General features: G+C 38.2%; 3 protein-coding genes across 6 annotated transcripts in view; 1 reads left to right on the top strand and 2 right to left on the bottom strand.

Moving 5' to 3' along the window:
* Positions 1-12,763: 12,763 nt before the first annotated feature.
* Positions 12,764-97,954, bottom strand: LOC134213370 (protein timeless). Of its 4 annotated transcripts, XM_062692380.1 has the most exons (17): positions 97,102-97,953; positions 54,878-55,597; positions 40,312-41,461; positions 39,990-40,255; positions 39,523-39,932; positions 39,309-39,450; positions 38,995-39,213; positions 27,930-27,998; positions 27,610-27,830; positions 27,281-27,479; positions 26,792-27,217; positions 26,552-26,732; positions 26,290-26,490; positions 26,080-26,224; positions 25,769-25,831; positions 14,346-14,573; positions 12,764-13,178 (listed from the first exon to the last, which is right to left on the bottom strand). In XM_062692380.1, the coding sequence occupies exons 3-17, from the start codon at positions 41,180-41,182 to the stop codon at positions 13,085-13,087; spliced, it is 3,735 nt and encodes a 1,244-aa protein (XP_062548364.1). In that variant the 5' UTR covers positions 41,183-41,461; positions 54,878-55,597; positions 97,102-97,953; the 3' UTR covers positions 12,764-13,084. The 4 variants fall into 4 exon arrangements, with proteins under 4 accessions (XP_062548364.1, XP_062548363.1, XP_062548361.1 ...); XM_062692379.1 differs by having other exon boundaries at positions 12,764-13,127; positions 39,523-40,255; positions 97,102-97,954; XM_062692377.1 differs by having other exon boundaries at positions 39,523-40,255.
* Positions 97,955-125,692: 27,738 nt separating this feature from the next.
* Positions 125,693-128,370, bottom strand: LOC134217631 (programmed cell death protein 10). Its single transcript, XM_062696433.1, has 5 exons — positions 127,883-128,370; positions 127,041-127,218; positions 126,584-126,716; positions 126,342-126,506; positions 125,693-126,127 (listed from the first exon to the last, which is right to left on the bottom strand). Exons 1-5 carry the CDS (start codon positions 127,955-127,957, stop codon positions 126,043-126,045), a joined length of 636 nt encoding a protein of 211 aa, XP_062552417.1. The 5' UTR covers positions 127,958-128,370; the 3' UTR covers positions 125,693-126,042.
* A 13,009-nt stretch (positions 128,371-141,379) lies between these two features.
* The window catches only part of LOC134213371 (WD repeat-containing protein 55 homolog), a 2,803-nt gene continuing 3 nt past the window's right edge, over positions 141,380-144,179 (top strand). The window contains exons 1-4 of the mRNA XM_062692382.1: positions 141,380-141,564; positions 141,676-142,584; positions 143,414-143,565; positions 143,629-144,179. The exon at positions 143,629-144,179 is cut by the window's right edge and continues 3 nt beyond it. Coding sequence (XP_062548366.1) covers positions 141,563-141,564; positions 141,676-142,584; positions 143,414-143,565; positions 143,629-143,996 — 1,431 coding nt within the window. The 5' untranslated portion in view covers positions 141,380-141,562 and the 3' untranslated portion in view covers positions 143,997-144,179. The remainder of the gene's footprint in view (positions 141,565-141,675; positions 142,585-143,413; positions 143,566-143,628) is intronic.

The following is a 144,179-nucleotide window of genomic DNA, read 5'->3' on the forward strand; positions in this document are numbered from 1 at the left end:
AGATATTTCAGAGGACTTTCTGGAGTACTTTCCGTAAAAATTCTTGGAGAATGTTTTGGAAGAATTCACGGAGGAATTTGTAGAAGAATCTTTTGAAAATACCTAGAAGAGTTCCTCCAGATATTCCTAGAAGAATTTCCCCGGTAAGTTTTCTGGGATTACTGAAGGAAGATCTTAGAGAAATTTTTTAAGGAATTGCTGGAGGAGTTTTTGGAGGAATTCCAGGATTATTTAGGTGAAAAATTCCATGAGGTATTGGTGCCCTCCTTAGCCGTGCGGTTAGACGCGCAGCTACAAAGCAAGGCCATGCTGAGGGTGGCTGGGTTCGATTCCCGGTGCCGGTCTAGACAATTTTCGGATTGGAAATTGTCTCGACTTTCCTGGGCATAAAAGTATCATCGTGTTAGCCTCATGATATACGAATGCATAAATGGTAACCTGGCTTAGAAACCTCGCAGTTAATAACTGTGGAAGTGCTTAATGAACACTAAGCTACGAGGCGGCTCTGTCCCAGTGTGGGGATGTAATTCCAATAAGTAGAAGAAGAAGAAGATTCATGGAGGATTTTTTTAAGATTTAAGTCGTCTTTCGGGAATTTCACAACAAAAGTTCCTGAAGAAATTGTCTGAGGAATTGCTGAAGGAATTTTTGGAGGAACTCCTGGAGTAATTTGTAGACGAAATCCTGGAGCTATTCTTGGAAGAAATTCCAAAAGACATTCTGGAGAATCAGCCTATTTGCTCGCAACAAATTGCATTCGACAAAGAATCCTGTCTTTTGTTTCATATTTTCAGGCAGATCGGGCGATGGGCTCAAAAATTTTTGCCCAAAATTTACATAATGCACGAGAAAAGGTCTATTACCACTAGTATGGATTGATAAGATTGATTTTTGCTAGTCTTTTGTGAAAATCCGATTCCAATACAATTCAAATCCACTTCCAATCCAACCAAATTCTATTCCAACTCTAAACAAATGCCAATCGCATCCCGATCCATCATCACTACAATTCCAATAACATTTCATTTAAATTCCAATAAAATTCAAGTCAATCCACACCCAGTCTAATTCCAATCCCATTCCAATCCAATTGCACTCCAATTCATTTCAATTCAATTCCAACTAAATTCCATTGAAATTCAATTCCAATCCGATTCTAATACAATCCAAATCTATTTTCAATTCAACTCTACAACATTTCCTATTCAACTTCATTTAAATTTTATCCAAACGGGATCCAATTCTCCTGAAATCCAGTTCAAATCTGATTCCTATCTAGTTCCAATCTTACTGCAATCTTATCCCAATCCAATAACGATTAAAATCCGATTTCAATTCATTCGCAATTTCAATCCAATCCCATTCAAATTAAATTCTAATAAAATTCCAATCCCATTTACCCAATTCAATATTCGTGGAGAAGCAACACAACATCAGCATATTCACAACGAAAATGATGAAAAATTACGTTTGTTGGGTTTTTGGTTGTACCTCTAACATATAAGGATTAATCCCAAATCAACATCTGTGGTAACGGATGAAAGTGCCGCTACTTCTCATGCAATAGTGTAGGCCTGTACCACCTACGAATTTGTGCTCATGCTAACGTGTAAAATATAAATCTTGAACAAAGAGCCATTCAATGGAAATTCGAATAAGAACACAACAAACATTTAAAACTCCATAATATTGAAACATTAAAAAATTCTACTATGGCTTGTATAACGAGCTTCAAAATCCCATAATGATGCATCAAACTTCATTTGAAACTTACCACAATGCATTATCAATCCTAATGCATCTCAGATACATCATGTCAAGTCAATTATAATCTTAACTTCTCTGAACTCAATCACTCACCGGAAACTGGAAACCAACGAAGAACCGCATTCAATCATTGCAAATGAATAATTTACTTATCGAGAGTAGAGCTTTCAATCAAGACAAAGTAATGCGTTGCATATCTCCTCATGGATTTCAATAGCAAATACAAGATGATATCTCGTTGGTAGAATGCAAATACATTTGCCCTCTGGTATGATTTAATAAGCTTCAATCCATCAATACTTACCGTAGGCTGTGATATACACCTTGGCACAATGAAGTGGTATGACACAGGAGGATTGTTGGCCACATATCTACATAAATACATTTATTTGAAAATATGTTCATCTTGTTATGCTATAATATGAATAGAAGATTCTGTGTAAAGCTTTCTCTTACGTTCTCTGAAAACATACTTTAGTCTGCACAGCTCATAGTTATGCCACATAACACAGCATTTTTGTTCCATTTGATTTTGAATTCCAACATCCCTACTCTCTACCAAGTTAGTCTTACTTATGGTAACCTTCTAATGCTGCTCAGGTGTGAGACCAAAATTTGTACCATTAGTCAACTCTTCAAAGCACTTCTGTTCCGCGACAAGCTCTTGTTTCCTGTTGCAATTTCCTGTTCGGTACGTATCGTATAACTTTGTCGTATATAGTGTTACTCTTTGGATTTCTATTGCCTTCCAAACATTTCAAGCCACACAAATTTAACGCCATATGTTGCATGCTCTCGGTTGCGATTTTGATCAAACTTTTGGAGAGATGAGCAAACAACAAACGTAGAAATTATTCTATAGCTATATGTCACTAAACGGTACTTAGTTCTGTTGAAATCTTTGGAAAAATCCTTTATTAAATTCACGCAACGGTTATCTTTTTTCCTACATTTTGAAAGAAATATAACTAAGTAGATCTTATTCAGTACGTCAATCATCTATTTCAGTGGAATTTCGGTTATTATAATTGTTCTTATTCGTGTGAGTTTGACGTTCAAAACAATGTTATATTTTGCACCCGATAGCAATATTTATCAAATTAATTCGAAATGCTACATCAACATAGTAATATGGTAGACTTATTATTTCACAAATTGATTACATTAAAATCCTTTTGATAGAGTTAACAATATCGTAGACACACTTTATAACTACGCGATGTAAAAGTATTGTCAATATACCGGTGATCTAATCTACTTATAATGTAATTATCCAAGGCTTTCAGCGGCTCTTGTTACAAAAAAAAGTCCATTATAGGGTAAGTTTAATAATTATATTATAATCAGTTGTTGTTCTTCAAACAAAAACTATTTAGGAACACCCTTAAGTTGTCAGCATGTTTTATAATTCACAGGAATAGAGTAAAAATGTAGCGTATCTACTCCTTTTCTCAACAAGTATGCTATTTGCGTAACATGTTAATAAAACGCTAATATTTCAGGTTAATTCGTATTAATAAGTCCATACTGGTCAAAAAACATCATTAGAGCTGCCATGAACTGTTTTAAATTGAAAGAAAACAAGCTTTCAGCAAAATCTTTCCAAAGACTGATAAAATATAATTGTTTAAAACAAACTATATCTTTTGCTGAATTTTGAAGATATACCAATCACTTATGACTAATTAGGTAATGAAATAACTAAAATGCACATTTAGGTATTAAAACACACAAAAATTGACTATAGTCAATATATAGTCCTATAGGAGCAAGGCAAAACATATTTAAAGACTAGTTGTCCTGCATAGTAGGCGAGAACGCGGAAAATTCCACACCAATCTTACTTTTAGTTTTTCACTATTTATTCAATTTAACTCGTAATTTTTGCCTGCGGAAATATCATATAAACCCGTCGAAAAATAAAACGAACAAATTTGCTGAACAAATGAAGAAAATTCATCTAGCCGTTTTCAAGTTACACACACTTTTTAGGGCGATGTCTCCGGTTGTTGTCACTTGACAGATACAGCAAATCTGAGTAAGGTCAAGCCCATTGGCGTAACTAATGAAAAATTCTAGGGGGGGCTAATTTTTGACGTAGGATTACGTCTTTTGCGAAGATAGGGAGGTAATTCTGCATAATCAAATTTGAGACCTTCACGAAAAATAACGATTTTTGAGATTTTGGTATCAATCGATCGACGAACTCTTTAAGATTTTCCCCAACTATTAAAAACAATGGATTAGAATTTAGTTTAGTTTAGTTTCACTATTATCAGTGATTAGAAAAGCGCTTTGTGGAAAGAAAATCTGTTCTTCTTAGGCGTCGATTGCGGTCTCGGGATATCAGTGGCGGTACTGAACTTTTATTTTTAGCGTCTTAGCGGAAAATCATCGAGCGGCCGTCAGTATCAGAATCACAAACGCTCGTCGGAGAGCAACGCTGCAGAAACGTCCGTCCGTAGCAGTCAAGTGATATTTTTTCAAAATTCAGATTTTATTTCTGTTTGTAATTGGAAAGGAAAATCATTGTAAACAAATCGATTTTTCTCAGATACATTAGTAGAGGTTGAGCCGAGACGAACATACTTCAAAGAGCAAATCATGATCGCTTGGCGACGCTGCAGAAGTTTTTTCTCCGTGGATGGCAAATCATCTGACGTTGATGACGTTTATGCTGTGTCAATATTAAGACCATACAGACAGTTCAGTATGCCACTAGAACTTTCTTTATCCAACCAAATTTTAGAAATTGTATTTGTTTTCTTAGTCTGTTGCTTCCATTTTTTATTCAATCAGCATTGCATCAGCATGGAACCACTGTTCTTACTCCAATTTTTTAAAATAATGAAACATAGCGCTGTAGAATCAAGGGAGCGTACTATTTTTCGTGTTTAACATTCCTATCATAATATACGATACAACAATTGTTCGAAGTTCGAAAATGTGTTAAAATAGATTCAATGTTTCGTAGAGAGAGAGATGTGAATTAAGAGAACTCATTCCTGGCAGTTACGCCTATATATGATCAGAGAGCTAGATTAGTACAATATTCATGCAAAGTGGCAAAAATTCTAGGGGGGGCTAATTTAGTTCTAGGTGGGGCTATAGCCCCCCCTAGCCCCCCTGTAGTTACGCCAATGAGTCAAGCCAATACCGAAGCTTGATTCTTGCAAAGAGCAAACAAACAAAAAATCTTGAAAGTTTGTTTGTGTTTGAAAATGCGATAAATCGAAGCAAGGAAAGAGGAAAGAGGTGGAAAGAGGTGAGTGTTATAATTTATCATTCAGTGTATTACTTAAGTGTACTTAGTAATGTGATATCAAATTCCAATGAAATGCTTGTGTCGTGTAAATCTAGGCCCGCTACAAACTCCTTTCATTACAATGGTCGTGATCGTCCTGTGCATTTAAAAATTTGCTATTTCACAAGCAAGATTTATTTTTTCCATTTTGCAATAGGAAGCCATTATTTTTGGATTTTGTGTCACTGTAGGCTTCTTAAACAAATAAACGTACTTTTTCATTGATTTAAGGGCATTTTTCTTCTTATTTTTCCATATCTAACGGCTTTGAAAGATGGTCCACCACCTGTTTTTGGTTAGGCAAAAAACCAACACTTCATACAAATAGCTCAATTTTTTTGTACGTTTTGGTGAAACAATATAGTTACTTCGGAGAAAAGTTGGCAAAGGTCTCTAGCTTAGCTTTTCATTTTTGTTCATATCACTACAAAATATTGATATGAAAAAAAAAAATATGAGCGAAAAACAAAATTAGGCCCGGAGACGAGGGCTACGAAATGACGAGTTGACATCCGGGAAGGAGCGCCTAACATAGCTCTGGTCCTCACAAGTTCCAATACTCACGCTTCCACGGGTCTTCCGATGACAATTGACAGCCAGCTAAGAGTTGCGTTCTTAGTTGCGCTGGTAGTGTAGCCTGGGCACTGTTGTCCTTCTGACATCAGCTAGAATGGGAGGGTGCGTCCTGTGGGGTCTGCCCAGGATGTGGTGGTGTTCGACAGTGGGCTCTGTTGAACTTCTATAAAAAGCTGCAAGTGTCCACAAGCATGCCCTATCAAAGCGACAGCGTCTGTTCTGGCATCCAGCTGCTGAGTATGAAATGCTATTCCCCGAAAGCTATACCTAAGATGGCAGCCCCATCCCGGTGGATAGGGAATCTTGGGCCAACAACATACTGTTCCCGAAACATCAATTTGTTCGAAAATCCGATAATGAAAGAATGCGGAATGATTGGGATCCTGGGACTGAGTGAAGTCCGTTGGCCAAACTTGGGAGAACACAGAACGCCGTCGGGACAAGTACTATACTCTGGTTTACGAGATGAACACGCTCCCGGCATAGCGGAGTTGGCTTCCTACTAAGCGCCCAGGCACAATGTGAGCTTATAGAGTGGGAACCTATAAGTGAATAAATAATCTTTGCCAGATTCCCTAGTAACACAATTCCAACCGATATCGTTGCAGTTACTTAGTTTAGTCATACGTAAGTCAAAGAGACTCGTCTATGGCATATGTGTGTTACTCGGGTTTAGAACACGGGTCCGAAACCTTACTATAATACAATGTTATGCGCCCCATCCGATGCTGCCGACAAAGACAACTTCTAAAGCCAACTCAATGCCGTCGTAGATAGAGTTCTGAAGGGTGAAATCAAGATCTATATGGGCAACTTCAATGCGGAGATAGGATCCGACACCTCGAACCATGAGCGCATTATGGGACGCCATGGTCTCGGAGAAATGAGCGAAAACGGAGAATTCTGTGGCAATAATGACATGATGATCGAGGGATCGCTCTTCCCTCATCGACCGGTTCACAAGGTCATGTAAGACCCCGTGACGGCTTTACAGAAAATCAAATCGACCACATCTGCATCAGCTAAAAATGGAAACGGAGTCTTCTTGATGTACGGAATAAACGTAGTGCCGATATCGCGTATCATCACCTCCTCATCGGCGAAATACGCCTGCGCATTGCGCGGATTCATTGGCAGGAAGAAAGAGTTGGACGACGGTTCAACACACGCCAACTGGAAGATGCCACGGTGAACGGTCCTTCGTTGAAGAACTGGAGACACGTGCTGCTGATATTCCGGAAGGTGGTAGCGTGGAAGACCAATGGACCGCCATCAATAACGCCTTCATCGCTACCAGTGAAGAGAAGCCAAAGCCGCGAGAGAGCGAATAAAAACCAGAGGAGCCAAAGTCTTAGCCCATTAACGAGAAAAAAATAAAACGCTCATGTCGACGGGACAAGCGAGCGTGGGCGGACTCTCTGGCCGACGAAGTAGAAAGAGAGCCGCAGCAACCAGGGACATTCGTCTCTTCTACGATATCTCACGACGCTTAAGTGGGGCGAAGATGAATGCAACGATGCCTGTGAAAGATGCGAATTATCAGATATTGACCGACCAAACTGACCAGCTGAAACACTGGTTCGGGCACTCCGAACAACTTTTTCAAGTGCCAGCCAGGTCACCACCACCTCGACATGGTCTGCCTAGGATCCGACGTATAACACGCGTCAATACCGAAGCTCCATCACCGCTAGAGATTCAAACAGCCATCCAAAGCATGAAATCGAATAAAGCACCAGGGGTCGATCGCATGACATCCGCTGAACTACTGCATCGTTTATTTCGTCATATCTGGGACACCACAACTTTCCCGGTCGACTGGATGCAAGGTCTCTTAGTGAAGGTACCCAAAAAGGGGGAACTAACTGTAAGCGATAACTGGCGAGACATTCTGTTGCTGTGTATCGTTCTCAAAGTTATCCTAGCCCGGATTCAGGAGAAGATCGATGCGACTCCTCGGTGGCAGCAGGCCGGATTCCGTGTCGGAAGATCCTGTGTGGACCATATTGTCACGCTCCGTATCATTCTGGAGCAAGTCAACGAATTCCAAGAGTCCCTTTACTTGGTTTACATTGACTACAAAAAAACTTTCGACCGTCTCATTCACTAGAATATGTGGGACGCTTTGAGACGCAAGGGGGTTCCTGGGAAAATTTTCGGCCTCATCGAGGCACAGTACGAGGCTTTCTCGTGTAGAGTGCTGCACAACGGGGGGATGTATTTTATCACCGTTACTGTTACTCATCGTAATCGACGAAATTCGAATTCGTCCGAGAACCAAAACGTGGGCTGCTATGACATCCTATAACCATAGAGCACCTAAACAACTTCGAATTGGCTGATGACGTTGCACTCCTCGCTCAACGGCGCTCTGATATGCAGAGTAAGCTCAACGACCTTGCCGAGCGCTCCCTTTTCATCGACGTCAACAAAAACGTTGAATGTAAACACGGTGACCCTTCTAGTTTCACTGTAGCCAGGCAATCAGTGGAGAATGTTGAAAGCTTCTAATATCTTGGCACGGATCAAGAAAGCAAGGGCTGCCTTTACGAGTTTAACACACTCTACGCAGGGGCGGAAATGAAATCTGTAAACAAGCATTAGACTGGAACCCAGCGGGACATCACAGTAGAGGCACACCCAGAGCCTCATGACGGCGAAGCCTAAATAAAGACGTAAGAGAAGTCGACCGAAATCGAACTTGGCAACAGGATAAAGCGATAGCTGGACATTGCTCAGGATGGAGATCTTTCAAGTCGGGCCTTTGCACCACCGGAAGTGTACAGGACCCATACGCAAGTAAGTAACGAGTCAGCCAAGGGCTGAAAGTCTCCTTAATAAAGACACTAAACAAATTAGGCTCCCAACCGAAGACACTCCCGCGCGTACTAAAAAAAATAGTTTTGAAAATATTAGTTAGAGCAACAACCAACATTTAAAACAAATAAAGCTTTCAATGATCAATTAAACTTTTTAGAAGCCTAGACCAATAAGACTTATAACTAAATCAAAGCTTCCACCAAATTCAATTACAGTTTTTACAACATCAAATGTTTTTATTTGACAGAAAAACAAATGATTTATATGCTGATGATCTTATTGAAGTCGTTGTGCCTTGAAAGAAAAAAGAACTACTCGTCATTTAAATAACTTCATAAGCTCGTTTAGTATATACCCACTTAACAAACCCATTTCAGACACAGAATTATTTTCACAATTCGTTACATACAATAAACTTGAAAAATGAAATTGCTCATTTCACATAATTCATATTAAACATGAAAATAATCACAAAAACTCTTCCAGGATGCTTATACATCACGATCATATAGTAGATATATCAATGCAAAAGTTAAAATTATTTCAAGCATTATCAGCTAATCTCGAATAATATAATGTATATACTTGATAATCAAAACAAATTATATTAAACTAATGTGATTACAGTTTTGCAACAGACAATATCCATGAAATATAGATATCTAACCGGGTGTCAAAATTTCCCAAAATTCTGTATTCGAACCAACCCAAATGAAGACTACAAGCTAGCAGTTTATAAAATCAATGTAAGATTCAAACATGATAGTTTTTTATGCAAGTTTTGTATAAAATTTCAACAATCAATATCTAGCAATGTTGTATTTGCCAAAATGAATGCTGAATTCAATTGAACCGTAAGACAATCTGATATATGTTATCATATTTAATAATATGACAACTTTCAACTTTCATAAACATGGTTTGAATATTCTAATATAATTTTGTTGATTTATACACATACGTATTATATCGAATGCAACAAACACTTAATCTTCGCTGAAATGTTTTTATTCAGTCTTTACTTTTATTTATCCTGAAATTTGCAATCAGCCTATTATTATCCAAAATCTGATGTGATTACTGTTTTCTCAATTCAAACTGTATTGATTGAAAATAAAAAATATTTAACTTTTCATAAAACCAAGATTAAAAAATGCACACAAAAACTGTCCCAATATGTTTAAATGTGCCTAAATTTTGCAAATTTAAAGTCATATACAAGGCTTATACACACAAGAAAAGGTTCCTACCATGACCATTTGCTTTAAGGATATAGCTTTATTTTATCTTTAAGAAATACCGTAAAATTGACATTCAAAAATATATCAACAATTCTCAAATATTATTTATTGATTTTTTTTTTTGTATAATTTCGTGATGACAATAAACTTGAAACACAAAACTGATCATTATTCAAATTCTAAATCACAACTTTCAAATTCTAAAAACAACTTTCCCGGTCGACTGGATGCAAGGTCTCTTAGTGAAGGTACCCAAAAAGGGGGAACTAACTGTAAGCGATAACTGGCGAGACATTCTGTTGCTGTGTATCGTTCTCAAAGTTATCCTAGCCCGGATTCAGGAGAAGATCGATGCGACTCCTCGGTGGCAGCAGGCCGGATTCCGTGTCGGAAGATCCTGTGTGGACCATATTGTCACGCTCCGTATCATTCTGGAGCAAGTCAACGAATTCAAGAGTCCCTTTACTTGGTTTACATTGACTACAAAAAAGCTTTCGACTGTCTCATTCACTAGAATATGTGGTACGCTTTGAGACGCAAGGGGGTTCCTGGGAAAATCCTCGGCCTCATCGAGGCACAGTACGAGGCTTTCTCGTGTAGAGTGCTGCACAACGGGGGGATGTATTTTATCACCGTTACTGTTACTCATCGTAATCGACGAAATTCGAATTCGTCCGAGAACCAAAACGTGGGCTGCTATGACATCCTATAACCATAGAGCACCTAAACAACTTCGAATTGGCTGATGACGTTGCACTCCTCGCTCAACGGCGCTCTGATATGCAGAGTAAGCTCAACGACCTTGCCGAGCGCTCCCTTTTCATCGACGTCAACAAAAAACGTTGAATGTAAACACGGTGACCCCTTCCAGTTTCACTGTAGCCAGGCAATCAGTGGAGAGTGTTGAAAGCTTCCAATATCTTGACACGGATCAAGAAAGCAAGGGCTGCCTTTACGAGTTTAACACACTCTACGCAGGGGCGGAAATGAAATCTGTAAACAAGCATTAGACTGGAACCCAGCGGGACATCACAGTAGAGGCACACCCAGAGCCTCATGACGGCGAAGCCTAAATAAAGACGTAAGAGAAGTCGACCGAAATCGAACTTGGCAACAGGATAAAGCGATAGCTGGACATTGCTCAGGATGGAGATCTTTCAAGTCGGGCCTTTGCACCACCGGAGGTGTACAGGACCCATACGCAAGTAAGTAACGAGTCAGCCAAGGGCTGAAAGTCTCCTTAATAAAGACACTAAACAAATTAGGCTCCCAACCGAAGACACTCCCGCGCGTACTAAAAAAATAGTTTTGAAAATATTAGTTAGAGCAACAACCAACATTTAAAACAAATAAAGCTTTTAATGATCAATTAAACTTTTTGGGAGCCTAGACATAAAAGACTTATAATTAAATCAAAGCTTCCACCAAATTCAATTACAGTTTTTACAACATCAAATGTTTTTATTTGACAGCAAAACAAATGATTTATATGCTGATGGTCTTATTGAAGTCGTTGTGCCTTGAAAGAAAAAAGAACTACTCGTCATTTAAATAACTTCATAAGCTCGTTTAGTATATACCCACTTAACAAACCCATTTCAGACACAGAATTATTTTCACAATTCGTTACATACAATAAACTTGAAAAATGAAATTGCTCATTTCACATAATTCATATTAAACATTTTATCCATGAAAATAATCACAAAAACTCTTCCAGGATGCTTATATATCACGATCATATAGTAGATATATCAATGCAAAAAGTTAAAATTATTTCAAGCATGAGAATTATCAGCTAATTTCGAATAATCTAATGTATATTCTTGATCATCAAAACAAATTACATTAAACTAATGTGATTACAGTTGTTGCAACAGACAATACACTTAAAATATGAACACCCAACCGGGTGTCAAAATTTCCCAAAATTCTGTATTCGAACCAACCCAAATGAAGACTACAAGCTAGCAGTTTATAAAATCAATGTAAGATTCAAACATGATAGTTTTTTATGCAAGTTTTGTATAAAATTTCAACAATCAATATCTAGCAATGTTGTATTTGCCAAAATGAATGCTGAATTCAATTGAACCGTAAGACAATCTGATATATGTTATAATATTTAATAATATGACAACTTTCAACTTTCATAAACATGGTTTGAATATTCTAATATAATTTTGTTGATTTATACACATACGTATTATATCGAATGCAACAAACACTTAATCTTCGCTGAAATGTTTTTATTCAGTCTTTACTTTTATTTATCCTGAAATTTGCAATCAGCCTATTATTATCCAAAATCTGATGTGATTACTGTTTTCTCAATTCAAACTGTATTGATTGAAAATAAAAAATATTTAACTTTTCATAAAACCAAGATTAAAAAATGCACACAAAAACTGTCCCAATATGTTTAAATGTGCCTAAATTTTGCAAATTTAAAGTCATATACAAGGCTTATACACACAAGAAAAGGTTCCTACCATGACCATTTGCTTTCAGGATATAGCTTTATTTTATCTTTAAGAAATACCGTAAAATTGACATTTAAAAATAACAATTCTCAAATATTATTTATTGATTTTTTTGTATAATTTCGTGATGACAATAAACTTGAAACACAAAACTGATCATTATTCATATTCCAAATCCAGGTTTGAACAAAAATCACTAAAAAAACTTTTTTAGTATGTTGGCATACACATTTAGAATAGTGCAAACACAAACTTTTTTTGCTGTATATTTGATAACCGTGATATTGAAAAATGAACAACACTTCGGAAAATTATTTCATTAGGTATATATAGCATTTACAATTTGATGCAGACAATAAACATCACATTTTGCATGACCCAAATCAAGCTTAGACAATATTGAACTGATTTAATAAGTTTCCATTTCACAAACCGTAGTTATGTATACGCCGAAAAAACATACAAAATATTACAAACAAACACATTTTTTTTGTTCTAAAATCTTGAACCTAATCTCCACTCATGATAACCGTTAAACACACATTAAATTGATGATCAACACTTCTGAATAATTGTTTTTTTTTCTTTTTGGGACTTGCAATTATTCTTTTTATTCTATTTTACTAACAGATGAACATTTTATCCTACTCTAAATATCATATACGTACATATTTAATCACATAAAGTAACTTTCATTATGAAGAATTTTTTCATTGTTAATGATTCTCCTGCACGGTTAGTCTGCATTTTACTCTCTCTCTATCTCTGCCTCGGTGAATAATGATATGCTGGATTGACTTGTTGAGCTTCGATATGGTCAAATTTCAATTATGCGTGATGATTACGTACGATGCGATGATGTTTGCTGGGGGCTGAACTGCATACGATGGGTCTTACAGGAGCGTCGATACGGTGTCGTGCTTTTCGTCCTCATCACTAACATACATTCGAGTTAAATCAGAAGCCACCGACGCGGTCTCGCATGGACTGTGCAATAGTCAACGAGTTAGCAAATTTGAAAACTACTAATGTGGTGAATGCTAATGAAATATGAATATTGGAACGTTCTGTTATGGTTTAATTATTTGAACAAAGCGCGAATATAAATAAGAGTGCTTGATATATTTAGTACAGCTTGGTAGCGGATATTTCTGTGGTGAATATAATAACTATTTATATCGAATGGTGGATTTATCAATAACTCAGACAATCAAGGATCTTGAAACTGTCATCTATATTATCATTGTCAATATTTCAAGAACGGTTTACTCATTTGGTACACAAACAAATTAAACTCATGTTGATGATCAATTTTTGTACTGTATACAAGCAAACATGCAAATAAAGGCTGTACCATTTAAAATCCGCACATACTCTAATGGCTCTAACTTTTGATGAAATTTAGCATAAACATAGTTTAATGTGTATTGTTATACACTGTTAACTATTTCTTCAGTTTCGCAAAAGTTTTCAAAATGGAAACAATGAACAATGCGTGCGCGAAGAAGTTTTGCACGAGTACTTTGAGAATAAGGATCAGTCGCATCGTGCCATAAAAAAATGGGAATCGTGAATTCTACGTTGTCTGGTATTTTAAAACGGTTCGAAGAACGCGGAAAAAACCGCCAGGTCAACGAGAACGACCACAAACACGCGGTTGGGGCCTCTAAACGGAAACTAAACGCCTCAGTTTTAGATGTGGCTAAAAAGTTGCATGTGAGCAAGACTTTCGTGCAGAATACCGAAACTCGAGCTGGACTACGTCTTCAAGGGTCAAAAGTCCCCAAACCATGACTTCTGCGTCTCATGTTTTACTATTCATTATTTTTTCTGTGTACCTTCTATTATTATTACTCTCCCTATTAGTGGAAAACATACACCACTATGCAAAATTTGAATTATTGATAAAAATGGCATTGCTATAGTCCTAATTGCTTCTGCCAGATTTCATTTTTGACATTCAATTTTCAACAGTCGTTAAATTTCGGTGACTCTATTGATGATGAACTCCTAAGTGGTTCAAAATCAATTTCAACACCCAACAACGAAAGCCATCAGCGAAATGCACTCGGTTTAAATATCCCGTTTCCCGTCGTGATAGCAGGAGTGCACGTGCACTCAAGCCCACACGAAAGCTTTTTCCTCCCGACTCACCTGACAATGTCGTGTTCCTCCTCTGGCCGTGCTTCCTCGATGTGATCCAATGTTGCATCGTTGTTAACGGTGTCGGTGGTGCTTACTTCGTCGTCGTTCGAAGCTTCCACAATTACCGACAAATCGAGGGTCAACTTGCTGGTTTGGCTGGGTTTTTGTATGGTAGTCGGCTTAGCGCTCACAGAATTCATTGCTTTTGATGGACCCGGCATATCCATCAGACGTTTGCTGTTGCGTGGTGGAAAAAAACGATGATGATAGTAGAAAAGTATAAGTGCAGGCTTTCTAAAGTTCCATTTTTATCGTTTTATACGTGCAACATAAACGCGAACTCTCTACATATCTTTTAAGGATGTGTGATGCGTGTATGCTGTTATGAGTAGGTACAATGGAAATTCGCAGTGAAAAATAAAAGTTTCGCTATCGATCATTTCGAATCCTTAAATAAATTTTGGTGATGGTGCAAATACATCAAATTTTTCGTAATAACATAATAAAACAACATAAATGGGTACGAATGATTTATTCTTATGATTTGATTGTGGGTTGTCATCAAATTTCCAATACTTTTATCTGTGTAGGAGTTTAAATAGATATCAAAATGACTGTAATAAAAGGATGATGCTTTGGAAAAGTTTCATTTCCTTACTAAAACTAGTTCAACAATGGCAAATACTACTCAAAAATGCTTCGAATCGACTCATTTTTGTTAAAAATACGACAAGACATCCCAAATAATAAGTAAATAATACTACTTTACGATATTTTACGATTTAATGGAAATTAAGAATAATTTTCCAACAAAATTTGATCAGACGTGGAGTAAACTAACCTACCTACTCGACGAGGCTTTGTTTCAAGTTATTGAAAAAATAACAATTGCTCAATTTTTTAGTTTGTCATATTCTCTTAACAATAGTGTTTACATGGACAAAACAGCATGCCATGTCTATAATCTATCTTGCTCTTTCTTTTGCACGAGCAGTAGGCTAGAATTTCAAACTAAACGAGCCGAATTTGACGCAATTCTGAATAGGTGCTGCTTAGAATGTAGCGATACTCTTCATATATGACTTTAGACATGTAGTTTCGTATTTGCTGCTTTGAATACAAAGACATCAACACAGTTGGAAGCCAAGCTTTGGATAAATTTCAGACCACTAGCTAAAACATTTTCAGTCATTTTAGCACAAGGGAATTAAGCCATACAATGCGAGTGTTCATGTTACTCCAAAGCAGTAGTATTTCTTTAATTTTAATAAACTTCGAGCTTCATGTCTCTCATAAAAATATTGAGAAATTTTTAGACATTTTTAATTTCCAGACGATGTTTCGAATTGCAAGTCAAAAACCGAAATGCGAATCGAAAAACTGCGAGCTTTATTGGAAAATTCAATTACATTTATTATTCTTGTTGTTATACGTATAATTCACAGCTTTATCGTAGATGAACCGTATTTGTTGATCGTTAACGAAATTTGTTTCTCAAGCTCAGTTTCTCAAGTACATGTCCAGAATCAATAGAACTATAGAACTATAGAATGAATAGAACTAAATTTAGTTAATTGACATTAAATTTGGACCAGGTGTAGAAGAATATAATTTTTGTTACTAAATACGCTAAAATATAAATTATTAGTGAATATTTCAAAGCCTTTAACCATTCCTTTGAAATATTGAGCTTGACTCACATTAGAACATTAAATTTCGCGGTATTCAGTGCAATCGCAAATTTCCATTATTCCTAATTATCAGATTTTCTCACATACAATTTCAAAAGAACCGAAGTAAAATTATTTGGGCAATTTTTCGATTGTCACTGCATTGCATCGATGCATGAATCATGACATGAACTAAGAGCGTGCCCTGGTGTTTCTATTTTCGATCTTTGAAGACATTTTAATGTGCCTAGTGACATGTGCTCAGAATATAAACTTGAAAATGCGTTACATGCTGGTATCTTCAAATTGAAGCAATATTTCCCAGAAGAATCTAAGATGAATCAGCCTAGGCTTCAATAATAAAAAAAATGTTTGAAAGACAATTATTGCTTAAATTTGGGTACTTTACGAAGTGCACTATTGCGAAAATGAATTGAAAGCTCTTGAAGGGAATTATTATACGGTTACTTCGGTCCTTTTGGAAAGAATTTTTTAAAATTTAGACAGTCATTATTGATAGCATGAGCTTTTGCTCGATTGATCTTCCATGGTTACAACTCCGGTAATGGCAGCTCAGCAGTAATTGCACAGGGTACCAGCAGCAGATGAATGTTTGTGATTTGGTTTCCATCTTCAATGTGCAAATTCTGGTGATTAGGAGTGCAACAACGGTGGCTGCCCGCGATGTCCGTTTCTAGTTCTATCGATTGCTAAAGAGCTTCTCGATATAGAGGGTGAGAGAAAAATAACACATACATAGATTAGATGCAAAGTAATGAAAGGATTGGACCCACAACCTCCTTCATTATGGTCACAGAGCCCATCAAATGAGCAGGTATCTAATCACGTCTGTTTCGGTTTCATCGCACATGGGTTTATTAATAAGTTGAATCTACGGTTATTAGCTGATTATTTTGATTTAACAAATATTCATACATTCTAAGTGAGTTTAACTTTTAAAACTCAATTTGATTTGTTCTTTTGAAATAACTAAGTTAAGGCAATGATTTCCATTTCTGCTGTATTGAGTTCGGTTTGTTTAAATAGGTAATGATATTTTTTTCTTCGACCACCTCCAACGACTGCCAACAAAACCGATGGTTTACCGTTACAACTGATAGGCCGTTGTTGCATTCAATTTTCTGCAGCCCTAAATCTGAATTGAAACTGAGCGTCCGCGCCCGAAGTACTGCCTCTTTGATAAATGTTGCAAATGGTTGCAAATGATTCGATTATAGTAGTACGTAGTCAATATATATATTTATGATTTAAGATTTTCTTTGCGAATAAGCAATGTATCTCTCCGCCAACCAACGATATAAGCGTGTGAACAATAAACTTTTCAAATCGTTCCAACGAAAAATCCAGCAAAAAATTCGACGCAACCCAAAAGGATTTTTGAACTACCGTGGACCCCCGATAATTTGAACGGTACCTCATTCAAATTAACGGGGTTCATTTTTAATTTGAACTTCTGGTTACTCTATTTGCATCATAAAAACTGGTTTCTGGCCGCTCTCTTTGCTGGTTTGTTTTGATTCTGCGTTCCGTTTCACGATGTTTAATTTTTCTTCTCTCGATTCCACGTGCTAAATGACGTTTGAACCATTTTTAATTTGAACGATGTTCAAACCAACGGGGTTCAAATTAAAAAGTGTTCAGATTAAAAGCGGTCATATTACCGGGGGTCCACGGTATATGAACAAACAGCGAAAAGAATCTGGTCTCCCAACAGTCACGACGAATAGGCTCATAGAACAAACATAAAGGGAACGTATTTTCCTTTTTACGCAATTAGGTAGACGACTTGAATTTACTCAACATTCCTCTAACCTGCTATGGACTTTTTTCAACAAAAAACAACTGCGCTATTTCAACTTTCATTTCTCATGAAGTGCAATTTGGTTATTTTTTCCTCGCAAGCCGACAGATGATTCATTATAATTTTTGTATAAGAATGAGACAAAAAAAACTGCATTTTTTAGAGTTGGACAAATTAGGCACTTAGGTGGTCGAGTTGGACAAATTAGGCACTAAGGTGGCTAAAACCGGTACACTTCGTCTAATGTGAAATGGTTGAACGAACGTCAGAAACCAATTCCAAAGCGAATGCAATTTTTAGCTTTCAATAAACATAGGGGAACTGTTCCGTTTTCCATCTCACTGAACATATATTCATCTTGTCGCAAAACAAAGAAATACAGCACCAATCTCGTCGCTTTTTTTTGCTAACACGCGTGCTCACTGCTGAAAAAATTACAAAAATAAGAAACAAACCAAATTCCTTTTCATTGCTTTATTTTGATGGGATGGAAATAGGAGCTATGGGATTAAGTGCCGAACTGTTCCCCTATCTGTTATTTTCCCATCGCATTGATAGTTGAAAATATTTTTGTTTTCCATTTAAACTGTATCAGATATATGAAAAATGTTGTTTGAATATTATTTAATTAAGAAACTTTCTCACAGATAAACAATGATATGCATTGTGTTTCAAATTTTTTTTTTATGTAAACTGATGACTGTGTATCAACTGTTTGAAATAATTAAAGACTGTGGATTGATACACAATCTTTGATTATTTCAAACGTTTGATACACAGTTGATTAACTGTGATCGAAAGAATAATTAGTTTAGAATTTCATAGAATCTATTCTGGTTGAACAAGATTTTCATCTTATTAGTATCTTAGTCGCGTCCCTAATGGGTTCACTAGGATTGATAGAATCGTAGATATTGCTTGTTATTCCAACGTATCTGCTTCTAATCCAAAATATAGGCTAACAAATTGCATGTCATCTAAATCTAATAAGTTCTTTAAGGACATAGTTGGAAGAGTACCACGATGGCAGTCAATATGGCACCGGACCTTCCACGGGTCAACCCCACACCCGCACCCACACTCCCGCACTCCTCTCCCATCAATATTCGAATGTATCGGACAGCATCGAACAAAAGTTTAATATTCAAATTACTAACCTGTTCACAGGATATTTATTTACTTCCCGTGATAATGAACATGTTTCTCCAAAGAGTTATATCATAAATTAGCATAAGAAAATTATTTTGAGCTTTTTAGTGGAATGTTTTCACCTGTCATAAGACGAGTTTATACAATCCCATTGAATTCCACCACTTAATTGTATCTTGACAGATACGTATTTCGACCTCAAAAGTAAGGCCGTCTTCAGTGTCTCGTACTTGACTCGACTTTCGTAAGTCGAGTCAAGTACGAGACACTGAAGACGGCCTTACTTTTGAGGTCGAAATACGTATCTGTCAAGATACAATTAAGTGGTGGAATTCAATGGGATTGTATAAACTCGTCTTATGACAGGTGATAAATTAGCAGTTTCGTGCAAATTTAATAGTCGTTCGCGATATGGTGGGTTTAACACTGCACTTCACTGTTTCTTAAAGGGCATTGAAAAAATCAAGTTTTCATACACTTCTACACACATGAACATCCCGAACTGTTAATCGAATGTAAATTAAACTTCACTTTTCGTTATCAGTCACTTATTTGAAGCGAAAACCTAATAAAAACTGCTATTTTTGCCCAAAAAAACTATTGAAAACTGCTCGCGGAGCGAATGTAAACACCGGCACCGATAGCAGCAAACTAATAATTAGGGTGGTTCAAAAATTATTTTGCTCCGTCAAGCTCAGTCGATTATGTTTCATATTTTGGGTGTCGTTCGATGGTTTAAGTCGGTTTGAATAGGGACTTAGCGTGCACAGGTCGTTTCAGGTTTGTATGACAGTTGATATGGAGATATGGCACTCCGTCATAGGGCGCTGGAGAGGGGGGGACCACATGACTGGATGAAATATTCAAGAGCTTTAACTCCATAGACCATGCATATTGAATGGTCGTTCCAATAGTTGGGAGTCGATTTTAATCGAGGTTGCGAATCTTTAGCATTATAATTAGGGTTCTCAGAAGGCATCAGTGAAACGTGTAATTCAACCAAATAGCCAGAATTTTGTCTGTGATATCTATCGCACCAGGGGCAGATACTTCATACAAAAAGTGTAACATGGGGGTGAGCGGGGTATAAAATGCTATTTTTTGCGTTACGTAATCAATGGATCTTTCCTGCGATGCGGGTTTTGTTCAGTGAATTCTGGAATGTTGCTTTCAGCTATGTGGGTTCTCTTTTCGCCAGCGTTTGGAGGGGTAATGCGAAATGTTTAGATTCCCATACTATTTGTGTGGTTCAAAAAACGACCCACGACGCTACAAACTTGAACCGGCTTGTGCTCAACCAGTTTATGTTCAAATCGGTTTTTTGAGGACACTCGGAGCATGGGACGGAATCGTGGGTCGTTTTTTGAACCACACAAATAATATTCTTTGTTTTTTTATAAATACGACACCAATACTACTACAGTATAAGACAGTTTTTATTGTATCAATCCTTTCAAAGCTTTGTTTTGGTACTCAACCCACCTTCATGTTAAGAATGTTTAGTAAATGACGGCTTTTTTCTGTAGGTATTTCGAGAGACATTATTTTGAAATAAGTGAAATGCGGGACGTTTCGCGGGACACTTTTCAGCGCGGGACAAATACTGAAAATGCACGTCTGGTCACTTTAGGTATAAGTGACCTTTTCCGAAAGCAATTCTCCGGTATATTTTCTAATTAGTCAGTTACTGAACAACTAGTACAGCAAGCTGCTGCCAGCGTACCCCTCCGTCCTTTAGTCGGTCAACATACTTTAGTCACAGCAGAATACGTTGATTAATGCTGCTCGTCGCTAAAATTATCTACCAGTTCGGGCCTGGATGATTTTTCAGGAGTTCCTCAAAGCAGCCATCTTGGTCCATTAATTTTTATAGTTGACTTGAACTACATTAACTTGCTACTCAATCAAGTGCTTTAAAATATCATTAACCGACGACTTCAAATTATGTTGGATCGTAAACCGTGTACCAAATACACTATTTTTGTAATCGCATTTGGATCTCTTCACTGACTGGTGCCAGCTGAATTGTATGGTTCTCAATCCAGATAAATGCTCTTTCATTTCGATTTCTCGTTAACATTCAGCAATCGCCTTTGACTATACGTGCAGTACAAAAAAGTCTTCTCCATTCAGCTCGGTCCATGACTGCACGTCGCGACCACGCAGTCTGCGGAGGATCTGCAAATCGTCCTCCACCTGATCGATCCACCATGCCCGCTGTGCACCACGCCTTCTTGTTCCCGTCGGATCGTTTTCGATAACATTTTCACCGGATTACTGTCCGACATTCTGGCTACGTACCCGGCCCACCGCAGTCGTCCGATTTTTGCGGTGTGAACGATGGATGGTGCTCCCAACAGCTGATGCAACTCGTGGTTCATTCACCTCCTCCACGTACCGTCCGCCATCTGCACCCCACCATAGATGGTACGTAGCACTTTCCTTTCAAAAATTCTCAGTGCGCGTTGGTTCTCTACGGTCTAATCGGTCTAATGAGCGTCTTGTAGATAGTCAGTGTGGTACGGCGCGAACTCTATTCAATCGGAGCGTTTTGCGGAGTCCAAAGTACGTACGATTTCCTGATAAGATGTATCTCCGAATTTCTCTGCTGGTATCGTTATCGGAGGTCACCAGTGAGCCCAAGTACACGAATTCTTCATCCACCTCGATTTCATCACTACCAATAGAAACTCGTGGTGCGTGGCTTAAGTTGTCCTCTGTTGAGCCTCTTCCTATCATGTACTTTGTCTTCGACGGGTTGATGACTAGTCCAATCCGTTTAGCTTCGCTTTTAAGCCTGATGTAGGCTTCCTCCATCTTCTCAAAGTTACGTGCCATAATATCTATGTCGTCGGCGAAACTAAATAATTGGACGGACTTCGTGAAAATCGTACCACTCGTGTCAATCCCTCCCTTTCTTATTACTACCTCCAAAGCGATGTTGAATAGCAGACACGAAAGACCATCACAATCATCTTGCGTTTCGAAGGGACTCCAGAATGCCTCTGAAACTCAAACTACGCACATCGCGTATCGTATCAGTTTATCCGGAAATCCGTTTTCGTCCATTAGCTGCCATAGCTGATCCCGATCGATTGTATCATATGCGGCTTTGAAGTCGATAAATAGACTATGTGTGGGCACGTTGAATTCGCGGCATTTCTGCAATACCTGACGTACGGCGAATACCTGATCTGTGGTAGACCGTTCACCCACGCCTGCCCCACGAACTCTATTGCAATTGGTGGTAATTACCCAGTGCAGCGCTCTAGCCAGTACCTCATAACTGTGTTTAAACAGCTCTCCTGGTAGTTGTTTAACTCCAGGGACTTTGTTGTTTTCAGCCGGCCGATCTCCTCCTGGATTTTCTGGAGATTCAGAGCCTAGGTGCTCCTAGGATGCAACTAACTGCTCACATTCGCCCTCATACCAGTCGTTTCTATGATCCTGGGGCACCGTGCCTAGTGCAGCCGTTGCGGTGCTTCCAATGGCGGATCGAATACCTCTCCAGCCATCTTCAAGAGGCGCTGCGCCTAGCTGCTCTTCCGTTGGGAGTGCCACTTCCAGCTGCTGCGCGTAGTATTGGGCTAGTTTACCGTCTTGTGGCCGTCCAATGTTTAGCCGCGGCAGACGACTCCGTCGCGTGTTGTACACCGTCGAGAGTTTTGAACGCACACATACTGTAACGAGGTAGTGGTCTGATTCAATAGTCGGAGAAGGATTTACCGTCGATTAGAGCTTGGTCGATATGGTTTTCTGTTTTTTTAAACGGTCGGTAGTAAATAAGAGTGCGTGATTGAACGTGTTTTGTATAGGGCGAAATCCATTTCTTTTTTCTTTTTTGTGCGGTCGGTTAGCAAATTGTTAGGACGGTTCGTATGTGATTTAAAAATATATTTTAATAACTTCTTACCATTTTTTGACAAACGCGCGATGTTGTAAAATAGAGCCTCTTATTATTAAGCCAGCCAGTGGCGTAGCCAGAAAATTGGTCTGGGGGGGGGGGGTTTCTGAACATTTTTTTTTCGAAAAAAAAATTTCTTCCGAAAATGTTGTCTCCTGGGGGGGGTTTTGTACCCAAAACCACCCCCGTGGCTACGCCACTGAACCCAGCTAACTAACACAAATTTTCCTTCCCGACACATCGATGAAGGTTCAATCAAAGGTAATTGCCTATTTCCGGGGATTAAACCACCCGACTTGGACGTTAATTTACAATGTTATGAAAACTCATATGTGAATATGTACGTTATGTGGAAGATATTGATTTGGAAAATGTATTGGAGGTAACCACTTTCCCTTCGATGGGACTCGAACCCATGACCCTACAGTACGCTAGACTGGTGCTTTAACTAACTAAGCTACGAAGGACCTCCGTCGGCCTTCGCAAGCTAGCAGCTACACACGTGCACGTTTTCGGTTTCTGTTTTCGATTTAAAAGTTAGAGGCTTAAAAAAACCCATATTTTCTTTGGGAAAGTTGACCTTAAATAAGTCAAAGAATCGACTGAAACAATGAAACGAACTACAATTTTTGACGGGAAAGGTCAACTGAATTTTTATCTATATGAAGAATCATATTATTCAAAACAATAATTTCAGGTGGATTCTAGCTTCAAAACGGAAAGCACTCGAAAGTTAGATAACTGGAAACATTTCTCGCGTAACTTTTCAAAAGGACCTAAGTAACAGTTTTTTCATGAATTAATTTGAATAGCGCAATCAACAGAACAACATGAAAGCTTTTGATTGCAGTACTTAAATTCTATATTCATGAAAAAAATGTTACTTAGGTCCTTTTGAAAAGTTTAGCGAGTACAACAAGTACAACTAAGTTGTACCGAAAGGCTATCATTTCACTCCGAAAACGAACTTTTTATAGAAGCCTCTGAGACCCATAGTATTATATACCAATCGACTCAGCTCGACGAGCTGAGCACATGTCTGTCTGTCCGTGTGTATGTATGTGTGTATGTGTGTGTGTAATGGTGTGCACAAAAGCTATAAAAAACATTAGACAACTTTTCGTATAGTAATCCTTAACCTATTTTCTCGCAACAAGTTTCATTCGACTGGGGACAAAGCCTTGTTGATCACTATTGAATTTTATAACGATCGGTCATTGCGTTTAAAAGTTATGAAGAAAATGGTACATCGGACCATATAAACCCCATATAAGGTTGGTGTCCTAACTAAATGCGAGAAAGGCACCACCAACGCTAGGTGGATTATCCTGGTTTTTTTTTGTTTTCTCGTATTCAAAGCAAACGATACGAACTATCAGAAGAAGTGTGTGTATGTGCATGTGTGTGCGTGTGTGCAAAAAAATCTAACTCATATTTCGAAATCTTATCCTGAACCGATTATTTAAACGGGGAATCCTGTCCCATTGTTTCACATAAAAAATCAGGCCGAACTATGGGCTCAAAAGTTATGGCCAAAATACAATTTTTTATACTATGTCTGAAACTCAATTTGTGCAATTGCACAACCTCACCACATTTTCCGGGCACTTAACCTCATCCGATTTGCTTACAACAAATTGCATCCGGCAGCAATTATAACAATGTGTATAAACAAATGTGAATTTCCAATTCAATCTATCTTTATTTGCAAGATTTTCGACCCTAGGCCGGTTCATCTGGTATAAACAAATGTGAAAAATAAGTTTTATACACCAATTGTTATTTTAGACTTTTCATATATGTTTATCAACCATTTTGAACGAGCGAGAAAGGCATCATCACCGCTAGGTGGATTAATCAGGGTTTTTTTTTAAGTATTCCCATTAACATTATTGATTGAATCCTGAGTGGAATTTCTGGAGGATACCCGGGGCAATTTCTGACATCGTGGAATTTCTTGAGGAATTCTCGGCAGAACCCCTATGAATTTCTCGGAGAATCACGCAAAAAATAAATAACTACTTTCAGTTTGATTTTTGAAGTAAGTTCTGCTATACTAATCCTGAGGAGTTTTTGTCCGAATAACTGTAATATCTGGGTTAAATTCCAAAGAAATTCTTTGGGGAATTTGGAGGAATTTTCTGGGGTTCTTCCTGAGAAATTCATGAAATAGGAATTTCCGAGGAATTTCCAAAAAAAAGTCGTGCAGAATTCCCGAAGAAACTCCTGGGGTAATTTCCGGATAAATTCTTGGGAAACTCAGGGGGAATTTCCAGAGGATTTCTAAGGGGAATTTAAAAAAAATCAAGAGGAATATTGGAGGAATTTCTAGAGGATTTTTTGAGGAATTTCTGGGGGCCGTTTGGCCAAAAGTCATTTGACCGAAAGCCATTTGGCTGAGAGTTATTTGGCCGAATAATATTTTATTTGGACGATATAGTCAGTAGATCGAAACCCATCCTGGTAGAACAAAACCATTCTCATTTAGGTTTTTATTAATTTGTGTATGTATGTATATTGAATCATAGAACTAGATAAATATATCAAAACTAAATTTAGGGTTCAATAAATTCTTATCCAGATGTTCTTCTATACTTCGTCTATACTTGAACATATATGGTAAAATGACGATAGAACTCATAATCTGAAAAATTCAGAAAGTAGCCACTTTCTACACAGTTTTTAGTAGCTAAAATAATACCTTTTACTGTATTTATTTACAAGAAGCAACAGTACCAATTTTTACAAAAAAAAAGGTTTTTTTTAAATTGCTGTTATATTTAAAGCTCAAATATCAATTCTTTCCATATCTACTATATACAAGAAACATTACACTACGTGTCTTCACAAAACTGATAAACATTAACATAGTTGAATAGATACTTACGAAGCAACATGTTTATTCCTCATTACAACATGTAACCAGCCAGTGTTAGTGTCCGAAGCAAAACTACGAGGGAAAAATGGTTGGATTAGCAGATCAAGTATCATTCAAGAATGCTCGTTGTTCTTTTTGCTATACATGCATTGAGCTATAACTAATATTGAATACATTTTTTAACGTAACAAATAATCTAAAAAATAAAAATATAAATTGACCAATTTTAAAGAAACTAAATACAAGAAAAAACAATTGATTTGAAAAACCTATCAATACACTATAAAATTAAATAATAAATAAATTAAAATATAATTAACCTGTCGACAGGAATTTTCTTGTTTGACCTTGCAAGAACAGTGAAGCTTTCTACACTGTTATCCGACATTGGACCGGGTTCAACTTTCATTTGTTTCTCCATTGATAACACTTTCTGAAGACAATTCAGATCGAAGTTGGCGATAGCTATTAGAGTGCGAAAAATAGATAAATAGACCATTTCAAAGGTTATGCATGTGGTGCAAGCTTACATTGTTCAACCGGTCCGAGTTTGAGAGCAATACTGTACAAAATATCAGCTGTCCAGAACTCGGGAATTCGCACAAACAACTTCTTCGCGTCGGCTGGCAAATGAAAGCCAAGTTTGTGAAGCAGCAACACAAACGGTTGGTAGGATAAGATTGAGAACTGTTCCTGATTCCAAGGGACGACTGGTATAGACTGCTTTTTCGCTGAAAAAGTACAAGATTTGATATCGAAGAAAATTTTCCCTACATCCGATAAATAACTTACTTATGCAATTATAAGAAACAGATTCCATAACTACAACGTTATTGGGATCGTCCAAATTTTTCGAAATATATAAATTTCTACTCAAGACATTCATTTTTACAAAACAACAATTAAGCAAACTCTTCTGCAGCCATACAATCATGTTGCTCTTGTTTTCTTTCAATAATCGGTCACGTAAAACCTGAAAGAATGCAAAAAAAAGTTTGCTGAATACAACAAAAAATGATTCGCATATCATACCTGTATGTCATCGAGTGCTGTAGGAGGATTCTTGTTTTCATCATCTCGTTTTCCGGAATTGCAGGACGCCACAGAGAGGGCCGGTGTCTGCACGTTTCGTTCATATCCTGGGTTCTCCACCTTCATCAAATCGTCATACTGTGTCAGGGAAATAATATCCTGCTCCCAGAGCTGCTCAATAATGGAAACACGTGTCTTCTGCTGGTTTCCATTCTCCTGGAACAGATTCAAAATATCCGCTACCAGACAGGAGCTTTGCTTGCACTGGACGTAGTACCATTGGAGAGAATCTTTTTCTTCCTGTGTCCATGGGTTGATGCCAGATAAGAGTTGAGTGCTGATTTCAGGTAAAGTGCTTGCTAGTGGGCTCGGTTGTGGAGTGTTGATGAACTTATGTATTACATACTCGATGAGATCAGACCAATCCTTAAACGTGATAAAATCTGTGTTAACGTTTGCTGAATTTTAATTGTGTGATTCTTAACTAACATCGCATATTTCATACTCTGTTTCCCAAATCTGAGAGTACGTCTTCAAAATATTCGGTTGGAATAACACATTAATCTGCCCCAAATCTCCACCTACGTGATGCATCATAGTAAATATGCAATCATTGACAAATGCTCCATTATCACGGAAATCCTCCAGCAATAACCCGTACTGATGCATGATTTCAACAGTCGCAAATCTAAAAGCAAATAAAACTGCTCTCTAGTGTTCAATCTCCACAAAGACAGTCAACACCTCACATCTCGATACTCTCAAAAGATATCCGCAAATTCGAGATGCACTGGAATGACTGTGAATTTTTTACGTACTGTTTGATATGAACCAACATGTGTTCATTGCTGGGTGCCGCAATTCCATGCACTCCATCTAGCAGCAGAAGCAAAATGTGATTGGTTACAATCAAATCCTGCAAGTACTGCCGGCTCTGCACAGCCGGATTATAACATCGCAGCAGAAGCACGAATAGACACCGCAAGTCCTCCGTAGCACATATCTGCAGCTGCAGCAGCTGAAGCTTCTCCTTATCCTCCTATGTCAGTCACGGGCAGATTAGAAAAACGGAAACGACACGAGCAAATTGGAGTTCATTAAATCTAACCTTGAATGGTATATGCCAGATTGAGCCTACCTTGGTCAAGTGGGAACTTTTCTTGTAAGTGTCAAGGGCGTGCAGAAACTCTCGGATGGCTGTGACGACCTACGCACGATGCGGTGAATGAAAGAAAAAAAAATGTAGTTATTTTATTAATCAGTTTTCATTATGTACTTATTACAAGAAATTGGCAATTTTGAATGTTATGAAGATTATAGTTTGTAAATTTCAAAGTTAAAGTGTACATTAGAATAGTAGATTAGAGGCAAACATAGATTTGGAATGATAGTTTCGAAAACATACGCGGCAGCATTTTATACATATGTAGATTTTCAAAGTGAACAAAGGACTATTTATGAGAACTATATAAGGCCGATACAAATATTAAATTTATTTTTTTGTCAACCAACCCCCCACCCCCCCCCCCCCTTCAGTTTTCCTAAAATATTAAGGAGGGAAAAAATTTTTTTCCTTACAGATTCCGTCTAAGCTTCCTTGCATCCATTTCCATCCACGTTTTCGACCATCTATTGTTATTGGCATTTGATGACTTTTATGACTTTTTTGTTTATGTTTATTTTGGATAATTTTTATGTGTATCGAGTAAGGTAAACGAAAATCTGCAACCAGACGCCTGAGAAGACATCTCAGATCGTGTGGGGGTCAGTAAGTGCAAAGGCAGCAATCGCCGTTCAAGAGCCGAAATAATCTCCTTACGACTATACAGAAACCCCCGCAGCTCATCCGCACATGTTTCTTGTGTAGGTGAGTTTAACGTCCATCGCATCCTCTCTGCGGGTTTGTCCGAGGTCGTATCCATGCCGCTTACAAGTAGCATGGCATTCCAATAACTTCAGGATCGTGGGCATGCTGATATGGCGTGCTTCACCGATAATACTTCAGACGTCACCTAAGTATTCCGTATAGTCCGGGAAGTCTGCATTTCTGAGCCGATGCAAGAACGTCATGAAACAGCCATGTTCAAACAACACATCTGTGATTTCAGAAGTACATCTGACCATTGCCCCTATTGATTCAACCAGTTTAAGTTTCATACTTGACCTAAACAAAAGCTTATAATTCTAACAGTACTTTGGCGTTATGGATTATGGAAAATGTTTGTGTTATGGATTTAACAGTTTACTTAGAGTTCATCAGCAAAACCAGCCCTTTTCGAAAAAAACAAAAACAGACATTTCTACAAAAATAAGTTCCAGTATTTTTTTAATTATATAAAGTTTGTTTTAAATTCACTTTTGGATAAATATGTTACAAATATTCATATTATTTGCTTTTTCTAAACATTCTTTGCTATCATTTTGCATCAAAATTTTAAAATTTTCCATGGAATAATTGCATTTTGGACTTTTTTTTCGTTTCCTTGCTATTTTTTTAAATCCCCCCCCCCCTCGTACATTCCAAGAGCTGTTGGACATAAAATAAATTTAATATTTGTATCGGCCTTATTTCGTTTGAGTTTCATACTTGGGGGCAGTACACAAGCACTTATGGGGGGAGAGGGGTCTGTCATTATCTTACGCACCATATAAATAAAAATTTGTTTGTATGAAAAAAAACTTACATGGGGAAGAGGGGGTTGAAAAACCCAGAAAAATTGCTTACGTAATAAGTGTACGACCCCTTGACTTAAACAAAAGCTTATAACTGTAGCAGTACTTTGGTGTTATGAATTGTGGAACATTTTGGTGTTACGGGTTCAATAGTTTACTTAGAGTTCAGCAAAACCAGCCCTTTTCCAAAAAGAAAAACAGAACTTTCCACAAAATAAGTTCCAGTAGATTTTTGATTATTCAAAGTTTGTGCTTAATTCACTACTGGATAAATATGTTACAAATATTCATATTCTTTGCTTTTTCCAAACATTCCTTGCTATTATTTTTCATTAAAATTTAAAATTTTCCAAGAAAAATTACATTTTGAATTTTTTTCATTTCCTTGTTATTTTTTTATTCCTCCTCTCGTACATTCCAAGAACTGTCGGACATAAAATAAATTTAATATTTGTATCGGCCTAAATGAGAACTATATAAATGCTAAGAAGTGAGCCAGCCTAGGGCTTAAAACCTCTCAAATAAAAACAAAAAAAAAACTATATAAAAAAGGACGACCATTTTTGTTATTAATGCTTCATGAAGCGGAAGACTAATAGCGCGAGGAATATCCCGTCTTCGATAATAAAAAGAATTTTAGCAACAATTTACTACAATTACAATTTGCGTAAAGTAGGTAAACCTGTTCGCTAGTCTTGTTTGTGTTCTTATCCCTCAAACATACCTATTTGTTTTTGAATATTTAGCATTTCTTGTGATGGCATCAACAAAAATTATATTTGGTTTTATACGGATCTCCAGAGCATCTCGGTTCAAATTTTCGTGCTCAGTTCGGTAAGCATCAAACTGGTATTAGGTACTCAGCCAATTTTCACTCTGGAATGTGGCGAAATATTATGAATTTTTTTATTAAACAACGGTAGCTTTTATATGTCTTGATTAATATGCATATAATGCAACTAGGTGCTGCTTGAGGCATCGCGTTAATTGTCCTTTATTTTAAATTCTACAAGTATCCTACATATATTTCAAAAAAATCTTCAAAACTTCAAATAAAAATCTTCCGGAAATTCTGAAGAACTCTCTCGGAAATCACGATAAATTCTTCCGAAAATTTAGAGGCATTTTTTCGGAAATCCAGGGTAACTTCTACGAGCATTATATCTCTAGAAATACTGCAGGCATTTCTATAAGCTGCTGAAGAAATTCCATAAAATTTCTTCAAGAGAAATTTTCTAGAGTCCTTGATAGATCAGAATATTCAGGTGAGCGGGAGCAATCCCCCATGATCGTTGGAGAAGACATTCTTCAATAATCCCAATGGAGGAATCTTCAATAATCCCAATGGAGGAAACTTCTGGAGAAGAACATCTTGAAAGAGTAATTTTTTATAATGCCTGCAAACGGACTTTTTAAAACTAAATTTCACAGTAGTTTCTGAAGGAGAAATCTCTTGAAGCAGTAATAATCCATAATTCTTGGAAAATTATTTTTCTTCGAAATAAGAAACATAGAAATTTCATTTGTATAAATGTAGTGTGGGTAACATGAACACTGTTGGTAAAATGGACATCGCTTTTAATCTTTACTGGACAGACCTTTTTTTCCTTAGATGTACTCTCTCTAACTTGGGCAAATATCCGTAATATGGTTCCGGAGATATTCCGGATTCCGTTGGGGTAATAGATGTTTTTTGCATGGAAAAAATCCTTTCCTCAGCAATTTAATGATTGTAAAATATAAAATCAACTGATGTTATGATACGTAATGCAGAATGACTTCATAGATTCCCTGTGATTGTTAGGCCACGTTGGAAGTATCTGGTGCCTGCTGCCCTTGTGGAAGTGGCCACTTACCAATCCAATCGAAACAAGGTCTTGTGACGTTTCAAACTTCACGATTTTGCAATGGCAGTACATTCTTGGTAATTTCAGGCACTGCATTTCTGGCCATCTGGCCATGCTCTGAAGGATGTGGCCACTTATCGATCCGAAACAATCAACGTCATGCAACGTATCAAACTTCATGATTTTACAATACCCATTCATTGCTGGCAGTTTCTTGTATTTTCTGTCTGTGTCCATCTAGCCATATCCCGGATCAGGTGACCTGGGAAATGTGGCCACTTATGGATCGGAATCAAACAATTGCATGCGACTCATCAAACTTCATAATTGTAGAATTGTTGCTGGCAATTTAGTATATCTCCAATCTGTGTGCACCTGGTTGTGACCTGGACTAGTTGCCCTGAGGAAAGTGATCACTATTTATTTATTTATCATCAGACTAAGGCCGGAGTGGCCTGTGCTGCACATAAAGACTTCTCCATTCAGCTCGGTTCATGGCTGCACTTCGCCAACCACGCAGTCTGCGGAGGGTCCGCAAGTCGTCCTCCACCTGATCGATCCACCTTGCCCGCTGTGCACCTCGCCTTCTTGCTCCCGTCGGATCGTTGTCGAGAACCATTTTCACCGGACTACTGTCCGACATTCTGGCTACGTGCCCGGCCCACCGCAGTCTTCCGATTTTCGCGGTGTGAACGATGGATGGTTCTCCCAACAGCTGATGCAACTCGTGGTTCATTCGCCTCCTCCACGTACCGTCCGCCATCTGCAACCCACCATAGATGGTAAGCAACACTTTCCTTTCAAAAACTCCCAGTGCGCGTTGGTCCTCCACGAGCATCGTCCAGGTCTCGTGTCCGTGGAGAACTACCGGTCTTATAAGTGTTTTGTAGATAGTCAGTTTGGTACGTCGGCGAACTCTATTCGATCGAAGCGTCTTGCGGAGTCCAAAGTACGTACGATTTCCAGCCACTATGCGTCTCCGAATTTCTCTGCTGGTATCGTTATCGGCGGTCACCAGTGAGCCCAAGTACACGAATTCTTCAACCACCTCGATTTCGTCATCACCGATAAAAACTCGTGGTGGGTGGCTCACATTGACCTCTCTTGAGCCTCTTCCTATCATGTACTTCGTCTTTGACGTGTTGATGACTAGTCCAATCCGTTTAGCTTCGCTTTTCAGTCTGATGTAGGCTTCCTCCATCCTCTCAAAGTTACGTGCCATGATATCAATGTCGTCGGCGAAACCAAATAACTGGACGGACTTCGTGAAAATCGTACCACTCGTGTCAATCCCTGCCCTTCGTATTACTCCCTCCAAAGCGATGTTGAATAGCAGACACGAAAGACCATCACCTTGCCGTAACCCTCTACGGGTTTCTCGAGAATGCCCTGAAACTCGAACTACGCACATCACCCGATCCATCGTCGCCTTGATCAACCGTATCAGTTTATCCGGAAATCCGTTTTCGTGCATTAGCTGCCATAGCTGGTCCCGATCCATTGTATCATATGCGGCTTTGAAGTCGATAAATAGATGATGTGTGGACACGTTGTATTCGCGGCATTTCTGCAATACCTGACGTATAGCGAACACCTGGTCTGTGGTAGAGCGTTCAACCATAAATCCCGCCTGGTACTGCCCCACAAACTTTCTTGCAATTGGTGATAGTCGACGGCATAAAATTTGGGAGAGTACCTTGTAGGCGGCGTTCAGCAATGTGATTGCGCGGTAGTTGCTACAATCCAGCTTATCGCCCTTTTTGTAGATGGGACACACGACACCTTCCATCCACTCCTGCGGCAGAACCTCATCCTCCCAAACCTTGGTAATCACCCAATGCTGCGCCCTAGCCAGTGCTTCACCACCGTGTTTAAACAGCTCTCCTGATAGTTGGTCAACTCCAGGGGCTTTGTTGTTTTTCAGCCGGCCGATCTCCTCCTGGATTTCCTGGAGATTCGGAGCCGGAAGTTGCATGTCCTGCGCGCGTGCTCCTAGGTTCATTACCATACCGCCACCGTTGTCTGCCATATCGCCATTCAGGTGCTCTTCGTAGTGCTGCCGCCACCTTTGGATCACCTCACGCTCGTTCGTAAGAAGGTTCCCGTTTATGTCCTTAAACATATCGGGCTGTGGCACGTGGCCCTTACGTGAACGGTTCAACTTCTCATAGAACTTCCGTGCGTTATTAGCGCGGTACAGTTCCTCCGTCTCTTCACGGTCTCGATCTTCCTGCTGGCGCTTTTTCCTCCGGAAAATCGAGTTTTGTTTGTTCCGTGCCCGTTTGTATCGTGCCTTGTTCGCCCTCGTGCGGTGTTGCAGCAATCTCGCCCATGCTGCATTCTTCTCCTCAACTAACTGCTCACATTCGCCGTCATACCAGTCGTTTCTCTGATCCGGAGCCACCGTGCCTAGTGCAGCGGTTGCGGTGCTTCCAATGGCGGATCGAATATCTCTCCAGCCATCTTCAAGAGATGCTGCGCCTAGCTGCTCTTCCGTTGGGAGTGCCACTTCCAGCTGCTGCGCGTAGTCTTGGGCTAGTCTACCGTCTTGTAGCCGCCCAATGTTAAGCCGCGGCGGACGACTCCGACGCGTGTTGATCACCGTCGAGAGTTTTGAGCGCAGACATACTGCGACGAGGTAGTGGTCGGATTCAATATTCGCACTCGGTAAATGCGTACGTTCGTGATGTCGGAGAAGAATTTAGCGTCGATTAGAACGTGGTCGATTTGGTTTTCCGTTGCTTGATTAGGTGATTTCCATGTGGCCTTGTGGATATTCTTACGGGGGAAGAAAGTGCTTCGGACTACCATTCCGCGGGAGGCTGCAAAGTTTATGCATCGTTGGCCGTTGTCGTTCGATACGGTATGCAGACTATCCGGTCCGATGACCGGTCTATACATTTCCTCCCTTCCTACCTGAGCGTTCATGTCACCGATGACGATTTTGACGTCCCGCAGTGGGCATCCATCGTATGTCTGCTCCAGCTGCGCATAGAACGCTTCTTTCTCGTCGTCGGATCTCCCTTCGTGTGGGCAGGGCACGTTGATGATGCTATAGTTGAAGAAACGGCCTTTTATCCTCAGCTTGCACATCCTTGCGTTGATTGGCTGCCACCCAATCACGCGTTGGCGCATCTTTCCCAGCACTATGAAGCCGGTTCCCAGCTCGTTGGTGGTGCCACAGCTTTGGTAGAAGGTAGCCGCTCGATGCCCGCTTTTCCACACTTTCTGTCCTGTCCAGCAGATTTCCTGCAGCGCTACGACATCGAAGTTGCGGGGATGTAATTCATCGTAGATTATCCTGTCGCAACATGCGAAGCCTAGCGACTTGCAGCTCCATGTTCCAAGCTTCCAATCGTGATCCTTTATTCGTCGCCTATGTCGTTGCCGATTGTATCGAGTCGTATTATCTTCTATGTCGTTCGTAATAGTTGTTTTTAAAGGCGGCTTATTGGGCCTGCGCAAACCTCCTGTCTCGTCGGAGGGCCGTCGTGTCAGGGCTGTTTAGCGTCCCACCTAACACCAGGACTTGGGCTCGTGCGCTTTGAGAAAATGTTCGATAATCCCAGGTCTCATATCTGTATTAGCATCTTTTTGACATTCAGTAGTAAATGGTAAATAGAGCCCTGGCAAAAATTCAAGGAATTCGAAGCGGTAAATGCGAGGCGCAAAACAATTTATCATTATATGAGAATAAATAATATAAAAAAAAATTTGTTCAAGCCATCGTGCAATTTTCAATTCAAGACTACGTTTTTCGAATGCACAATCCCAATTTAAATCACGGAAATAAAGAAATAAAAAAAATCCCAATTTCAATTTCTAGTACCTGTATAAAATGAAACAGGTCCCAACGCATCATCTGTATATCGATTTCAAGGTGGAATACGACAGTATAGACCGCGTAGAGCTATGTAAAATTATGAACGACGTTTTTGGATTTTTCACAATCTCAAAGTGTACCCCAAAAAAAACACTCCCGCCGTAGTCCCACGTCAAAAAGGTGAAATACATGCTTAAGTGAGTCATTTTTCAAACAACTTAAGCCTTCCCAGTTCAACTTCTGGCACTTACTACAAAAGTAATCGAAAAAGTTTTACATTGTTATTAGTGAGTATATAATGAGTTTCCCCACTTGGCTGAACCGCTTCGTCTTCTTCTTCTACTTCTTCCATGGACCTTTTCAAACTGGAACTTCGCCTGCTATTCTATTAACATTTCCTCAGTAATTAATTTAAAACTTTTATATGCCCGCCATTACATGTGTGGCAAGTACAGTGGGTACATTATACCCAGGGAGTCGAGAATTTTCCCACCCGAAAACATTCTAGATCGAAACGAGAATCGTACTCGTCATCTCCGGATTTGCAACCCTACGCCTTTGCTCGCAAGGCTAACTGGAGACCCGCTTCGTATAGAATTTCATATATTCCAAATGAAACATGCTCTAGATACTGCTTGTTATATACATGCATAATCTTTTTATACAAGCATGTAACTTATCCAAAATTCAAAGGAATTACAGAAAAATCTATAGCAATTAATTGTGCAAGTTGCAGAAAACAAGAATGAAGAAAGAAAGCAACATCTGATGGAATTTATTTAAGACTAGCTGACCCGTCGAACTTAGTCTCGCATAAAATTTATTGGTTAGCACATTCACATTGTATTGACAAATTAAGTTTTAACTTTTATTCTGCGATTCGATTTCATTTGGCAAAGAAAACGTCAAATCTTCTTGTCAAATTTGGTTCCATTTGCTTGAATAGCCATCTTAAGAAGCTTCCTGGCTCCAAAAACTCCTGTATACAAATTTTCACGCAAATCGCTTCAGTAGTTTTCGAGTCTGTAAACGTTCACGCAGACAGAAATTCATTTTTACGTTTATAGACTCATTGAAATAATGTTTGAGGATTCTTTCAGAATTGTTCAAGAAATTCCTCCAGGATGATATTTCAAGTGATTTTTTTTAATATCAAAATGATTTTTGCTGCGTATTTTTGAAGAATCCTGTCCTATTTCAGAGAAAAAATATTAAAAGTGCAGAAAATCTTGTGGAGGGTAGATATATTCGTATGGCGTATCTTATCCTCATATTGTACCTACACAATGACATAAATCTGAAATTTTTTGATACATAACTTGATAGCCCAAATAGGAAATGAAATGGTTGGAGTTGATTGAACTAATCAAAATCTGTTAATTCCATGCGTCTACGGTCAAATTTGAAATCCCAGTTTGCATTTTTCCGTCGTTGCAATCGGACGATGATGTATCTTTGTTACTCGAGTATTCAGTCCGCGAAAAATTCCCAGTGGATTTGGGCCTGGATCACTTGTACACGGGTGTAAGAGAGTAGTTATCGATGTGAAACATGAAATATCGCCGTCGCTGGCAATTGCGAATCACAGAGGAAGGATCTTCTACGAGCACCTAAGGAATAAATGTTTTGAGTGCCGACAGGAAGGGCATCGCAAAGATGCATGTCCTCTGCGAAGTCCAAGGAGTCGTTGATAACCTATGCCGAAGTAGTGAGCGGAACCCAGGAAAATGAAGAAAGTGCCGAAGAGGAAGTTATCGAAGAAGAGACAATCGAAGTCCTGGACGAGGAGATGCAGCAATCTACGGAAACAGAAGAAGAACAGGATCCAATGAAAATCGTATTCAAAAATAAAACTGACCAATTGTGGTATGAACGCAAGGGTATTCTGAATTATACAGAGAAAAAAGAAAAAATGTTACGAGACTATGCTGAGGAGTAACGGAAGAAGAAGGAAGAGGATCTGCGAGGCTCGCAAAAAAGCGCGAAAAAATGCTATTTAGTTAGGATAACTTTGTTATTCAATCAGCCTATCGGCTCCGTAGAGTTTTGTATAAAACAAATGAGCCTCAAATAAATTGATTTGAAAAATAATTTAAATCGTTGAACAGGTAAATTAATATTAGGGAAGCTCTACTGTATAATGGGTATTCAGAACAACATAGGGAGAAAACTTCTCCATAACATGTAAAAAGGTCGGCTATCTCAGTCTTGAAAACCATTTAGCGGTTAACCTTATACTAATCCCGAAGATTCAACTATTGAATGTAGACTTTTTCAAAGGAAAAATTGGTCAATCGTTTTCGTCCTAATTGACCATATTTTCCCTTGAAAAGGGTACACATCTAATTGCCGAAATGTCAATACCTTCTCCATAATAGCATCCCAAAAGGATCCTCGCTGGAAAAATATCGGAAAAAAATCTATTAGGCAGCACCCAGAGTTTTTTTTATAGAATTTTTCTTCTTCTTCTTCTTCATTAGCATTACATCACCCATTGGGACATTGCCGCCTCGCAGCTTAGTGTTCATTAAGCATTCCACAGCTATTAACTGCGAGGTTTCTAAGTTACCATTTCTGCATTCGTATATCATGAGGCTAACACGGTGATACTTTTATGCCCAGGGAAGTCGAGACAATTTCCAATCCGAAAATTGTCTAGACCGGCAGCGGGAATTGAACCCAGTCACGCTCAACATGGTCTTGCCTTGTAGCCGCGCATCTTACTGCACGGCCAAGGAGGAGAGAATTTTTCATTGAATCTAAAAAAATATATAAATATCAACAGGAATAAAACCTTTGACTTCATAATTCCTTTGAAGAATTTGTAATACTCTGAGAAACTGTGAAGAACTGATTGCAGTAAAATTTCTGATCAAATTCATGATGACTATTTCTTTGCAGGTTTTAAATTTAAAAAAATCTTACTGGTTATTGATCAACTGTGCGTTTTAATTACATTGAACGGCTCCCCAGTCTTATAATTTCACAATGAGTTTATTATTTACCCGACGTTTCGAAACGGGAATTGTGTCTTTTCCTAGGGGAATTTTTTTCTGTTGTTTGCCGTACGTCGCAAACATACGACATAGAAATATTAAAAGACATGTCGGGTAAATCACAAACTCGTTATGAAATTATAAAACTGAGAAGCCGTTAAATAAATAAAAAAATAAAATCTTATTACTCTGGAATAACTGCTGAATTGACTAAGAAAATACTAGCAGTCGTTAGTGTTCTAACTTTCATTCATTCAAGTTTATAAGCGTTCCCTACATCATTTTTTGTCTGTTCAAATAAAACAATATAATATAATCAAATATGCAGTTGAAATACAGAAATTCTTAGTCTCGACGGAAGCCAAATTGAATTGTTGAATTGAGTAATTCCTTCGAATAACGAATATACTTCAGATATCTTTATGAATGAAAGCCAAATTATGCAGTAGTCATTCTTCCATGCTAGCTTCCAGGTGTTTGAAATAGAAACGTTTTCAAATAGAATTTGAATGTTCAACGAAAATACCTAAGGGGTACCACAAGCAATGCCAAAGCCTTAAGGAGTAACTGTCTACAAAAAGGTTGAGAACCGCTGGTAATCAGGATCGAGATGAAGGAAGTTAGAGATAAAAGCCGATGAAAGTTGTATTCGAAGAAATGCAACTGGATCTGCCTAAAATCCATTCGGCTTCCTTTCTCACTTTCTCTATGTTACTAAGTGATTTCTGGATGATTTAGGATAAGAAAAGTGGATAGAAGACTAAGTAAATCTCATCTTTAGCCAACATTCACTAATTTTTTACTGCAATTATCAATCAATAAATTGGACATAAATGCTGAAAATAAAAAGTAACAACTACTCACCAAATGAATTCGTCTCAAACAGGGCATCAGATCGGTGTGTGGCTCGCGGCTGTACTGCTCCAGCTGTTCACACAGCATCACTCCTTCGTAGACCAGATAGCTGATGATGTCAAACGAAAGCACGAAGTTGATGTGCTCCATGTCCAACTCGAGCTGAGACGCGAACTTCAGGAAATAGGTCACCAACCAGAAGAAATGCGACGTATCGATATGTACCTGCTACTTACGCGTGAAAATATATGTTGGAAATTTAATGAACCAATGATGTTATTCGATCAAGATTCGTATGCCTATCAAAGATCCCCTTAACTCACCAAATCGGACATCAGTTGTGCATGAAGCTCTTGCACGAGAAATCCGTACCCTTTGAGCAAAAAGTCCACTGTAAATTCTTTCAGGATGTGAGAGATGTCATCATCACTTGGAGCATGATGCATCAATCCTTTCATGTTGATACTATCAGAGGGTTATATGTAAATGGTTCAACACATCTTCTAAACACACAAGATTTTTGATAATATTACGTACATGTTGCTCTTGCTGCGCTTGACCAACTTTTTCCGACGTAGTTCTTTTTTCTCATGGGGTGTAGTTGGATTTCGCGACTTGTTGGCTGCATTAAATCTCTGCTTTTGATTGGGGGGTGGCTTTTGATGCACGGGTTTCTGATTAGGACCATCATCCTCATTACTGGAGGTTGAAATGGATTCCTTCTCCGCCTGCGTTCCATATCCACAATCGGACGTTTCAGACTGCGATACTTTGCCTTGGTCCTTTTGGGATTGGACTTTTGAATCAGTTTTGGGAGAATTGGTGACAGAGAGTGGACTGGATGATTTAGTATCAGAAGGAAAAGCAGATTTTTTGGTTGCCTCTGAAAATGAAACCTCCTCGCTTTTGGAAACGGGACTAGCTGGTGCGGATTGGTTCTTTTTCGCCTGTATCTGCAAAAATGATGGCGGAGTATGCATTTCATCGGATGAATTAGAACTTACGGATAATTGTTTGACTTCTTTGGGCACGGTAACCAACTTGGCCGAAGACGGAGGCTTTTCGCTTTGTGATACAACTGGTTTGATTGATAGTGGGTGTTTCACAAAGCAGCCAACTCCCTCGATGACTTTAATCGATTGGAGATACATTTGGTGTGATTTGATCATTTTGGTCATGACAATCTGTGAAGGGTATTCAGCACCTTTCCTGTGGATTTGGTCTGCTTCTTCTGGGGCCTTGTTAGTCGACGATGACATTTTGCCGCTACCTATAAAAGTATTCTTTTCAAAGTCACCGTAGAAAATTTAAACTACTAAAAGTTACCATTGTCCGAAGAATCTGAAGTTGGATCGGAAGTAAGCATGGGACTGGAATCTCCACTGCATTGCTGTGGTGGAGATGTGTTACTCTCATTATCTTCAGAGCTTTCCGACAAGGTTGATTCAAACCAAAGATTTAATAATTTCTGCAGGGTGTTAATGTGCTGATCTTTATACATCAACGCCACCAGCTGCGCCATTGTAACAGCCCAATAAGCTCGCTGTGGACACGACATAAGATGAATGAGCAGCTTATCGATACTTTGCGTGAATAAGTTCCATATTATTTGGTTTTGGAATGATGTGTTGTGACTGGGAATTAGGTGTGAATGCGAACCATGTCCACCAGCTGGATTTCCAACGGGAATGTGCAGAATATTTCGCAACAAAAGTAAACAGTTGTTAATGCTATCGCAGTGATCAATTGACAGCTTTGTATCATTTTCCAAAGTTGTCTTTATATGATCGATCACGGCTTTTGTAGTTTTCCATTCTACGAAGGCTTCTTTACTAGTGATCAATAGTTTGTTCAACTCGAATATTGTATGACAGCCTATTTCCGATTTGGAGAAGACTTCAACCGGGAGCAAGCATTCTATTGGAACCGTTAGATTCACCAGCAACCGAATCGTTGTATCGATAATGTCCGGGTCTTTGGCGTTGACCAACAGCGGGAGAATGTCGTTTTTCACATTCTGACCAAAACCAATCGCTCGACGAAATGTTCTGAGCGATGCATCTTCAAGTGCAAGCTTACAGATGATTTCTTCAAGCGTCCTCAACGCATCGTCGTTTACAATATAGACGTCATCCACGAACGACCCGAGCGAGCCAAAAAAGCTGTTAATTTGTGGATTTGCAAGCAGCCATTCCATTATTCCTAGTTTTCTTTGTCCCGTGAATGCCACCAATTTACACGCTTACTGTTTGCGATGTGGTCAACGATCTCAAAAAATACTGCGAGAAACTCCAAAGGTGCTCAAACGAAAAAACGAACTGTGAGGAAGGGTTCCGTCTAAACGGATGTCAACATATTTGGACGCATGTTACTTACTGATGATACCACTGGGAAATTCAATAACCACAAACTGTGTTGGTCTCCTTGGTGAGTCACGGTATCGGTGCGTGCAAAGGAATCCATCCAAGTGTTTGACCTGGGAAACATGAGAATTAAACGGGAAACATTTGGAATTAGGACAACGTTTCCGAAATTATACTAAAACGGAATAGGACAAGCTAAAATGCGGTTTTTATTTTTGGTGTGACATTGCTGAACTTTCGATCTGCTCACACAAAACCCGACTTAATCCACCTACAGTGAACGCAACCCTTCTTACACTTTTAAATGGTTGTGTGTGCCCAGTGCATATTACAATTTCTATGCATATGACCTTCAATTGAATGTAAAATAACTGATATTATCATGCTTTTAACGATTTCAAAATAAAAAAAGGGATATTTCTGGAAATTTAACAATTTTTAAAAAATACAAAAAGACTGCAGATTTGATTTGCCGCCTTAAATGGCAATATTACAGCTTCTGTTTAAGCCCAAAAGAGTTCAAATCGGGTCATAGACGGCTGAGATATTGGTGTGACAATTTTTCATTAGTAGTCTGAAAATATGTCTCATATTCGTATTTCACAGATATCTCTGAAACCGAATTTCCGATTGCAGAAAAAAATTAATGAGTCCAATGACAAAAACATAGCTTTCGTTTAAAGATAAAATCGCACAAATCGGTCCAAGGACGACTGAGATCTTGATGGGACATATTTTACCAATGTGTGAAGTTGATACGTCTAATGCTTTATGTTCGTATTCCAGAGATATCTCCGGAACCCAATGTCTAATTGCAAAAACAAAATACAATGGGTTCAATAGCAAAGTCATAGCTTTCGTTTAAAGATAAAATCATGCAAATTGGTTTACAGACGGCTGAGATATTCATGTGACATTATTTTGTTAGTTTTCTGAAAATGCACTTCATGTTCGTATTTCTCACATATCTCTGGAACCAAATGTCCGATTGCAAATTGAAATTGAACTCGTACAATGACAAAGTCATAGCTTTCGTTTAGTGTTAAAATCGAGCAAATCGGTCCACGGACGGCTGAGATCTTGATGTGAGCAACGCACACACATACGCACACACGCACACACACACACACACATACATACATGTGCTCAGTTCGTCGAGCTGAGTTGATTGGTATATACGACTTGGGTCTCCGAGCCTCGGATAAAAGTCGGTTTTCAAGCGATCTTTATACCCTTCTTAGGGTGTAAGAAGGGTAAAAGGGATATTTCTGGAAATTTAACATTTTTTAAAAAATACAAAAAGACTGCAGATTTGATTTGCCGCCTTAAATGGCAATATTACAGCTTCTGTTTAAGCTCAAAAGAGTTCAAATCGGGTCATAGACGGCTGAGATATTGGTGTGACAATTCTTCATTAGTAGTCTGAAAATATGTCTCATATTCGTATTTCACAGATATCTCTGAAACCGAATTTCCGATTGCAGAAAAAAATTAATGGGTCCAATGACATGAAAATAGCTTTCGTTTAAAGATAAAATCGCACAAATCGGTCCAAGGACGACTAAGATCTTGATGGGACATATTTTACCAATGTGTGAAGTTGATACGTCTAATGCTTTATGTTCGTATTTCAGAGATATCTCCGGAACCCAATGTCTAATTGCAAAAACAAAATACAATGGGTTCAATGGCAAAGTCATAGCTTTTGTTTAAAGATAAAATCATGCAAATTGGTTTACAGACGGCTGAGATATTCATGTGACATTATTATGTTGATAAGAAAATTATTTTGAGCTTTTTAGTGGAATGTTTTCACCTGTCATAAGACGAGTTTAAACAATCCCATTGAATTCCACCACTTAATTGTATCTTGACAGATACGTATTTCGACCTCAACAGTAAGGCCGTCTTCAGTGCCTCGTACTAAGTCGAGTCAAGTACGAGGCACTGAAGACGGCCTTACTGTTGAGGTCGAAATACGTATCTGTCAAGATACAATTATGGTGGAATTCAATGGGATTGTTTAAACTCGTCTTATGACAGGTGATTATTATGTTAGTTTTCTGAAAATGCACTTCATGTTCGTATTTCTCACATATCTCTGGAACCAAATGTCCGATTGCAAAAAAAAATTGAACTCGTACAATGACAAAGTCATAGCTTTCGTTTAGTGTTAAAATCGTGCAAATCGGTCCACGGACGGCTGAGATCTTGATGTGAGATTTTTGTAACGCACACACATACGCACACACGCACACACGCACACACACACACACACACATACATACATGTGCTCAGTTCGTCGAGCTGAGTTGATTGGTATATACGACTTGGGTCTCCGAGCCTCGGATAAAAAGTCGGTTTTTCAAGCGATCTTTATACCCTTCTTAGGGTGTAAGAAGGGTAAAAAGGGATATTTCTGGAAATTTAACATTTTTTAAAAAATACAAAAAGACTGCAGATTTGATTTGCCGCCTTAAATGGCAATATTACAGCTTCTGTTTAAGCTTAAAAGAGTTCAAATCGGGTCATAGACGGCTGAGATATTGGTGTGACAATTCTTCATTAGTAGTCTGAAAATATGTCTCATATTCGTATTTCACAGATATCTCTGAAACCGAATTTCCGATTGCAGAAAAAAATTAATGGGTCCAATGACATGAAAATAGCTTTCGTTTAAAGATAAAATCGCACAAATCGGTCCAAGGACGACTGAGATCTTGATGGGACATATTTTACCAATGTGTGAAGTTGATACGTCTAATGCTTTATGTTCGTATTTCAGAGATATCTCCGGAACCCAATGTCTAATTGCAAAAACAAAATACAATGGGTTCAATGGCAAAGTCATAGCTTTTGTTTAAAGATAAAATCATGCAAATTGGTTTACAGACGGCTGAGATATTCATGTGACATTATTATATTGATAAGAAAATTATTTTGAGCTTTTTAGGGTCTGTCTCAATTGGATAATTAAACTGAAATTAAACTTAAAAGTGACATTTCAATAATTATCAAATAACCCTGCTCGCAGAGCAAAATTACTTTTGACAGATATCGAATCATTTTCCATCGATGTCCTGTTGGAATTGCTGGGTAGCACCAGCCATTCTTATAACGGGGTGATTTCCTAATTTTCGAACTGTCACTTTTAAGTTTAATTCTCCAAATGAGACAGACCCTTAGTGGAATGTTTTCACCTGTCATAAGACGAGTTTATACAATCCCATTGAATTCCACCACTTAATTGTATCTTGACAGATACGTATTTCGACCTCAACAGTAAGGCCGTCTTCAGTGCCTCGTACTAAGTCGAGTCAAGTACGAGGCACTGAAGACGGCCTTACTGTTGAGGTCGAAATACGTATCTGTCAAGATACAATTAAGTGGTGGAATTCAATGGGATTGTTTAAACTCGTCTTGTGACAGGTGATTATTATGTTAGTTTTCTGAAAATGCACTTCATGTTCGTATTTCTCACATATCTCTGGAACTAAATGTCCGATTGCAAAAAAAAATTGAACTCGTACAATGACAAAGTCATAGCTTTCGTTTAGTGTTAAAATCGTGCAAATCGGTCCACGGACGGCTGAGATCTTGATGTGAGATTTTTGTAACGCACACACATACGCACACACACACACACACACACACACACACACACACACACACACACACACACACACACACACACACACACACACACACACACACACACACACACACACACACACACACACACACACACACACACACACACACACACACACACACACATACATACATGTGCTCAGTTCGTCGAGCTGAGTTGATTGGTATATACGACTTGGGTCTCCGAGCCTCGGATAAAAAGTCGGTTTTTCAAGCGATCTTTATACCCTTCTTAGGGTGTAAGAAGGGTAAAAAGGGATATTTCTGGAAATTGGCCAATTTTTAAAAAATACAAAAAGACTGCAGATTTGATTTGCCGCCTTAAATGGCAATATTACAGCTTCTGTTTAAGCTCAAAAGAGCTCAAATCGGGTCATATTTTGATTTGCCGCCTTAAATTGCAATATTACAGCTTCTGTTTAAGCCCAAAAGAGTTCAAATCGGGTCATAGACGGCTGAGATATTGGTGTGCCAATTCTTCATTAGTAGTCTGAAAATATGTCTCATATTCGTATTTCACAGATATCTCTGAAACCGAATTTCCGATTGCAGAAAAAAATTTATGAGTCCAATGACAAAAACATAGCTTTCGTTTAAAGATAAAATCGCACAAATCGGTCCAAGGACGACTGAGATCTTGATGGGACATATTTTACCAATGTGTGAAGTTGATACGTCTAATGCTTTATGTTCGTATTTCAGAGATATCTCCGGAACCCAATGTCTAATTGCAAAAACAAAATACAATGGGTTCAATGGCAAAGTCATAGCTTTTGTTTAAAGATAAAATCATGCAAATTGGTTTACAGACGGCTGAGATATTCATGTGACATTATTATGTTAGTTTTCTGAAAATGCACTTCATGTTCGTATTTCTCACATATCTCTGGAACTAAATGTCCGATTGCAAAAAAAATTGAACTCGTACAATGACAAAGTCATAGCTTTCGTTTAGTGTTAAAATCGTGCAAATCGGTCCAAGGACGGCTGAGATCTTGATGTGAGATTTTTGTAACGCACACACATACGCACACACGCACACACGCACACACACACACACATACATACATGTGCTCAGTTCGTCGAGCTGAGTTGATTGGTATATACGGCTTGGGTCTCCGAGTCTCGGATAAAAAGTCGGTTTTTCAAGCGATCTTTATACCCTTCTTAGGATGTAAGAAGGGTAAAAAGGGATATTTCTGGAAATTTAACAATTTTTAAAAAAATACAAAAAGACTGCAGATTTGATTTGCCGCCTTAAATGGCAATATTACAGCTTCTGTTTAAGCCCAAAAGAGTTCAAATCGGGTCATAGACGGCTGAGATATTGGTGTGACAATTTTTCATTAGTAGTCTGAAAATATGTCTCATATTCGTATTTCACAGATATCTCTGAAACCGAATTTCCGATTGCAGAAAAAAATTAATGAGTCCAATGACAAAAACATAGCTTTCGTTTAAAGATAAAATCGCACAAATCGGTCCAAGGACGATATTTTACCAATGTGTGAAGTTGATACGTCTAATGCTTTATGTTCGTATTCCAGAGATATCTCCGGAACCCAATGTCTAATTGCAAAAACAAAATACAATGGGTTCAATAGCAAAGTCATAGCTTTCGTTTAAAGATAAAATCATGCAAATTGGTTTACAGACGGCTGAGATATTCATGTGACATTATTTTGTTAGTTTTCTGAAAATGCACTTCATGTTCGTATTTCTCACATATCTCTGGAACCAAATGTCCGATTGCAAAAAAAATTGAACTCGTACAATGACAAAGTCATAGCTTTCGTTTAGTGTTAAAATCGTGCAAATCGGTCCACGGACGGCTGAGATCTTGATGTGAGATTTTTGTAACGCACACACATACGCACACACGCACACACACACACACACACATACATACATGTGCTCAGTTCGTCGAGCTGAGTTGATTGGTATATACGACTTGGGTCTCCGAGCCTCGGATAAAAAGTCGGTTTTTCAAGCGATCTTTATACCCTTCTTAGGGTGTAAGAAGGGTAAAAAGGGATATTTCTGGAAATTTAACATTTTTTAAAAAATACAAAAAGACTGCAGATTTGATTTGCCGCCTTAAATGGCAATATTACAGCTTCTGTTTAAGCTCAAAAGAGTTCAAATCGGGTCATAGACGGCTGAGATATTGGTGTGACAATTCTTCATTAGTAGTCTGAAAATATGTCTCATATTCGTATTTCACAGATATCTCTGAAACCGAATTTCCGATTGCAGAAAAAAATTAATGGGTCCAATGACATGAAAATAGCTTTCGTTTAAAGATAAAATCGCACAAATCGGTCCAAGGACGACTAAGATCTTGATGGGACATATTTTACCAATGTGTGAAGTTGATACGTCTAATGCTTTATGTTCGTATTTCAGAGATATCTCCGGAACCCAATGTCTAATTGCAAAAACAAAATACAATGGGTTCAATGGCAAAGTCATAGCTTTTGTTTAAAGATAAAATCATGCAAATTGGTTTACAGACGGCTGAGATATTCATGTGACATTATTATGTTGATAAGAAAATTATTTTGAGCTTTTTAGTGGAATGTTTTCACCTGTCATAAGACGAGTTTAAACAATCCCATTGAATTCCACCACTTAATTGTATCTTGACAGATACGTATTTCGACCTCAACAGTAAGGCCGTCTTCAGTGCCTCGTACTAAGTCGAGTCAAGTACGAGGCACTGAAGACGGCCTTACTGTTGAGGTCGAAATACGTATCTGTCAAGATACAATTAAGTGGTGGAATTCAATGGGATTGTTTAAACTCGTCTTATGACAGGTGATTATTATGTTAGTTTTCTGAAAATGCACTTCATGTTCGTATTTCTCACATATCTCTGGAACTAAATGTCCGATTGCAAAAAAAAATTGAACTCGTACAATGACAAAGTCATAGCTTTCGTTTAGTGTTAAAATCGTGCAAATCGGTCCACGGACGGCTGAGATCTTGATGTGAGATTTTTGTAACGCACACACATACGCACACACGCACACACACACACACACACACACACACACACACACACACACACACACACACACACACACACACACACACACACACACACACACACACACACACACACACACACACACACACACACACACATACATACATGTGCTCAGTTCGTCGAGCTGAGTTGATTGGTATATACGACTTGGGTCTCCGAGCCTCGGATAAAAAGTCGGTTTTTCAAGCGATCTTTATACCCTTCTTAGGGTGTAAGAAGGGTAAAAAGGGATATTTCTGGAAATTGGCCAATTTTTAAAAAATACAAAAAGACTGCAGATTTGATTTGCCGCCTTAAATGGCAATATTACAGCTTCTGTTTAAGCTCAAAAGAGCTCAAATCGGGTCATATTTTGATTTGCCGCCTTAAATGGCAATATTACAGCTTCTGTTTAAGCCCAAAAGAGTTCAAATCGGGTCATAGACGGCTGAGATATTGGTGTGACAATTCTTCATTAGTAGTCTGAAAATATGTCTCATATTCGTATTTCACAGATATCTCTGAAACCGAATTTCCGATTGCAGAAAAAAATTTATGAGTCCAATGACAAAAACATAGCTTTCGTTTAAAGATAAAATCGCACAAATCGGTCCAAGGACGACTGAGATCTTGATGGGACATATTTTACCAATGTGTGAAGTTGATACGTCTAATGCTTTATGTTCGTATTTCAGAGATATCTCCGGAACCCAATGTCTAATTGCAAAACAAAATACAATGGGTTCAATGGCAAAGTCATAGCTTTTGTTTAAAGATAAAATCATGCAAATTGGTTTACAGACGGCTGAGATATTCATGTGACATTATTATGTTAGTTTTCTGAAAATGCACTTCATGTTCGTATTTCTCACATATCTCTGGAACTAAATGTCCGATTGCAAAAAAAATTGAACTCGTACAATGACAAAGTCATAGCTTTCGTTTAGTGTTAAAATCGTGCAAATCGGTCCAAGGACGGCTGAGATCTTGATGTGAGATTTTTGTAACGCACACACATACGCACACACGCACACACGCACACACACACACACACATACATACATGTGCTCAGTTCGTCGAGCTGAGTTGATTGGTATATACGGCTTGGGTCTCCGAGTCTCGGATAAAAAGTCGGTTTTTCAAGCGATCTTTATACCCTTCTTAGGATGTAAGAAGGGTAAAAAGGGATATTTCTGGAAATTTAACAATTTTTAAAAAATACAAAAGGACTGCAGATTTGATTTGCCGCCTTAAATGGCAATATTACAGCTTCTGTTTAAGCCCAAAAGAGTTCAAATCGGGTCATAGACGGCTGAGATATTGGTGTGACAATTCTTCATTAGTAGTCTGAAAATATGTCTCATATTCGTATTTCACAGATATCTCTGAAACCGAATTTCCGATTGCAGAAAAAATTTATGAGTCCAATGACAAAAACATAGCTTTCGTTTAAAGATAAAATCGCACAAATCGGTCCAAGGACGACTGAGATCTTGATGGGACATATTTTACCAATGTGTGAAGTTGATACGTCTAATGCTTTATGTTCGTATTTCAGAGATATCTCGGAACCCAATGTCTAATTGCAAAAACAAAATACAATGGGTTCAATAGCAAAGTCATAGCTTTCGTTTAAAAGATAAAATCATGCAAATTGGTTTACAGACGGCTGAGATATTCATGTGACATTATTTTGTTAGTTTTCTGAAAATGCACTTCATGTTCGTATTTCTCACATATCTCTGGAACCAAATGTCCGATTGCAAAAAATTGAACTTGTACAATGACAAAGTCATAGCTTTCGTTTAGTGTTAAAATCGTGCAAATCGGTCCAAGGACGGCTGAGATCTTGATGTGAGATTTTTGTAACGCACACACATACGCACACACGCACACACGCACACACACACACACATACATACATGTGCTCAGTTCGTCGAGCTGAGTTGATTGGTATATACGGCTTGGGTCTCCGAGTCTCGGATAAAAAGTCGGTTTTTCAAGCGATCTTTATACCCTTCTTAGGATGTAAGAAGGGTAAAACATAAAACTAATTTTTATAAAAATCTGATAATGACAACTCTGCCGAGAAATGGGGCTACTGCTCCTAGACTTCATCTCATAGCTGCTATGTTCATCCAACAAAGCAATTGAAAGGCATTTAAACTGTTTCGTATTTTTGTGTTATTTGATAACGTTGATTAGTTGGGTAGAGAGAAAAGGTGTGCAGATTCGATGGATACGGGAATTGACTGATATCCCATCGTTATCAGCTGCTTAATGAACAACTTCTCGCAAGGGCAGCTATTGTATAATTGGTAATACGTCCGTGTACTTATTGGAAAAGTGTGGGTTCAAGTCCCACCACACGTGCTAGTATGCATATATGTTGTGTTTCTTGACATTTCGATGCTAAATATGGTAGCGAGTAGTAATCTGAATAAGGATGTTATCGATCATTTAGTAATCTGCGTTTTATCATTTAGTAGTTTATCAGAACTTCTAGTGCGAAGGTTTTTCCTCAACTCTGTCTAACAGTTCGTTCTTTGAATTTCACTTTTAACGGAGCTTTAGCGCTAGTAGCAGTACCTTATACTAAATGATTGAAATTTTGCTATCATTTAGCATGAGTTAATGCAACTGACGCCTTAACTCCGTTAATAGTGGAATTCAAACATCAACCTGTTTGGCAGAGTTGTAGAAAAACCTTCGCACTAGAAGTTCACCATAAAATGCATTTTAAAATGTGGCCTTTGGAATGATTTATTGACAAACTACTAAATGATCGAACGCAGATTACTAAATGATCGGAAATAAGTTCGAACAAACCAACATCAACATCTCACCAGCGCCGTAGCGTGGGGTTGTCCGGGTTGGCTCCCGCCAAGGGCCCGCCATTTGACATTAGTATATGGTTTGTCATGATTTTCAACTCAAAACAAACAAACTAAAACAAACGAAAAACCTCTGCTTTCGGTACACAGCGTGAGCGAGCTGCATAGGCGTTCTAGGACCACGCGTGTGCTGAATTGTTAATACAATTATTTGTTTACAGTGTTTACACAAATAGGTTGTAGCTGGTTCGGTACAGTTTTAAATGATATTTTTGTCTAATTCTATATATTTCTTCGGCATTTGAATAATTCCTAATTTGAGTTCAGTGCGTGATTTCTCTTGTTTCGGACTGCAGAACGATGACGCGATCGGCCGAAATATTTGTTCTGCATTGCGCGGCCGGTAATAAAAATCAGTTCAGTGCGTGATTTCTCTTGTTTCGGACTGCAGAACGATCGCGCGATCGGCCGAAATATTTGTTCTGCATTACGCGGCCGGTAATAAGAGTAGCTATCGAACAAGTAAGTACAGTGCGTGTTTTAGTCGTCGGGAAAGAAATGCAAAGATAACAAAAATTAACTGGTGGAATTAAATGGACAGTACTTAATTTCTTCTTAGAGAAGTATTTTGTGTTCGGTGGCTCATGCGCATGTCGCGCGCGGTCGAAAAAAGCGAGTTCTTCAATAGTTTGCTGTAGCCATCGAACAAGTGAGTACAGAGTGCTACGCTTCCGTGCGGTCGTCCAAAACGCGAATCTCCTTAGCTTTCATATGCCACCGGGCGTGCATATTTTTTAACTTTTAACTCGTATTAGTGTCATTTCCCATCCCATAGATCGCATCGCTTACCAAAGTGAATCCAGATAAATTATCCTTTGTAACTAAGACGATATCCTTTCCCAAGACAATCGTGGAGATGCAGAGGTATACTCGGTCTCTAGTAGCAACGAGAGTCGGACTAACAATTCTTCCATTCCTATATGACCGGCAGGACGTGGCCGGCGCCGTTATTGACATTAAATATTTGAGCTCCCGAAACGTGTACATTGAGAATGGGTAGCTAAACCCAAGCCCCATTCATTGTGTTCTCTGTACAATTTCGCAAGTTCAGTCAATCACAGAGTAGCAACTACGAATTGTGCGGTAATAATGCTCATGCTCATGCTCATTTGAATAATTCCTAATTTTTAATAGTAAGATGCTTCAACAATTTTACTAAATTAGTGTTCGAAAATAGTTTTTAAGAAACACTACACTTTCATTATTGTATCATTATGTGATGACCACCCTATCGAAAGCTACTGGTTGCTGGTCCAGCCAGGCCAATAGAAAGAATAAAGTTTTAGTTTATTGCTGACTGTGAACGCGCGCGTACCTCATTGTAAACTTGTATATCACACACCCGCAGAGATGCATCCTGAACAGAACATGAGCCAATAGCGAGCGTGCCTTGGTTTTTTTAGTTTTGAACTCTGAACTGAACACTGTTCAGTGTGCACTGGGTTGGTACGCAAGCAAAACGATCATAGTAACTAAGATTCCTATGATTTGGAACTATGCAAAAACATACGAGCATGCTTGATTTCTATCCGTTAGATGCCCACGTGTTCCGTTACTAGCCGAAAAATGTGTAGCATGCCGTCACTCGAATTTGTTTTCCTAGGATACAAGTTGCTAAGTTATGTCAGTGCTCTTGAACAGTGTGCAGTGTTCAGAACGTTTTGAACACGAACACGCGTTCTCATGTTCAGATGCATCTCTGCACACCCGTCTATTGTGTTTAGATATGTGTGCATGTCTGTCTGGTTGTTACGACTAATGCTAGACATAACAAATTATTGTACTCTTCATACATGTACACACTTAAAATAAATCGCCGAATTCGGTAAAATTTTACCGAAATCTCAACAGCAGAACTGTTCGGTAAATAATTTAACTGATTTTCGGTGATTTTGACAGTTGAACAATGGAAAAAATTACAAAAATTCTGTAAAATAATTACCGAACAGTTCGGCTGTTGAGATTTCGGTAAAATTTACCGAATACGGTGAAATGAGTTAAGTGTGTATCTATTAAATTAGAATATTGCATAAAATGTTTTAAAAAGATTTAGCTATTTATCGCTAGAGTTGAACCAGCCTAGGGCTGCAAGCCTCTCTATTAAAGCTATAAAAATATATAGGGGAACGGTTCGCCACTTCATCCCATAGCTCCTATTTCCATCCCATCAAAAACAAAGCAATGAAAAGGAATTAGGTTTGTTTCTTATTTTTGTGATTTTTTTCACCAGTTCATATAAATATGTTCAGTGAGATGGAAAATGGAAAAGTTCCCCTATATACTCATCGCTATCAAGCTAACACTTAAGAGCTGAGCAGAATGGATACGTTTGCGTGCGTTTTGACAGTTTTGCCATGGGGAAACTGTCAAAACGCACGCAAACGTATCCATTCTGCTCCGCTCTTTACAATAGCTATAAATTTGATAGTGTTGCCGCACTTTAGATCCATTCCCTTGCTGTAATATGGGATTCTTTCACAAAGTTTGGTTTTACACAACTTTCCGAAAAATTATTTGTAATTTTCATAAAATGGTTATTATGAAGAAAAATATCACATGTATTGTTCTCGCTTATTGCCAAGGTCATATATTAACATAACTTAAACAAATAGAGAGAAGGGGAATTTAATGAAGGGGTTCGGCGCTTCATTCCATAGCTCCTATTTCCATCCCATCAAAAACAAAGCACTGAAAAGGAATTTGGTTTGTTTCTTATTTTTTTATTTTTTTTTCACCAGTGACCAGTTTTCACGCTTGTTAACAAAAAGAAACGACGAGATTGGTGCTGTATTTCTTTATTTTGCGATGAGATGAATATATGTTCAGTGCGATGGAAAATGGAACAGTTCCCCTATTTTCTTCTCTTTCTCGTTTGAGAGAGCGAACAATGGCGCTTAAATCTAGGCTTAATAGCCAGGGCAAGTTTAATAGCTTCGCCCCATCCCAGCAAAATCAACAACGGATTGACATAAATTTATTAGCGTGGTCACTCCCAACGTATGTTCAAACTTATTATATCATTTGCTTATGATGATATTCCTAATCTACATTCCCTACCAACCATCCAACTCCTTGACATCTATGAGGGCGTCGGTGAGTCGCTGGCCTCTCGTTAAGTAGATGTCATATCATCATTTCCTTCCTTTCCCTAGTAACGGAGAAGGCGTGGCCGGCAATGGTAGCTTTCATGCTTCATCATTTTGGACCTCCAATTGGGTTGCTATTTAATCCCAAATAGTAATCCATAAGCAATTGAGGCAAGAAAGTTAAAGAATATACATGACAGCTATCAGTATGCAGTCTACGAAATACTCCGTTACAATGTAACGCAACGCAAGTGTGGATTCAAGTCCCAACGGCAACCGAATCTTATTCGCAATATCTCATAAAAACACCTTTTATATGGCAACATTAAATATCTTTTCAAAAAAAAAGAAAAACATGTGTCTTTCCTCACAAGTCATTAATCAAGAAAAAAATATTTAGATCTTTTTAGTGGTATGTCTTTACTTGTCATAAGACGAGGTAGTATGGTATGGTTAAGGACAAAAGGTCGAACGACAAAAGGTAGAAGGGACACAAGATCGAAAGACAAAAAGTCAAAAGACAAAAAGACGAAGGGGCAAAATGTGGAAAGGGCAGATGATCGAAAAGGACAGAAGGTTGAAAGGAACAAAAGGTCGAAAAGTAATTCTTACATCCTTCTCTCTTTATTCCCTCTTTATTTTTCTTCCCTCTTTATTTTTCCTCCTTCCTTCTCCTCTGTCTTATTTCATCCTCCTTCCTCCTTTTTCCTTCTTCTTTCTCCCTTACTCCTTCTGCTTTCTTTCTTCATATTTTTATCTTCTCCTTCCTTCTTTCTTTTTCGAACATAAGATATTTACAAAAAGAGGCACAGCTTGAAAAGTCTATCATTATTGTTACGATACAATTGCTATAAGCAGAGATCAACTTACCTGAAATTAAAAATCGACAGAGGAAATAAAACAGCGCAAATTTTTTATATCCAATTATTGGGCTCATGTCTTTAGTCGATTTAGGGTCCTTGAATAGCTTTTCGGATCGATCAACAAATTTGCTATCGTTCAATAGTTTTCGAAACTTTTGTAATGCATGAAATGTTTCAATCAATTTGCTTATACAGTTTTTATTCATATGTCTATATATCTATGCCAGGAACAAAATATTGATTTCAACATGGATTTCAAGCATTAGTGAATATGCTCCATGCTACTCAGAACTGTTAGACAGAGTTTTTTTCTTTGGAAAAAAATGCACTACAATGGTATAATGTAAGCATTACTTGTATATGAGTTACAATGATGCGCATTTTTCATAGTATCCAAAACGCCCTTAGAAGAACACCCTCTTTATATAGTCTGACTAGCTGACATTCATCGTTAAGAAACACATAAATTTATTTTTATGTATACATATATGGATAGCTTTGCAATTTCTGTAATGAAGCAAAATTCCATAATGTCATCCATTTTTTACAAAATTTGTTAAACGGTATCCAATCCTGTTTTCTTTTTTAAGCATTCAATAACCCCAAGTATACTAAAGACACATGCATTCGATTATTGTTCAATATTCTATATCCTGGTCCAGTTTTGAATCAGCAGCAAAACTTAATTGTGGCTACGAAACTAGCATTCGATCCTTTGGGGTCTGGTCTGCAAAAGAAAATATAATAGAAAATGTTTGTTAGAAATAAGCTTGTAAATGAATTGTTTTAAATATATAATCTATTGAAACTGCTTGATGATTTTGTTTTAAAAGATCCACATGTCAGGAAAAAAATATTGCAGAAGCTTTATAGTGACTAAATCTGGCCACATATAAGTTGTCGTAGCCCATGTGGAATTGTTAGGGTTGTTACTGACCAAACATAATAATTTTCACTGTTGATTTTATGATAAAATGATCGTCAAAAATACATCGCGGAGTTGGATATTTTATCGCTAAGCTACACTTTTACAAGTCCTGAGTTTTTCAGTTTTCCATGAAATAGTGGTCAATATTTGGTTTTGTCAAATCAATATTTCGGTTTGTTTCGTGTCTTGTAAAAAATCTTGTATCGCAGAGAATTAGTTGGATGTGCATCTGCGCTGCGGGTAAACTAATTAAATCTGAACTTGCCAAAGTTCTGTAAAAGTAATCTCCTCAACGTATTTTCGACGGACACATAATCATAAAATGAACATTGACCATGAGACCAATCATGCATTCTTGAAGTATTTGATTACGTTTGATCAGTTACAATATAGACAACTTTCGATTAATTGATTAGCATTTTAAAGTGATGCTATTCCATGCGTATATAAGCAAACAACTGTAATTTTCCAAAAAGTTTCGCTCAAAAACGGCTTGTTGGACCTTTCCAATGTTTTGACTGTATGTGTAAAAACCTTTGAATTTTCATTTAAAAAATAAAAAAGAACAGCCGTTGGGGTCCAAAAAGGTTGAAAAACATTTAGATATTTTGTTTATTTAAACATTTTAAAACTTACTATTTTCCTTGAACAACATTTTTTCTCATTCGTGCCAAAAGATTGCAAATCGTTATGAAGGTTTGAAATCATTTTTTTTAGGAAACTTCGTTTTTTTGGACCACCCTATTCTGAAAATAGCCACCGTAAGATCGATACAAAAAAATACGAGTCTTATTATTTTCGACAGAGATCTTTCATACATAGGGGAACTGTTCTGTTTTCCATCTCATTGGACATATATTCATCTCATCGCAAAACAGAGAAATACAGCACCAATCTCGTTGCTAACATACGTGCTCACTGCTGAAAAAAATCACACACTACAATTTCGTTCAAATGAAATTTTCATCTACGACCAAACGATTGTTTTGGAAAAACAACCTGTTATGGCATATGACTTTTTCAGCCAAATTACCGGTTCACGAGTTACCAAACCAGAAAAACCAGCCAAGTTAGAAAAAAATACCGTTTTGGTAAAATTTAGTCCGGCCAAGTGGCTTTTGGTCAAATGGCGCTCCGCCGAATGACTTTTGGCCAAACAATCTTTCAAAAAAGACCTAATGGAATTTCCGGTGAATGACTTATGCAACGTACACACCAGTCAAGCAGTTCGACGAACATTGACTCCACCCCCAAGAAAACGCTTCGGTTGCTGCTTTGTTGGAACGTGTGTGAAGTTGTTCGAACAACCATTTGACAGTTGGCGGCTCGGTTGGAAAAAATTAAAACGGTTTGATTTTGGTTTGAGTTGTCGGGGGTGGAGTCAAGGTTCGCCGAACATGTTTGAGTATTTGTAGTGATGTTGCACAAACCCCCATATATTTTTTTATGGTTGATGCTCAAGTTAGCGCTCCGGTCGTTCGTGTGTGATATTGTTGGTCGAATAAATTGATTGTTCGTGCCGCTGTTGGTAAAACTTGATGGATGTTGGAATAAACGAGAGGTGGAGTCAATGTTGGTCAAACTGCTTGACCGTGTGTACGTTCCATTATGGACTAAGAAGAACTTTCCGTAGAAATTCAAAAATCCTTCAAATTTTCGATACAAAAATCCAGTTGAAATGCAGTTTTCATGATATCTAAAAATTTCACGTAGAAGTTCCGATAAAAAATAGTGGAATTTCCGAAACACTCATACTGGAAATTCCGAACAAGTAAAATTCCTATAGAAATTCCGAAAAGATTCCTGTGAAACAACTGAAGGAAATTCTGAGCAATTTTCCAATGAAATCCAAATAATTTCTAGTTGAAATCTACACATTGAACAATTTTAAGCGGATACTTAATACCCGGGGAATTCTTTTTCTAGAAATTCTACAAAAAAAATCTTGTAATAATTTTAAAGAATTACTCGTGAACACTCCTTTTCCGCAGATATTTCGAGAACATGTCTGTGGAAATTCTGGAGAATATCTAAACTATTTCCCTTAGAAATTTGGAACACTTTCCCGTGGAAATTTAAAATCCCTTAGAAATACAATTTTTTTGTGTGGAGATTCTATAAAATCCGCTCTGGGAAAAAAAAAACTCAAAAGTATCTCCCGTCAAAAATTTTAAAAACTTGAAATAATTTCGTAAGGATTAGATTTTTCCGACAAAAATAAAAAAAATCTTCTGTTAATGTCTTAAAAATATTCTGATTTTTTTTATAACAAGCAAAAACAAAAAAATGGCTCGATTGTCCGAAGGGTTCGATTATCCGGAGTGAATTTTTTTTCAACACTCCGAATAATCGAGTCCGCCCTGTATACGGGATTTAGGGGATTTGGGCTAGGAAAAGGAAACTCCCCCCTTGAAAAATGCATAAGGAACCAACTCCCGTGACACGATTTCCGAACTGTAAACCAGCCTTTAGGAAGGATACTTTGAGTATTTTTTGTTATCTTCAATTGTTCAGAATAGGAAAGTTTTTGATATTGGTCAGTAATAAAATCCTTAGACCTTAATGCATGTTTAATGTAATTTTTTTCTGAAATATTATTTTTTTATTCTTTCGTGTTTTCTGTCCACGCCTCTTTGAAAAGTAAAATATTTGTTGTTCAGAATTTTTCCACAACTGACTCAATGCTAGAGCACCTCCACGGGAGTCCCCATTTGGGTCCCAATCGCTATTTCCGGGCCCTTTATAGGGACCCACTTTTACACCGGAGGTAATCTAAAGTCTAAACAGGAATGTAAAATAAGAACGCAACTCAAAATTAGTCGTGAGTTTCTAAATATAGCGCCTCATACTGGATTGTTAAATTTCAATACAGGGTTTCTATTTTGAGAAATTTTCCAGATTCTTTCGAATGTTGTTATAAAAATGTTCTCTGGGATATCCTTCAGAGAAAAAAAAATGTGGTAGGGCATTCCTGCATCTTTGTCAAGAGATTCCTGTAGGAAAACTGGTAGGAATCTCAGGAGGAATTTCTTCAACGGCAAGTATGAATCCCCGAAGGAAATTTCCAGGAGTAAGGAAATCCAGAAGATGACGAGTTCTATTCCTGTTTCGGTCAAGGATGTTTTCGAGTGGGCTCCTTGGGCGTAGTTGTCACATAAAACACATATTCATGCAATGGTGAGCACAGAAAAGCTTTCAATTAATATCAGAGGAAATGCTAATAGAATACTGAGTTGAGCAGCTAGCCAAGTTCCAGCTGGAATGTAGAGCCAAATTGAAGAAAAAGATGACTACTTTTAGCAACGCCCGGTGAGAACTCAATATGTTTAGAAAGTTGCTATACCTAAAAAAGAAACCACCCGTGGAAGATGGGGCGCTATTCTAAAATAGCACTCGGGAGGGAGCGCTTTAATAAGAATAGGGATGAGGACTCCAGTGGAGGTGCTCAGAAGGTCAGTTAAGGTACTAGAAGGTTATGGTGGTGAAAAATTCACTCTAAAACTTTTCTCTAACTTCTTACACGGAAAATAGAAATTAGGCCTCTAAATTTTGAAAACTCCACAGCTCTTGAATTTTGTCACAAGGTTTTTGACATGTCCTGTTTTGCAAGTGCGTTTGTCACATTTCCACCGAAATGATCTGGTCAGCCTAGTGATACATGTTAAAAAGGGAATAATAAATACGTGCTTCCAACTTTTTCATTATTTCCTCTACTGTTAGTTATATAAATATACCCAGTCTAAATTTTAAGAAAAATCTCTTAATTGATAGGGCACTGCTCGATTGAGAAAGCGTAGGATGACATGGGTAGAAAAGGATGGCAAGGATGTCGATTCTTAGTGATTAGAAATATTAAACAAAAATTAGCTGCACGAACTGTAAGGTTTCATAGCCAAATTACCATTTTTATATTCGAATGTCATGAGGGGGCTATCCAATTACATTGTCGACAACATTTAAAAAAGTAGCTATTCATTTTCATTTATTTAGTTAACATCTAAACAGATAACACTGAATCAACAATTTGACGCCACAATGCACGGTTCGAGGCCGCATCTCTCCATCCTCGGATACGCCCCACGCTCGCCAAGTTGTTCTGCACCTGGTCTGCCCATCTCGCTCGTTGCGCTCCACGCCGTCTCGTACCTACCGGATCGGAAGCGAACACCATCTTTGCAGGGTTGCTGTCCGGCATTATTGCAACATGTCCTGCCCATCGTACCCTTAAGCTAGCTGATGCCAAATAAAAGTTGTAGTCCCTTGTATGTACTCAGTATAAAATACATGTGACACAATTTGGATATCCTCCCTTATTCGTTTTGCCCCATATATCAAACGAGTATGTGGCTCATGGCAGTGGCAGTATAAACGGAGCATTAGAATATTTGCACAAGGTTGATTAATTTTGTCAGTTTAAATCTAGACCAATAACACTTAATCAACAATTCAACGCAACAATACTATGTTTGCGGTCACATTCCTCCAACCTAATGCACCCCACACTGCGAACTTGTTGTGCACTTTTCCCGCCAACCTAACTCGTGGGATTTTCCTGCCATCTGAACAAGGATGGCCGCTAAAAATCATCGTAAACTCTGTTATAAAGCTACAGCATTTCATTTTTTTCCACTGTCTGAAAAGTTGCCATAAAACACGTGAACGTGAAGCCACTCCATTCATTAGTAGCGTGAGCTCTCTCTGAATAATTTATTCAAAGGCAAAAATGTTTATTGTTCTACTTTTCTTTTGAAAACTAATTAAACTATCCCTTCCTGAAATAGACCAAGCCCTATAAGTGTGTGACTTTTATATTTTTACCGTTTATCTAATATTAGAATAAATACTGCGTAAAAATAGTCACTGCCAAAAGGGCATGTAGGGTGAATCTGTTTTATGGAAAGCTAATAAATGAAATATGATAATTCATTGGCAGCGCCAGACTTCTGGTAATGGTGGGGCACCAGCATTTTTTGCGTAATTGGTTACTTTAGAATTTAGCGTCAGTAGTAAGAACTATAATTGGAAGGGTTCATTAGTTAAACGATAAATTGTTTTTTAAAAAATGTCAGGCTTTTTCAGATATTACAAAATTGCAATTGCAATTGCAAATGCAATTAAATTTTATCATCTATAAATTCTTTAGTATTGTATTCAAAAAGTCCCTAGGAATTCTTTGGAATGTTTTTGCGAAATCATCTAAACCCTGGAAGTCCTGAAGATATTCAAAGAAGTATGATCATGGCTTGACTGTAATTGCGACATTTTGTTCGAATGTCCTCCAAGAAGTCCGACAGAATGTTCCCAAGAAAACTTTTCAACATTATAACACAAAATTTCAAAAAAAATTCTGCAGATTTCCGAAAGAATTTCGAACGAAATTTTCAAAAGGAATTTCCGACATTCTCAAATTTCTTCAAGAATTTATTTGGATGTTCCCCCAAGAATTCTCTCATAATTTCTTCCAAGAGTTCTTTGGTATTGCCTATGCCTCACATTTCTAAGACGGATTAGTAGCTGAAGGTCGTCGTCCATAATAATGAAATTGAATTTAATTTTACATTTAGGAATTGCAATGCTGCTGGTTTCGACAATTGAATTTGTCAAAGATTCGAGAGCATTGGAAATATCAATATCCTATGGATACCAAAAGTTGTATTAACAATGCTCTCGTATCTTCGACAAATTTAATTGTCGAAGCTAACAAATGACAAAAAGGCTAAAAAACTTGCCTACCAAACCACTCAAGAGTTGAATTTTTCCCGTCCAATATAGAATGGCTATTCCGACCATCGACGACACCCACTTTGAAGTTGGACTCGATTGATCCATCTAAGTCTCGTAATATATATCACTAAACCATCGACAGACGCGCTCTGAACTTTTTAATTTTATAATCTTCCGCGTAATGTACATTATTGATAAATTTTCTGCAATCTTTGTGAAAGTTTGGCCGTTCTGGATTTTATTTGAATCCCATACGAAGATTTAGAAATTCTCATGGGACTACAAGGTCCGTTGCATATCTCCAGGAAACCAAACAAATTATTTAAAAACGCGTAGTTCTAAAGATTTTTTTTAAGATTTGTTTTGCAATCCACGAACCCAAAAGTTCCAACAAATTCCGCATGAACTCGTGGCGGATGCAGATGTATATTCGGCTTGCCGGGGTGAGCGATTGCATCATCAGGCTGCATAACACAAAAGTTTATCGTATAACTTTTGGGGTCATATTCGGACATATGGAGCATGTTATTCACTTATTTCTATCTTCTTCTGCGCCCTGAAAGTCCGTGGTTCATTTTGTGTCTTGTTCGGTCGACCTTGTTCCGATCGAACATAAGGCTCATAGGGACCGATTTACGTTCAGATTTTTTGATACCCTGAAATGAAAATTGCCCACGTAAAAACAGGGAAACTTTTATGTGTGATTCGATGATCTAAAATGAAAAACTTATAGTCTTCATTTTTTTTGCTCGTCCTTTAAATTTTTCGGACGTATCGATATATCGGAATGTCGGTGTTTTAACGCCGATATTTCGACAATAAAAACATTGATCCGGCAGTATCGACATTTTTCCGAAAAACGCCCATTTCTAAATGAATCACAACATTGTCTTTAAACACGTACATTAAGGACTTTTTTAAGTTGATTCAAAATAATAGTGGAACACGGCGGAACAACACAACACATTGTGCATTCGGTAGCTTTAAACCGAATCTTTCAGATGGTGGCTGTTTGGCTTGCCGCCTCTTGCCGCTTTTTATGGTGTTTTGATGTGAAAATTGACTATTTTTTCTAAAGATTTCTCAATAACTTTGACAGGTTTCAAGATAGATCAAAGTAGTCTTCTAGACAAACATGTTTTTTGTCATTATGCACAACTTTCTAGAACAAACCATACTGCTAAAATCATTTTCAAAAAAGTTATGCTCAAAATATGATTTTTGGGGGTCATTCATACAAAACGTGCTCTAACTCGTTACAAAACCGTTATTCCAAAATGGTGTCTTCAGAAAAGATGTTCCAATTCACATTCTTTATAACATTGCAGAGGACAACCACTGCTTTTGTACATCTTCGTAAATTTTTTATTTCACACCGCCCTTTAAGGTGCATAGATGATTGATGTTTTCTTATCAAAAGAAAGCCCAAGTAATATCCTTCAACTCTTCTGAAGACATCATGACTCTAAACTGTAGTTTTCAGGTCGAAAACTAAAAAACGCACGATTTGGGAGCTTTTGAACCAATGTCCCAAGTAGCACCTGCAACTTTATCGTATTAGAAAAATAAAAAAAAAGTTTTATATAAATTGTAATTGAGTTTTCTCTGTAACATAGTGTTTTTGAACAGTTATACTTCGGTTCTGATTGTCTCATGTTTCATGAGTTACAATTCATGGCTGTCATATTTATAATATTTGTTTATAACCAGTTTAAAACCATAACTGAGTTTGTTACATATAAGCTCCTTGGATACTTGAATACAACATTAGAAATGACACACACAAATGGCTATCAGTAGTGTGAGCTATCAATATTTTAAAATCATCCATGATTATAAATAAAACGATTCACATTCACCTATGTTCTTGTTGGGCTTTGACTACTACTATTCCTGGGCTTGCGTTAATCCTTTGAACCTCTTCAAGCAATGTGCAAAATTTCTTGGGAACAGTCCTCCTGCGGCCAACATTGTTGTATTCATTGAAGCTGCAAAATCAATTCTTGCTATAGGTCTGCTTTTGCTATGATCAAAATATATTCGTTTCCATTGATTTATTTGACTACAATCAATATATATTGAATGATTTGCCAAAGCTAGATACAAGTCGGAATGATCGTGACTATATAAATTCTAAGTTATTGTTATTGTTTTCATTTGTAACCTTCGAAACTTATTTAAAATGCATATTTTTAATAAATCTTCATTACAACTGTTTCACAACGAACTCGTATATTTTGGCTACGGGGCATGTTGTACATGCGTTTTATATAAGAATTGAAAGAGTATATTTTAGAAATAGCGTTGTTTGACAGATGTGGATTACATCGGTGAACAAAAATAAAATAATTCTTTTATCCATTTTTAAATTGCGAGTTCTGAACATGTTAAAAATAACGTCAATTTGTACAAGTCGAATAATGATTAAATAGGTATATGCATGCAACAATCAACTTATGCAATGTGTACATCATTTTATGTCGTATGATTTTGGTTGTCTGAAAATAACAATTTACAGGGTTGATAACAGACGCAGCGATTTTCCGGTATGCTAAGTTATTCAAAAGATGGTTGTCTCATGAAAGTGATTGAATATTTCAGAACGGTTAGAAATTTTTTTTGCTGTCATAAATTCAGCAAGATCCTTCAAGTCTAATTGGGATCAACGAGCATGAAGCTTATATGGGAAGCTGACTAAATATATGAAGAGATTAACCCCACCCAGTCTTCTATCTCTACTAGTGCTGTATTCATTTTATGCCGCTCGTTAGTGTCATTCACAATATTCACATTATAACGAAGAGACCACGAATGATTTCAGGTCTAAGCCTTCAAAAATGATTGTGATTCTTTTTATATAAGTGTGGTCCACTTCAGTCTGTAGGTTTCCAGATTTAGTTGATGATTTTAAAATCTCACTCTCCTTCTAATGTTTTGACCAATCAAGTATGAAAAAAACAAATGAAATGCGGTCTTGATTCAATCGATTAATACTACAGGTTTCGTAGGGGTTTTAAAAATTATGCGAACCGATGTAATGGAAATGGCGAAGTAAAAAAAAATAGACAGATAAAATGCATGATTTTAATTTCAATTTATGCCGGTTTTTATACACTCACTACCATTTCTGGTGACTATAAATGGCGCATGAATTTTCCAGAAGTACTCCAGAAAGTTGTACCACAAATTCGGAATGGCAGCTTGATTTGCATTAAGCAGTTTGTATTATCACCTATAATTAATAAAATGATTTCGATTTTTATTATTACCTTCAACGAAAAACATGTATGGGGTTTTCGTAAATATGTATCAAATAGTAAAAGTAAATTATTCGAAAACAAAACACAACTTGACAGCTCGGTTTTTGCTAGTTGAATTGGGTGTTATAACATCGTTGTATTTTTGTTCCAAAAAGAGACCCAATATAACACGGAAGATGTTATATATTGACTCCACCTCTTGCGCTTTTTCCGTTTTATTGTAGTTGTATATAGGATATTGAAAACAGAATTATGCTCCCATAGGTAGGGTATCTGTTCCCATATTAATAACAGCCCGTATATTAATCCCAACCGTCGATAAACCAAATAAAAAAACAATTTATTTACAATTTCTCACATCGTATGTACACAATAATGGATGAAACACATTCTTGAATGTTTGGAATATTATTTAAGATTTTGTTTGAGTAATGTTTTAATTCACAAGAATCAAATTATTCAAAGATAAAATTAGAAAGCACTTTTATTTGCATTTTCCTACCTTTGAACTGATGGTTTGATGCACTGCTCGATTGCTACTACTAGCAGATTCATCTGTCTTCACGCCGTTGTTTTCCACTCAATTTCGGGCTAAAACAATTCTATCCCTTCAAAATTCACTTCACAGCACATAAAGCACATCACATTTTCACTATGAATATAATTATATTTTAAAAACCAACGCGATTTCCTATAGTTTGATATAGGTTTCTTTCGAACAACGTCTCAATTATCCTTGTCCGTATTCCAAACTGTTTACATGGCTGGCAGTATCTGCAAGGGTTGCCGACCAACATTTTTATTTAAAAAATGCTTGAATGAACTTTCACTGTGAAATTCAACTCTTATGTTTGTAAAATAAATTATATCGAAAAAATAAATTATGACAAACACAAAATTGAACTGATAAGATGGAAAACTGCAACAAAAACAACAATTTTGTAATTATATTTCAACTCAAATACAAAATATTGAAGAATTCGGCATCACTGCAATCATATCGTTACGTATACATACATGTAATAGTGTGCGTATTTTATGTTGGAAACAGTATTATTGATATAGGTACAGGCATAGGATTAACTGTTTTTGAATGTTATTGAAATAGGTGCATGGCGGTAATGATATTTTTTAGCTAAATACTTCTATAATGTGATGAAAATTTCATTTTTGAAGTTACCAAATTGTTTTCAATTAAAAATTACTTGAGCCGAGCATAATTATTCACATGTTTCTTGATTATTGGGTGAGAAATCAATGCATTTCATATGCGCATTGCCTTATTGTTATTGATATAGGAACAGATACCCTAGTACTAAATAAGTTGAGATTTCAGAGTTCTGACAAGCTGTGTTGCTTGAGGTGTGCCCGTACACCCTGGGACTCCAGTACCGGTTTTCTGGATCCCTGGCCTGGATGCACGCTCGTTCTCGGCCACTGCCGGTTTCTTTGCCTTCTTGACCGTTGGCTCACTTGTTAACTGCCAAAAGAATAAAGAAAAAGGCCCGCTGCCCCCTGCATTAGTCCCCTGTGACGTCATATATTGTCAATTTAAGCCTCACATAGCAACACTAGCATTAATTACCTTTTTCTTTTACACTCTTTTTTACGGTGTCACAGTTTTTGAGGTTCGATTTTTTCTATAACCGTTTGGTGATTTATCTATATTTGTATAAACTTTAGTTTAGTTTTAGGTTGCATGATATTTTTAACAATAGGTTTAAGAACTAACACAACATGTGTTACTAACCAATTAGTAAAAAACTAACGCTTACTGCTAGCTAATTTATAAACCCGTACTAACACTGGGTCTTTTGATCGCCTATAAAACAAAGAAACAATTACACTTATTATTTAGCACTTCCACAACAAAGACTTTACAATAACCTTCTACAAAATCTTGAATTTAACGCGCACTACTATTCACTATGAATTTTCCAGGCAAAAAAGGCTTGGTCCTATTAGGACCAGCCTTTTAAAGAATTTTTCCGATTTCCGATGGAGCCGAAGCATCAAAAATCGCTTATGAGTCAACCAACATAGCCGATTTTTGACAGCTATGCTCATGATATTGGTGCTTACCCCAATTTCGACTCGTGACTCCACCTATGAGTGAGTAACACCATCAAACTCCCGGCGAGTTATGTTACGCCTTAAGAGTGTCGTTTTCAATGCTCAAAAATGATATCCCAAGCTATGTGTATATAGTGAGTGGGGCAGAGCTCTCACACTCATCAAGCCACTGTGTGCCGACACTGTCCCATAGTCGTATTAGTGGGTGATTTTATTACAATATATAGAAGAAGAGAAGAAGATGATCAAAATTTTAAAATTCCATGCAAATTGTACGAAAAACCATTTCATCGAAAAGATTGTGTATTGATTTGAAAAGCATTCCAATTTCATCATAACATTTTTCTTGTAAAAAGAAGAAGAAAACGAATATGAATTAGCAGAAATTGGGCTGTCTATTCTTGAGTGATGCGCGGTCGTACAAATTCCAACTTTCTTTTATATAAAAAAAAGAAAAGAAGATTGTGAGATTTCCTTACAATGGTTGTATTAAAATCTTACAAAAACTGTATATGCCAAATTATTATACAGTTTCTTCAAGGTTCTTAGGTAGAACTGTATTGAAATCTGCCATCCGCTGGTTGGTGTAACTTGCTCTTCACAATTTGCCGAGAAGCTCGCGCGGTATTTATCTAACATTAATAATTATGCATCCGAAAACGATGTACGGCTGATGATATCACATTTCCTTGGTTACTTCACTACAATTACAACGTTTTATGATGTGATAAAACTTATTCCAAAGCGGAAAAGTGTAGATGAATTGGATTATATATATATTGACAGTAATTAACTTTGCTTTGGGGATAATTTCCGATTAGCCTGTAGACCATTAAGTGAATAGGAGTGGGGTGCAATATGCTCTAGCTAAGCTACGATTGTTGTGATGTCTTAGCTATAACGATTTTCTAAATACTCACGCTCCTCTAATGTGGACGTGTACAATACACATGTGGAAGTGTTGGCTTGAGAAATGGATTGCGAGTGATTTGACTATGCGTCCAATTTGGGAATCTCGAGCTCGTTCAGTAGCCGCTAGGTTGCGAAGGCCGACGGAGGTCCTTCGTAGCTTAGTTGGTTAAAGCACCAGTCTAGCGTACTGTAGGGTCATGGGTTCGAGTCCCATCGAAGGGAAAGTGATTACCTCTTATACATTTTCCAAACCAATATCTTCCACATAACGTACATATTCACATATGAGTTTTCATAACATTGTAAATTAACGTCCAAGTCGGGTGGTTTAATCCCCGGAAATAGGCAATTACCTTTGATTGAACCGATTTTCTTGTTTTTTTTTGCTTCATCCAACAGTTAAGCAAAATAACTAGCTGATGTCATTTTAAAATTGCAGGAAATCTCAAATAGGGTAAAACGTCCTATCGTTGTGGTATGCCCTAATGTTGCGGTAGTGTTAAAATAGTCCATTCTGGATATAACACCATTGAAAACAATTGTGGGTACGCTAAAATTCTTCGGATTAACAACTAGCACAGCTTTTGTTTGACAAAATTCCGTTCAAAATGATGAAAAATCAACATTTTTCGTTAAAAATTTGAATCCTTTGAGCCTATTATTGCGGTAGTGCTAAGGTCCTATTGTTGCGGTATCGCTCTCCATAAGAATTATATGCAATACCGCAACAATAGGACTGACCTTCAACAAATATCGCAACGATAGGCAACTGCGTCCTATTGTTGCGGTAGTTTGAATCTATTGTGATAAAAACAAAACAACATAAGTTTAGCACAATTGACGTAATATTTACGAAACTATAGTTAACGAGCATCCTATTCAACTACTACAATGTGGAAATCGACCAACAGGTTATTTTTGAAGAATTTTTGTAATGAATTTTGTTTTGACACGGTGCTTAACCCCTCCATAATAGGTCGTTTTACCCTATATTGATAATATTCACATTTCAAAAAAGGGGTGAAATTTGGTTGCCGGAAAATTCATGAGGCAAAACGTTTTTTTGCTGACAGCTCTCAGGGAATAATGCATCACGCATCGGCGTATCAGCATTCTTGTATGGACAATGCTTGGAGACGCGTAGTAGGGGAAGAGGCCCCAAAAAGCAAAAAGAAGATGAAGCATTACGACCGTGCAATTCGTAGTTGCTACTCCGTGATTGACTAGAACTTGCGAAATTAAACAGATATCCAAATAAATTGGGCTTAGGATTAGCTACTTCTTCTCAATGTACACGTATCGGAAACTCAAACATTTTCAGTCAATAATGGCGCCGGCCACGTCAGTCGTTGCGAAAACGTATGTATTGTGTATGTATTGCGCTTTGCTCCGGTCGAAACAAGCGCGACCTTCAATAGTTTTCAATAGCCATCGAGCAAGCGAGTGCAGTGCGTGTTTTAGTCGTTGCAAAGTAGTTAAGATATCGAATCAGTTTTCGAGAAAATACTTTAGACACGCGTTGCTTTTCCATTATCGAATCATCATGAATATGACGTCGCGTCGTTCAAAAGAAATTTCCAATATAATTCCTTCCCAACTAACATACTATTCCTTTCCAATGCACTGAAGATGCAGAGGATTCGTCGGTCTCTTGTAGCAATGAGTCGCGAACTAATTTTCCTCCCCTTATCTTAATTGACTATAAAGAAATGGTCGGCATCGTTTTTTTTTTTTTTTCAAGTTCGTTTATTTGGTAGGCTCAGGCGTGTATAACACTTTACGGAGCCATATTTCTTTGTGATATATACAATCAATGTCATTTTTTTAGTTAGTAAGAGAGGGATAGGAGCCAGCGTACTCGTGGTGACTCGAGGTTAGTTTACAATATTAAAGGATGGACGAGGCTTAGGATTCGGAATCAAGGAATTTCGGCTGCTCATCCGGGCATTTGGCGTAAGGGACGATGTGGCGTGTCGTCGTGCTCGAGGATTGGTTCTACTGGGAGCTTCTTCCGGATGGCCTGAGTAACGGAGATCTACGGAACATAGAGACAGAGACAGTACAAAAAAAAAACTTTGACGGAAGAAAAAAAAATTAGATTTTGATGTCAGAATCACAAATGAAACTATAAATGGCCTGCATATAGACCGCATCACGATCCCCCAAAACACCTCGAATTTCCCTGAAGGGTTGTTTACCTCGGGCCACTAGGGTATCCAATAGTCGCTCTCTGGAGGCGTCATTTTCCGAGCAGAACCAAACTACGTGATCGATGTCATCATAACCGGCTCCGCACCTACATAAGTTGCTATCGACAAGGTTTATTCTGTACAGATGTGCGTTTAGTGAATAGTGATTGGACATAAGTCTTGACATCACGCGAATGAAGCCTCGACTTAAGTCCTCACCTCTGAACCACGCTCGCCCAGAAACTTTTGGAACTATGGAAAATAGCCACCGTCCGAGTTCATTGTGTGTCCAATTCCTTTGCCAACTTTGAAGAGTTCTCTGACGGACTAATGGTAAAAACTCGTTACTCGAGAATTGTCTATCATAAACCTCACCTTCCTGTGCGCCCACCTTTGCCAGCGAGTCTGCCTTCTCATTGCCGTAGATTGAGCAGTGAGATGGGACCCAAACAAAGGTAATCTTGAATGATCTTTCGACCAAAACACGCATCTGCTCTCTTATGTTTGTAAGAAAGTAAGATGCGTGCTTAACAGGTTTCATCGACCGGAGTGCCTCGATAGAACTAAGACTATCCGAGAAGATGAAATAATGGTCTACGGGCTGATTGGAAATTATCCCCAAAGCGAAGTTAATTGCTGCCAGCTCAGCAACATAAACCGAACACGGTTCCTGAAGTTTTTGGAAGGTGGTTGAAGTTACATTGAAAACACCGAAGCCAGTGGATCCGTTGATGCGAGAACCATCAGTGAAATATCTGTTGTTGCAATTGACATGTCCATATTTTTCGGAAAAAAGAGGGGGAATAGATATGTGTCGAAGGTGATCTGGTATTCCTTGAATAGCATGTTTCATGGATAGATCGTATACAATTGAGGAACTGTCGTTGGTGAAGTGAACTCGAGGGGGATTATAACACAGAAGACAAAGATCTGATGATATGTAGTTGAGATAAACTCTAAGGAATCTTGAACGACAAGTTAGTTCAAGCATATTATCGAAGTTATCTAGAACAAGTGTGTTACTTGTTCCACATTTGATGAGTATTCTAAGCGAGAGCTCCCAGTAACGGTGCTTTAAAGGAGTGACTCCAGCAAGCACCTCCAGGCTCATGTTATGCGTTGAATGCATGCAGCCAAGGGCAATACGCAAACAACGATACTGAATTCGTTCCAATTTGATCAGGTGGCAATCAGCTGCTGAGAGGAAGCAGAAGGAGCCATACTCTAAAACAGAGAGAATAGTCGTTCTATAGAGTTTGATAAGGTCTTCCGAGTGAGCACCCCACCATGTTCCGGAGATAGAACGTAGAAAATTGATCCTTTTCCGGCATTTTTGTATCAAATAATCAATGTGGAGTTTCCAGGTACATTTGGAATCAAACACGACCCCAAGGTATTTAGAAGATAAAGATTGGTTGATGTCATCATTCAACAGCTTGAGTTTCAGTTGAGCAGGATACCGCTTCTTAGTAAACACAACCAACTGAGTTTTTTGCGGTGAAAACTCGATCCCTAAATGTCTGGCCCAAACAGTCAGATTATCCAGGGTACTTTGCAATGGTCCTTGCAAGACAGCTGCACATGGACCTCTTAGAGAGACCACGGCATCATCTGCAAGTTGTCTGAGCGTGCATTGTCCTTCCAAACAATTGTCAATATCTTTGACATAGAAATTATAAAGCAGGACTTAAACATGAACCTTGGGAAGGCCCATGTAACTAGTTCTGGAAGTTGTCAGAGTGCCGAGTGTGAAGTTCATTTGTTTTTCTGACAACAAATTGTACAAGAAATTATTCAAAATAACGGGTAATCCATTACTGTGCAGATTGTCTGACAGTACTTCTATGGAAACTGAATCAAAAGCGCCCTTAATGTCCAAAAATACTGAAGCCAATTGCTCCTTGTGCGCAAAGGCCAGTTGTATATCTGAAGAAAGCAACGCTAGACAATCGTTTGTTCCTTTCCCTTTTCTAAATCCAAACTGAGTATTTGAAAGCAATGTATTTTCTTCGACCCAATGGTCGACTCTTGAAAGGATCATTTTCTCCAATAATTTTCTCATGCATGATAGCATGGCAATCGGTCGGTATGAATTGTGATTAGACGCTGGGTTCCAGGCTTTTGAATCGCTATTACTTTGACCTGTCGGGATTCAGGTGGCTCAATGTGGTACTCTATTACACAGTTGTACAGGTCAAGTAATCGTCTTTGCGATATCTGGGAGGTTTTTCAGAAGATTGAATTTGATGTTATCGCATCCCGGAGCAGAGTTATTCGATGAAAGAAGAGACATAGAAAGTTCCAGCATTGTGAATGGTCCACCCAAAGAACCGGGATCAGTGACTGATTCTCGAAATAGCGGTTCTGCTGGTACGGAATCTGGGCAGACCTTTTTTGCGAAGTTGAATATCCATCGATTGGAGTATTCTTCACTCTCATTGGTGGAAATGCGGTTCCGCATGTTGCGAGCCGTTTTCCAAAGTGTTGTCATTGAGGTTTCTCGTAGTCCCTCGACAAAACGTCGCCAGTAGCTACGTTTTTTTGCCTTGAGAAGATTTTTGAGTTTTCTTTCGAGCCTCAAATACTCTTCAAAAAGCTCTGACCTTCCGTGTTTACGGAAGGCCTTGAAGGCATCAGATTTCTCGGAATACAACTTAGTACATTCATCATCCCATCCAGGAGTGGCTGGTCTTCTGATGACAGATGTACTTTGAACGCGTCGTTTCTGAGCTTCTAGTGCGCTTTTTTGAATCAACTCAGTAAGGAATCGATATTCATCCAAAGGGGGAAGAGTATCAGTTGATTCAATACCAATTTTTACCGCCGATGCAAATTTTTGCCAGTCAATGTTCTTCGTGAGATCGAAAGGAACATTAACTGGCTCAGATTGTTGATAGCCACTCTTAATTGTGGTAACTATCGGCATATGGTCACTACCATGGGGATCTTGAATTACCTTCCACGTGCAATCTAATGATAGTGGATTTGAACATAAAGACAGATCAATACGGCTTTGTTGACCATTTGGTCCTATTCGAGTTACTTCACCAGTGTTCAAAATATTCAAATTGAAATCGTCACACAAATCATAGAAGATAGGCGCTCTATAATCGTCTTATCTTTCGCCCCATCCAATACCATGTGCGTTCATATCACCCAATATCAATACTGGAGATGATAGGAGGGAGACTGCGCTCCAAAAATGTCGACGATTAATAGAGGCATTTGGAGGAATGTACACTGAAGCTATGCAAAGATCTTTATTCTTTACATTTATTTGGCAAGCGACGATCTCTAGGCCATTAACAGTCGGAAATGATATACTGGAGAAGGAGTAGCACTTTTTGATCCCCAAAAGAACGCCACCATAATGATCATCCCGATCTTGGCGAATAATATTAAAATCGTGGAAGTTGATTTCATCTTCAGAAGAAAGCCATGTTTCACAGAGTGCAAATATATCGCAATCGGAATTGCGAATCAAAAACTTGAACACGTCTAATTTATTTTTCAGTCTATGTCAGTTCCACTGCAGCACAGTGATTGTATCTTGTATGGCCGTATTATCCATCGAAAGATACAATTTCTGCAAGAAGGGGCCATGAAACAGTCAATTGCTTTAGATAACTTTCTACTGTTGGTATAAAGAGGTCAATGAGTGGCCTCAATGAATTCGGAATATTGAACAAATTCAAAAAACGGTCCACGAGGTCCTTAAAGGAGATCAATCCTCGCTTGGATGGAATATTTTTTCTGGAAGTGCGAATTGCATTTTTTCTTTCATTGATTCTCCTAACCGGATGTTTCTTGGAAACATCAGTTTTAGGCAATGGCGGGAATGTCTTGCTGCAACTAGGATCCAAAGGAGCAGTGAAGACAGATTGCTTCGGGATTTTAAATAATCCCCCATTACCTTCAGATTTTGGCAAGCTTTTATGGATGACTTTTGTTCTCTTACGGCGCGATCCCGGGGAAGACGGTTGCTTCCTCTCTTCGGGCACGTGTACCTCCGAAGAATCATCCATATCAGCTACGTCGGAGTCCAATTCATCAGTGGCAATAGAATCGTAGTAATCACTTACTCGAACGGCAGCTGAAATAGCAGCCGTGGCGGTGGTTGTGGCGGATGTGTCTTGCGACTTGACCATTTCCGCATACGACTGCTTGGAGCGCTGTACCAACGAGCGCTTCACTTTTTGGGTGCGCTTTTTGTACACCGGGCATTCTTGCAAACCATGCCACAATAAGCGCACTTTGTAGCTTGTTGTTGACAGGACTCCTCCCTATGCTTGTCAAAACATTTGCCACAACGGGGCTTGTTGTCGCAAAACTCGGCAGTGTGCCCCAACTGTTTGCAGTTGGTACAATTGAACACCCTCGGCACAAAAAGACGCACCGGAAATAACATATTTTCAATATCTACATATTTTGGGAGAATCGAACCGGCGAACGTCACCCGAAGCGAACCTGACTTAGAATACACTCTTTTACCATCTACCATGGTAGCTGAATGCAACTCCTTGCAATCCAGAATATCCACAGTAGACTCCATTGCATTCTTTAAGCGGCCTTTTCCCGCAAGTACATCCTTACAAGTCAGGCTCGCTGCGTTAATCACACCTTCGATTTCGACCTCCCGCGAGGGGACATAAACCAAATATTCAACATTGTAGGCCTTGTCTTTAGCGATTTCGTTTGCATCCTTGTATGTAGGTGCGGTTATGCGTAGTTTGTTCCGATTTACCTGATGGAAATCAGTTTTCGGAAAACGACGCGTCAAATCTCGCTTAATGCCGAGAAAATCTAGGCTTTTCACTTTCTGCCGAAAGTAAACAACCCAAGGCCCAGGAGAAGATGCATGGTAGAATCGTGTGCGACCACCATCTTTGGGAGGCCCACTGCCTTCCGCAGTCTCCGCCTCCATTATCACCTCGCAAGGTGTTGGAAGTATAGTTATTACAAGCTAAGAACTAATAACTATTAACTAATTAGAAAAAAACTAATAAAAAACTAATTCAAACTATTCTAATCAGACCCACTCTGTGGGAGAACAATACAACAATCTTTGCCACTTATCTGCGGCTGCTGCTGTAGGTAGCAGCAGTAACAATAGCCTGCTTCACTGGCGTCGCCAGAAGCAGCTACTTCCCCTCGCCGACAGTGATCGCCTTGGATCCGTAGGTAGGATACGCACCACACAATAGCACTCGCACTACCGAACACAATCCGCGATGAGACACAGCACACACGTCTGGCTCGTTCGAACTATCGGCACGGAATGGTCGGCATCGTTATTGGTCTTAAATTGAAGAAACTCCGAAGCATGGTACAGTAAGAATAGCTTTCTAGTCCCGAGAAAACTATTCAATTGGTGAGCTGTGCATTATTTGTTGTTTCTCGGCCAATCACGACTAGCAACTACGATGGGTACAGCAATCAAGCTAAGCTAAGCCGCCACGTCCTTACGGTCTTATGAAAGGACGGATTGTTAGTTCGACTCTCGTAGCCACTAGAGAACGAGTATACAACCCAGGGCCGGATTTAGCCGGAAGGGGGCCCCGGGGCCGACGGTTTGTGGGGGCCCCAAAATGTACAAAAAAGGTTGGTTTTGGTACATAGGATTTGTAGGGGCCCGGGGCCACGGAATCCCCCCCCCCCTCAAATTTGGCTCTGACACCACCGCATCTCCACGATTGTCTTGGGATATGACATTGTATTAGCTACAAAGGATAATTTATCTGGATTTATTTCGGTAAACGATACGATCTAAGGCATGGGATATAATTAGGCGTATTTCAAATCGACGTTCGAATCTTTGTTTACAAAAGCACATAAGTCGTTTTGAAAATTTTGTCTTGAAGTGATGAACTTTGTAAAACTTAAAAATCACTTTAATAAAGTCCAAAAAAAAAAGCACAAGCACAAACCCGGTTTTCGCAAATGTTCTGCGTCCTACCTGACGTCCGATCACGCCCCCCACCACACAAAGCACAATCACAAACTCGGATCCTAATATATTAATCAGTTCGATAGTTCAATTTTTAGACACTCCTGAAAGGTGATCAATAACATCGGAACAATCTGAAATTTTGGAAGGATAGAGAAATAAAGGATGGATATAAAGAGACTTGGACGAGAAAGTAGAATAATACATTATTTTAATACGAACTAGTTTAACTGAGGGATGATCTTTTTCAGGTGGAGGATCTTATTTCATATATGAAATAATCTATAGATTCATAGATTCCATAACGGAGAATTAAGGGGAAGTATAAAAATGCATTGTATATACAAATAAAAGTACAATAAAAAAGAGGTCAAAATATAAAATACAAGATAATAGTTCCAAATGCGAAATTGTTACGAAAACTTCTCAGTTTTCCAACAAGTTATGGGCAATACTTTGATATATAACTCCTGTCCTGGCGCATCGACATAGGAATTCTCAAAATCATATTCGAGTCCAAAGCCTCAGAAAAGCGAGTTAACCTGGTCAAGGCTTAGTTACCAAGTATGGTTTCGAGTTGTATTCACTTTTGTGAACAGTTTCACAGTTTTATTAACATGCAACATTTTTCCCATTTTTTCCTTTCAAAAGGTAAAAGAATCCTTTTTCCAAACAATCTATTATTAGCGAAGCTGCATGTCATTTTTGAAAATGGCATTTAAAAAAAGGATAATTATTTAGCCAGGCAAGCATATTGAATTGTGTTTCATACAACACCTCAAAGGACCACCCTGCTTGCAAATTTCTTTGCGGCTATTTTTGTTCATCACTCATTCAGGCGATAAAAATATAAAAAGTCACACACTTGTATGACTTCGGCTATTTTCGGTATACCGGATGGAAAAAAAAGTACAATAAACAATAAAAAAAAGTTAGTTGCTTTCAACTATACCCAGATCTGGCGCTGCAAGATGTGGAACTGTTCTACTTCCACGTGTTTAAAACTGAGGAAAAACTTTAATACAGTTTGCAAAAGAAATTCAGTGGATATAGAGCGATTCCAAGCAAGAGCATCAAAATTTAAGAAAATTTTTAATTCATGATTTTCTATTGAGTTGAAACTTTGCACAGTTTTTCAATTTCATCTAAATCGTCATTTTTCGATATCAAATCTTCATATTGAGTCACGACTAACTTTTCAAAAGGGTGTATGTGAAAATGGTTCAAAAATATTTAAAAAGCTGCACAGCAAAAACGGAATGTTCGATTGTTATGATTTTTTCAGCAAAGTTAGACAACTAAATGGTGATTCTTAAGAAAATGTGCACAGTAAAAAAAAAAATTTTTTGTCTTTAAAAATATCATTTTTGTCACAAAAACTCAAATATCTCAAAACCCTATCTTTTTTCGAACGTAATTTTTTTAGGGAAAACGGTCCATTATATTAGCTATCTACCATAAAAATTCGGTGATGGTAAACTAATAAACAAAAAAGTTATGACATTTCAAACATTTCACAATTTTCACATATAAAAAAAACAAAACAAAAAAAAATTTCCGTGTATTTTTTTTTTTTCAAGAATCGCAGTTTGATGCTGATTTTATTGTTAAGGGCCTTGCGTGAGTTAAACAAGTTGTTTGTATGATATTCCATATTTATGTATTCATCGATATTATGTATATTATATGTATAAATATTATTTGTATAAATAAATAAAAATGAATTAATATTATCCTAAGTATTAAATTAAATGTGGCAGTTACACAATGTTGTTATAGAAACTCTAAGAGTTTTGGGTTTGAATTTTGGTATGGGTTATGATATCATGAAAACAGTTTATTAATACTTATTTTTTATTTATTTTTATTCAAATTTTTTAAAATATCGAACACTTTTGAATTATTATCAGCACAGTTTGAGTATAGTTTTGCTTTAATTTTATTTTCCGACAATGGAATGAAACAGTGAAATTTTTGGGTTCCTTGGATCGTTTTCGCGTTATTAAATTGCTCGCTGAGCTCTGAAGCCTTTATTTCGTACTCTTCAGTAGTAGTAAAACAAAATGATAATTTGGTTAAATCTTTTTCTTTTCTACGATTTGCCCAATCAAAAAGTTCTTTCGCAGTTTTAATAGGATGCTCACGTTCTTTGGCTAAACTTGCTCTTGTGGCCTTGCGCTTTATTGTTCCTCCAATAGCATCACAAGGACCTTTGCCATGTGATGTAGCAAAAAAATGCCATTCTGCATCAATTCCGTACATTGATTTAAATTGACATAGGCTCGAAAAATTCTTACGATTTTTGTACTGCGACGCTGCTCCATCAGACATGAAATATATCTTTTTGACTTCTTTATGCTTATCAACGCGTAAAAAGTTAATCATTTTTTCAATGAACAAGTTTACGGATACTGAATCGTGTCTTAAATCTTCGGAAATTATAATAAAACTTAAGTGTTCAATTTGCGTACTTCCATTAAAATAAATAACGAATGGATGAATTGTAGCTTGTTGTACGCTCCAGTGATGGGACTGCACTTCATCTTGCAATACAAAGCTGTAATTTTCAGAAAAATCACAAATGACTAAAAATTCACCATTTTGTAATGTATTTTTCGTATTTTTCAAAAAGCTGGATTGTTCTGTTTTAATGAAATCGTGAGGGATTAAACTTTCTAATTTCAAGCAAAAATATGACACAAACTCATCTACAGGTTTTACAATAGTTTCTATGTCACACCTATCCGTGGTCACCCATTGCTCAAATGATAACTGATCAATATATTTTTTTCAAACTCAGCGAATAAAGTATTTTCCAATGATGAAGAATCTGGACAATCCGAACAAGATCGTAGATAGCAATTTGATGTTGTATTTTCACACAAAAGACTACCAGTTAACATTTTAATATCCTTTGTTAAATTGATTCTTTTCAAACTATGTAAAATAAGATTAATATTCTCATGGGTTGTGCACACACACACATTATATGTTCCTGAATTGGAAAGAAGCTTACATTGCCTTGGCCGAAGGCTTGCAAATGAGGAAAAACCTATTTTAATATTATCGTGAATTTCCTTGAAGCGTGTGTACGCTTCTTTCAAAGTCGTCATCATTAATCGTTTTTGGATTGCTTGACGCTTTCCATCTTTTTACTGATACATAATCTTTTGACCAGGCATAGCTCGACTTACTTCATCATCTTCAAAATATTGAACTACTATTTCTTTTGTCTCATCTGTTAATGCAGTACTAGACCTAGTATTTTTGGTTGAAAGACAGTTATTCTTCAATTGTTTTGCCTCTTTTACTGTATTTCTATTGGTTTTGAACTCATCAATGGCATCCTGAATAGACCACGAACTTGGCAGCATCGACAAAATCAATAATTTTCTTTCCTTGTCGTGGCTGCATTCGAGAACCTTTCCTTCATATTTATAATTACCTCATCGTAGTCTGTATTTTCCACATCATCAGGTCCTAATTTGAAGAGGTTTCTTCGTACAGCTTCGTTTATTTCACGGTATTTTTTCTCCGGGTAATAAACGTAGTCCATCTTACTCCATTTAATCGGAGTCACTTTTATCCCAGCTATGCCCTCGTTAAAGCGTTCGATGTTGACCTTTTGGATACACTCATCTTCCGATTGATTTGTTGAAACAGATTTCGCTGATGGTACGGTGGCAAGGCTCTCAGCACTTAATACTTCTGGTAATTCCTCAGTTGTTGTCGATACATCTGGCAATTCCTCAGTTGCTGTCGTTTTCGAACTTCCTGCGCTCTGCTCAACCGATGATATACAGATTGCTCTTTTGTCAACGTTTAGACGGCAGGACGTGCAAATGCGTAAATTTGTATTCAATGTGGACATTGGAGCATAACCAGTCGCTTTCAGTTTATCTATGGTGCTTTCGGTGAGATTTCGTAACTCTTTTGAACACTTTTTTCCATCAAACGGCCTACAACAGTTGAGAAAGCGGCTACTCATGTTGTTCGTAATATTTCAATAAACAAAATCACTTTTAAGTTTTTACTGACTAGTTTGGTGTCATTTGCTTGACTGAAGAAAAAATTTACTATAAGATCTTTAACAACCTTAGTAGTAGTAATTTTTGGTATGTACCATGTCATGGTATGTACCTATCATGCATTTGTTGTTGTTGAAGATACCCGTTTCCTCCGATCATAAAGTCTATTCTCTAAGAGGTATATTTTTGCAGGTAAACTATAGACGTACACGTGTATATAAATCTTTGATTTTGCAGCTTTTGTCTTAAAATAACATTTCTGATATGTTTCTATCAACGTTATTATCAACAGGTTTCAACACTATTAAAAGAATTTTCGCCAGTCACGTGCAATGAAAATTATGACACTATCAATACTTTTGATCACAACACTGGATCGTGTCTAAGTTTCTTATAGATGCTATGAATAATTAAATCAAAATATAATGAAAACAACTTGTTTAAATCACGCCCTTAACAATAAAATCTGCATCAAACTGCAATTCTCGAAATAACTTACACAGAAAAAATTTTTTTTTACTAAATGTGAAAATTGTGAAATGTTTGAAATGTCATAACTTTTTGTTTATTAGTTTACCATCACCAATTTTTATGGTAGATAGCTAATATAATGGACCGTTTTCCTAAAAAATACGTTCGAAAAAAGATAGGGTTTTGAGATATTTGAGTTTTTGTGACAAAATTATATTTTTAAAGGCAAAAAATTTTTTTTACTGTGCACATTTTCTTAAGAATCACCATTTAGTTGTCTAACTTTGCTGAAAAATCATAACAATCGAACATTCCGTTTTGCTGTGCAGCTTTTTAAATATTTTTGAACCATTTTCACATACACCCTTTTGAAAAGTTAGTCGTGACTCAATATGAAGATTTGATATCGAAAAATGACGATTTAGATGAAATTGAAAAACTGTGCAGAGTTTCAAATATTTTCGAAATGGTCGCTCAGGATCGACTGACATGCCCCCGTGGAATGCCTCTATATAGGTATATATATATATATGGTCCAGTGCTAAGATTTCTCATCTACATTGGTAGATGTCACGCGATATATACATCTAGCTCCCTCGTACTCTATTGAAAAGTATGGAAATGAAAAGAATTTTATCAAATTTCCACAGTTTTTATTGCATAAGAAATCATCAAAGTATGTATGTTAAACAAGCTGTATCTGTCCCAATTATGTTTTTATTATTAAGAAAAATATAATTATGTTTCCGACTAGTGATCGTTGTTTGTATAAATCTTGGAACTTTTTTCAAATGTTTGAAATCGATTTTGACCAATTTTTTGGAACAGAATCGTGCTCTTCATGCAAACAATTTTGATCAACAAATGTGAATAAACTGGTTGCGATATGCTGAATAAATTTCAAATTCAATAGGTATAATTTCGACTTTTTGAAAAAAATAAATTTGTAGTTAAATTTTTTTCTAAGCTTTTCATTCATTCCATTTTTTCTCATCATTTTTTTTCCATACGGGCTTTAATTTTAACTTCCTCCATTGTGTATTTATTGTAGTTGTAATTGAATTGTTTATTTATTTTAACGTAACCACTTAGTATTGTGTAGTTAATTGTAATACTGGGCAACTGGGGGTCTCTAGAAATACCTTCTGCCGTTGATATTTCACCACATGTTGACGGTTTCGTGTGATACAGGCACAACTCGAAATCAATAAATGATCAGAAAAAACGTTTCTAAAATTTTCACTAAAACAGGAACTTTAAATTTCTTGTAAATATTTTGAATTCTATGGATCTTCCTGCAGCAAAAAACTTTTAAAAAAATCTACACACTTAACTCATTTCACCGTATTCGGTAAATTTTACCGAAATCTCAACAGCAGAACTGTTCGGTAATTTATTTTACCGATTTTTTTGTAATTTTTTTCATTGTTCAACTGTCAAAATCACCGAAAATCAGTTAAATTATTTACCGAATAGTTCTGCTGTTAAGATTTCGGTAAAATTTTACCGAATTCGGCGATTTATTTTAAGTGTGTATATATTCAAAAATATATATGAATTTTCGAAAAAGTCAAATTTTAAAATTGGCGTAAGGCCGTTACAAATATTTAATTAATTTTTTGTCCTAGTGGTCTCCGAAAGGTTAAGGGGGGATAATAAAAAATAAATAATAAAATGAAAAAAATCAAAAAAATCCTCGGATTTGTTAAATAATGTTTTGAAAATCCTCAAAATTATCCGAATTTTATTTTGTTGCCCCCCTCAAAATATTATTTTTTGGCAAAAAAAAACCGAGGGGGGGAGACAAAATAGATTTTAATTATTTGTATCGGCCTAACTTTTGATATACTGTGAATTTCGACAAAGGTGTTTGTCAGGTGGAACTTCATAATACTTTACGTGCTTTTCCATCATGTGTAGTCATACTTTATAAACCGTGAAGAAAGCAACTGTTATAGAATACAATAATATGTGAATAGACTAATATTATTTAACCATTGTTTATTTATTAAGGCCCAGGAACCTATTAAGTTTTACGGGGCCGAAATCACGGATTACAATGTGTCATTTTTGTACAATTATTTCTATTCGTTATCAGAACAGTTTAGTCTTCATTTCTAGACCAATATTTGAAATGGGCGTAACAGCCAAAATTTATTCCTACTGATTCGTCCTCCACATATATAGCTATATATGTAGAAAAAGAATCAGCAGGAATTTTGGCTGTAACGCCCTTTTCAAATGTTGGTCTAGATTTATAAATAATCCTTATGGTGGATATTAAACAATAGCATTTCTCCACATTTGTAAAATCGCTGGAATCAAAGTTGTAATTATTATCCTAAAAAGATCATTGTTAATACATTTTTCACAAAGCAATTTGACTAATTGAAATAATAAACAAATTGGTAGAACTGTAGTTGAACTTGAAGTGAATGCCTTATTTTATTTCTAGTAGCGGAAGGCTAGTTCATACCAACTTCTCTTATGGAGGTCGTCGCTCCTGCTCGGGTAATTACAGTTTTCATTCGTTTAAATCATAAGGCTAACCATAGCTATATTTCATTGCTTTCTAAATCTAATTTGGTCAAAACGATTAGTTGTGTTTTGACCAACTTTTCGGCGTTAGTTGCCTGTATATTTGGCCTTTCTCAAGGGTGAACTAATTGTAAAATTGAACTTGGGCTTTAGGAGGTACATAACATTACATACATAAAACATAGTAAAATAGAACCTACGCTTAACCTACTCGTTTTCCATATAGGAGAGGCTTCTTGTAATTCTACGCTACAATTGTAACACTTAGAACATAATACGACCATAACATAATTCAAATGAAATTGTCTTACCGTTTTTAACATTTTGAACGTAGATACTTTGGAAAACATTTCCATTGCGCACGACTTGCACTGCAATAATAGACCGAACTAGACAATATAAACTTGATCGCAATTTTTACAGGATGTTGGAGATGGTCGTCTTCATGAAAGGGATGTTGAGCATGGATCTGTAGATGATTTCTCAGATATTTTGGTTGACTTTGTTTGGTGGACTGGCTGGTTGTGATCTTGGAATTTGACTGGTGTTTACCTACGTTGCGTGAATCTGTTGATGGGGTATGTGTCGTGATGATTAGGGAAGGGGGGCTACGCGGCGATGATGTAGTGGACAGCGGTAACGATGATGTGCGGATAGTGAGTGGCGATCATTGAGACAGATTGTTTTGCTTGTTTTGCTTGTTTACGATTGATGAGATATGGTGTGTCCATTGATGAGTGGTTTTTTTTTCATTGATACGTTTGAGCATTCTGGTGATGAGTGATGAAGAGTAGTTATTTTGACGGAGCTACTGGAAGATTTTTTGTTTTTGTTGCTGTGAAGAGCCATCCGTGGTGAGTTGAATGACGCGTTGGTTAAAATTTGAGGCTACGTTGATCTTCATAGACGTTGGGTGAAAATAGTGATAATTGAATAAGCGGCCGGAGGAGACAGGTTTGGCATACCATCTCGTTTTCATGGGTTGATCATTTGACCGGATAACTAGTGTGTCCAAAAAGGGTAGTTGGCCATCGTTTTCCCGTTCCACGGTAAATTGTAGGTGTGGTTTGTACTCGTTGAAGGTGTCAAATGTTGTCTGCACCTCTGATTTGGGTACAACGAGCAAAGGTCGTCTACGTACTTTTTCAAAATGGAAATTTTGAAATTCAGTTTCTTGGTAACCACTTACAATAGATCTTCCATGGATTAATCTGCAATATTGGTGATAGAGGACTACCCATTACAGTTCCAAAGGTCTGTTGGTAGAATTTATCTCTGAAGTGAAAGTAGCTATTGTTGATGCACAGTTCGACCATTTCAAGAAACAAAACCATTTTGATTGTTGTTCCTTTACTGATTACCTGCCAATGGAAAGTAATGCTGTATATGACTTACATCGAAGGATACGAGCACGTGTCTAGGTGGAAAAGTCGTCGTTGATAGGCATTCTAAATCAGTATCTCCTAAACACCCACTACACGATAGTATAGGCTTTTCTCTTTCACGTAAGTGCAATTATAAAATGTTCTATCGGGGTTAATTTTTCCATGCATTTTTTGGTGGAGGTGAGTTTTTTTCTGCACTGTTACAGAACCGACCGAGAGGAGCGTTTGATTGTTGGCGTTGGGGACGGGCTAGGTGATTTTGAATTTGGGATGCAACAATACACCTGTTACGGCCCTTCACTGCTTTGTCGGGGTTGGTTCGTACGATTGATTCTACGTCCGCTTAGTAATGTCTCCATTTCTCTTGGTAAAGGTAGCATCAGTTGCATTTAGTAGCGCTCTTTCATTCAGTGTTGTGTTAGGACGTCCTTATCGGGAAACGCTCGAGGCGAGTAGACGCTTAAACTTTTTCCTTGTAATTCGTTCAACATAAGCTCACGAAGACTCTTTGTTGTGTCATTAGAAAAACGGTTGACAGAGACAGGTTACTAATTGCTTGAATGACCGGTTGTGCGAGCATCATATTATGCTTTATCCTCTTGATTTTTGAAAAACGTTTGTTGGATTTCTATATTGAGGATTGACTTTTTAAATAGACCTATAACTTTTTCCAACTTATTAATGTAGGGGCTGGCCTCTTCCAACAACGGATATACGCACTTTAGTGTGTTGATAATGTGTGCTGGAAAAATTCTCTTCCTACGGCATGCAAGGAGGAAATCCTTTCTAGCAACCATGTTGCACAGTTTGGTGTTGTTGGAGCATAGCTTTTGAATTGTTGAGCAGTGTTATGTCCTTAGTAGCGCGTTCTTTTAATCATTTCTGGCAGCCTTCGCTTGAAGTAATTCACAATTCTCACTTAGTTAAGACCGCTGAACTTAAGTACGTTAGACATAAACACGTTAGGCATAAGTATAGACTGTTCCAGAAATTATAGGGTCATTTGGTCGAAAATGTCGTTTGGCCAAACAGGTTATTTGGCCGAAAATGTCGTTTGGCAGAAATGGTAATGTGGCAGGAATTGTCATTCGGATGATGGATTTATTTGGCCAAACAGCTTTCAGTCCTGTGGCATTCGGCCAAATAACTTTCGACCGAACATCCCTTTCTTCAACATCAACTTTCTCAACGATCTCAACGAGAAATTCTTTGGATTTAAACGGGAAAATTCATTTGAAATTCCACCGGAAATTTCCGGAATTTCCATAAAAAATCTCTAAAATTTCCACAAGAAGCTCGAAATATGCACGGATATTTTTTTCAATTTTCATCTGAAATTCTTATGAATTTTCTTTCCAGAATGTGCACTTGAATTCTCTAAAATTTCCACGGAAAATTCTTCCAAATTTTCATGGAAATTTACTCGGGATTCGGAGGAAATTATTTGAATTACAACAAGAAATTCTTAGGAATTTCCACTAAAAGCTCTTTTTTTATTTTTACGGAATGCTTTTAAGAAGTTCAAGGGAAAATTATTTAAAAAATACGAAAAAAATCTCTGTAAAATTCCATCAGTCACATCTCCATGAGTCGATATTGAAGGGACCATCGACTCATGGAAATATCGAGATGTGGAATAGAAAATCCTTTGGAAACTGTTTGAAGTTTTCCGGTTCATGGAGGTTTGACTGTAGTTGCTGCAATAATGTCATGCAGAAATCATCCTTTGCTTCTGGAGCTGCCTCTCTGGTATAGTACCAATTGTAAATTCGTAATATGCATGAACTGTCGCAAAACACACAAGACCTACTCACCGGGCATTACAAACACGAATGAGGCCGCTTATCATTCGATCCAAGTGATGCCTGCTACGATGCGCGTAGCTAAGTATCGCAATGTTTCAGGGATGCAGGAATGCTATGCATTGGTTTCGTATGTATGATAGGGTTATAAGGGACCCTCTAACACCAATGAACTGCATAGAATGTCTAATATTGACACTGTGCAACAAATGTCCAATAAAATTATTTCCAGTTTTAGACAAAAATCGATGCAATCTAAATGCAATTTAAAGACATTGTAATTCCTACATGTTTAAATTCAACCAGTGAAAAACTAACTGCCAGAGGCAATTGAGCACTGGCGCTTGAACCTAGTGCTCAGGACCCGTAGATTCCGAGAATGAAAGCAAAGCATTCCCAGATATGGAGCTACGCTCAATATGAATCCCACCCATGCTGCACCTGCTGATGGTGTTCGACGTAAATCACTCATGTTAGCGGGCCGCCGCCGACGGCAACGGATCATTTGGACAAGGGAGATGAATCAGTACGTGATCCGTTGCTTCTACGTATGCACCAGGATGAAAACGGATATGTCTGACAGACCGGCGATGCTGGAGATGTTCAATGAGGGGTTCCCTCTATTTGCACCCCAGCTTGACCAGAACAAGTTGTAAACGCGCCGAAGAGCTATTATGTCATATAATATGATGAAGTACATCCAGCGGGAAGTGCAGAGGGAACTATGAGAGGAGGAGGAGGCAAGATCGAACGACACATCGAGAAGGAGCTCTGTTGGGCTGGATGCATCAATCATAAGTAACCGTCGCGAATCGATTGCACCCGCCGCTCCAGAACCAACAGTGGAATTGCAACGACAGCAATTGAAGGACGAACTAGCTAATCATATGGGCACATCAGTTGCACAGTTCCGTGGGACAGACCCCATGTCCCGACACCGGATACCCAAGTTGCAGTACCCCTATCGGTTGACGAGTACAGTGAGCATCCTTATCCAGGATATTTTGCCACAGTACTTGGATCCTTGAAGAGCTGCAATTTATCGTGTATTCGGCTGCAGTGGCTGTTGTACGAACATTGGGAAAGCGAACGCGCCTGCAAGGTGAGAGTGATGGACGCGCACGCCCCAAAGTACAAAAACTCGCGTGGATGCGACGTCTAGAGACTCGCCTCGCCACACTGCGGTCAAAGATTGGTCGATTAACACAGTACAAGCAGGGGAATCGATCAACGAGGCAAGTCTGGAATGTTGCTGAAATTGTGAAACCCACAGAACTCCGTGATCTCACCGAGGCGAACATAACTTCCGACACCCATGTACAGCAGTTGAGTGCTCTTGCCAAATGATTGCAACGTTATGCAGAATATTCGAAGAGGAAGGAGCAAAACCGATTGTTCAACATCAACGAAAGGGAGTTCTACAATCACATCTGAAACGACAAAGTCGACTTTGGCGAAGGCCTATCGGAGATTGGAGTCACGCAGTTTTGGTGCAATCTGTGGGAGTACTCCATCATACAGCGATACGATATGGATAACAGAAGAAGAGCGATATTGAGGTGGAATTGGAGACATGGCCGCTATCAACGTGTCCGCCCAAGACATACGTGAGGCCACCCGGTATACCAGGAATTGGGCTACGCCAGGACCCGATTTTGTGCATAATTTCTGGTATAAAAAAAACTTCGTTTGTCAGATATGGCCAGTGCTATCGGCAGGTGCCTTGCTACAATAGATGGTAGTATCATCATCATCATCATCATCATCAATTTCTGGTATAAAAAAAACTCTCGGCGGTCCACGGATGGCGGAACGCTTCTACACGGTACTTGATAACCCCGGGGAGTTATCGGAATTCATCACTAGGGGTGTCTCTTATCTTCTGCCGGAGGATCGGAACACTTTGAACCCAGAAAAAGAACAGGCCATTAACGTGCCTTTCGAGTCTGTACAAAGTGCTGTCATCGGTAATAGCGAGGAGGGTGCAGAACCATTGAGACGTCAACAACCTGATGACCGAGGAACAAAAAGGTTGTTGACGTAACACACGAGGCTACAAGGATCAGGTCATCATTGATAAAGTTGTTGTTGGACAGGCCATCCACAAGCAAAGAAACCTGAGCATGGCATCACTCGTACCTCTTTAACATACTACAGGCAGTGTTGTCCTACACTCAAGGCAAAAAATTCTGCTCTTTGATTTTACTCCATCTAAACGATTTTATAGTCTCAACTAAGTAAGTTCAACTAATAGAAGGATATTTGGATTTTCTAAATGTCATGGCAAACTGTCAAAAAACTACACTTCAGAGCCACAGGAGCGCTTTGTCTAAGGGTACATTGCTCTATGTCTAATATTAACAGCGTGAAACGCTAGGAACACTCAATATACTAAATGATAATAAGTGTTATTATCATTTAGTATATAAAATGATATTAGCGTTTCCTGCGGTGCACTTCCCCTAGTTTGTATTGCAACAGAGCGCGTCTGGAATACCGCTGGAAAATGAATTGCGATTTGGAAAATCGCAAAGCGTGTCTGGAAAACCGCTGGAGAATGGATAGTGGTTTGGAAAATCACAAAGCGCGTCTGGGAGCCAGTGGAAAATGGATTGTGGTTAGGAAAATCACAAGGCGCGCCTCGAAGACCGCTGGAAAATTGGTTGTAGTTTGAAAAATCATAAATCGCGTAAAAATAACGGGTGGTCACTAAATAGCGGGAATGGAAAGAATGGCTCGGAGAGGAAACTACAAAAAAGTCCAGTTCAATCTGATATATGTTATAAGGAGAGTTCACTTTAGTTTTAAAACTTAGATTAATGAATAATAGCATATGGTCCGTGGTCTACCGTATTTTAATCTTTCTGACAGAGCTTTAAATATTCGATTATTTTTTTATGAAGCCCATCGGCCTTCTTTGTCACTTCACTTCTAAACATATTCATATTCGGCTCTGCAATTTCCGGAATGATTAGTGAGTATTTATTTGAATAGGGTTGAATGTCCAATAGTGGACCCCCTAGTAACGGAATTGTGCTCTTTCACATATTAATTCTGCTTGATATCTAATAACAAGCTCTGCATCTCCTCTATACGATCCATACATAAAACACTTAAATACACGACGTTATTCGTTGAAATTAACATTTTAAAGTCTGACTGAATTCGCTCTACAGCAGACCCCCTGGGGTCTTGCTTCCCTATTGCTTCCCTATAATCGACACTTCATTTGATTTTCATGTTTCGTTTCGGGACGTTCTTCTTCCCTATTATGGACTCCCCAAAATATTCCAATAATGGACACTCTCGTGTTTATTTTTTATAGAATATAAACAAGTCATCTAGTTTTACTTTCCATAGCATTTACAATGCATGTAATCAAATCATAGGACTGTAAGGTAGGTTCTCCCGATGGAATTTCATAGCAAAATGTTTACATTGTGCTGTAATAATACAAAAATAGCTGGAGGGTCCACTATTGGTTGGGGGTCCACTATTGGGCACTTTACCCTACCACAAATTATTAAATAATCGCAATAATAAACACATGTTTAATGATTTGAATAAATACACTCATAGATCTAATCCCGACGTTCAATTGAAGGGCATTTTTAGCCCCAAATGTCAGTATAATCAAAGCTAATTGTGTGTTTTTCGCGGACAGTTGCCATACTCAATAATAATCAGTTGAATGAATTTATGAAGAAGTAAACTGAGTTAGTCATTCTATGTTTTGAATAATCAAAACACGATTGTCAAAACTCGGAGCGAATGTGCTTCATGAAAGGGAATATTTTATGCTCTGTTTGCTGGTATCACATGACCTCGCTTCGTATCTTTGGCCTTTCAATCATCTTTGAATACAATGGAGCTCAGAAAACCGAAAAAAAAAAAAATTTCGAAACATTTTCACGCTTAAAATTTATTACCGTGTACTTTTGCCACGATCTTTATGCGCTTGAAAGAATTGTACAATGCGTGCCCCATTTCTGTTTCGATGTCATGTTGTACACAACTGAACATGTTGGAGTAAAAGTGTGTGGGCGACAATTTTCTGAATATTCTATGGATTCATTCACATAAGGTAATATGTCTCTGAAAGCATTAATGTTCTTATAGAAAAGTATTGAAGTATTGGAATTCCCGTTTTTTAGTGGCCACCCGTTAGTGAAATGGTTTGTGGTTTGAAATACCACAAGGTGCGTCTGGGAGACTGCCAAGAAAAGGTTTGACGTTCCAGAAATTCCCATGGTAAGTCTTGGAAGCATTGATTTTGGTTAAAAAAAATTTCGCTTGAAACTTATACACTGGGCAGCTTCAGTGTACATGAGACTACCAGATAAGCTAGTTCTAACGGAATCTTGGCTATATGGCAAATCTATCGAATGCTACAAAGATGTTTGGAAGGCAAAATATATTATCTTGAAGTTTATTTTGGAATTCACTGACATAGTAGCCATAGCGGATTAACCCGTTGGATCAGATATCCGGAATTCACGAAGTTAAAAAACGTTGCCTGCATTCACAAAGCTATTAGTTTGGAGTTATTGGCTAAGTTAACATAAGTTTAAAACCTGAGTATGGTATCTCATTCAAGTATGATATCTCAGTGAATTTCTAGATAAATATCATTTCCTAGGCGGTTGTTTGGACGTTCAACATCGAGGGGAAATGTTCCGATCTCCATCTCACTGTACATATAGCCATCTCATCGCTAAACAAAGAAATACGGCACCAAATTCGTCGCTTCTTTTTGTCAATATGCGTGCTCACTGCTGAAAAAAATCAAAAAAAAAAATAAACAAACCACATTCCTTACCATTGCTTTGTTTTTGATGGGATGGAAATAGGAGCTATGAGATGAAGTGGCGAACCGTTCCCCGATATGTTGAAGGTAAACTTGATGGGCTCTATTTTTTGTGGCCCGCGGACCGTGATAGAAAATATTTCATAACCGGCCCATAAGCTTATCTATGTGGTTCGAGAAGTTTTTTTATAATTTATTATAAAATACTGTAGGATATCACTGGTTTAAACAAAAAAATTCTGGTAATCGAGTCCTTTAATTTTCGTGTTCCAATAATTCCTTTTATCCGTATTTGAAACAAAAATACGTGAAAAAGCCGCCTGCTTCAAATTATACTTTCTCGCAATCGACGACAATACTGATGTTGAAAACATAGTGCAGGTAGCTGTCGTCATAAGTGGAGTTGCTGATCATCAAAAATCACAGAGGAATTGGCAGCTTTGATCCCAATCAGTGGAACGACTACCGGAAAAGACCTGAGAGGAGCTGTTAAGACCTGTAAGAAGGGGCTTGGACACTCCTCTAAATACTTAAATAAGTGACCTTGCAAATGATGGAGCCGGCACTGGCAATGGCGGGAAAGAATTGTGACACTTCTAAGAAAGGAAAAGCAATTACAGTGTTATAAATATGTTCCCGCGCATTGCAATACCACGAAAATCTATGGACAAAAACAATCAATATTCCTGAAGTACTGACACTCGTCATTAACTTTTAAATGATGTTGACGGTTGGAGACAGAATACGGAGATTTGCAGTATTATGGCGAATTTTGTTGACTAAACCGTAGGCTTGAGAGATTTCATTCTCTGCAGAACGATATTGCACTATTTTTACAAGGTAAAGAAAACCCGTTACCCGAACTGAATGATCTGAATGGGCGAATGACCTAGCTTTTTTGGTAGATATTTCCACACATCTCAATGACTTGAACATAAAGCTGTAAAACACGGATCAACACGTCGAACTTTTATTATCAAACTTTTTTTTTTATTCTTTATTTACGTGATACAAACATTAAAGCTATTGAAACGAAATTGGCACGAAACATTTTGGTACAGTATGTTGCTGAAAACCTGTACATTTCCCTCATCTTGTTGATTTTACAGAACACAGTTACGAAATATCCATTTTCTCAACACCGTTTTATGATGTGAATTAAAAAATGTATCTAAAATGTTTCAAAGGAAGATTATCGACCCCCAATTCAATGACGAGCACAAATTTATCTTTCGGAAAGAAAACATCTCTTATCTAAACATTTTTTTATAGTAAAAACAGTAAAAAACTTAGAATCCTGTTTGCGAATTTTGGTCACCGATTGCGAAAACAATATGCGTTGATTATTCGAGAGTATTTTTATTCAATTTCTTGTTTCTCATTGAATTTTCAACCAAAAACCTCTTACGTAAAAAAAATGATTTTTTAAACGCAAACCAATCATGTTTAGTTTTTCTCTGAAGATATTTTCTTGTTATTCTGGAAAAATGAGAAAAAACATTGAGTATTTTGAAAATACATAACAAAATTGACGAATATGTTTTGGCCCGCCAGCAGATGTTAATTCTAAAAATTGGCCAGTGGCTTGAAAAGGTTGGGCAGGCCTTAAACGATACATTCTATTGACTTTTATATCGTTGTTCTGCGAATGAAAACCATGATGTTAAGACAGGTTTATTTTGGAGTTCAGTCATTGTTCATCTTCGTCTCGCGGAAATATCTAAGGAAAAAAAATCATTGCGTCCTATGTAAGAGGTTTTTCATGCCTCTTTAATGAAAGAAGAATGGGAAAGTGAGATTTGAATAAGTTACCATCAGCGTGTGATTATACATCAACACCTCAGCGTGTCAATCGATGAGCAGCAAGCCATGACTCCGCCTTTTCTTGTCAGATCTCCGTGGCGTGCACACGCACCGACGGAGAGCTGCCGTCATCGCATTTCGCTCCAGCCATTTGGAGCAACACAGTAACCCTCATCGACATTGCCGTACCGATAGATCATAATGTTCAAGCAACATACTCCAACAAGGTAATAAAGTACCACGACTTGGCGGAGGGGTTGAAGCAGATGGAGGACGTGCGTATAATTCCGGTAGTCATCTCAGAACCGGAATCTTCCCGTCTTCTGAGATCCTTAAAAGAGCTGGAACTTTCTCATTACCTCCATAGCATCCAAAAAACAGTTCTTGGAACTTGCAGCATCGTTAGAAATTTCCTTAACTACTATAACTAATACATCCAGTATAAACGCTAATCATAGGATCTTAAGTCAACCGATGAATGAGATCCACAGAGCATAATCCCCTTTGGCATTCAGATTGTCTGCCGTAGGTGAAAATTACCAAATTGCTGAGGAAGTACCAAAACTCTATAATAATAATAAATTTATCATAGAAAATAATGATAATAGTGTTATTCAAACACGGAACACCTATTCTAATAGATGAATGCATGTAATAGATAATCAGCAAATAAAATTAGAAAAAAAATCATACTCGTTAACACCGGCTAAATTAATTGGGAAATCACTCGAAAGAATTGAATTCGTTCGAAAGTATCGGTAGTCTTTAAACAAGATTGTGGGTGAATATGAATGTGCTATAAACTTCCTTCATATTCTGTACGTTATTCACGTGACGCACAGAGGAGTTCTAGAAGTAATTGTATAACCTTTCGAGCTCCTTGTCATGTAACTAGTTTCAAACCATGGTTGCAATGTGACGGTAGACGGTGAACCCCAATTCACATGTCTGTTAGCATATAATCTCATATACTGTGTGAACAACGATTTCCTTAAAACCCAAAGCAAAACCTTTCAAATACAATGTTTCAGGATTCCGATTCCGCCAAATCTTATATCAAAACAATATTCCATCCATGATACATTTCTAATGTAAAAGTAGCCTTTATCGAGAATTCCCCCATGCAGTTTTCCTCCAGTCTCTGTTCGATTTGCATCGTTGCAATATTGATCCTGGCTAGCATCCGTCGGGAGCACGTGACTACGGTAAGTTGATCACCATTCACAACCCTAGGCAGAGGTAAAGTACAACTCGATGGTGGTTATGACGCATGTGATACCTGTATCGAACCTCTATCAGTCGGTCACGGTGCTATTATGATTCTGCAAATGACGTCTCCAGTGTTCGATAACGCCAAATTGTTATATTAGAGGATGTAATTAAACCCAGCTCGTGCGAAATATAGTACATATTCTAATGGTGAAAGCACCGAGAAGATTGGAGTTTGACATTTTACTGAGGTTTTTTTTTACTAAACACTTCAGTTAAATTGAAATAACTTCGCTGGATAAACTCGAACCTTCTCGCTGCTTTCAGTTTTCAGTGTCTATTGAATTTTGTATTAGCTGGGTGGGTTGCATATTTATTATAATATTCGAGTTAGATTTCAGATATTTCTTCATACATTTCTTCATAAACAACAAATGAGTTCATTCCGGGAGGCTTGTCCCTAATGCTGATTCATTAACAGCTACATCAAACAACAGAAAAGCGAAGTTTGCATCTCTAAAATCGCGGTGGTTAATTGGAAAGAGGCAAAGAATAGGGAAAATAACGCGGTGCGTGATGCCTCCACGAGTTACCTTAAGTAGATGTTATATCACGATTTGCTTTCCATTTCTATGGACGGAGAAGATGGGCCACAGTTCTTTTTCCATGATTTTCACGAATGAACTTCTGATGAGTCTGTTAATAATAATAGACCCAAGTGGCCACTCCAAAACCGTACGAAATGCTGGGAGAGAAGTTGAATAAGCTGCTGACGAGTCTATAAAAGGCGTTTGAACTCATCCTGAAAAGGCATGATCTTTTTAGCATACTGTCTTCACTTGGCATAATATGTATCTGAAAAGTTGCAACCAAGGGGTTGAAATAAATGGAATAGTACTAATTCGTCTTATGACCAGTGAATCATCTTAAAGCTATGCGATTCAATATCAACGGAGGGGAGGTGGGGGTGAAATGGACAGTGTGGGTAAAATGGACAGGGGTCCCGTTTGAGCTAAATCGTTACAAATTTGGCACTCCATCAAGTGTGCGTTATTGCTTGTTTCAAATTATAAGTGTAATATGTTTTACTACATTCGAATAATGCAAACTATTCTGTTTATTAAAAATTCAATGTAAACTATGGCTGAAATGCCATGATGATGTAATTTTTGATGTGCAGTATTTAAGCTTTTAAAACAAAAATCGGCTGAACCATTCCGCATGATCCTCGAGGATCTCAAACTTAGTCTATCCAAATATTGTGTACAGGTTGATTTGATAATTTATCTCAAAATTCGATTTTTTGAGAATTTTTTAAGAAATTGGATCATGGTGGGGTAAAACGGACACGTTCTGGTGTGAGTAATATGGACCTTATGAAGAACATTTTTTTCAACGAAATTATATTTTGAAAAGTTTGAATTGTTTACCTCCTAAAACTCCAAGCATGACAAACAGAAGAGTTTGAAATTCTAATTTTCGAGTTTTGGTCAGAGTTTGAAATTCTAATTTTCGAGTTTTGTTCAGACAAATGGCATTTTCAAATGACTTTTATTGATGTAACATTCTTTTTAAGTAAAATCATTGTAAGTTTCCAATATAATTATTCAACATTTTTATTTTCAGAGACTCATTTTAGAGATGCTTAGTCTATGCATACAATTCATCAACTAAATTCACTGTTTTAGGCTTAATTTCTTAACATGTCCGATTTAAGCACACACTATGTCCATTCCACCCGCATATTTTTAAAACGAGATTTTTTCATCCTGATTTCCATTGTCAAAAAAATCACAAAATCCGATTGTTTTCCACTAAATTGACTTCAAGCCATAGTAGTGCTTCTATTCAGGACTCACGTAAGTGGTTGAGGTCTCCAATATTACTACGTTTTCCTTGTGAAAATGACGCGATTCCTTAGCATGTCCATATTACCCTCAGTCCCCTACAGTAAGGCGCCTAAATTTTCACTGTTTTCGGCATGTCTTTTATGCATGCATGCACAATAGAGTGATTCAAATTTTTACTTTTTGGCTCCCCTATGCTTAAACGATGGCATTTGCTATTTTAATAATCGTGTTACATTTTTAGCTAATTTGGATGTAATTTGACTGAGCACAAGCAGTTTGAAGCTTATATGAAAATTACTATGAAAACTGTAACTTTTGTGGAAAACCGTTCCCCATCATTGTCCATTAAACTCTGAAAATGTATGAAAACGTTAGCAATATAGGAAATTTAACAAGGGAAAATATCGTCGTTGTTGCTAAAAGATTTGATGCAACAAAAGCAACAAAAGTTATTAGGAAAATACTGAATTGTGGGAAATTCAATTTAACATGTAAAAGAATAACATCAATATCAATAATAAGCATTTCTGTTTTCTTTATAATTTTCCTCACAAAAGTCAGATTGCTTCGCAACAACAACTGACTTTCAGCTTAGGATCTATTCTATGATTGCGATACGTTAAATGTATTAAAATAGATTCTGGGCTGCTTCACGATACGATACTTTACATAAGTGGTAATTTTCATAGTAATTTTCATATAACCTTCAAATGGCACGTGCACAATCAAATTACATCCAAATCAGCTAAAAACTTGAGAGGACTATTAAAATAGCAAAAACAATCTTTTAAGCACAGGGGAGCGAAAAAGTCAAAATTTGAATCACTCTAATGCACAATGCACATGTGCAAAAGTGTCTCGCAAAAGTGTCAACATTTTCTGTCTCAGTGTTAATTAAAGTCTGCAGTTTGTTTCTAAGCCATTTTTGTTTTGCTTAACAAAAATATCTAAATACGCAAAATAATAAAAATGGTTACACACAGTTTATGACCAGTATCATCATTTCTCAAAAAAATTGATTTTTATTTTTTCTTGTGAAAAATATGTAGCGAACACACAATAGATTATAACAATTGGATGTTTTATTTATTGTACGAATAAAAAATTAATAGAAATTGTACAGATAAACCAATCAACAGGTTCAATTCATCAGCAGCGGAGATGAATTTCCATCTATTCTGTATCCACTAATACTAAAATTGCCATATTACGATTGTTTTCTTCGCGTCAACAATGGTATCGCCCTTGTTATGTTGAATATTTATAATGTTTGTTGAATTAATGAATCTCCAAGAGTGTACTAACCTGCAAGCTCAAAATTGGTTGTCAGCCAAAGATTTTCCAATCAGTGGTTATTTTCTACTAGTTGGTTCCAATTTGTTTCTTCAAATGCGCATAAGTACGCCGGCACGGCTAATCTCGTAAACTGTTGCACCCGTTCAAGTTCAGTCCATAACTATTTGTGACGCTTTCCGATGAATGAATACAATCAATACCAGGTATTATCTGCAGGCTCCCACGTTGGCATAAGCTCTGCCGCAGTCGTATTGTACAAGCCGAAAAACGTGACCTACACCGCACTCGTTAGCTATACACTACTCTCACGAATTCACCTGCTAAGTACCATGTGAGTGACTACTCTTACTGCGTGTAGTATGCAGTTACGTACAATCAACCCAGCTTAAACATCACACATTTGCGCATTTAATAAATATAGTTTTTCAAACATACGTTAGCTAATAACATTATTCACATTTACATCTGTGCAGTACACTACAGCTTCACGATAAATTCGAATGTATGTGCACTAATTCAATCACTTATTTCACTAGCATCTAAGACATATTTTGGAATTCCCGCAACTACGCACTGATCCGTTCGAATTAACAGGACTAACACTAATTAAATGGGTTCTCCGTTGACACTTTATTTACCCCACAAGTCTTTTGTGGATAAAACTACACTGACTGTCCAGAGTGCTAAGGATATAGACAAACCACCAACATCGAAGCAATGCTGCCTTGAAACACCGAAACACTTCCGCTAACGTTCACAGCCAACCGTAGAATGACGAACGGGAGCAGCAGCGAAGACACACTTCAGCTTCAGTTAGAATGGAATAAACTACCCGGCGCGACGACCTGTTCGGGAGGGTGGTGTTTTATCGCTACTTCGCTTCACCCTACGCGTAATAGGATCCAACCTCCCCTGCCTGCCTGATGCAACTTGCGATAGTGAATGTTGTTGTTACACATCCATTATTATTGCTCGCGCTTCCACTCGATTCCGGTTGTGGAACCATTCGTTCGGTTTGAAAGTTCTCTCGGCTGTTCATTCTCGCACTTGTTAGGGTTTTCAATCGGATGAAGATGCATCTATTTCGAAGCGAAAGTCAATCAAATGCCCAAGAATTATCATGATTGGTTTGAAACTATATTGGACAATAAACTAAATGTGATATTTGCATAAGAAATGTACAACATTTTATTATTCGAGCCCGAGATCGATCGAGCACAAGATTATTTTAATCTACACTACCCGGTTGTAGGACAAAAGGTCGAAGGTCAAAAGGTCGAAACAAAAAAATTGCGTCAAAAGGTCGAAGGACAAAAGGTCGAAAGGACGAAAGGTCTTTCTTTTTTCTTCCTTCTTTCTTATTTCTTCTTCCTTTTTCCTTCTATTCTTCTCCTTCTTCCTTTTTCGGTCTTACTTCATATGTTTCCTTCCTCCAACTCTTTTTCCTCCTTTCTTCTTTCTTACTTCTTTCTTCCATCTTCTTTCCATATTTCATCTTCTTTATTTCTAACTACTTGCTTTTTTCCTCTATTTTTTCTTCTTTTCTTCATCTGTCATCTTCATCTGTTCATCGGAAACAAAGTATTCCACATTTTTTCTTCCTTATTTCTTCCTTCTTTTTTCCTTCTTTCTTCCCACTTACTTTCTTCTTTCTTCCTCCTACTTCCTTATTTCTTCTCTCCTTCTCTCTTTTCTCTTCTTTCTTCCTTTTTGTTTCCTGTTTTTCTTCCTTCTTTCTTTTTACTTTCTTCCTTTTTTCCTTCTATATTCCTTCTTTTTTGCTTCTCTCTTCCATTTTTTTCTTCCTTCTTTCATCCTTCTTTCTTCATTTCTTTTGTTTTTCCTCTCTCTTTTTTCCTACATTCTTTTTTTCTTCTTTGTTTTTTTTCTTTCTTTTTTCTTCCTTCCTTCCTTCTTTCCACCTTCTTATTTCCATCTTTTTTGACCCTTCCTTCGTAAGTGTCTATAATTTCACTCTGTATGCGTTACGCAGGCGTGTTATGTATTAATCTATCAATAAACCTCTTGAATTATGAAATAAAATGTATGGCAATTGAAACAAATTCACTTTAATATTGAAAATATAATTACAACAAGTGATATGATATGAAAATATGCTGATTTTTCGGATTTATTCCAAAGAAACAATTGATTTTAATTGAGGAACAGATAGAAGCATGTACCACAAAACCCTCTCAGAAAAGCAAAAACGTAAAAATTTGAAGGGATTTCAAAAATTTCTTTAGTGGAAGCTAGATAACAAATGTGAGCATGTTTTGAGATACTAATAGACCTCTTATATGCATGTACATATGTGTGCTTATGTGTGCAAATTCTAAAATTTACTACCATATAAATCTCGCTCATTTGAAGGTATTAAGCATCATTAGTTTTACAAAATTAGGCAGCCATAAGGCAATATATATGTTATTATTGAACGCTATTGAGTTTCGTTCAGATCAATGACTGATTAAGTTAGTTCTGGATTAATTAATATCAAGGTCTCTGGAAATTGAGTAGTTTTATCTCGTTTTAAATACTGGAGTCTGAAAATATTTCCTTTGAATTAAGGAAGGGTCAAAATCTTACTGTAGGTGGATTAATCTGGGTTTTTCTTCTTTCTTCCTACTTTCTTTCTTCTTTTTCCTCCTTTTTTCCTTCTTTCCTCTTTCTTCCTTCTTTTTTCCTTCTTTCTACTTTCTTTTTTCCTCCTTTCTACCTTCTTTCTTCCTTATCTCTTTCTCCCTTGTTTCTTTCTTCTTCCTTCTTGTTTCCTGTTTTTCTTCCTACTTTCTTTTTTATTTCTTCCTGCTTTTCTTCTTTCTCCCTTCTTCCACCCTTCTTTCTTTATTCTTTCATCCTTCTTTCTTCCTTCTTTCATCCTTCTTTCTTCCTCCTTTCTTTCTTTTTTCTTCCTTATTTCCCTCTTCTTTGTTCCTTATTTCTTCCATCTTTCTTCTTTATTTCTTCTTTATTCCTTCTTTCTTCCTTATTTCTCTCTTCTTTGTTCCTCATTTCTTCCATTTTTCTTCTCTTTTCCTGTTACTTACTCCTTCTTTCTTTTGTTTTGCTTCATTTTGTCTTCTCTCCTTCTTCTTCCTTCCTTCTTTCTCCCTTTTTCTATTTTCCTTTTTTCTTCCTTCTTTCTTCCTTCCTTTCTTTCCTTCTTCTTTCTTTCTTTACTCTTTTTTCCTCTTCTGTTTTTTGTTTCTTCCTTTCTCTTTCTTACTATATATGTTTCCTACTTTCTTCTTTCTTCCTTTCCACTTCTTATTTACATCTCACTTTATACTTCCTTACTTCTCACATAACATTTCTCACGTGTCACTTCTTACTTATTATTTCTTCCTTTCTACTTCTCACTTTTTGCTTTCCACTTCTCACTTCTCATTTATCTATGTTCACTACTTCCATCTTGCATCTCACTTGTCACTATTCACAACTCTCATCTCATTTCTTGTCTTTTTGTTCTTTCGATCTTTTGTCCTTCGAGCTTCTGACCTTCGACGTTATGACACATATTCGACCTTTTGACCCTTCGACCTTTTGTCCTTTCGACCCTTCGACCTTTTGTCCTTTCGACTTTTTGACCTTCGACCTTTTGACAAAGATTCACACTTTGAACCGGCGAACTTGGTCTCGCCAAAAATTGGCCAATTTTCTAATACAATTTTTTGCGTTCACAATTTATTCAGATTGATTCTTCGGATCGATTTTTAATTTTTTCACAGTTTTTCCATAACATATTTCCTATTAATTAAGTAAACAAACAAGAATAAGCACAAAATGATAATTCCATTATCGACTGATAATGCCAACTTCGTGTTATATTATACAGATGATCAAGATTTGAAATTCTCATACAAATGTACGAAAAACCATTGCATCGAAGAGATTGGAACTTGATTTCAATTGTTTTCAAATCTTTGTAGATAGAAAAAAGGAAATGAATAAAAATTTGCAAAAAATGGGCTGTCTATTTTCGAGTGATACGCGGTCGTACAAATGCCAACTTTGTTTTATACATGTTTGCATATATAAGAAGATGTTCAAAATTTGATAATTCCATGCAAATTCTACGAAAAACCATTTCCTCGAAAAAATGAGTTTTGATTTTCAAAGTATTCCAGTTTTATCATAACATTTATTTTCGTAAGTAGAAGAAGGAAACGAATATAAATTGGTCATTGACGAGGAGGGGCTGTTCCACCTAGGATTTAGCTAGCAACACCCCCAAACCAACCCCCCCCCCACAAAATTTTCTCTTTTGCATAAGTATTGCACATATTGCCCTCCTGTTATCTATGGGGGGGGGGTAAATGCAGAAAATGATTTGTCTACATTATCCCTCACTTCGTAACACTGCAGTAAGTTGCATAAAGTTTTAATTGAATAAAGAATATTCAACTTAAATAGTGAATAACCTGATTATGATTAGTGCTGTCCAATGAGAGCTTGAAGTAGCTCGAAGTTTCTCCCTGTCCTGCTCATGCCCATTTGTTGACAAAAAAGAGCGAGAAGGACAGGTACAACTTCGAGCTACTTCGAGCTGCTCATTGGACAGCGTTATTATGATCATCAGCTTTCCTACTGGTCGGGGTTCAGCCAAACCGCACCAAGCGGATTTTTGACTGACTTGTGATATTTTGGTCACAAAAGGAAAACGGAAAATATTTCATGTCCAATCATGCGTACATTTGTTGTTAGATATCCTCAGATATGGCGTTGAACGATGTCCGATGCGATTTGTGATTAACTAAATCTGTTACACGAAAACTTTTGCTAAAAAATTGGAATTTTTTCAGTGGCGCTTGGTGTGATTTGGCAGAACCCCGACCAACTAAAACTAATCCTAAAAGATGCATTAAATTTCCGATTATCATCATAGGCGTAACTAGAGTCTCGGTCTAGGGGGGGCCATGTCACCAGCTGGTGGGATGTAATTTTCAAAGGCGATTTAAAGCACTGTGCGCATGGATTGCAATAGAAATTGTTTGACTAAGTTTATCGCTCATTCGTCCTAGAACTAACATAAAAAATCGCGAATAATACAATTGATTTCTAATGATGCTGTGATTGCTTCAAAACGCTGTGTCTGTGTCAACTTGTCTTCTAAATGTGGATAAGTGTGTAATCTAAGATTCAAGAATCTTCTTCGAATTATCTATAAATGAAATTCGATAAGAGTATATTTCTGAAAGTTTTCAAGAATTTCCATGATTACTTAATGCATAAAGATCTCGATTTTTTTTAAAACTTGAAATTTTTGAAACTCTTTAGATGTGGAATAAATTCCACGAAATTTTGTCATAATCAATATAAGTATTCATGCAATTCCAAAATGTATGCTATGTGCTGAAATAGTTAAGTACCGATGAACACAAATTTGGAATCCGAAAGTGTTTTTTATGAGTTATAAATTCCATGAGTCATAAAATTATGAGTCATAAATCAAATTCCAGAATAACATAGGGTTTTTGTAGTTACTGACGTTATGGAACGTACACACAGTCAAGCAGTTTGACCAACAATGACTCCACCTCTCGTTTATTCAAACATCCATCAAGTTTTACCAACAGCGGAACGAACAATCAATTTATTCGACTAACAATATCACACACGAACGACCGAAGCGACAACCAGAGCACCAACCATCAAAAAATATATGGGGGTTTGTGCAACTTCACTACAAATGCTCAAACATGTTCGGCGAACCTTGACTCCACCCCCGACAACTCAAACCAAAATCAAATCGTTTTAATTTTTTCCAACTGAGCCGCCAACTGTCAAATGGTTGTTCGAACAACTTCACATACGTGCAAACTAAGCAGCAACCGAAGCGTTTTCTTGGGGGGGGGAGTCAATGTTCGTCAAACGGCTTGACTGGTGTGTACGTTGCATTAGGAAGAGGCTTTATTATGGTTTTCTGAATAGGTGAGAGATTTCTCTGCAAAAATCAAAGAGACTTGAGAAGCAACCAAATCGATCTGAATTGTGCTGCAAAAGAATTGTTTTCTGATACTGGTTACTAAATCTATTTTTTTATCCTAAAAAACAAATTCTAACTAAAGCAGACACAAAAGAGTTTTCCGATGATCCTTATGAAATCGCCAAAAAATTAAATTGAACAAGATCTTTTGAGGATTATAAAAATATTTCTTTAATGCAATCTCTGTTGTGAGTGCGAAGGTTGCCCAAGTTTTGTCCTAATACTTTCAATGGAATGCGTTGTTGATTTTTCTGTCATTGTAACAAAGATTCTTAAGTTTTATAATTTTATATCTTTCTGTGCCAGAATTATATAACAAGAGCAAAAAGCTCCATAGGAATTTGATCAACAGTTTTGCGGCATACCTTGCGATTAACTCGAAGATTTTCGAAAGAATGGTCGTTCGACATTTCATTGACCGGATTTGTGTACATGTGCTCATTTTGATGTAGTTGCTTCAGTCTTTTTTTGAAGCGGATGATAGTTTAATAGAACAGAAATATTTATATCTTAATACAATTATGTTTTTATGTTTCTACGACCAGGATACTAGTCAAACAAATGCAGAACAAATTTATTATTTTAAGCTAGCAACTGAATTAGAAGCGGCATTGATTTTAGCTTAAAAATCGAGAAAATGTTCCCGGGGGTCCAACTTAAATATTTCGATGCTTTGCTGAACAAATGGTCATAGATGTGATAACGCAACAAAAAATATGTTTATAGAATTCATAATCAAAATTAAGAAATATGTAGGAAATATGTAAATGAAATAAAAACTGACTAAATTGGAATTACTTTTCAAAATTTTCTGGGGGGGGGGGCACAAGTAGGTCTGAAGGGGGCCAGGGCCAGGGGCCGCTGAATTGTAAGCCGAAGAAAAGAGTTTAAATAACTAATTTATCCGGTTAGGGAAGATCCATAAAATACGTCACGCAAAAATTGACGATTTTCGACCCCCCCTCCCCCCTTCGTCACACTTTTTGTATTAAACCTCTAAAATTTTTGTATGAGTCGTCACGCTACTCGAAACCCCCCCTCCCCCCTAGGAGCGTGACGTACTTTGTGGATGGCCCCTTATGGTACTGCAAACATGTACGAGCCTAAATAAATTTGTTCCTCAAACCCTACGCTGCATTCATCGGTAGCGGAATGTGATGAATACATTTTGCAAGCAGATATAATCTCACACGGTCACGAAATGTTGACTCTCTGGATTGAAAGCATTTTGCATAGTGAACAAGATCTTGATATACAAACACACTGTTAAATAGTATTCAAGTTTATCCAAGGATCACCTTAATTTTAATAATATATACAAGTGACGTTGTTTTGTCTAGCTTTTTTTTCAGATAGAGTACTGCTTTTTCTGCCTTTTAGTATTCCTGGACTAAAATTTACAAACAATTGAAAATCGAATTGGTAAACCTTCTATCACATGTTTTATATATGGGATTACAATACTGGTGATTTTCCCTAACATTGTTCGGAAGCGGAGAAAATATATTCTACACATTTACGAGAATACCGTAGTATGTAAATGTTGGCGCACAAAACGCACAAGCCATGAACTTATGAGAGCGTTTTGTGTGCTAGTATCCATATTTTAAACGTTTCTCGTGAATGTGTAAAATCTATTTTTTCGCTTTCTTGGCATATAGGTACACTAACTCACAGCAAGTCAACATATTGGTTAGAATGAATGCATGGAGAAGTGCGCTTGTTTCACGTGCTGTTGCAACGTGATAGCGCTTCGAACGAGTCGGCGCGACAGCACCAACGCACGACGAGAGCATATTCCTTCATAACAGTATGCACGTCTACCGCCGCGGCGTTCGGTGGACGTGGATTCGGCGGTGACTGCTGATAGCGAGCACCTTCTAATCTGGTATTACTTGTATATAAGCGATACCCGATCTATAGTCGAGTTTTTAAACCGGTATATACAATGAGATTTCGTGGTTCTTGTAATGAATCCTTTTGGCGCCTATTTTCGTTGCATATTATTCAATTTGCATAATATTCAACAGCTATTGACGGGCTTTCCTATCAAGTTCACAATACGTATACTTATATATTTTTATCATTCGAAAATAACGGTAGGCAGTATTCAAAAATAAATATTGATAGAAAGCCAAATACATTGCTATTGAAAAACAAACAATTAAGCTTAGTGTTGTCAGAAGGATCATTATGGAAATATTTAGCAAAGAATATTATCGAAAAGTAAACCTAGTCTAGCATAGGTATTATTTATTTTCTCAGGCTAAAGGCCGGAGTAGCTTGTGCATTGCATAAAAGTCATCTCCATTCAGCTCGGTCCATGCCATGCCTGCACGTCGCCAACTACGCAGTCTGCGGAGGGTCCTCAAAAAGTCTTCCACCTGATAAATCCTGCGCACCTCGCCTTTGTGTGCCCGTCGGATCGCTGTCAAGAACAATTTTCACCGGATTGCTGTTCGACATTCTGGTTACGTGCCCGGTCCACCGCAGTCGTCCGATTTTCGCGGTGTGAACGATGAGTGGTTCTCCCAACCGCTGATGCAACTCGTGGTTCATTCGCCTCCTCCACTTATCGCACGCAATCTGCATCCCACCATAGATGGTACGCAGCACTTTCCTTTTGAAAAATCCCAGTGCGCGTTGGTCCTCCACGAGCATCGTCCAGGTCGCATGTCCGTAGAGAACTACCGGTCTAATAAGTGTTTTGTAGATAGTCAGTTTGGTCGGAGGCGAGCCAGCCTGGGGCTGCAAGTCTCCTTAATAAAGCTAATAAAAAAAATCGAATCGATCGGAACGTTTGGCGGAGTCCAAAGTACGTACGATTTCCTGCCATGATGCGTCTCCGAATTTCTCTGCTGGTATCGTTATCGGAGGAGCCTAAGTACACGAATTCTTCAACCACCTCGATTTCGTCACCACCAATACAAACTCGGGGTGGCTGACTTACATCAAATATACTATATTAACAATATGATTCACTCTCACGAAATTTTGGCGACACCGCATGTGGCGCCATCCGTGCCCAAAAGGATCGATACACACTGAAACGAAACTACCCAAAATATGAGGATCGTTAAACACACACACTTCAAAATGTCATCAGAAAAAAACTAGGGATGCTCGATGTTTTTTCGTGCACATAATCGATTAAAGTTAATCGAATGCCAACGGAAAAACAAAAGTTCAGCAAAATTGTAGTAGACATGTTTTTGCTAATATGTATAATCAGGGAATCAATTTTTCTTGGATGCGCTTGCGAAACAAGCGACAAAAGAGAACCAACGACAAAACTTTGTTTTTGTCGGAGATAATAATGACAAAGATCCGATTTTTTTGTCAGCAACAAAAAAGAAGACAATTTTATTGCTACCTTTTCATCCCGTTATTTTGCATTATCTCTACAGCAAATCTCGGTTTTAAGCTATCATAGTTTCTGCTTTTATGGAAATATTCGAGAATCTAACTATGATTACAAAATTATCATCGTATTCTCGAAAATATCAGAGCATGCAAGCAAATATACTATATTAACAATATGATTCGTTCTCACGATATTTTGGCGACCCCGCATGTGGCGCCATCCTGCCCAAAAGGATCGATACACGCTGAAACGAAACAACCCAAAATATGAGGATCGTTAAACACACACACTTCAAAATGTCATCACAAAAAATAGGGACGCCTGATGTTTTTTGTGCACATAATCTATTAAAGTCAATCGAATGCCAAAGGAAAATCAAATGTTTGGCAAAATTTTAGTAGACATGTTTTTGCTAATATGTATAATAAATTTGATTTTGCACGATTTTACACACGTCTTCTTCTTCTTCTTCTTCTTATTGGCATTACATCCCCATACTGGGACAGAGCCGCCTCGCAGCTTAGTGTTCATTAAGCATTTCCACAGTTATTAACCGCGAGGTTTCTAAGCCAGGTTACCATTTTTGCATTCGTATATCATGAGGCTAACACGATGATACTCCCGCATAATAAAAAACAACATGTTATATGGTCGGAATCATTATTACGATGTAAGATATAGCTTCACAGTTTACGTTGCGGTTATCGAATACTTTTCAATCGATTCAACCATAACTGCTCGACAACATCACTAAATGTCAACATATAACATGCTGTCTCTAAAATGTTCTTTATTTCCTGCATTATATGTCAACATTTTATCATACTGTTGAGCGAAAATTTTGCACGCGAAAACAGACGATTTTTTATGGTGACATAACTTAACAACCCATTCAACATAGTGTTATTTGTCAAATAACCGTACCACAAACTGTTAAAACTTTATATGAGATTGTTCATTTACAGTTGTCAACAGTAAAGGATACTGTTGTCGACCGCACGGGAAAATATCCATGTACAGTTTGTATTTATGCGGGCTTTTATGCCCAGGGAAGTCGAGACAATTTCCAAACCGAAAATTGCCTAGACCGGCACCGGGAATCGAACCCAGCCACCCTCAGCATGGTCTTGCTTTGTAGTCGCGCGTCTTACCGCACGGCTAAGGAGGGCCCTCAACACAATTTTACACACGTGTGCACCTTATCGAAAATGATAGACGTTGAAACACGTTGAAAATATTCTTCATTCACATCTCGCTTTATACTCGCTCTGTGTTCTCACACTTCTTTACTGTTTGCCGGTTTTCATCCTACATTGGGCCAACTCTGAAGCTCATTTTATTTTTAATTTTTTTGTATAAATTTTAAAAATATTTAGAGGCATCAAATAATATGATTCTCTCGGAAATTATACAATAGATTAGTCAAAGAATCGACTGAGACAAAAAAACAAGGTTATACTTTTGGAAAGTATCAATTTGAAAAAGCCACTCACGCATTTTTACTGTTTATATGTGTATGGACTTTGCGAGCATTTAGTTCCGATTGCGAGTTTGTAGCATGTCTTTGTATTTCCCTGCTGACATTTCACGTGTCGAAAACAAAACGAAAACTTCTGGCAAATCTAGTGTTATCAAGATAGTTGAATAACATGTGGTCTGCCCGGCTTATCATCCGTTTATCAACTCCCGATCAGGCCTGGGATTTGTCACCTTCACACAGAAAAACCATGCGACAAAACCAAAGAAAAAACAGTCACCTCAAACTTGACAACACAACCTAACCAACGACACCCGATACAGCACACTACTGGTCTCCCTCTCCGACAAGACATTTTTAAACTTGTCACATACTTATTTTGTTACGATATATTTGTCGCGTGACGCTTTGCACCACGACAAAAGTTTTGCACATACCATACGGACAAAACTAGTTGTCATGGTTATTGACAAAAAAGTTCGTCATGTCAACTTCGAATTCTGTCGCGACAAAAATTGTTGTCGTTGTCAGCAAAATGTTGTCATTATGAATTGACGACAATATGCTGGGAAACCGCTGAAACGGTTTGGTTTCTGGATTTTACAGCAGTTGAAGCCTAGCTCATTATAAAAACGACTAATATGTACGGCATTAAAATAATGTTTCGAATTTTGGTGATTTTACATAGTCCAGCTCTTTACTCGTTTTTCAATGCTCTTGAACATTTAGTTTGTTATGTTTGAAATATATAAACATTATCTCAAACCTACGTCTACGAATATATAAAAAAAATGCGACCATCAAGCTGTAAAGGCAAAGAATTAATTTATTTTGAAGATAATTGTTTTTTTTTGGTAACTGAATAAATTACCATATCTTATAAGATATTTATAAATTCATGAGTAAAAAATCACGAATGGTTTGTAATGATCTATAACAAAAAATCTTCTAAGTGGGCCATTACCACTCGAGCACTCAAGCTGTTGTATTTTGAACAACATGAACCAAAAAACATAGCTCGCATGAGCGTTTCATAGTCATACACTTATGACGTAGGCACTTATGGGGGGAGTACTATTATTTTCTTACGATCCATATAAATAAAAAAAGAATGTGTGAAAAAATCTCACATTGAAGGAGGGGGTTTCGAAAAACACAGAAAAAATGCTTACGTAATTAGTCTACGGCCCCCACAACAGTGACCGTGCAGAACGATTAAAATTTAATACTCCGCCCAAAATAACGTGCAGTAATTCCAATCAATCATAAATTTATCGAAGAATGTTCCCTGATTGCCCCCAATATAGGTTATACGCATGAAGAAAATTCCGTATTTCTCTTATAAATAAAGTATTGCAGTTAAAAAAACGTCCACCAGGCAATTGCTACAAGCGGTGTACCAGTCATAATCCACTGAAGTCGATATTTACCCGAACGATTGTACTGCGCAAGTCAAAACCGCGCAAATCACAAAAAACGCGTAAAAACGACAAAATCCCTGTTTCGTTTACACGTATCCTCCAGTCTTTTTAAAAACCTTGGAAAACCAACTTGGAAAGCGCGAAAATTCCACAACCTGCGTTAAAAGCGAGCAAACTTGCGTTGCGTTAAATGGCTCAGCTATTCGACACTGGGGGATCTTTCTCTATGCAAAATAAAAAAAGTTGAATAAATTTTCTTATTTCTCAACAGAAAATCTGTCAAGAGAACAAAGAAATGATTAATTATAAAGTGCTCTTTTCGGTATGATATTTTAAATCTGTACGCTGCTATTGCTGCTCCACGAGAAGACAACTAAAAGATGCGACATAACTTACTTTCGGGACCAATGTTGTGTCGTGCACAGAGCCGAAAGTGTATGTCTTGTCGCACTTTTGTCGCAGATGTGTGCAGTACACGACATACAACAAAAGCAAATTGTCGCGATTGGAAAAAGTTGTCATCTGGTCGTGGGGATCCAGTCGTGCGACGGAAAACTGAAAGTTGACAAGTTTTTTTTGACTGACCATGTTTTTATGTATCTTGTCAGGTGTCACTGACAAACGCGACAATTCCCAGGACTGCTCCCGATGAACATTTTAGTTAAGTTAGTAACAAGCTAATAAAATAATTATGATTTGTTACTTTTTATTGAGAAACAATGATCTCACGGTCTGAAAATACTTAATAAATTTACAAATATGAAACATTTTGAATCTATTTATTCATCTGTTCATCCACAAAGACGAGCTCGGTGGTCTAGTGGCTACCGCTTCTGCCTTATAAGCAGGAGGTCGTGGGTTCAATTCCAGGCTTGTCCCTTTCCTACTTTGTATTTCTATCTTAGTTCTTTCTGTGTTTCACGTTCTACCAAAACGATTCCTACTGTTATAACCTTCCAAACAAACCCAAAAAACCTCCCGTGGCATCTATGAGAGGTCGTAGAGTTCTCTACATCTTTCTTAAGTAGGTGTCCAACAAACCATCCTTCCCCTTCCTCAGCATTCGCAAGGACGTAACCAGGACAGATCTCGACTATTGGAAAGTGCATTGCTTCCATCTAAGATATAGTGGTTAGTCCCAAATCAATATCTCTGGTAACGGATGAAAGTGATGCTACTCTCATACAATAGTCTTGGCTTGTATCACCTACGAATTTGTGCGAATTGCTCAATGCTAATGCTAATGCTAATTTATTATCTGTTCATCCACAAAACCATTTGAAATGACCCTTGTCACTATTTAACTCACATTCCAGAGATTGTTTTGTTGATTGAATCATGGTAGGATATGAACACGACAAAATACAACAGCCATGAAAAAGCAACACAATCGCACTCAAATTTCTATAGAATGTGACAGTAATCCAGCTGAAATTTGACAGTGGGACAGTAAAACCTAAATGAAAATCTTCAGTAAAGACGCGTTCATGAAACTAACGAGGCTAGATCTGAAACGCGCTAAAATTCGGAACTAGCAATGAATCGCCTGCTTTGAGCGTAATTACAGCGGCACACCAGGAGTTAACTTTCTGAAATCAGTATGGCGAAAGGCATCTAAGGTTCTATTTCTCGAAATTAAGCACCTTCATCGAAAAAATATTTGGTAGGCGTAGTAGCGGACACCTTCCTACATAACCGGTACCAAATAGTTTTTCATGAAAAGTTCCTAATTTTGAGAAAACCAGCGTTAGATGCCTTTCGCCATACAAATTTCTGGCGATTAACTCTTGCTGGCTATTTTGTGCATAAACTATAGCGCCTGGATGTGGCTGCGGCGAGTAGAAAATCAGCCACTGCCAATAATTCATTCAGTTTGCAATTAGCCAAATTGATCACACGGTTCAAACATATACGAACGTAGCACGAAAATACTTCAAGTACTTCTGGAAGAATTCGTGAATAAATCAAATTGATTTTGATACACTACACATCATTGTAGGATACCACACTGTTATTGGCCATATTAACTCAATTTTCAAGGAATATTATGAAATTGAAATGCATTTTCATCATATATAAAAGGCGTATAGAGGAAAGCTAGAAGATGTGCTTTTATATAACAAATAATGCAATCTGGTAGGGACTGGGCTTTGCAAATGTTTATGCAATTTGAATACGAGTATTTATTCTGCATCGTCGAAAAATTTTACAACAGAAGTTATATTCTTCATTAAATAATGCAATAAATGACAATAATTTTAGCCATTGAGCCCATATGTTTTCTTTTAATTTGTTCACTTCGTCAAAATAAAAAAGTTATAACAACCTTTTGTTATGGTATGCCATATTGTCCACCTGATCTCATTATAATATGTAGTAATTTAATTCAAAAGATACCAATTGTTCAACCAGTGGAAAAAAAACTGCATTTCTTAATGCCATACATGGGGTTGGACAAAATGATCGGGACAGCCAACAGTTTATCAAAATCCTAAGGATTATAACTCTGTGAAATATCAACCGTTTTCTTTTGTTCTGCCAGGGTTCGAAAAGAAAACTCATCTAGTTTTGGAAAATGTATGTTCAGAGTACTGTATACCGAAGACAATCCAGATTTTTAGTTGCATTCTTGTTGGATTTCCCTCTGCATCGTCATATGCCTAAAATAAAAATATGGCATAGAATAGGAAATTGTATTTTAGATTGTTTTTTATTCAAACAAAGCTTGGTCCGTGGGGTTGGAGATGTAATTTGAAGAACTGACGTAAGACGTCGCCCTTTCGACACTGTCCAATGTGATTATACAACAAAGCTAAAATAGGTTATCTTGGAAACCATGTTCTTTTCCTGTACTTTTTCAAGAGCACAAGCTGACGAACTATAAAGCACATAACAATGAAACAATGACAGAAACCCCCGTGTAATGCTTTCGCCCAGAGACGTTGTTTATAGATAGAGACCCGCAAACAGTGTAGCCGAAAGTACCAAACGAACCGTCGAACGCGGTACCAAACGAGCAAAGTAAACAAACATTACCAATCGGTACTAAATGCAAGATAGGTATTGTAATCAACATTATAGAAATTATAAAAAAGTTTGAAAAGTTCAGTAAATGAAGATGTTTTCAGAGTTCTCATAGCAAATTTATATATGGTATTTAATCATATTTAAGGCTTGTACGCGACAAAATCTGGACACCTTTAAACACGTATAACTTTTGAAATAGTTCATCAACGAGTGAAATATTTCGTAGATTGATGAATCTATGTCTGTACTTTCTGAAAAAATATTTCTTACTAGTGGTACAAGTACGTAGTGAATAATGGCGTCGAAGGAATTGCAGGTTCGGAAAGAATTGTGTGCAGTCGCAATTGAAATTCGGGTCTCTCGATCCAGAAAATGACTAAAAACATTTTGTTTTCATGTGAACACTGCTCAAAGCGTTTTAAAATTTGTCGATGCTTGTTCGACAATATCTAAAACGTCAGAGAGTGGAACAAAAACGGATTTTATGAGCCACCAGAAGAATACGAGCTCGAAACAAATTCTACTGAGGATGCCAGATCATTCGGCACGTATTATTTCTTAGAAAATTCAAATGTCACCAAGTTTCGTGCATACATCGAAGCATCGATAAGGAATGAAGCCATTTGAAGTGAAAAACGTACCGAATTAAACCAACAGCAGTTTATTTTGATTCTTAAAGTTATGTGTCCAGATTTTGTCGCGAACAAGCCTTACTGTTGAATATAAGGAAATGGTGCTAAACAAGAGAAAATATGTAGTTGGAGCAAGCGAAATAACTGCTCACACTGAGAGTCACTTCAAGTTCTCACAATTTTTTATGTTGCCGATCGCACAGATTTTTTTTGTCTGCTGGCCGTGAAGCCAGAATTGCTTTTATTCTCTCCGCGTGTCTCTATATAATACCATCGTCTCTGCTTTCGCCATGCAAATTGTTGGTGCAACGTTTAGTAAACACCTTGCTTTCCGCACATATATGTTAGCACCTGGATGCTGGCACTTGTGGATAAAAAAATCTTGCGAAAAACTAACTAATGCCTTCAATTATTTTCCACCCGAAAGAAATTGAATCAATATTTTCTAACGCGCCGCAAGCATTTTCTTGTATGCGGAACAGCTTCTGTTGGAGCAGTCGGATCACAATTAATTTTTCTCTATATCATCGAAATACGTGTAAAATAAAAAAATCGATCTTTTGATGATCGATTTATTCAGAAAAGTATGGACATCCCTGCACTGTCGTATGATAACTTTTCCACAGCATGACTGTCACTGTAAATTAGCAGGAAGATTTGCTAGAATAAACAAGAAGAAAACATATTTAGAGTCCTCTTTGCTCGCTAGATGATGTTGTTATCACCGGCAAATGGTTCGCCATTTCGTTGTATGGAAAAGCTCGAAGTGAACCATATTGTTAATATAATATATTTGGTAAAATGCTAAATTCTATTGCTTTTTTATTTTCTTTAATGGAAAATTTCCTTTATTTTCAATGCTTTTTATTGATTTTTTCGTGGAAAGGTTTTAATTCTTGGTAAAAAAAAATATTTATTTTGTTGAAAATTTTGTAATAATTTTTTTCTAATATTGATTTATTTATGGAATGTTTGTTTGGAATTTATGGAATGAATGTTTCCAGAGCTACGGAAGGTTCCTAATACTCTTAGGAATCTATAGGGATATTCAGTGATAAACTTTATAATTATTTAAAAAAAATCACTAATAAAGAAAATCAAATAAAATTTAAAAAATATTGGGATATTTTGGAAAATTTCTAAACCATTACAAGTTTTTCTCGAATTTTTTATAACATATTCGCGAGTCCACTTTTTTTTTTGTATCCTCCTGATGCATCGAAGATGTGCGAGTTCTAGATATCCTAATACCTGATACACATTACAACATGATAACATAATCAAAATTTTCGAATTCATGGAAATTTATAATTTCCATGATGGATTTAGTTTGATTTTGAATCAGTTGAAACTGTCCATCTTCAAAATTGATCGGATTAACCATAAGTTTTAGTTACATAAGGGTTTTTTTTTTAATTTTAGTGCTGTAAAAAAAACACGTGGTCATAGGGGGAGGAGGGGGGTCTGTCAAATGACCATGATAAACCACATGGGGGGAGGGGGTTGAAAATCTTCAAAAATATGACCACGTGGTTTCTGGATGGCCCCCTAAAACTCGAACTGCGCACATCACCCGATCCATCGTCGCCTTGATCAACCGTATCAGTTTATCCGGAAATCCGTTTTCGTGCATTAGCTGCCATAGCTGGTCCCGATCGATTGTATCATATGCGGCTTTGAAGTCGATAAATAGATGATGTATGGGCACGTTGTATTCGCGACATTTCTCCAATACCTGACGTACGGCGAACACCTGGTCTGTGGTAGAGCGTTCACCCATAAATCCCGCCTGGTACTGTCCCACGAACTCTCTTGCAATCGGTGTTAGCCGGCGGCATAAAATTTGGGGGAATACCTTGTAGGCGGCGTTCAGCAATGTAGTTTCGCGGTAGTTGCTACAATCTAGCTTATCGCTCTTTTTGTAGAGGGGACACACGACACCTTCCATCCACTCCTGCGGAGGAACCTCATCCTCCCAAACCTTGGTGCAGCGCTCTAGCCAGTACCTCACCACCGTGTTTAAACAGCTCTCCTGGTAGTTGGTCAACTCCAGGGGCTTTGTTGTTTTTCAGCCGGCCGATCGCCTCCTGGATTTCCTGGAGATTCGGAGCCGGAAATCACATGTCCTGCGCGCGTGCTCCTAGGTTCATTACCATACCGCCACCGTTGTCTGCCACATCGTCATTCAGGTGCTCTTCGTAGTGCTGCCGCCACCTTTGGATCACCTCACACTCGTTTCTAAGAAGGTTTCCGTTTATGTAAGGGCATATGGCCCTTACGTCAACGGTTTAACTTATCATAAAACTTTCGTGCGTTATAAGCGCGGTACAGTTGGTCCGTCTCTTCACGGTCTCGATCTTCCTGCTGGCGCTTTTTCCTCCGAAAAATCGAGTTTTGTCTGTTCCGTGTCCGTTTGTATCTTGCCTTGTTCGCCCCCTTGCGGTTTGCTGCAATCTCGTCCATGCTGCATTCTTCTCCTCAACAAACTGCTCACATTCGCCGTCATACCAGTCGTTTCTCTGATCTGGGGGCACCGTGCATTGTGCAGCGGCTGCGGTGCTTCCAATGGCGGATCGAATATCTCTCCAGCCATCTTCAAGAGACGCTGCGCCTAGCTGCTCTTCCGTTGGGAGTGCCACTTCCAGCTGCTGCGCGTAGTCTTGGGCTAGTCTACCGTCTTGTAGCCGCCCAATGTTTAGCCGCGGCGGACGACTCCGTCGAGAGTTTTGAGCGCAGACATACTGCAACAAGGTAGTGGTCGGATTCAATATTCGCACTGCGGTAAGTGCGGACGTTCGTGATATCGGAGAAGAATTTGCCGTCGATTAGAACGTGGTCGATTTGGTTTTCCGTTACTTGGTTAGGTGATTTCCATGTGCCCTTGTGGATATTCTTGCGGGGGAAGAAAGTGCTACGGACTACCATTCCGCGGGAGGCTGCAAAGTGTGTGCTTCATTGGCCGTTGTGTTTCGGTACGGTATGCAGACTATCCGGTCCGATGACCGGTCTATACATTTTCTCCCTTCCTACCTGAGCGTTCATGTCACCGATGACAATTTTGAAGAAGCAGGCTTCTGGATATCAAATCAATATCGACGATTGGTATACTCTTCCTATATGTTACCCAGCGGAAAAATATTGAAATTCGTTTAAGTAGAACCTTTATTGCAAGACACCTGAGATACGTACTCTTACCCCACACTGGTGCGCATCGGGTGGGGTAAGATTACGCAATTTTCCAATCATGTGGTTCAAGTATATATTAACACAAATAAGAATTATTAATCGAGATAATCGGATCTCCACTGGCCAGTGGAGATATATCAGCTTCCACACTGATATTCTTCCCTCCCCCTTCATGCGGAAGTTTGGCAGAAGGAAGGTCGTGCGATGTATACCATCAGAAATATTGCCCTCCGCTCGCTTTCAAATCGACCTCTATAAAAACATTCTTCATGCCTGCCGTATCCTAACGGAACTATCAATTGGCTTGTTTAGGTGTATATATGTTTTTCCATATTCTGAATCTGCATAAAAAACTGAGCCTAACCTCAATTTTTCAGAATTTTTGGAGCCCCGGAACAATTTTTAATTTGGATTTTAAATTTATATGGGACTAAAAATTTGTTCTTATGCTGCATGGGCCAACTGTCATTCTATGAATGTTAGTGTCACCTATCGATTAAAATGGCTTATTGTTTGCTATACAAAAATGAAAATAAAAGGTTTACAAGCAAAATAAAAATATGTTGGAGATCAGAAAAGCATGCTCTTTATGTTAAACTATAAAAAATCTCATATTTTTCTCTGCACAACAACCCAATTCTATACTTTCGCCTCTGATAGGACGTCGTCAAAGGTGTTATTTTTATGAGATGTCGCCACTACATTTAAAGTAAAATCGTTTTTGACGTAAACTACGTCTAAGGGGAAGACTCAGATACAGGGTGTAGAACGAAAATTTCCAAATTCGAGACCGTCACGAAATTAGGATAGATTTCAAACGCTAATAGTGTCTGTGTGGCCCCAAATTGCTGGAGCGAATTGTTATGACAGCAGCTCTCCGTGGGTGCGTGTGCACACCACGGAGGTCTGACCAGAAGAGGAAGAGTCATGGCTTGCTACGCCCTGATCGACACGCTGAGGTGTTAATGTATAATCACACGCTGATGGTAATATACTCAAACCCCACATTTCCCTTCTTCTCTCATTAAAAAAAGGCAGAAAAAATCCTCTAGCATAGAACGCATTGATCTTTTTAAGTTATTTGCGCGAAATGAAGATGAACATATTGCTTTTGAGAAACCGATGATTTCCTTTGAAAACTGAACTCCAAAATAAACTTGTATGATCATCGTGGTTATCAATCGCAAAACAACGAAATGCAAGTCAATAGGTTGTATCTTTAAAATGATAAACTAAATTGGTAATTGATCTCACAAAAACATTTTATATTGTAGTAATAATCTAAATATCTTATACCGTCCATTAAATCCAACTATCAGCTTCATATATAGTAATACCATGTTGAACTTAGGTTGCGAAAGACGAATCTTGATTCATTATTTTGTCCCACAAATCTATCACAGCCATTAGATTTGGATCTATGTAGTGAATGGAGAATAATAAATTTTGAGATTTTGTCAAATACAATGAAATCCAAACAATTCAAATCCAATCCAAATTTAATCCAATTCTAATAAAAATCCAAGCCACATTCAATCCAATTCCAATCAACATCCAATCCTAATCCAATCTAAATCCGTTCCAAATCCAATCAAATGCATTTCTAATCCAAATCTAAATCAAATCCAATTCAAATCCAGTCCAAATCCAATCCAAATCCAATCCAACCAAAATCTAATCCAAATCCTATCTAAATCCACTCCAATCCAAATCCATTCCACATTCAATCCAAATCCGTTCCACATCCTTTCCAAATCCACTGCAATCAAAATCTAATCCAAATCCGATCCAAATCCAATCTAAATCCGTTCCAAATCCAATCAAATGCAATTCTAATCCAAATCTAAATCAAATCCAATCCAAATCTAACCAAAATCTAATCCAAATCCAATCCATATTCATTTGAAATCCATTCCAATCAAATCCAACCAAAATCTAATCCAAATCCGTTCGAATTCCAAATCATTTCCAATCCATTCAAAGTAATATAATGATGGAATATGAAGCAATTCTAAAAGCCAATGTGGGAGGGTCGCAAGCAATATGCGATTCTGCTAGGTGGGTCGCATGTACAAGTAGTTTGGGAATATCTGGCCTAGGATATGATATTTATCTAAAATTTCGCAGAGATATCATACTTAAATGGGATAGCATAAGTATGTACCTAAATTTTAGATTTATGTTAACCAGTACTATAAGCCAATAACTCCAAACTTATGACTTTGTGAATGCTGGTATCGTTTTTTGAGCTTCATGAATGTTGAATATCTCATCCAACGGGTAATTTCGCTACGACTACTAAGTCAGTAAATTCCAAAATAAACTTTAAGATAATATATTAAGCCTTCCAAACATCTTTGTAGCATACGATGGATCTCCATATCTCTCAGATTTCGATAGAACTAGTTTAACTGGTAGTCTCATGTACACTAAAATCACTAAGTTATACATTTCAAACTAAATTTATTTTAACCAAAATAAATGCTTCCATGACCCACCTTGGGATTTTCTAGATTGTCAATTTTGTTTTGGCAGTCTCCTACAATCCATTTTCCAGCGGTCTTCCAGACGCGCTTTGTGATTTTCCAAACCACAATCCATTTTCCAGCGGTCTTCCAGACGCGCTTTGTGATTTTCCAAACCACAATCCATTTTCCAGCGGTCTTCCAGACGCGCTTTGTGATTTTCCAAACCACAATCCATTTTCCAGCGGTCTTCCAGACGCGCTTTGTGATTTTCAAACCACAATCCATTCTCCAGCGGTCTTCCAGACGCGCTTTGTGATTTTCCAAACCACAATCCATTTTCCAGCGGTCTTCCAGACGCGCTTTGTGATTTTCAAACCACAATCCATTTTCCAGCGGTCTTCCAGACGCGCTTTGTGATTTTCCAAACCACAATCCATTTTCCAGCGGTCTTCCAGACGCGCTTTGTGATTTTCCAAACCATAATCCATTTTCCAGCGGTCTTCCAGACGCGCTTTGTGATTTTCCAAACCACAATCCATTTTGCAGCGTTCTTCCAGACGCGCTTTGTGATTTTCCAAACCACAATCCATTTTGCAGCGTTCTTCCAGACGCGCTTTGTAGCAATACAAACCCATTGCCTTGTGTTTTTTTATCATCAGATATTTTAACACATTACCAATTGATTTCAACTCACCTTTTGAAATCAGCGTCAGGATTCCACAAATAACCTGGCAGGATCGCCAAAATGTGTGGCCCCAAATTGCTGGAGCGAATTGTTATGACAGCAGCTCTCCGTGGGTGCGTGTGCACACCACGGAGGTCTGACCAGAAGAGGAAGAGTCATGGCTTGCTACGCTCGGATCGACACGCTGAGGTGTTAATGTATAATCACACGCTGATGGTAATATACTCAAACCCCACAGTGTCCTTATCTTTCGATGGATTTTCAACATTTCTATGTATCACTAGAGCTACTCGTTCTGTCAGAACATACACATGGGCTGTGTACTCACGAGTATGTTCTGACAGAACTAGTAGCTCTAGTGATACATAGACGATGTACCTAATATTCGGATTAGTATCGTCTCTTTCTTTGTTTCGTTATGTCAATCGAGTTCATATTCGTGTGCTAATGGGCGCCTACTTTTCGAACGCCGATTGCTTCGATTTAGAAATTAAAATCTCATTCAAATAACTCATGCTTTCATTTCGTATTTTCGATTATTATTTTAATACAATCCGCTACTACCACATACTTCAGACAAGAAAATTTAATCTGAGCGCTGCTGATGTTGATGACGACGACCGCATGACTCGCACCATCGGTGAGAATAAGATTTCTGGTAAGAGCTCCGCCGATACCGATGGTGCGACCACGATCTGCTTTTCGCGACATCTCGAACGAAATGGCTCGCGCGCGCGGAAGAGCTGCTTTCTTGTAATCAATCAAGTTAAACCTGTAGCCACGCCCCTTTGGTGAGCGTTACGGTTACACAATATTTGCACTCATACCGGACAACAAAGAGGCGGGACCAATGTGCATTTTTTATTGATTATAAGAAAACTGCTTTCCCCGCGCTCGTGACATTTCATTTGAAATGTCGCGGAGAGCGGTCCCAGCATCGGCGGAGTTGCAGAGCGAATTTTATTCCAGCCCGTGGCGTGAATCGTTGCATTATTTGGAATGAATCGGTTATTTTCAGGGCTGCAATTGTATACAAAGGAAGAGGCGAGACGAATATTATTCAAAGATCAAATTAACCGCTTGACGACGCCATAATGTTGCCGTCCGTAGCAGAATCACGAGTGCGCTCTGGGGGGCGGGGGGTCTATATAATATGGATTTTTATGGATGGCATCAGTGGTAGCCTTATTAATTTTTTCTCGAGATTTTTATTTGGTTTTGTTGCAGTTTGTGATTGAGAAGGGGATTATTAACAATCGATCGAAAAATCACAATTTTGTGGAATCAAAGGTTAGGCCAAGACGAATTTTTTCTAAAGTTCAAATTATAATCGCTTGGCGACAGCAGAATGTTGCCGTCGGTAGTAGAATCACGAGTGCGCGTCAGAAGGAGAAGCAGCAAAAATGTATTCGCATGGATGGAAATAAAACCTGAAACAAGTAGCAGACTACCTACTAAAATTATAATCTTGAGGGGAAATTTCACTTGACTGGTACTGGTGTCCACGCGAATTATTTTCGGAAGCGTAACGCGCTCGTGATTCTTCAACCAAAAGAAAACAATCTACCATCACTAAGCAATTAAGTTTTACTTTTACTTTGATCAAAATTCATCTCACCTCAAGTTGTGACTTAAGAGCTACTTTCACTGATGGTAGCCAATCTTTAGTACTTCAGACAAGAAAATTTAATCTGAGCGCTGCTGATGTTGATGACGACGACCCACACCATCGGTGAGAGTAAAATTTCCAGGAAGGAGCTCCGCCGATGCCGATGGTGGGACCACGATCTGCTTTTCGCGACATCTCGAAGAAGGTGGACCAACCTTCTTATTCCGAACCTGGCAAGCATGGCGAGGTAAACTTCCACCTGGCGCTGTTCCTGTCAGGCCACGGATGCTTAAGGAAGTATCTGCATCGGTTCGGGCATGCCAACTAACCGTTCTGACCGAAATGTGAGAACGTCGAAGAGACGCCGGAGCACGTGGTCTTCGTATGTCCAAGGTTTGAGGCACTACGAAGGGAAATAACCGGCTTAAGCTTGGAGAACGTTGTTGAAGAAATGTGTCGAGAGGAAAGCACTTGGAATGCGGTCGACAGGGTAGTATGGCGCATATCATCTGGTTTGCAAAAGAAATGGCGCAACAACCAAAGAGAATCGGTACCGGGAGAAATTCTTTTGATGGGGACCTCTCCGTCGGTGTAGGCTAGATCCACCGCCGGGGACTAGACTGAGTAGATCGCGACGAAATACCACCAGCGACGGGTAGTCAGGGCACCAGTGAACCGGACGCCCTGCTCCACCGTAATCGCTGGACTGACCTTGGCACTCGGCTGGTTGGCTTCGGTGTGGGAGAAACTCCTTCACCGGGGAATTCTCTGTCGGAGTAGGCTAGACCGAGTAGATCGCAAAGAATTAGTTGTTTAAAGTCGTCGAGACACCAACCACTTCAAAGTGGAGGCCAAGGAGAGGTGCTTAACAGCACAACAGGCCGACTTTTCCGAAGTAAAGCAGATTGGTAGTACCGGAGAAGTGCAGGCATAGACACAGAAAGATTTCATGATAAGGTCGAATGAGCTCGTAGTAGAAGACGCATCTTGAGGTCCCGAAGAGGAGCAAGATAGCAAAGCTAGGAAAGGAGGTTTTTTCCTCCCATCACAGTGGAAAGTTTCCATAGAAACAAGGATTACATAATTATAGGTAACATAGCAGGCGTGAACCCCAGAGCCCAATCCCCCAAGCAGGCAGTAAGGGGTGCTGGTGAATGTTTCCAAGCAGTTTTTCGAGGAAGTGCAGACAGAAGTGTCATAACTCAATATAAAACACACACACACACACACACACACACACACACACACACACACACACACACACGACCCCTCCCCATGGCCACTGCGAGTTAGACCGGGACCATCGTCCCTAACCCCTAATCCCAAGGCGTCAAGCGACCCGTGCCGAGGGGATGCATGGCCAGGGGGGTGAAATAATAAGCTAGGCCTTTAACGGAGCCTGTGGGGTACCTGGGCACCCTCCACAGTAATTGTCCCTTACCGCGTCATGCTGGGCTCTGGCGTGGTGGACCTCTTTTCCCGAGCAACTCGTGGGACCAAAATGGAAAACCAAGTCAATTCTTCAATTAGTGGTAGTAGTGTAGGCGACAACCCCTTCGCAAGAGGTGGGTTGTTCAGGTCTCCGCCTAGGAGGCCAGAGGCAATAGTCGGCAGCTCAGTGCGCAGTGCCAGCGTGGGTCACTCAACCTTCCTCTCGGCTAGAAAAACGCCGGTAGGGGTTATTGACCGCCCATGGCTTGTGGAGGCGATGAACCGCAAACGCGATGGGCTTTCGGCCTTCGAGGTGGCGACGGAACAGCTGGATGCCATCATCGACTTTGCGTCATCGAAGCATAATATCAGCAAGGACCTCAAGAGGAGCTTGCAGAAACTTCGAAAGTCGATGCTGGACGCCAAGCTGGAGAGGGCGGTCGGGACGGCCAAGTGTAAACCCGTGAAATCGGTGGAGTCGAGGTCTACCCAGATTGAGGCCCAAGGATTCGCGGACTCGGGCAAGGTCGAATCGACCGAAGGCGTGCCAGCGAAGACGGTGGTGCCAAAGTCTACCCAGACTGAGGCTCAAGTATTTGCGGGTACGTCGGGGGTGACTGCTCCAACGGAGCAGACACAAAAACGGGGGAGACAGTCTCTAGGGGATGAGCTCCCTGGGGGCCGCTCCAAAACGCGGAGGGTTACTACCCCGAACAAGGGTAGTGGGGCTGGGAAGCTGAACTCCGGTCAGGTACCTCCAAAACCGGGGGAGGAAGGACCTGGAAAGGTCCGTCCACTCAGGAAAGACGGTGGTAAGGGGTTACGGCAGGCTGAAAGTTCTTAGCCGCACCAGACCAGGGAAATAGAGGGGGGTGACGCCTCCTGGAACCTGGTCAAGAACAAGAGAAAACCGAAGACGTCAAGAGCCGAAAAGAAGGCCCAGGCGAATGAGGGTAGCAAGAAGTCTAGGGTAGGCGCCAATCGCTCCAGGGGCGATGCCCTTGTCATCACGGCGGACGAGGCTAAGTACTCGGACGTTTTGAAGGCGATGAGGAGTGACGTCAAGCTCGGTGAACTCGGCGCCGACGTACGTCGAACAAGACGTACCCGGATGGGCGAGATGATACTCGAGCTGAAGCGGGGCGTCTCGCAAAAGGGCGCCGCCTACAAGAAGTTGGCGGAGGAGGTCCTAGGCGAGACGGTCAATGTGAGGGCACTCACGACGGAGGTGAATCTAAGGGTTAAAGACCTGGACGAGATCACTGAAGTCGAAGAGCTCGTCACGGCACTGCGGCGACAGTGTGAAGTGGAGACGCCCACCGCAGCCGTTCGGCTACGGAAAGGTCCGGCAGGGACGCAGGTAGCATTGGTTCGGCTATCTGCAGCGGACGCCTCCAAGGTAGTCAAGTTAGGGAGCGTCAAGGTGGGATGGTCGGTATGCCCTGTGGGCATATACGAGCAACCCGAAGTTTGCTTCAAGTGCCTGAAACCGGGGCACAAGCAATGGGACTGCAAAGGCCCTGACAGAAGCAATCTCTGCCGACGCTGCGGATTGGAGGGACATAAGGCACAATGCTGCACGAACCCTCCCAATTGTTTGATTTGTTCTAGCAAAGCTGTGAACAGCAAGCACCCCATGGGGGGTTCGATGTGCCCGGCGTTTAAGCGTGCTGCAAAATCAAAGTGCAGGTAACGCAGCTGGCTTGCTCGGCCTCGCCCGAGTGTTTGGTGTGCGCAGGTTTAGAGGAAACGGCGGAACACGTGTTGTTCGTGTGCTCACGTTTTCGCGCAATGCGTGACCACATGCTTGCCACATGTGGTCTGGACACTACCCCGGACAATCTAGTTCGGAGGATGTGTAAAGATGAAGTTGGCTGGAACGCCGTTTTATCGGCTATCGCCCAAATCGTCTCGGAGCTTCATAGAAGGATGGCTAGTTCAGGCGCAAATAAGAGGTGGTCCAAGGGATCGGAGTCGGCTTCATGGGTCATACCGGTGGTCATGCTCTGTGGTCGAACTCGATCCTTTTATCGAACAAGTGGCCGCGCGAAGAACAACATGGTATCAAACCGTCTAAGACGAATTAAGTACTGTCCATTTAATTCCACCAGTTAATTTTCGTTATATTTGCAGATACGTATTTCGACCACAACTGTGTGGTCGTCTTCAGTGTCTTGTACTTGACTCGACTCGGCAAGTCGAGTCAAGTACAAGACACTGAAGACGACCACACCGTTGTGGTCGAAATACGTATCTGCAAAGATAACGAAAATTAACTGGTGGAATTAAATGGACAGTACTTAATTCTTCTTAGACGGTTAATACATTCCACTAAAAGAGCTTAATATATTTTTCTGAACATGGTATCGTCGCTTTCGCGGCGTCGGTCAACCGGGCGGGTCCCGAGCCCGAGGACGGAAAGGGGTCCTCGTCAAGGCTGGGGCAGGCGTAGGCCTCGCGTCGGCAAGTCCCTCTGTGTGCTGACGAATAGGCCCTATCGCAGAAAGGTCAATTTGGGGTGCACGCGGCATCATCATTCTTGATACCAGTCGTGCAGAGGGAAGCAGGCTCGAAGTCGACCCTTCCCACCTGCCGAGGACATAGGGCGTGGTAAGGCCACCTGGAAAGCCTGCAACGCGTTGGCACGATACCATGGTGTTTTTCTAAAACAGCGAGTTACGATGTTCGGTGCTGCAAGGACACGCAGCTAACCTCGAGGGTGCGTTGTGCACTGGCCCCCCTTTGAAGCATTACTTTCTGGTTGTACCGAAGGGACTATGGGCTTGGCGGCAATGGAAACGGTTTAGCGGGTCGGGATGTAGTCCTGCCTCCCTCGGTGATCCCTAACCCCGCTCTTCCTGGTCAACCCAGGATGTCTGTTGAGCAGATTCCCCCTCCATTGTTTAGGAAGAAAAAAAAAACACAAACAGACATCACCTCAATTCGTCGAGCTGAGTCGATTGGTATATAACACTATGGGTCTCCGAGCCTTCTATCAAAAGTTTGGTTTTGGATATCATCTTCCAAACTTAGACGTACATGTTCATGACAGAATTAGAGGCGAAAGTATAGAATTGATAGTTCGGTTAGGATACGGCAGGCATGAAGAATGTTTTTTTATTGAAGTCGATTTGAAAGCGAGCGGAGGGCAATATTTGTGATGGTATATGTTTTTTTCATATACTTACAAAAATCTACAGAGGTAAAAAATATACCTACAGGTTTCGCGTGGCGTAAACAAAGGAACTTTTCTAAAGAAAATCCATCCTCTACCAGGCATTCTCAAAGTTTTTCCCTAAAAACACAAATCATCAGGTTTAAAAAATGAATTTTATTCCTTTCTATCTCAATAGTAGTAATAATAAAGTAATAATATATAATACGACATCAAGTACGTTCCCTTCTTTCAGCTTATCGAACGCCTATTGTATTCCTTGCTTTGAAAAACATACTCCTTCTCCCTTGTAATTATTCACTAAATATAGAACTCATCTGCATAATCTGTATCTGTCTACGTTAGGTGGGCGTTTCCGATCTACGACGGATCAGTACCGGAAGCATCACCGAACGTTCAGCCCAAGGAAATGTAAAGTAAAACAATTTGTTTAGTCACTCGTTTTCATCTTACTTAGAATCGTAAAGACTCAGTCTACCGTTCGTCTTATTCGCATTTGTTCTTCACTGTTATCATAATCTGATTCGTCTGATGTATCAGGTACAAAGCACTCACGAAAACTGCGTTGGCTCTAGAACGTGAAATAATTAAATGCATTTGTGACAGCAAAAATGGCAATATAATTAGGCTCAGTGGCGTAGCCAGAAAATTGGTCTGGGGGGGGTTTTCTGAACATTTTTTTTTTCGAAAAAAAAAAATTCTTCCAAAAATTTTGTCTCTGGGGGGGGGGGTTTTATACCCAAAACCACCCCCGTGGCTACGCCACTGGTTAGGCTGCTACTTACTCTCCCTCTTTGAAATACTCCTTCAGAGTGGTGCTGAACTTTTTCGAATACTTGACGAACTCCTTCTTGCGTTGTTCAACCGCCTGTTTGCCGGATGAGCCTGGAATGAAACCTACGACCTCGTTCACTGCGTCCAACAGCTTTTTGATGGCACTTGCAATTTCTCTGTCAAGAAAAGAAGAATGTTGCGATAATGAACATCACTAGCTTGATATAGCAAAGAAGGCTCCGATATTACGTACTTGATAGTTTCCAGGAAAGTTTTCCGGTCGGTAATTTCGTCGGGAATTCGGCTTAGAATACGCTTTAGAGCTGAAGATTTTTTGTTCAACTCTTGGAAGGCGTCCTCGGTGCGATTCAGTCGGTATTCAATTACTAAGAAAAAGAATAGGAGAATGTAAATAATCTTGTGTTATGTTTATCACTCAGCAGGTATAGGATCTGAATTTCTTTGAAGAAACTTCTTAATTTACTTTTTCAACGAGGGAGTCTTTTATTTGACATACTACATTACAATTATGTATTACAAATTGTATTATTTTTTATTATAAGATTTAAGAACGTCCAGGATAATAAAATGGTAATTGAGAATTGAACCATTATTTTTTTACGTATGTAGTGGTTCTTATTGATAGAAATTATTGTTTAAATAAATAGCATCTGAATTCATCCTTTTTTAATGAATAGTAAAATACTCACAATCGGTGTCAGTCGCTGCGCCCTGTAGTCGTAGGATACTTTCGTTCATGTTAACGTTGATGTCACCCTTTCGAATGATACCCATGACCAGATCATACGTCATCCCGGGATGCGTCTGTTCAGCCTTGGCTAGGGCAGCCCTCAGTGTCTGGGAAGCAACCACATCACGCCTTTCCAACTGAAAATCAAATTAAAAAACCAAACATTGTTTATTAGTTGAAAACTTTTGCAATCAGAAATGGATTCATTCGGTTCAATCCATGGGACAGACTCATTTGCCAACCAAAAGCTTTTTCCAGCAGCTGATTTTTTAATGGTATCATGATTATCTTTTAGAGCGATATTTTTTACGATTTCTTCTAATAGTGCATTGCGCGACGTGTAACCTTTACAGCGCGAATACCAAATTATAATAAATTTTATTAATTTAGTATGAGTTAGTTTATTAGACTATTAGACTATTAACTTACTCAGCTACGTATTTCGTGGAATATGAACGAAGAGCTGTTCAACAAAGACAAGCACCAAGGTGTCGGACAGACGGAAGCTTGAGAAAACAGAAATGTGCATGAGGGTCAATCGTATTCACTACACGAGGTACCAAGTTCATCATCAGCTCATGGTTTAGCTCCTAACAGCAGAATTTGCGAAGGTCAAAATCATCTTAAAGAGGGTTTCACTTCTAAGATAATCCACAGTTCGAGAAAAAAAAATCCTCGTACAATATCTCAGAAAGGAAGCAGGCAAAATGTAGTTTTTCTTCCGCAGCATTTAAAACTACTGAGTCCAGTCATTTGAAGTATTATGCATATAGAGACAGTATACTACCACTAATTACCCACCTGTGACAGAATTGGACGTATCAAGATTGGCAGCACCAAGGAAGTCACCACTGGAGTATCGTCTCCCATTGTCATTGCTCGTGGCGTAGCCCTACTTTGGTACCGCACCTGCACGGATTAGCCGTTCCTTCTCCGGACAAACGACTCCGGGAACAGCAACGAATACAGATTCCTCTACTGTCTGTCAGCTCCGTCAATGACGAAGATGTTTGCTTTTTCAATGAATCACTACCTTTGGAGGCTGCAGCCAGCGATTGGATGCAGAAGCAACGTAGCCTCGTAAACTATCTAACCAATTTTCCAGTCTGTTTTAGCCGTGTGAACACTAATGAATATAGTACAGCCTAACGTAACATTTCGTAAATCCGGGAAAATATTTCTTATTAAGAATCAAGCACAAATTCAAACTTTTTAATTAAATTTTCACCACATAAGACACCCTTCACTTTTGGGTGGCGAGAAATGGGATCACGTAAATATTTTCATTTGACACATCACTTTTTTCTTTTGATGACATTTGTTAGAGTTAGTGTCCTCAACCGACTACAATAAACAAATTATTGCTTTTTGCATTGAAACTTTTCGTTTCGTCACTGAAATCATTGACACTTGTCTTCAGCGATTGCCTCCGCGATAGAGCATTTGCACATTTTATTCACTCATACATCTATATTACTGTCAAAATTTGCATTTGACAATTAAATTTTCAGCTAAAAGCTCTATTATTTGACACCGGTGCACTCACACAACCAATCGACATCAGTTGTCAAAAAATCAGGAGTACCAACTTGACGACTATCTCCTTGTCGCCAAGTCTGGCGCTGAGTGCTCGGCGCGGAAACCCAAAGGTGGGAATAAAATTTTGGGGCTTATGCGCAATATTTTCTCGGATATCTGCCGCCGTCCAGACCAAGATGAATATCCCGCATAGAAATAAATCGTATAGGCTGAACGGTTAAAATGGTTAAAATGATACGTTTTCTTTTCCATGTTCCATCATCAATAACTGTATGATATGTACATGTGAAATAATATGATTAATACATTTACCGACCTGATCATACAAAATTATATAGTCGGGCCGCCACCAAACCGGACCGCGCGATTGAGCACTCGCGCTGCGACGCGAGTCGTGACAGTTTGAAATATTTCATTAGTAGTGCGCATCATGCACGCATGGATGTACTATCATGCGCACTAATCAGAAATGAGTTGCGACGTCTGATAACTGCAGATATTTCATTTTATTGAAAACAAATTTTCGATTTTCTACTATACACGGAATATTGTCCACTCAGCGAACTGGACTAGTAAAAATCAGAGTGTATGTAAATAAGAGTGGCGACACTGAGTGGCGACACTGTCAGAATTGGAACAAAATTCATCTGTCATTCCCATACAAAATCGCGTTCCAAACGAGCAGGAGACCTGTCAAATGCGGCACATGTCGCCACTCTTAATTACATACACTCTGGTAAAAATCATAACTGGCGCTTCATGAATCTTCGACTGATTATTCCACCAACAGTGCTTCTTACAGGCAGGGATGCCAGATGATATTTTCATATGTCTTCAAAGTCGTTTAAAAATGTCTTCAAATGTCTTCAATATTAAAATTATGATTATCAGTGAGAAATTTCAAAACCCAATAGGTTTGTTAATTCAATAATCTCCTTATTTTACTGATGTGGAATAATGTTATTTTTTTCACATACAAATTGTTAGAATTCAAGAAAATATTTTTTAAAATTCTCTAATTTTTTTACAACGAGTTTCCCCTGAATTTTGTACTGAGTCGGATTTTTAAACTGAATATTATCAATTTCCCACCTTATCGGCCGCGACGATTTGAAATCGTCGCAAAACAAATTGACGCCAAAATCGTCGCCAGCAAAAATGGCCATAAGATCTGTCAAATCAACTGTGAACAAAATTTTATATACTCAATAATCACATTATTTCCCAAAATTGAGCCCTGTTTTTAATGCAGATTGACATTATTTACTAATAAAACTAACATAATTTTAGAATAAAGATGTTGGCGACGATTTTGATAGTGCCTAAAAAATGGTCGGCGCGTTTTGTTACCAAGGAAACAGACAATATTCACGTGGAATTCTTCCAAATTTATTTTTAAAGAATACAGTAGCCGTTCGATAACTGCAAAATGTTTACTTTTCAGTTAACGAATGCCGTTCGATAACTGCAACGCATTCTAGACGTCAAACGGTTGTCAATCGACGTCAGATGCAATAAAAGTGCATCTTAATGTGCAGCGCAATGCAGCTGTCATTGAGTTTGACATCGGTTTGAAGTTTAGCGGTCCGATAACTGCAAAACTGTTGCAACTATCGAATTGCAGTTAAAAAGCATTGCAGTTAAATGACTTGCAGTTATCGAACGTCTACTGTACACGCAAAAAAATATTGCAGTTGAAACTACCATTCCGAGGGTTATTTTAAGAATATGCCCCGACGATTTTCAGAAACAAAACAAACCCCTTTTGATTTTACCATGCGCCCAGTAAAAATCAACTGTGGCCCTTGCGGAATGTTGTCACATGCAGAGTCGATTATATAGAGTTGCGCAAAGAGGATCTTCTTACTCTTATTTTGAATGATGCTCTTGTTATTATGTTGAAAACTTTCATTTTTGTTCAACCCTTCAAGTGACTTCACGGGAGTGATCACTTCTAAAGCTTTTTATTTCGATAACCACATGAACTGAAACAGTGGTGAATTTCTCTGAAACCATGGTAGAATTTACTGAAATTTCATAGTAGTTTTAAAAACAGAGCGTAGTCTACAAAATAGTTTTTTTACCACGGAATTTCTTTCTGTGTACTCTATTGGGATTCAAAATTTACTGTGAAATACTTGAAGAAACATCCAGAGAATTTTCTAAATGAACTTCCGGTAAAATTTCTAGATCAACTTCCGGATAAATTCCTTATGGAACTTCTTATAACTTATTTATACTAATTTCTTCTGGATGGAGCTTATAATTAATTTTGGAAGTCTCCTAAAGTAATTTTCCGAGGAATTCCTGTTGTAACATCCAGGGGATTTACTTAAGAAACTTTCGGGAAAAGTTCAGAAGAAACTTCTGGAGGAATTCTTGGAGGTAGTTCTGGATGAATTCTTGGAGGAGCTTCTTGAGGTATTGCTGAAGAAATATCCGAAAGAAATCTTGGAGGAAATACCAGATGAATTTGATAGTACCCAAGTAACACCAAGCATTACAATATTGCACATATATCAATCACAAATCGGCATACTAAATGCTAATTGCATTAGATCAGTTTTAACGATGTAAAGTTGCATTTATTTATCAACTGTCAGACAACGATACTCTAAATCAGTATTACGAATGCAGCGATGCATTATTGATGCTTTATTTCAACATGTCAAAGCAATGAACCATTAATTCGGTCTTATAATTGCCCTTTTCCACTTTAAGTCAACTTTTAGGGCTGTGTTCTTTACAAGCATATATAGCTTCATGGTTACTTGGGTATACTTCCGGATGCATTCTTGAAGAGTCATTCGGCAACTTTCTTAAAGGATCTTCCTGAGGGGGAACTTACGGAGGAACCCCTGGTAGAGCTTCCGCCGCAATCCCGGGGAAAACTTTCGTAAAAACTCCTGGAAGAATTACTGGAGGAATTCGTGAAGGAACTACTGAAGGAGTTCTGGAGGATCTTCCAAATGAATTCCTGGAGGATTTTTCGGAAAACTCCCTGAAATTCCGGAAAATTTCCTGGAGGGATTACAGAAAGAATACCAGGACGATTTTTTGAAGAAATTCATAGAGGAATTCGCAAAGAAAACACCGGAAGAATGTCCAAAGATTTTTCTAGTAGAATAATCAAAGGAATTCAAGGAAGAATTTAACGAAAGTGTGTAGCAAGTTTCCTTTGATTTTCTTTTAGGCTGTGAACCATTCCACCGATTCGTTTAACTTTTATGTCGTTTTCGGTTATTGCTGGGTCGAACCTAGTTCTGCACCGGATCCGCTCTAACAGCTGTCAAAACGTTCGGTTATTCGTTCAGGTTGGATCGCGATCCGCACCAGATCCGACCCAAAATGAATGAGGTTCGCTCTGCCGATTTATCGAGATCCAACCTAGGTTCACCAATACATTCGAACACAAACTGTCAAACTGGTGTTTATGTTTACGCTAAAGGAAAATGAAAACGTAAAAGATACGGATGGGTATTTGATTTTGTTTGTTTTATTTGTTAAATTTATCAATTTTGTTGCTGCCTTCCACGCAAAAATGGATTATTTTAATGTTGTACTGTCTTCAAGTTTCTCTGATGGTGAATCGGATTCAGATATCAACATATTTTTCGCTGATTACCTCAGATGGTAGCTCCATTATAAACAAAATGAGGGTTGAACATTTTGTTGAAAATGTGATTTATAAAATGCAGTGACGAGAAGGTAGCTGCTATTTATTCACTATTACCTTGTGTATTCGTACATATACTTTAGGTATAATTGCTCTATCAATGGAAAAATAACGTACCAGAGTATCTGCCGCTATGAAATTATTTATACCAAAATGTTCATACCATTATTTTATTAATTATTGTAGTTCTGTGCATAATTTGTTCAACGTTACGGATTTTAAGAATATACACATAATGTATTAACCCTGGCATTAACCATTTATAAGGCTTCAGCAACTATATTGACATCAACAAATTTATTGTATTTATTTATAAACGATTATTTATAAATAAATTCAAATGCTTATTTAGGAACAGTTTTCATACGAATTGTGCATAATTTTTGAGTGGAAGAAAGGTTTTTATTTGTAATTCGTCATAAAACCGACAAAGATAAATTTTATCCCATTGATATTTATTATGTTGAATCTCCTGTTTATATTTCGTAGTGGAAAATAATTTGCCTCTTTTGTGTATTTGGTTTTTGCAGTTCTGACGAAATCGCAATTAATCCCAAAAGGTCCCCCAAAGGGTTCAATGACATAATTGATAATTCAAATCTACTGTAACACAATCACTGTTACCCAAAAAGCCATATAGAATCAGCATAATAGTTTATCGGAAAACACGGATTGGCATAAATTCTTTCATGGCAATCCACATTGCCGTCGTCATTCATCACAAGCTCCTAATCACATTTATTTATTGATGGATTAATAGTCATTTTAGTCATAAAACAATTAACAGAAGAAACGTCTGATTTCCCCCATAATTCATAAAACAAGAAAAAAAATAAAACTAATAACAAAGTTCAATAGATAAAATATGTCTGTTTCTGCCAGCTGATAAATGTGCGAATTGAAAACAAAACAGATGATAGGGATTGAGTTCTCACTAATACCATCATACTGACTCCATCCCGATTCGTTTTTCGTTCGGTTATTCAGAGTCGGGGTCGGACCTGACCCAGGTTTAAAACCGAAAACGACATTAGTTTAGTTTAGCTCCGGAGCATAGTTAGATTTGACAGTTCGATAGTTAAACTTTGTTCGCGAGAAAATTGGCGCCAAATTCATTTCGTTCCGAATAACTATCAATCTGTCAAAACTCAAATGGGTCGGCTTCGGAGTAAAATTTTGACCACGATGGGAAAATAACCATCGAAGTGTCATATTTTAACTAAAAGTTAAACGAATCGGTGGAATGGTTCACAGCCTTAGGGAGATTTTCCTGCATAAATTTACCTTGAAAATTATGAGAAATATCCATTTAACACCAGCACATTTTAAATTTCTTATTGACATTCGTAAGAATTTTCTATGAAATTTTGTGGAAATTAAAGTGCATTTATTGTGTGAGTTGTGAATCAATGAATTTTCCGTTTAAATTTTGGAGGATTTCCTTTATAACTTTTTTACGGAAATTATTAAATATAAATTTTGTACTGAATTTCCAATTTCAATTCTCTTGAATAAAGACAAGAAATTCCTAATAATTTTTCTCGGAAATTCTCCTTATTTTACACGAACAATTCTTTCAAAAATTCACGGAATATTCAAAGAGTTTTCCGTCGGATATTTAGAAGAAAGTCAATGGAAATACCGGAAAGATCAAATGAATTCAGAAGGAATTTAGAAAAATTTCAGGTTCTAGCTCAACGGTTGAATAGATTAAATCAAGTCATAGAAGAGTTCAATCTATTTTTGCCGTAAATTAGATCGGTCATTGCGTTCCGATGGAATGAATGAAATACCTATTTACATACACGGCATCGGGATTTTTTTAACCAGCGCTCAACTCAAAGTTAAGTGCGAATGAGGTCTAAAATGCGTTTCATTTATCAGCCTAGGAATGTATTTTTTTATGTTTGAGATTCTAAGCCCGACGAGCAAAGACTATTATAACTTTTGTAATTTTTTTGTATAATTTACTTAAGGAAGTCGCAGAATTATAAGTAAGAAAAAAATTATATTTTCTCTCGCTGGCTTATTGATTGTCTTCAAGTATCTTCGAATAAGTGGATAAGCCTTCAAATATTTTGAAAAGTCTTCAAAATGTCTTCACGAAATAAATGTCTTCACAGAGATTCAAATGTCTTCGAATCGAAGACATGTCTTCAAATCTGGCATCCCTGCTTACAGGGGACTGAAGACACAGAGAACAGACATACAAGTTCGTTCTCAATCGTGTGTAAGGGATTTTACGGACGTTTTGAAATGCAACACAAGCGACAATCTCGTGGAGGTGCTGGCATCGCATAGTTTCTCTCATCAAGAAGCTGTCAAAATTTTAGGCGCCACCACCCACCATGGACATAAACAACAGATCCTCCTCCTCACTCTGGTTTCAATTTCATATATTCAAGACAAAATTTTCAAAACGACTTATCTGCTTTTGTAAACAAAGATTCAAACGACGATTTGACGAATCTGATAGCTCTCCAACGCAAACCAACACCATCAATAGGTAGGTGAAGGATTCCGCTACCTGTTGATGGTGTTGGTTTGCGTGGGAGAGCTATCAGATTCGTCAAATCTCGCTTAACTTTTCAAAAGGACCTAAGTTACATTTTTTTCATGAATTAATTTGAGTACTGCAATCAAAAGCTTTCATGTTTTTCTGTTGATTACGCTATTCAAATTAATTCATGAATAAAATGTTACTTAGGTCCTTTTGAAAAGTTAAGCGAGAAATCGTTGTTTGTATCTTTGCTTACGAAAGCAGATAAGGGAAGATCCATAAAGTACGTCACGCAAAAATCGGCGATTTTCAACCCCCCCTCCCCCCTTCACACTTTTTGTAATAAACCTCTAAAATTTTTGTATGGATCGTCACGCTGCTCTGAACCCCCCTCCCCCCTAGAGGCGTGACGTACTTTGTGGACGGCCCCTAAGTCGTTTTAAAAATTTTGTCTTGATATGATGTTTCTTTCTCACACTAACGTACGCGATTTCTCTGCCATCAAGGAGCACATGGTTTGTTTTGTGATGAGGGAAGATCCATTAATTACGTAACACCAGAACGATCATGTATGATCCCTCCTCTCCCCAGTTACACTTTTTGTATAAATTATGTAGAATTTTGGTACTGATTTTCACACCTCAGGCAACCCCCTCACTCCTCTAAGCGTTATGTAATTTATGGCTGTTCCCTGAGATGTTTCGTTGGTGAACAGCAGTTACCACCTCTGCCTGTATTTTCAATTCTTTTGAATCTTTACCATTCTTTCCATTAGCCACAGTCATCGTCACAGCCAGCAGCGAAGCACTAAAATGATGAAAAGGACATAATTTGTGCTCAAGTATATTTATGATTTTTTTTATCATTCATTTTTATATCATTAGTATTTCAATTCGGGTTATGTATATAAATCTAACTAGCGTTTCCGGCAGTGAATAATTGTCTCTCTTCGGCATATATTTATTCACCAATATGGGAAGTGGCTATAGCAGAAACTCTACTTGGTAATACAATCAAATTGCTTGAAGGTACGAGTACGAAAATACGTTTTGCTGAAATTGTTTTTTAACCTTATTGGTTCCATAGTGCATTAAAAATAAACATCAACAGTTAGCATGTGCTTGAAGAGGCGGCAAGCTTGGTATCATTTTGGCGCGCAATGTTTGTTTGGTGGAATGTGACAGCTAGTACGCATGACGTCATGAAAGACACCTAGCGCCACCAAACGACGTATTGCCACAGTCAGTATTCTAACGTACTTTGATTTACACAGCTTTTTGAGTAAAATTTGTTCTAGCTTGATGTCTGTTATTTGTGCTGAAGAGAAGGCTAATACGCCTACCCAGCATTCATTCAATATGGCTTACAATGTTTTTGTTTTAATTTCGTTTGATTCGTGATAACAAAACTTCAGAAGTATCGACGAGCTATTTTTCGACATAAAGGAGCCATACAAACACAAAAGGCTCCATGTACCTCAACCAATTGCAAGTTTTCGCCAGAAGAAGTTAAATGCCGATAATTAGCACTAATTGCGTACGAACCAATCACCCAAAATGAGCGCTGAATTCGGGTATACTACCCAGAAACTGGGTACCAAAAATAGAAGTACCAAAAGCGATGTTGGATTGAGTACGAGAAAGGTAAAAAAATCGATTTTTTCTCGAACAATTTTTTGCCATTACAACAATAGAATTTATTGTAATTTTTTTGTCAACATTTTTCGGTCAAAAGATTTTATTGCACGCCCGCATAATAAAAAACAACATGTTATATGGTCAGAATCATTATTACGATGTAAGATATAGCTTCACAGTTTACGTTGCGGTTATCAAATACTTTTCGGCGATTCAACCATAACTGCTCGACATCAACGCTAAATGTCAATGTATAACATGCTGTCCCGAAAATGTTTTATATTTCCTGCATTATATGTCAACATTTTATCATACTGTCGAGCGAAAATTTTGCAGGCGAAAACGGCCGATTTTTTATGGTGACATAACTTAACAACCCATTCAACATATTGTTATTTGTCAAATAACCGTACCACAAACTGTTGAAACTTTATATGAGATTGTTCATATACAGTTGTCAACATTAAAGGATACTGTTGCCGACCGCACGAGAAAATGTCCATGTACAGTTTGTAATTATGCGGGCGTTTATTGGAACAACAATTAGTACATTAAAACAACAATAGAATTTAATCACCGACGAGCCGATGTGTCACCCCATGACGACGCCATGATAAAAAAGTTTGGGGTTGTATACAAGACACGACCGCTCGACGTAAACCACGTAAAACCAAATACGCTCTATATAGAAGAGAAGGAACCATCCCACCGACCTACTAAACCACTTTAGCAGCATCTCCCGCCCTGTGAGGGAGTAGGGACCCCACTGTCTAGCAGCTGGGCCACCCCATTCATACACCCCAGTTCAACAATTGATAATACCCTAAAAGTAGGCAATTACCAAGGATTAGAACGCGCTGTATAGGGGATGCATGATGCCTGAAAGAACTAAAATTTTCAATAGTTTAGCTTTGATACTCAAAAATTCCAATACTACTGCAAAATTGGTAGAGAGTGTGCGAATCGATTGATATATAAAGCTTGAAAATCCATTGAAAGATAAAGGACCTATTATTGTTACAAATCTTACATGATTTCGTGACGGTCCCAAATTTGAAATTTTCATTTTACACCCTGTATCCGAGTCTTCCCCTTAGACGTAGTTTACGTCGAAATCATCGAACACTACCGCCACCCCCATAATGGCTCAGCCACCAACCTATACAAAGTAGACGTAAAGGCTATAGAATTACTTCAAAACCGAACCTTTGATAGAAGGCTCGGAGATCCATAGTGTCATATACCAATCAAATCAGTTCGAGGTGATGTCTGTATGTGTGTGTGTATGCATGTATACAAAAATGTTAGACACACTTTTTGGTATTAAGCATTATCCAATTCGCTCGCAACAAGTTGCAATCGACGCGGATTGCGATCTAGTTGTTTCCTTTCGAAAATTGATTTGATCGGCCATTGAGTTCCAAAATTATTTAAAAAAAACTTTGTTTTTTTCCCGCATAATCATTTACCGTTCTTCGTACAGTTACAAACATAACATGGACATAGTTGATATCGTTACCCATTAACATTAAGTTCACCGAACAATACATATCTATGGTAAAACAATTGCCTCAACCTTAATCGATGAGGTTTACAGTCTACGAACCATAATCAATATAATACTGATATAATCTTTCCTCCAAAAATGTATGAAGAAAAACGTTTTTTCTTACGGTTAACATTCTTAACAACCCGTTGCTCATACAGTCCGGTCTACGAATACCGTAGCCACTATGGTCAAAACGTTTCAGACTACAGTACGATTATGGTCCAGTACCATTATCATTATGGTTCAACGTGGAACGTAAACCGTTCTAATTATGGTTCGGCTATCGTTTGGATTTATGCGGGTTGACAACGGTCCCCCTTAGAAAAACATTTCAAAATCGAAAAAAAATTTTGTTTTGCAGAATCGGATGGAATGCATTCAGATGACCGCAAATGGACATAAATTGAAGAAAAAAAGTAAAATCTATCCTCTAAAGTGCAAATTTTACCTCTCTTATATGTTTTTCTCATTTTCATAATGCGCGAAAAAGGCACCACCAACGCTAGGTGGATTTATTTGGGTTTCATTGTTACGATAACTAACAACCCTTATTTTCTATTATAAAACTGCCATTTGCAATAGGATTCATGGTGGAAAACAATAGTCTTGATTGTTTTTTTATTGTGAGAAACAATAGAGTTTATTGCAATTACAATTAAATTTATCGTATTGTTACAATAATCTCTATTGTAATTCAATTGGACTTTTATATTACGGAGGCGCTTAATGATATGTATATAAAAAACATTAGCCACATACATTCCAAAACTTATACTTTTCATTAACTTTTGAATTTAAAGCGACGATGACGATTGCACTATCCAGCTTTCCACGCTTGGTAATGGCGGCTTGTCGGTATGTAAAAATCAATCGGTCACTGTACTGTTTGACACTACCCGGATAAAAAATATGATTAGAATATTATAAATTTTACTGTTACATCACCATGTAAAACATAGAAATTACCATTGAATGTAATGGAACTTTAACAACTAAATCACATCAGAGACAATTGTTTTCCACGATTAAATTAATGGTAAATGGGACTTTTACAATAAAAAAGGGGGGTTGTTATGTATCTTTACAATAAAAAATCGAAAATTTTTCATACAAAATTCAGAGCAAAACAATTGATTTAACGGTTCTTCAATGGGATGATTTCGAAGGCCAAAACAATAGAAAACATTGTGCTTCAAATGTGTTTCTCACATTTTTTTATTGTTTTACAGTAGAAATACAATGGGATTTTAAATACATTTCACTTCAATCTCGACTTCAATATTACAATAAAAATACAATTCAATTTATTTTTGATTTAATTTCAATTCAGTTTTAATTAAATTTCAATTTGACTTTAGTTCAATTTGTGTTCGAATTAAAATTATATTGGTATTGGTATTGTTAAGTGCGTTAACTGCTATTCAGACCGGGATTCATAAACGTAGATTTCAGTCGCCAATGATGCAACCGGCTATACTCACTGAAGCCGCTGTAACTAATGCTGCTCGCATTTTTTCCTGTGGAAGACGTAAATTATAAGATCATGTCAGGTTTCTTACAAAAAGTATAAGCCGAGAAGAAAAACAAAAGTTACCTGTTTAATTTTTTATTGTATCCCGTTGGTGATATAGCTCGATGATAGTCGCCGAACGATATTGAATCATCAGGGATGGTGGCATGCAGCAGTGTTTTATCATTAATTCAATTTTTGAAAAGGAACAAGGATACATATTAATTAAAAAAAATCTGCGAACTGCTTCGGCGGTGTAAATCAAGGGACCCCTTCCTGAAGGTCTTTCACGTAAAAAACAATAATGTTACTAGGCACATACATTCCAAAACTTATACTTTTCATTAACTTAGTAATGTTATTGCTTTTTGGTATGGGATCATTCATCAGATGGCATAATGAATTAGTGTATTGATATTTTCGAATAGGTTGTTGCTTATAAGGTTTTAAATTATAAGTTTTTTTCTTTACGTGTTGAAAGATTTATCCCACCTCAAAATGATCCGGTATATATAGATACCTTGATAGATACTCACCACGGTACAGCGGGAAATGATCGGCCGTTGCTTGCTCGCAGCATCAGTATTGTCGGCGTAGCATCAACTTAGAATTCGGAAGTCGGGACTTCCGAACCGAACTTTCTTCCGAAATTTTATCTGTCAAACTAATTGATGTGTTGTTTAGCGCATCTTTAGGCAAATCCAGCGCACTACTTCCGAAGTTGGGAGAAAATCTGTATCTGGATCTGTATCTGGAGAAAATCCAACTTCGATATAAAAGCGTACTAACTTTGTACCGGATAGACGATTATAAAAGGAACACTTCGTTTACTTCGTCTTCTCACTAATCACAAACAAAATTGTACACGCTCATCTAAATCCAGTCATTCTCCAAGTAAAATTAAAAGTGAAAGATTTTGTTCCTTTGAATTTTTAAATTTAAATTGATCAGAACATGAATATTTCAAGACCTGCAATTAAAACATATATTTGAAAATCCGTAGAATTTTCATGTAACTATGAAAGTTATTGTTATTTTATTGTTTTCAATTGTTATTCCATCAACATAATGAATCAATGAAATATTTTCAAATTATATTTTTATTTTCTTTAAAACGGATTATCTGATCACCGAGATGGAATACTTTTATAATTTGTTTAATTTTTGGATGAGCAATATAAAACATAAGCGAACCACTAAAATATTATAGAATGTATCGGTCACATTTAAATGTATTGTACTTTTAAAGTAAGTACAATAAAGGATTTTTACAACCGTGAAAAATCTACAATAAAAATACAATAGATTGTATTATTTACCATACAACCAATTGAATTCCAATGGATCATACCATACAAGGAACTGTAAATTTTTATCCGGGTAGCTGGAGGAAAGCTCATTGGCGTTCCTGGGAGAGGGGAAGGGAAAAAAGGCCTTTTCGCCGGTGAGTTTTCCTCCAGCTAGTGTCAAATGCTACAGTGATCGATTGATTTTTTCACACCGACAAGCCGCCATTACCGAGCGTGGAAAGCTGGATACTAACTGGATTATTCAATATTTTCCGTGTATGTGACCGCATCGATTTTAAGGGCCGATGCCCACGTAGCGGTTTTTCAACGCCACGTGCACGCAGCGTTAAAATAACGCTGGTGTGCATCGGCGTGGTGACGCTGGTGCACACGTGCACACCTGCTTTTTTTTGACGCCACGTGCACTCTGCGTTGAAATGACGCTACGTGGGCATCGAGCCCAGTAGTGTAAATCGGCATCGATTTGAAATCGGCTTGAAAGTCTTTCACACGACGGCTTTCTTTTTGGCAGGCCTATTCGTCTGCCACCCCTGTTGATGACAGATACCGTTTTGTTTTTGTGCAGCTTGCTTGAAGGTCTTTTGGATTTGATTTGAAAACAAAACATTCGCCAGTCTTTTCCACACGTTGTGCACTTTTAGTTTTAAGCGTAAAAGTTGCTTAAAACTTCCTGAAAATATCGGAAGTGCTTCCAGTACCGATCAGGAAGTCTCCTAAATCCAACCACCAGTCTAAAAACAGCCTCAAAATTCACGATAAAATGTAAGTAGCTTTTTGCAGCAGAGCGGTGAGTGCGCTAGTTTGGGCTTAGCTCTACCCTAACCTAGCTTCATGTTACACAAAAAATATAATATCTTTGTCCTTTTTGATCAGGAGAAATTTCAATTCACCGAAATTCGGTCACTCAATGGGAGACGATTCCGATGACGACGATTTCGATTCAGGAACCGAACCAGAGTTTCTAATGGAACCATACGCACTGGAAGAGTTTCCAATAATGGAGGAGATTGTGGGTGATGATGAGGCCGAAGAAGATGAAGGGTCGGATTATAATCCGAATGGAGACATTCTGATAGGAACATCCTCGAGCGATGAGGACTATTCGGACATTTCAGATTCTGAAAAAGAACAGGATGCGGAAGATGACGCTGGCCCAGGTGGGGAGGACAGCAGCACAAAGAACAGTGCTCCTAAGCGGGCCATCGATGATTATGATGAGGAAATGGAGGACGATGAAGTAATCAGGGCCATCATTACGGAAATTAAGAAACCAAGGTCGAAGCCTCCAGACATAAAAACGGATGATTTCGTAACGGATTTGTGCTTTCATCCGGATCAGGATATCTTAGCAGTGGGAACAACGACAGGCGATGTAATTGTTTATAAGTTTACAAACGACGAGTGCACCATCATGAACACACACGAGGCTCATACCAAATCTATCCGAGACGTGGAATTCTCCTATGATGGAGATGCGCTGATTTCCACAGCTAGAGATCGCTCGATAATGGTGACCGATGTGGAGACGGGCAAGCTGAAAAGGTTTTGGGACGATGCTCACGAGGAACCAGTCTATACGATGAGTCTGATTAGCGAGCACACGTTCGCCACCGGGGACGATGATGGAGTGTTAAAACTTTGGGATCTCAGGCAAAATGAACCTATTTTCAAGCTGAAAGAAGTGGAAGATTTTATCTCCTGTATCATTACGAATGATCAGAAAAAGCATCTGCTAATGACCAGCGGAGATGGATATCTTACGACAATTAACTTACCACAAAGGTGAGTTGAAAGATTGATTTTTTTGTTCATTGTACCTAGTTGTGTTTCCAATTCTATATGCGTTTGTTCTTTTCTATTTTATTATAAATCCTGCTTTGCATAATTTTATAAAAAAAAATTTAATAGAGATATTTATTCAGTTAAATAACGCCTTATAGTATGATGATTTTTTTTGTTTTTTTTTAAATTAGAAGAAATGAAAACAATAATTATTTTGAAAATGCTACGAGGCGAACCGGTCCAGGGCCGAAAACCTCATTAATAAAGATATTAACAATAATTATTTCAAAAATTTCGAACGAATTTAGGTTTTCTATATGTTGGGTATTTGATGGCCTTGTTTATCACCCGCTACTGTAAATAGAAACACAGAAAACCTCCATTCGTTCGAATTTTTCAAAGTAATTATTGTTTTCATTTCTTTTAATTTTGTAAAAACAAAAAAAAAAAACAAAACTTTTCAAACAATATTACTTTACAAAAAAATCATTTTCAAAAATGTTCATTTTGTAACGTATTTTGTTTTTTTTATTAATATGTAGGGGGAATGACGGCTTTGGCAGGTTTTGTTCTATTATTGTCAGGGTTTTTTATGACTGATTATGCTCAAATTTGGCCTAAGCATTATTTGCCTATCGGAGAATATTGGGGCCAAATTTCATAAAATTTGGTCGACAAAAACCCCCCTGCCAATAATAGAACAAAACCTGCCAAAGCCGTATTTTCCCCTATTTGAAAGACACAAGACACGAAAATAGATTTTGAATTTATCAAAGCTGCAACGTATTTCTAATCCCATATAAACTGCTTATAATTGAAATTGTTTTAGAAAAATGTTGGTCCAGTCCGAGCCATACGAAGAAGAACTAACATGTATGGGAGTGTTCCGAAAAGACAGCAAACTAGTTGTCGGTTCGTCCAAAGGCAACTTCTACACTTTCAACTGGGGACAGTTTGGTTATCATTGTGACGCTTTTATTGGTAAGTATTCAAAACAATTGATTTTCTCTTCAAACATACCTAAAACATATTTTAAAAATTCAGGTCCAAAGGCGGGGGTTAACAAGATGGTCCCCATAACGGAACGGATAGCGGTTACCGGTGGCGAGGATGGCATACTTCGAGCAATGCACCTGGTACCGGGGCGAGTGCTCGGCATTGTCGGCCAGCACTCGTTGGCGGTCGAGACAATCGACATCAACAGCACCGGAGAGTTGATCGCCTCCAGTTCGCACGACAACGATATCCGATTCTGGAACATTAAATATTTCGAGGACTTCGACGACATCAAGTACAACAGCAAACCGGACAAAAAAGCCATGAAGCACAATTTGCCATCGTCGAAGCAAACAAATGCTGCAGATTTCTTCGCCGATTTGGCCGGCGGACAGAGTGGGACCGAGGGCGATTAAAACCAGCGAAGCACGGTGTGATGTTTTTTATTTTATTCGGAAAAGTGATTGACTATTGATTTGTTCGGTCTCATCGAGGGTAAGTTAATTGTATACTTATTTGAGCAATTCTTGTTCATTGCAAATTTTCTATTTTTCTGTAATGAAACGTTGTTAAGAGTTTAAGAATGAATCAGAGAAACT

Source organism: Armigeres subalbatus, chromosome 2 (genome assembly GCF_024139115.2).
Source record: "Armigeres subalbatus isolate Guangzhou_Male chromosome 2, GZ_Asu_2, whole genome shotgun sequence".
Classification (NCBI taxonomy): Eukaryota; Metazoa; Arthropoda; class Insecta; order Diptera; family Culicidae; genus Armigeres; species Armigeres subalbatus.

Bases quoted from the DNA above. Each gene is read 5' to 3' on its own strand.
- LOC134217631 (XM_062696433.1), bottom strand. From the start codon at position 127,957: ATGACAATGGGAGACGATACTCCAGTGGTGACTTCCTTGGTGCTGCCA. The intron at 127,219-127,882 runs GTGGGTAATTAG...TTTGATTTTCAG, and splicing joins TACGTCCAATTCTGTCACAG to TTGGAAAGGCGTGATGTGGT. The intron at 126,717-127,040 runs GTGAGTATTTTA...TCTTTTTCTTAG, and splicing joins CGCAGCGACTGACACCGATT to TAATTGAATACCGACTGAAT.
- LOC134213370 (XM_062692377.1), bottom strand. From the start codon at position 41,182: ATGGAATGGCTGCTTGCAAATCCACAAATTAACAGCTTTTTTGGCTCG. The intron at 26,491-26,551 runs GTAAGTTATTTA...GTACTTTTTCAG, and splicing joins TGTTTCTTATAATTGCATAA to CGAAAAAGCAGTCTATACCA. The intron at 26,225-26,289 runs GTAAGCTTGCAC...GCACTCTAATAG, and splicing joins ACTCGGACCGGTTGAACAAT to CTATCGCCAACTTCGATCTG.